Here is a 144,179-nt window from a genome sequence, read left to right on the forward strand (position 1 = left end):
TATATATATATATATACACTCCGTCCTGGCAATGCTATGGCAAACCATCGCAATTAGTGAGAAAATATTTCGTAAAATGTTGATAATTGATCGTTTTCATGACTCCTCCTCATATTAGAGATGTCAAAAAGACAGTTGTGTGCAGAGCGAAGCCAACCCAAACACGCCATTACCCAGGCGGACCCGTGGCACTGTCTGATGACCTCGGCTCTCGGAGCGTGTCCAACGAATTGACCCTAATACACTGCAGCTGCGAAGGCCATTGCATAATTACAGATAAATGAAGACATCATATATCCTGGATATTCTGGACAGTGATACCCGAGGTCTGTTAGCATAAAGTCCCACCTTAATTGGTATAAATTGCTAATTGAGATGTGTTTTGAAAAAGGATGACGCCCACAGTTGCCCAGCACAGTATTGCCTGTGAGTTTTGCAATAACCAAGGACCAATGTGAACAATCCCATGGGCGTAATTCAAACTGATGAGGAACTGGAGGAGGAATGGCACGTCTGGGTGATATAAGGCATTAAATCCGGACTGTATCAATATTTAGAGTTCTTTAACACGCAAGTCGGGATTACATTGGTTGGGCCTTGCATCCGGTTGTTCCAACTTCCAACCTTTTTGTAAAAGGTTTCATGTGCTGGTTTGCTGTACATGTATGCAGCTGTCAAGTGGTTAAAAATAGAGGGTGTAAGAGAAAGAGCCGGTGCCAAAATGAAAAAGGACCTCACCCAGGCCTCTCATCCAACACCTTTCAGCAGATATGAGACACTCACAATTAATCGAGCAGTTCGTCCATAAAGGAATTAACCTTTGACAGGAAAGGCCAGCTAGGTCACCCTTGATACAAGTAAGTATTTGACGTCCATCCATGTCTGAGGACGTTGGGAGATGACGTGGAAACCGGACACAGGGAGCAGCAGTGAGCACTGTTACCTTTAAGTATGTTTCAGTTTTGCTAGGGCATTGTGGACAAGGATGGTGGATGGGTGTAAGCATCTGCCTCTCATGCCAAAGGTTGCAAGTTGGAATCCAACTATAGAAAGTTGTTTTTGAAATTTTGGTTTTAAGCCTATCCCAAACCTTACCCTTACCTTAACCTTTCGGAGTGAATGTCTAACCTTAAGATGTTGGAGTTAATGGCTGAACTTAACCCTTACAAATTCAGAGTTAATGCCTAAACCTAACCTTAAACACTTCTAAATTTGACAGTTGGAACAACTTTGAAATTTGACGTTTGAGAAACATGGAAGAACGTCTAATTCTGACGTGAGACTGTGAGAGCTAGTTGGGTAAGGCGGTGTGTGTCTAATCTCGACACACCTCTGTGACACCAGGCTTCAAAGTGGGACTCTTCAACAGCATGAGTGAGCCCTCTCTGGTCTATCCCTTCGTCATTCGATGTATCTTATCCAACACACACACTCGCACACAAGCATCAAAACACACACTCTCACACACATGCATACGTGCACAAAGTACAGGCATGCACACACACAATCTAGTGGCTCCTAAATGAGCTATATTTTAGCTTACACAGCAGAGCACATTCTAACAAAGAAAATTGTGCTATCTAGAACCTAAAAGTGTTCTTTGGCTGTCCCCATAGGATAACTATTTGAAGAACCCTTTTTGCTTCCAGGTAGAACCCTTTTTGTTCCAGGTAGAACCCTTTTGGGTTCCAGATAGAACCCTTTTGGGTTCCATGTAGAGCCCTTTCTACATAGGGTTCTGCATGGAACCCAAAAGGGTTCTGCCTGGAACCAGAAAGGGTTATCCTATGGGGACAGCTGAAAAACCCTTTTGGAACCTTTTGTTCTAAATGTACGTTACACTGCTGATGCTGTACTTTGACAAACATTTTCTCTATAAACATGAATCCACCTAAAAGATTACCTCACGCTGTGATCAAACTGGATGATACTGTACAACAGCCAGAAGAGCTGTATATAGAGCCACTAACATTGTATATCCTTACCAAACCAAGGCGCCAAATAGTTGGCTGAGACGTCACTGGGTCACAGTTCAGTGTTTCCAGGCAGAAGTTGGATTTCAGTGGGGTGTTTATCTAGTTGTAGAGGGTGAAAGGAAAGCTGTGGTGATATCACAAGAGGGTGTTAGCCACAATGCTAATGCGGGCTAATACACACACAGGCCTAAAGCAGTCTTAGAAAGCCTTCCATGTGATCCTCTGGCAAAAACATTGCCATAGACACAACACAGATATGAGTGGTACCTATATCAATAAATCCATCACTATAGTATTTCAACATGTAATTTAGATGCTATATTAAATGAACAGGTAACTGCCAAAATAAAAATAAACACCAAAATAAAGTGTTTTAATAGGGCAGAGTGCCACTTCAAGCTGCCAGGACAGCTTCAATGCACCTTGGCATATAGTCTGAAACGCTATTGGAGGGTTGCAACACCATTATTCTGTGAGAAATTCCCTAATTTAGTGTTTTAATGATGGTGGTGGAAAACCCGTTCCAGAACACTCCCAGAATTGTTCAATTGGGTTGAGATCTTGTGACTAAGACACAAACACATACACACCATTTAAACCCCCTATGCTCATTTGAGGCCCATCTTTCGAAGTCAATGAAATTTCTTCTACTAGCCATGGTAGCAAAAATAATGGGCAACTGGGCATTTTTATACATGACCTTAAGCATGATGGTATCTTTTAATTGCTTCATTAAGTCAGGAACCACACCTGTGTGGAATCACCTGCTTTCAAAATGCTTTATATCCCTCATTTACTCAAGTGTTTCCTTTATTTGGTCAGTTACCTGTTTGTCAACGTAAATAACTAATGTCTTCGGCATCATCAACTCCTCTATCTAGAAAGTGAAGAGAGAGATGTTAGTGTTTGTGAAGTAGCACTCAGCTGGGGCTTCAGTACTCATCCTAATGTCTTTGAGTCAACAACTGCCATCCTACGACCCCGTTGCCAAATGGGGGGAGAGCAGAGTAGCCAACAAGAAAAATAAGGCACATTTATTAATGCTCATTGGCCCCTCCACAACATGTGTACACACACACATGAATGCACAAATGTGCGGACACACACACATACAAATTACAGCCCCCAAGCTCTGCTACTGAGAATAAACCTTGGTGCCCAACTCTCCAATGAGCTCAGCCTCTCTGTCTCCTTAATCTGCTGGGGCTTACAGAAACCATCACAAGTCTGGTTTATAGGAACATCTTGTTTGCATTCTCTCAACCAGATACATAAACTGACATGCTCTGCCAATGTAACTGACTCCTGAGCAGCGATGCTGTTTGTTTGTTAGCGACGGTGGTGGTACTGTTTTGACGTGAGAAGAAAAGGAGCCGCCGTACCCATGACCATTTATAGTAGAGACATTATACAGTACATACACGGTATTCTTTTTGTAATGAACATCTGAACTTAATTCAATCAAAATGAGGAGTGGGGTAATATTTCTGTCAATAGAATAGTTAGGTGTTTCATTTCTCCTGATCACCATTTCGTGGAGAACCACCTGGTGTACACGCTTCCTTTCTTTTCTTTCCCTTCTTGCATGATGGAGGCCTCAGGGGCAGAGTTACTGTCTTGACTGGTCTTTTTCTCGTTCTCCTGTACATTATCACTACTGCCCGGCTCTCCCCCACGCCTCTGCTCCTCCATCTCGCCATTCCTCCTCTCTCACTTTTTCCTCCACCTTCCGCAACGCCGTTCCTCTCCCTCAACTATGACAGACAAAATAAGAAATCCAGAAAATCACATTGTAGGATTTTTAATTAAATTATTTGCAAATTATGGTGGAAAATAAGTATTTGGTCACCTACAAGATTTCTGGCTCTCACAGACCTGTAACTTCTTCTTTAAGAGGCTCCTCTGTCCTCCACTCGTTACCTGTATTAATGGCACCTGTTTGAACTTGTTATCAGTATAAAAGACACCTGTCCACAACCTCAAACAGTCACACTCCAAACTCCACTATGGCCAAGACCAAAGAGCTGTCAAAGGACCAGAAACAAAATTGTAGACCTGCACCAGGCTGGGAAGACTGAATCTGCAATAGGTAAGCAGCTTGGTTTGAAGAAATCAACTGTGGGAGCAATTATTAGGAAATGGAAGACAGAAGACCACTGATAATCTCCCTCAATCTGGGTCTCCACGCAAGATCTCACCCCGTGGGGTCAAAATGATCACAAGAACGGTGAGCAAAAATCCCAGAACCACACGGGGGGACCTAGTGAATGACCTGCAGAGAGCTGGAACCAAAGTAACAAAGCCTACCATCAGTAACACACTACGCCACCAGGGACTCAAATCCTGCAGTGCCAGACGTGTCCCCCTGCTTAAGCCAGTACATGTCCAGGCCCGTCTGAAGTTTGCTAGAGAGCATTTGGATGATCCAGAAGAATATTGGGAGAATGTCATATGGTCAGATGAAACCAAAATATAACTTTTTGGTAAAAACTCAACTCGTCATGTTTGGAGGACAAAGACTGCTGAGTTACATCCAAAGAACACCATACCTCTTGTGAAGCATGGTGGTGGAAACATGCTTTGGGGCTGTTTTTCTGCAAAGAGACCAGGACGACTGATCCATGTAAAGGAAAGAATGAATGGGGCCATGTATCGTGAGATTTTGAGTGAAAACCTCCTTCCATCAGCAAGGGCATTGAAGATGAAACGTGGCTGGGTCTTTCAGCATGACAATGATCCCAAACACACCGCCCGGGCAACGAAGGAGTGGCTTCGTAAGAAGCATTTCAAGGTCCTGGAGTGGCCTAGCCAGTCTCCAGATCTCAATCCCATAAAAATCTTTGGAGGGAGTTGAAAGTCTGTGTTGCCCAGCAACAGCCCCAAAACATCACTGCTCTAGAGGAGATCTGCATGGAGGAATGGGCCAAAATACCAGCAACAGTGTGTGAAAACCTTGTGAAGACTTACAGAAAACGTTTGACCTCTGTCATTGCCAACAAAGGGTATATAACAAAGTATTGAGACAAACTTTTATTATTGACCAAATACTTATTTTCCACCATAATTTGCAAATAAATTCATTAAAAATCCTATAACGTGTTACGGTTTTCTTGCGGTGAAGGAGAGTCGGACCAAAATGCGGCGTGGTTATTCTGATACATGTTTAATAAAGAAGAAACACGAACAGTACAAAAACAACAAACGTAACGTGAAAACCTATACAGCCTATCTGGTGCAAACAAACACAGAGACAGGAACAATCACCCACGAAACACTCAAAGAATATGGCTGCCTAAATATGGTTCCCAATCAGAGACAACGATAAACACCTGCCTCTGATTGAGAACCACTCCAGACAGCCATAGACTATGCTAGAAAACCCCACTAAGCCACAATCCCAATACCTACGAAAAACCCCAAGACAAAACACACCACATAAATAAACCCATGTCACACCCTGGCCTGACCAAAATAATAAAGAAAACACAAAATACTAAGACCAGGGCGTGACACAATGTGATTTTCAGGATATTTTTTTCTAATTTTGTCTGTCATAGTTGAAGTGTACCTATGATGAAAATTACAGGCCTCTCTCATCTTTTTACGTTGGAGAACTTGCACAATTGGTGGCTGACTAAATAATTTTCTGCCCCACTGTATGTGCCCTTGGTTCCCTCTGTCCTTGTCGGTTACTATTCCCATGTCCGTTGTTTACGACTTCTGCCACCTGCCTCTTTTCTGCAGCCCCGTGTTTTTGTATACGTGTTTGTTTTGGGTGTATTAAAAACCCCTATTGTGTATTCCTTCCGCCTCTCTCCAAAATCCTTCATACCAGTGTGACATGCATGACACCAGGTGTAGCAAGCAAATACATTCTACCTCTGTGAAAGAACTCTAAAGGATTTGAATTACAACCATATATTTAGAACTCAGTACTAGATTTAGCCTTCTATTTCCGTTCAAATATGAATACAGTGTTGCCATTGCTCAGCCTGACTTACTATTCTTGGCTTACTTGGCGCACTTTGCATACTTCACTAAATAACCACACACACACACACACACCTGGCTGTGCTGTTCCATTTCTCTCTCACACCCTCACAGCTGGTAATCTTGTTGTCAGGGTTATTATTAGGGCTTGTGGCCCTTGGCTAGCCTTGTTATATATTGGTGCTGCTTTCATCAGCCCTATCCTCCCTATTGCTCTTTATCTGTTTGCCCTTAACCTTTCCCCCCCCCATGGCTCCGTTGGCCAATGTTACGCTACTGGAGTATAAAGAACGTTCATAAACGTTTGAATCTAATGTCTCATAGATCTAGGTCCCCAATGTGCTAATCGCGGCCCGATATTGCACTATAACTGTTATTTTACAGATCTGTTACATGTACCTTACGTTAACTTGAAGGGTTTATTTTTTTTTATCTCTTTAGATATTCATGTTGGAGTACAGACAGTCCTACATCAATGATTCAATATTGTTCTTCTGCATGTGGCAATCACTAGTTATTTGTGGCATGAAGAGGAAAATGCCAGTGTGCAAGAAAATGCCAGTGTGCACAGCATGGAAGATATGTGATACTACATCCATACGGTTAAACTGGGTTATTGGTTGGACCTGGTGCCTAAACACAAGCAACTACATAAAATACATGAAAAGTACATTAACCAAATTCCCAGTGGAGGGAGTTTAAAATACATGTTCAATGAAAATACAATTCTTAGATTTTCACCTCTCTCTGTCAACTGCATTCTTAACCTTCCACTTGTGTCCTTAAGTCATTTGTACAGATAGATTTCACCTTGCACAATACTAACCAAGCAGGCCAATTTCCCACTAATGAACGTGGATTCATAATGCAAGACCTGGAATCTGAGATGTGGAAGGCTTTCCTTTTCGTTTGCCACATATTTCGGTTTGGGCTCTTTCCAATCGCTTATTATGAGGATAGTCCCTCGTTGTAAATACACATTTGTTCATAATTGACTTGCCTATAGTTAAATAAATGTTGAATAAAAAAAATGAAAAAAAAAAAAAAAAACATGTTCTCAATACAATGGTCAAATGCCATTTTGGTGATCAGACAACAAAGTAGAACCATAAATTATTGACAGCCTCGATAAAGATAAATAATAATGACTGTATAAAATAAATCATTAAAATACTGAGCTATATTGTATGCTCAAATAAATGGGGAAATTATATTATGAAATACTAATAAAATAGCTCAGAGAAAGAGATTTTTTTTAACAAGTAATATTTACAAGTAAAAAATAATTTCGAACCACACTGTACGTCTCCACGTCAGGCCCCTCCTGGGCGAGCTAGATGCCGAAGTCCTCCGAAGCTACACGTAGGGTTTGAGTCGGCCATTTAGACCCTTTTAGATAGCGCTGACAGTTTGTTCTGACCTGGATTTATGTCTATTTAGTGTTGTAATCCCCTCAAGAGCACTTTAATACTGTAATCAAGAACATATCACTGTGGCGGGAAGGACGGGGGTAAAAATACGGTTGATTTATCATCTCCTGTGATGTCCCTTATGTGGCATTGCCAAAGAAAGTGTCAGCTTATTCTCAGAGTCTGTCGACCCGCCTACCTGTCACGCCGCCTGCTGAGTTCAGTACATGTCATATGGGGACCTCGGTGGGGCCACTCTGTCATACAGTCAGGTGTGGCTCTTGCCTTCACCCATTGTCCTCCTCTTCAGGGCTAACGGGGAAAGTGGCAGTGACAGACGAACCCGGACTCTGGTCCAGAGGAGCTCATCGTTCTGGGCCGTTCTCCATGTGTTGAGAGCTAACTTGGCAACGGGCTCACAGCATATGAAGGTGCTTAGCGCAAGACCTCTCCCACTCTCCCTCACCATGGCAGGACAGGAAGAAAAAAGAGCTAGCATGTTAAGAGCATCAGGAGTTGGATGAAGTGTTGAAAGGTTGGCGAGTGTCCAACGGAGTATGAAATGCTCAATATGGTGTGATGTTAAAGAGAAGCTATAGATGATATTCAAGTTTTCGTTTTGAGCACATCCGCTGTTCATCATATTCAAATTGGGCAATAGTATCTCTTTGGCATGAAAAAGTATATCTGACACAAAATAGTATCTCTGGCACGATCGCATCTTCTGAAAGACTTGTCTTGTGCTGTGTTGTTGGATAAATAATTATTGAAATGAAGATATGGACCTAGATCAGTAAACCACACGCTTCTGCACAATGTTTCATCAAATATAATATTTTCAACAGCTTGTGATGGGTTCACAAAATGTTCTTGGTTCATATTGTTTGTAACAGGGTTTTATTCTAACACAAACTTGGCACAGTGAGCTTCAACATTACCTTCGACCTTCTCAATACTGGCCCCTTGCCTCACGAACCATGGACCTTCAGTATCATTTTTGACATTCCAGGAGAATTGGAGTGTTACCTTCACATCAAATATAACTATGTGCTTTTAAACCCAACTCAAGCTTGGAAGTGATAAACAGAGAAACTTTGTAGCAACGACCTTTCAACCCTTTATTAACATTGTATTTTGGGAGACATTACCTGTGGCTCCAAAGGCCATAACTTTCAGCACAGCAACTTCCATTGCTACTCAAAAACAAACAAGGAAGTTGGAGGTTTGAGATTACCCCTTGTTGCAGTTATTGTATCAACTGTTTTCAGAACATTGACACCCCAGACGGTTGTGTGGTTAGCGAAAACAAAATGGCTGCCATGTTCCATTATGTTCGACTGTTCACTTTATTTATCATAATACTGCTAAAGCTGTATTTGTTTTGCCTGCCCACAACCTGAGGTACGGCATGCCAAAGCCTTGAACAAGAAAAAAAATGCCAAAACATTGTCCACAAAATCACACTCAGTCTCTCATTTCTAATATTTTCCTCTCAATCATCTTATTTCCATCTGAAACCGATTGACGTGTTTTACATCAAGTTTGCCGGCTTCTAATCACGTCTTTGATAAGGAAGTCTGACAAAGTCGCGATGAAAGTACACAGTGAATTGAAATGATCTGCTTGGAACTTTTTTTAAATGACTTACTTATTACCACAACTCACCTCCATCGTCAGTATTCACAAATCCACACAACCATATGCTGCCTACTGCTTTACCACTTCACCTAAACAGGATCTTGAATTTGACTTCGCATGGGAATAAAATGGCAGTTGTAACACGCTACTGAATGTTATTAATGGATCGCTGTCTTCATTTATAAGATCATTGTAACAGACTGGTTACAACAACCCAGGGTAATTACTCATAAAGAGCATATTGAAGTTGGAATCCACACTTCTGGCTTTGTCAAATGTTTTCCATGTTAAGTACACATGGGCTTCACTCAGTACAGAGCGTCGGGTGGCTGTCACTCAGACACGGTTGAACTAGCAGAGAATGTGCGCTCAAGCAGAGAATGTGCGCTTAGCCGTGCCCGCCGTCTGCCCATCTGTGAAAACGGGGAAACGACACTGCATGACCGGTCCCCAGTTCTGTAAACTGTTAAAAAACTAGGATCAACAAACAGAACCACCACAGTCAGCAAGCTGGTCAAACTCTGGGTCAGAAAGGTTGCACACCATGTGCTGGTGCTTTCGGCTCCCCTTTATGGAATTTAGTTCTAGTATTTTTCTATGAGCTAATAGTGACTTCAGTGCATGACAAGTACATAGACATACACTCAAAGAACCACTGAAGCCCGTACACGCCTATCCTGAGGCACAGAGAGAGAGGGAGCTCCATTGATTGTGTTTATCGTTGGCCTCCTGACCCATACAACAAAGTGACGTGATGTAAACCATTGGACCATTTCTGGTTTTATTTGATGTGACAGTCTCACAGTAAACATATACTTAGCGTGACCAAGCTTATTCTTGTCCTCCACTTTCCACCCTAAAGACTTGACATGAAATTGATGAGTGCAAATTAGCAACCACGTAAACAGAAATGACATAGATCAAAGTCAATAATAAATGTGCTTCGATGGTGAAATTAGGGGATTCATTTTTAGTCAGTATGTGAAGAATCTAACACCCCGAAATGGCCTTTTTCCACGTACTAAAGTTACTTCACATCGTAAAGCAAAGTGTGGCGGAGGATAGTGGGTCTGGTTTGTGCCACGGTCAGCGTTCCTGACAGGTGATCCCCTCATATCAAAAGGAGGATAACTTGCTGTTGGCTGAAGACACGTCGAGCTGACTGTTTTATTATTTTCCTGTGTAATATGGAGCTACATCAGAAAAGTGTTTAAGGTCCTCGCTAAACTCTGTCACCTCATTGTGTTGCAGATCAGTGAGGCACGCGTCGCCAACCATGACACAATGATCCTTTACAGACCCGTTCCATATTCAGGGACTAAGAGAAAGCAGCTCTGACTTCCCTATGTGGAAATACTGGACTTATGGTACACTTGGGCTCAATGTCCGCCATCTTCTTCTCATCATTTTTAGTTGGGGTCCCATAAAAGTCTCCCATAATCAGAAAGTCTTGTCAACCTAAGGGAGTGCTGCTGTCAGCAGTGTGTTACAGCATTTATTTATATTGCTTTGACATTACACAACCCGCACACAATCTTAAAGAAGCCTAAACTTAACCTCGCAACAAGAGATAAAAATAATGACTTTGGCTTCTTGGCAAAGAGATTTAGGAGTACACGTAGAGATGTGGTCATACCGTATCTAGGCTTTTTTTTCATGAAGGTCTTATCATAGAATAAGCTCATGCCATATCTCTCCTAAATGCATTTGAAAACATCACAGTTTGGCATAGTCCCATGCTTGGCAGAGGTTCTCAGACTATCAGTGTTGTACTATCAGAGCTTCAATAGGTGGCCACCACTTCACATGCGTACAAGAAGATAATTCGGTGCAAGAGAGCTTCATTTGGATTCTGCTGAGTACAATATATCTCAGCAATTGAATGTTTCTTTAATGTTGCTAATCTTGGGTTGTTTTTACACTTTCTGTGTGCTTTTCTGAGAAGTACATGTCCTTTTCGAGGCAGATCAGCTTTTGCTTGTACAGATCCAGTTCAAGTGTGCTTCGAGCAGCTTGAGGTTCAGAGTGAGGTTTGTCTCCATTATTACACTGTGGCTTCAGATTTGTGGCTTATTTGGCAAAAAACACTAGAGCTAAAACAATTTATTTTCTCGAAAACATGGTCAGGTCTATTACAGGGCGGGTCATCGATCTGGTGAAGAGAAAGTGAGAACGAAAGCGATACAATCAAATCACTCCGAGTTAACTGCAAGAATGCACAATCGAATTGAAGAAACATGGAGAAGTGTCCATGATAGCTCACATTGACCGGTGCAGGTTTGTAGGGTTACCTGGGTAGATTGGTTCAATGTTACATCAACTGACAAAAAGCACAGTCAATGCAATAAAACTTTCAGAGAACAATGAACCTCAGATGATAACAGTACAGGTGTAGAATCTCAGTTTGAGCCAGTTTGCTACGGCAGGAAAATAATCCTGCAGCAACAGGAAATGTGAATTATTATGTGGATTATAATTAATGGACATTTTTGGTAAGGATTGATACATTTTAGTTAAGGCATGTCCAATCAAATCTAGTCTCTCTCTCTCTCACACACACACACACACACACACACACACACACACACACACACACACACACACACAGGTGTAGGTGGAGTCTCCTGACATAACAGTGTGACACTAATCATTTTCTGCAGTAGGCATCAAATAAAGGCATGCCATTGAAATGACCCGACGTGCCAGCCAGTCAGCCTTTTAGGGCCTACTCCACCTGTCCCCCTGTACATGGCTATCTAACTGGGTACTATTCTTGGACCAGTAGCTATCTCTAATATCACACAGGAATTCGCAGGTCTGGTGCCAGTGGATGGAAAATATCCGGGCAGGGGGAATAGGAGAGTGGAGGGCCATAGTCTCTGCAGGTGCTACTCTGGATTTAGACTATTGTGGTGGGGACATCTTGGCAGTTAATAAATGTACATGTTATGAAATAATTTGTTACATTTTTCATGAAAACCTTATGAATAAGTCATTTGTGCATCTCATAGCCAAATGTATACCAATAGAGCCAAGGGTTTCTTTATTTTGGCATGTGAGAGTGAGTGGATGTGAGCCAAGCCCAATACGTTTTCCACCTTTATTGTGTAAGCAACTAAATATTATATTATAACAATGAGTTCCACTTTACCTACATATTCATTTGCATTGTATTCCCTGATATGTGCCTGTATTTCTCTCTAATTTACCACAAAAACGTTTAAACCCTCATTTCCGGACTATTGCTTCACAATTTCAATGTTTCTACAGTGAGCCATTCAAAAGTAGGTGGGGGTGACTCAATACTACTGAGGCTTTGTAAAGTAAGTCAACTGTAAATGGATACGGGATTCATCATCCCACTGTTTGTGTCTGAAAACATGAAAGGGGCTGGCTTTAATTTTATGGGTCACATGGGACTTGGTTGCCATACATGTCGGTTGCCATTTTGTCCAGAGAGCAAATATTTATATTTCCAGTCCATAAAACATGATATAAAACAGTAGGTTGTGGTGAGCATTTATCTAGCTGGATTACAAGTTCCTCCACAGGTGTGTGGCCTTTGTTTCATACGCAGGCAATGTTTTAGTTCACTAGTGAAAAGGGATTGATTTACTGCTATTTTTGTGTTTATGTAAAATTGTCTAAATGTCCCCATTTTTTTCTTTTTGCATGTCGTTTTGTTAAACAAGACATGAGACATGTGCACAGATGTGAACTATATTATCATAAATGACAGGCTATGTAAATGAATGAGTCGGGAAGGCTTAACTCGCGGCGTTTCAAATAAAGGTATAATTGATGAACAACAACATAAATACTCCAGAAGATGAACATCATAGAAACATTTAATCACATGAGAAAACAAGGCTGGAACATCTTACATATAGTGTTAATAGAATTAATTATGAATGAACGTCTTCTTTGGCTTTGCTACAAGAAGTACATTATCTATCAAAGTAGAAGATATGTTTTCATCAGAGCCAAACAGATCTACAGCAACGTGACCTGGATAGTTGTTACATCAAGCACAAGTAAGATTCATCTGTTGTACATGAGTCCTCATATTGTACGTTTCCCTGACAATAAAATAAAAAGACATGTCCTCTCACTGTCAACTGCGTTTATTTTCAGCAAACTTAACATGTGTAAATATTTGTATGAACATAACAAGACTCAACAACCGAGACATAAACTGAACAAGTTCCACAGACATGTGACTAACAGAAATGGAATGATGTGTCCCTGAACAAAGGGGGGGTCAAAATCCAAAGTAACAGTCAGTATCTGGTGTGGCCACCAGCTGCATTAAGTACTGCAGTACATCTCCTCCTCGTGGACTGCACCAGATTTGCAAGTTCTGGCTGTGAGATGTTACTCCTCTCTTCCCCCAAGGCACTTGCAAGTTCCCGGACATTTCTGGGGGGGAACGGCCCTAGCTCTCACCCTCCGATCCAACAGGTCCCAGACGTGCTCAATGGGAATGAGATCCGGGCTCTTCGCTGGCAATGGCAGAACACTGACATTCCTGTCTTGCAGGAAATCATGCACAGAACTAGCAGTATGGCTGGTGGCATTGCTGGAGGGTCATGTCAGGATGAGCCTGCAGGAAGGATACCACATGACGGAGGAGGAAGTCTTCCCTGTAACGCACAGCGTTGAGATTGCCTGCAATGACAACAAGCTCAGTCCGATGATGCTGTGACACACAGCCCCAGACCATGACGGACCCTCCACCTCCAAATCGATTCCGCTCCAGAGTACAGGCCTCGGTGTAACGCTCATTCCTTCGATGATAGACGTGAATCGGACCATCACCCCTGGTGAGACAAAGCTGCGACTCGTCAGTGAAGAGCACTTTTTTGCCATTCTTGTCTGGTCCAGCGACGGTGGGTTTGTGCCCATAGGCGACGTTGTTGATGGTGATGTCTGGTGAGGACCTGCCTTACAACAGGCCTTCAAGCCCTTAGTCCAGCCTCTCTCAGCCTATTGCGGACAGTCTGAGCACTGATGTAGGGATTGTGCGTTCCTGGTATAACTCGGGTAGGTGTTGTTGCCATCCTGTACCTGTCCCGCAGGAGTAATGTTCGGATGTACCGATCCTGTGCAGCTGTTGTTACACGTGGTCTGGCACTGCGAGGACATCAGCTGTCCATCCTGTCTCCCTGTAGCACTGTCTTAGGTGTCTTACAGTACGGACATAGCAATTTATTGCCCTGGCCACATCTGCAGTCCTCATGCCTCCTTGCAGCATGCCTAAGGCACGTTCAAGCAGATGGGCAGGAACCCTGGGCATCTTTCTTTTGGTGTTTTTCAGTCAGTAGAAAGGCCTCTTTAGTGGCCTAAGTTTTCATAACTGTGACCTTAATTGCCTACCGTCTGTAAGCTGTTAGTGTCTTAACAACCGTTCCACAGGTGCATGTTCATTAATTGTTTATGGTTCATTGAACAAGCATGGGAAACAGTGTTTAAACCCTTTACAATGAAGATCTGTGAAGTTATTTGGATTATTACTAATTATCTTTGAAAGACAGGGTACTGAAAAATAGCCTTTTCTTTTTTACATTGTTTACATTGTGAACATTATTGGACTCCCATTCCCTCCATTAAAATACTACCATGGTGACAGAATCAACAAAACCCTGCTCTGTCTGGTGGCTGCATCATACCTCATGATATCTGCAAACAGCCCCCCAACAGGCGATGGCTGGAGCGGATAGGCAGACAGAGAAACAGACTCTGCCCTGTTTAGGCCTTATCAGATTCTCTACTTCCATCCTTCATGCGTTGGGAGCCAGAGAAGGGAAGTGTACTGCAAGTACCCATCCCTATCTCCATTCATCTCAGGGGGTTGATGTATCATCCTGTGTGCCATGAAAACACAGGCCAGCACTGTCAAGAAAACCAAGGCAAGGGCTAGAAGAGGATGAACACACACACGAACTCTATCTGTGGCTAATTGCGTGTGACTTCCATGTTTCAGCACCACTTTGGTGCTTTTACATCCCAGTAAGTGAACCTGATAGGCAACTACATTTGAGTCAGGAACGGTTGGATAATGATGGAATAGACGAAAGACAAAGTACCATAGGTGAACACATTTATTGCTCTCACGTGGGTGATCTCATCCACACTCACACACACACACACACACACACACACACACACACACACACACACACACACACTTTGACTTGATATGTGTTGTTGATTCCACAGGCAGCGTGAGTCCAGAAAGTAACCGTGCGATGATGTCATGCTCTTTTCCCATGTTAGAGCGACCAGTCCCATTACCGCAGATGAAAATACAACATGACAAATGGCAGCATGCTGGCTGCATTCGAGATTAAGAGTGCAAACAGGGCTGGCCAATGGGGAAATTAGAAGAGTAAGTAGAAAGATAGCTGGGCTTGCTACGTCTGTCTGATGTACGTCATCGGGCCAATGCTGACGATGACAAAAAAGCTTCCTGTCAGTGACTTTGGGGCACATACATCATGACTCGTGTCAAACAGTGGTCCAGGTAGCCAGCTAAATGAGTTGGGGCTAATTACTGATGCATTGCTATCTTTTCCCCATAGTGGATCGGGTTGCAGGTTTGACAGTGTTGTGGAAGGCTGACAAACACCAGGGACAAAGAATAGTAGGCTACGTAGACACTCGCACAGAAGAAACGTATTGTATTGATGAAGTGGATGAGGTATTTATTCAAAGGAAAATAATTGATGTTGAAGGGGTACTGAATGAAATCCTACAATTAGGCGGCTGCGATTAGGATTTCTTTGTTAGATCAACAACAACAAATGTACAGGCAAAGTAAGTCTGTTGACATCAACTGGTTTCAGCTTTCAGCAGATGTCAGTTGCACTTCGTGCATGCAGTCCACTACTACAGTAGAATCTTAGCCAAAATGTCACCCCCATTTAATGACAGAGAGCAATAGATCTTAAATGGGACGTTAACTCAATGCAGAGGTATGGGGTTGGGGTCCTCTTTACGCAGACCTAGACTATTAGAGTGTAATTTTTAGAGATCTTCTAATCCATCTTTATGGCCAGTGTATTTGATAGGTCTGCGTTAGTTCAACGTTTAGTTTTGATTTACATTTGGATAAGTTGTCAATGTGAAATCAACCAAAAATGTCTCCCTGTCATTGGATTTAGGTTCAAAGTTGGGTCAAAAAAACATTGACATTCCTTTACCTTGGTGACTTTTTGCAAATCCAATCAGTTTTCCACTTCAACTGCATCACATTGAATTTCTGGGTTAAATGACACGGAAACAATGATGATTCAACTGGTTTTTGCCCAGTGTGTGGAAATGGAAGTAAACTTTAGGGGGATATTATTTGCCTTGTTAGGGAGAATGGAGGAGTGTGATTCTAATCTTCCGTAAACACTTCTGAAGGGTGTCTCCTCCCTCTGCTTGCCGAGATAACAGCATAGCAGCATTGACCACTTGTTTAAGTACACGCCAGATTCATTCGATTACAGAAGCTAATGGCCCATAGGGGATCTAAACAAGTTTGCTCTGGGAAGCCAATCACCCTGGAAATGCAGTGATTGTCCACACTTCAGTGAAGCACCTTGAACTTTCTCCGACCAAAGCAGACCTGCAGGCACACGTTGTTTAGTGTTAACTCTGTTTTTCAGATTATGGAGCAAAGGAAAGGGTAGCTATCTGTATGACGTGACAGATATCTCTAAGTAGCGCCAAATTCCGCTTGCCTCGCAAACAAGCAGCGAAGATCACGTTCTTTGTTTACGCGTTCGTTGGTGCGCAGGGTCAGGCAACCTGTTGATTGCAAATGAAAAGCCAGGCTCGTGTTGCATAAGGTCATTCTAAGTGACAGACCTGATCAAATTGATTTGTAAAGAGTCCTATGAATGCTATGAAAAAGTTGAAGTATTCAAAGATGTGCTTTAGTGTGCTACAGTAGGTTCTTGCTCTGTATTGTGAGTGTACAGAGCACATTGCAGATTGTTGAAGATGTTGTGTGTTCAGGTGCTGTAACAAGCAAGAAGTATAGTTGAATTGGCATGTTAGCATTAGCATGCAAAATGCTGTAGGCTTTCGTAACTTGTTGGCCCTGAAGATTAATGACTACTCAAAACCTTTTGCTTGCTTTAGCTACAATGCTAAACTGGTTAGCTGTAGGGGCAAGTACCCATGAGGTGAGAACTTTCATTTTTTCTTCACTACATTTCTAAAGAAAATGATGTACTTTTTACTCCATACATTTTCCCTGACACCCAAAAGTACACGTTACACATTTTGAATGCATAGAACAACAGGAAAATGGTCTGATTTACATACTTATCAAGAGAACATCTCTGGTCATCCTTACTGCCTCTGATCTGGCAGACTCACTAAACTCATGCTTAATTTGTACATTTTGTTTGAGTGTTGGAGAATGGCCCTTGCAATCTGTAATTAAAAAAAATGTATATATATAAGGAATTTGAAATTATTTATAATTTTACTTTTAATTTTAGCAATTACATTTTCTTTTGATACTGGAGTATATTTAAAACCAAATACTTGTACTTTTACTCCATTCTATTGTCACTTCTAGATTAGACTACTGCAATGCTCTACTTTCCGGCTACCTGGATAAAGCACTAAATAAAAGTCAGTTAGTGCAAAACACGGCTGCTCGAATCTTGACTACAACCAAAACATTTGATCATATTACTCCAGTGCTAGCCTCCCTACACTGGCTTCCTGTTAAGGCTAGGGCTCATTTCAAGATTTTACTGTTAACCTACAAAACCTACCTATCTTTCCAATTTGGTCCTGCCGTACATACCTACACGTACACAACGATCACAAGACGCAGGCCTCCTTATTGTCCCTAGAATTTCTAAGCAAACAGCTGGAGGCAGGGCTTTCTCCTATAGAGATCCATTTTTATGGAATGGTCTGCCTATCCATGTGAGAGACGCAGACTGTGTCTCGACCTTTAAGTCTTTATTGAAGACTCATCTCTTTAGTAGGTCCTATGATTGAGTGTAGTCTGGCCCAAACGGAAAGGCACTGGAGCAACGAACCACCCTTGCTGTCTCTGCCTGGCCGGTTCCCCTCTCTCCACTGGGATTTTCTGCCTCTAACCCTATTACAGGGGCTGAGTCACTGGCTTACTGGTGCTCTTCCATGTCGTCCCTAGGAGGGGTGCGTCAGTTGAGTGGGTTGAGTCACTGACGTGATCTTCCTGTCCGGGTTGGCGCCCCCCTCGGGTTGGTGCCGTGGGGAGATCTTTGTGGGCTATACTCGGCCTTGTCTCAGGGTAGTAAGTTAGTGGTTTGAAGATATCCCTCTAGTGGTGTGGGGGCTGTGCTTTGGCAAAGTGGGTGGGGTTATATCCTGCCTGGTTGGCCCTGTCCGGGGGTATCGTCGGACAGGGCCACAGTGTCTCCCAACCCCTCCTGTCTCAGCCTCCAGTATTTATGCTGCAATAGTTTGTGTCGGAGGGCTAAGGTCAGTCTGTTATATCTGGAGTATTTCTCCTGTCTTATCCGGTGTCCTGTGTAAATGTAAGTATGCTCCCTCTAACTCTTTCTCTCTTTTCTCTCTTCTCTCAGAGGACCTGAACCCTGGACTACCTGGCCTAATGACTCCTTGCTGTCCCCAGTCCACCCCAGTCCACCTGCTGCTGCTCCAGTTGAACCTGTTCTGCCTGCGGCTATGGAACCCTGACGTGCTACCTTGTCCCGGACCTCCTGTTTTGGACTCTCTCTCTCTACCGCACCTGCTGTCTCTGAATGATCGGCTATGAAAAGCCAACTGACATTTACTCTTGAGGTGCTGACCTGTTTCGCACTCTAAAACCACTGTGATTATTATTATTTGACCCTGCTGGTCATCTATGAACATTTGAACATCTTGGCCATGTTCTGTTATAATTTCCACCCGGCACAGCCAGAGGAGGACTGGCCACCCCTCAGAGCCTGGTTCCTCTCTAGGTTTCTTCCTAGGTTCCTGCCTTTCTAGGGAGTTTTTCCTAGCCACCGTGCTTCTACATCTGCATTGCTTTCTGTTTGGGGTTTTAGGCTGGGATTCTGTATAGCACTTTGTGACATAGGCTGATGTAAAAAGGTCTTCATGAATACATTTGATTGATACTGGGTGACTTTCACTTATACTTGAGCAATTTTCTACTAAGGTATCTTTACTTTTACTCAAGTCCAAAAAGTCCAGCACTGCTCATACCTTACATTCCTCCTGTGACATTGCCACATCTGGAAACCGCCAATGACGATGAGAGGAACAAATGCCTCAATCAAGAATTACAATAAAAGACCGCATTGTGAAAATTGACAGGCAGGGACTTTCTTACCTTTCTTTAAACTTGACCTGAACTTTGCCATCTGGGGTGGATAGAAGGGGAGAACCGTCTGCTTTGACAGAGGACAGCGCCCAGTGCCGGTGTTGAGTTCGGTCTCAAGAGTGGAGGGGATAACTAGGAATGGCAGCCCGCTCGAGTTAATGGCTTGGGGGTGTCACTCTTTGAGCCGGCTCACCCTGATGACATCATCCCTCCAGACATATGCCATGTTAGGCTGTTTATAGAATCAGTCAATTCATCTGCTGCAGCAGGAATTAATCCAAGGCGCTAGGAGGCAGACTAAACATGTTGGTCGGTCTGTCTGTCAGTCACTATCTCTCGTCCGGGGACATGTTATCCATGGTGCAGGCCCGACCTGTGACAAGACGCCCACTTTGTCTCTCGGCTGGTCTTTTCTTTCTGGTGTGTTGAGTGTGTATGCTTCTATTCCTATGTCATTTTTTAAATGCACTTCCTTGCAAGGAAATCCGTGAGAGATTGAGCCGCTTAATTTTTTTTTTGCCTCTAGGATCTTGGTAAGTGAGCTTACATTGTGAGCTCATTGTAATGTAGGCCTTGTTGATGTACCCCTATGGATTTAATTGTAGGTGAACAGTTCTCCTCTCTCAGCATACCACCTTGCATCCCGCTGCTGGCTTGTCTCTGAAGCTAAGCAGAATCGGTCCTGGTAGGTCCCTGGATGGGAGACCAGATACTGCTGAAAGTGTTGTTGGAGGGCCCGTAGGGGACATTCTTCCCTCTGGTCTTAAGATTGAATCCCAATGCCCCAGGGCAGTAAAGGGGACATTGCCCTGCTCAGGGTGCGGTCTTTCGGCTGGGATGTTAAACAGGCGTCCTGACTCTCTGTGGTCAAGAATAGGGGTGTTTACCCAGGTGGGTGACACACACTGATGAGGTGAGTTTCCCCCTTTCCCCCACAGTCAATAACACAACAGAAAGAAATCTATATACAGTGTATGCAAATTAGGTAAGATTAGGGAGGTAAGGCAATAAATAGGCCTTAGTGGTGAAGTAATTACAATTGAGCAATTAAACACTGGAGTGATAGATGTGCAGGAGATGAATGTGCAAGTAATTCATCTACTTGCACATTTTCTTTACTATGTAAAGCACTCAGAGTACCTCAGTTGGTAGAAAGGCACTATATAAATCCAATCCATTATTATTATTATGATATACTCAAACGCATAGCTACTCCCATTCACACCAAGACACACACACACACACACACACACACACACACACAGCTTCAATCCCTAATTCTCACCTCTCAACCGTCAAGTTTGAAAAGTAAAGTCATCCCGCCAAGGCGTGTTAACATAGCCATTGTGTATATGCTTTACGGACCCCTGAGACCATGGTGGGACTCAACTGTGGGTCTTTCAGTAGGAACTCAGAATATGACAGGTCTGCCCTGGACTCCAAACTCCAAACAGGAGAATAATACACTGCTATGACCCGCATTAGCACTTGCAATGAATGGTATGGATGCTGGCGCAGGTTCAGCATTGCCATGACAAACCTGGGGATTAGGGGCTAAAGCCTATTCTATGTCCTCATAGTGTCAGTACCACAGTGGAGCTCTGAAAGGAATGCACAACCATGTAATTCATTCAAATTTGACTTGTTATATACGAAGGGTGTTAAGCTATTGAAGAGGGTCTGAATACGTTGCTTAAGTCTCTATTGGGCTATAACTCTGGGTTAAATTAAACTCACTTTGTGCATTTTGTAATAGTTATCTTTCTTTCATAATATCCCAAGAAAATAATGTGCTATTTATCTATGTAAGAGGCTAATGTGATTTACAGTTGTCATCTGGTCATATGGAGACAACGTAATAATTTCATGACAATTGAGACTTGTCTTCTACGTATAACCATACTTTTTTACGCAATTTGTACATTTTTTCAATCTTGATATTTATAGACAATTCAGTAGTCTCAATGTAATAATTGTCTTGCATGTATAGCTGTATTGTGTATGTACACATGCATTGAAGAAAACAACTGACAACCGATAAATGTTGCAATTGTTTTTTTTTCAAAAGCACAACATGAGCCAGATTCCGATTTAGAAAAGCTGTATAGCAGCCTTGAAAAACGGACATAATCCACGCTGTGCTTGATTGTCACAAGTTAGCCGATTATCACATTTTGTCAAAGAAAGTGATATGTCGAAAGACCCACTTGGGGACCGAATCAGTTTTTTTTAAAAATGCCTGTAGTCCTGTAGCTTTGAAACTGCGTTTGTTTTCTCAATGTTCAATGTTTACATTTCAATGAGAATTCAGATGTGAGATTACACAACTCAATTATGATGCTGCAAGTACGAACAGCTTGTGTGTTTCCTCCTGTAGACTTACAACTGCTGCTTGTTGTGAAAAGGCACAGACTATTCCAATATGAGCGGAAGGGAGGTTATTTCTGATATGACAATGTATTTCTGCTTCATAATTTGATAGTACAAAGTACGACTACGTGGCCGCGCACGACTCCAACATCATCAAAGCTGCTGACGACATGATGTTGGTTGGCCTGATCACCGACGACGGGACTGCCTATAAGGAGAAGGTTAGTGACCTGGCAATGTGGTGCAGGAAACAGAGGGCAGGGCAAACACCCCCATCCACATCGAAGGGGTTGCAGTGGAGCGGGTCGAGTTGCTTCAAGTTGCTCAGTGTCCACATCACTAAGGAATTATCACAGTTCACACACACCAACACAGTTGTGGAGAAGGCACGACAACGCCTCTTCCCCCTCAGGAGGCTGAAGAGATTCGGCATAGGCCCTCAGATCCTCAAAGTTTCTACACCGCTTGGTATGGCAACTGTTAGGCATCCGACCACAAGACACTAGAGAGGTTAGTGCATACGGCCCAGTACATCACTGCCATCCAGGACCTCTACACCAGGCGGTGTCAGAGGAAGGCCCTAGAAATTGTCAAAGACTCCAGCCACCCAAGTCATAAACTGTTCTCTCTGCTACCACTTGACAAGCAGTACCGATACACCACGTCTGGAACAGACGACCCTGAACAGACCCCAAGCCATCAGACTGCTCAAGAGTTAGTTAAATGGTTCTTATAAAATAGCTACCCGGATTATCTGTATAGACCCTTTTTGCACTAACTCTTTCCTGTATGTACAGTATATAGATATTTTTAAATATATTTTCTCATAACCCTCCCCTAATTGTAGTAAACTAATGGACACCAACACTTAGGTTTCTACTTCCATACATGCTATATACATTTTACGGACACAGTATATTTTACAATAGTTATCTTTTGTTTCTTATAAGTCCCATCCTTCAGCTACCCTCAACCCCTCCAATCTATCTATGAAGACCTTCCAGTCCCATCCTTCAGCTACCCTCAACCCCTCCCATCTATCTATGAAGACCTTCCAGTCCCAGCCTTCAGCTACCCTCAACCCCTCCCATCTATCTATGAAGACCTTCCAGTCCCAGCCTTCAGCTACCCTCAACCCCTCCCATCTATCCCTGAAGACCTTCCAGTCCCAGCCTTCAGCTACCCTCAACCCCTCCCATCTATCCCTGAATACCTTCCAGTCCCAGCCTTCAGCTACCCTCAACCCCTCCCATCTATCCCTGAAGACCTTCCAGTCCCAGCCTTCAGCAACCCTCAACCCCTCCCATCTATCCCCGAAGACCTTCCAGTCCCAGCCTTCAGTTACCCTCAACCCCTCCCATCTATCCCTGAAGACCTTCCAGTCCCAGCCTTCAGTTACCCTCAATCCCTCCCATCTATCCCTGAAGACCTTCCAGTCCCAGCCTTCAGCTACCCTCAACCCGTCCCATCTATCCCTGAAGACCTTCCAGTCCCAGCCTTCAGCTACCCTTAACCCCTCCCATCTATCCCTGAAGACCTTCCAGTCCCAGCCTTCAGTTACCCTCAACCCCTCCCATCTATCCCTGAAGACCTTCCAGTCCCAGCCTTCAGCTACCCTCAACCCCTCCCATCTATCCCTGAAGACCTTCCAGTCCCAGCCTTCAGTTACCCTCAACCCCTCCCATCTATCCCTGAAGACCTTCCAGTCCCAGCCTTCAGCTACCCTCAACCCCTCCCATCTATCCCTGAAGACCATCCCGTTTTGATTTCTATTTGCCATATATTTTGCAACTGTGCTGTGATGTTTCACAAAAGTTCTGAACCTTTCTATTCTCATAGTTTCTACAGGTTGTACATTTAAGATAAACATGTTTGCTCAGAGTATCGTTGTATTTTATGATGAATTGACTATGACTTTTTAAATCATCCAGCAGTGCTATTTTCAGAGTTTGCAATTCAAAGGTTGCAATTCTTCAGCCATTCCTGAACTTGCGACCCCAAAAACAAGCTACATTATGGACAGTACCAAAACAGATGATCTAATGATTCTGTATCTGCAAAGCTGGGATGGTTGTATACCCCATATATTTAACATTCTGTTGGTGGCAAGAATGTTGTATAATCATTTAAATTGAAAAACTCTTTCAAGAGTTGTTTCAGGCGTAATTTTGTGTACCAGTTCATAAACCATGTGCCATGGAATTGGTACATTGAAAAACTCTTCCCAATTATTTTTCAATCTATATGGTACAGCTTTTTTTTATTTTTATGTCCTTAAATGAAACAGGTGTACTTTTTAATTTGTCACAATTTTTTTGAACCGCTTTTGGTCTTTAATGCCGGGCCGACATTAGGATATTATCAGTTAGTATATTTGAGTTGAACCATAATATTTGTTGTAATATTTGTTCTGACTTTTCTGGTGGATTCAACTGAAATTGCAACCAACTTTCTATGGCTTGTTTAAAAAAAATAGCGATATTTTGGAGAATATTTCATTTTCAAATAACAGAAAGTGAGAGGTTGTAATCTGAATAAAGGACAAAAGGCCAAGTTATGGTACTCATTGTGTATTTATTCCTTGTGTTAATATTAGTTTTATTATTTATATTTTTCTCTCTCTTGTGTTGTTGGGAAGGACCCATAAGTAAACATTTCACTATTAGTCTACACCTGTTGTTTACGAAGCATGTGAGTAGATTTGATTAGATTAGAGTTTAGATGTATGCCTACGTATGTATCAGGGTTGAGCTCAATTTAAATTGACGTCAGTCAATTCAGGAACTTAAAATCGCCCCCCCAAAATGTTTTGTTGCTCACATAAATGGCTTCTTCTTTTCAATTTATTGAGAGGTCGTTGAAAATAGATGCCCCTTTTTCAATCATTGAATTGGAATTTCAGTTTACTTCCTGAACTGACTGCCTTCAACCCTGCTATGTATACAGCAGACTGTATGATAGTATATCTTATTTGACAGCATGGCATTTAAGCGAATGTTCATGGCAGTGCAAGTAGTTTTGATTTAATACATTCAATGACTCTTTGCTTCGTTTGGACTTTGTAACAGTCGCCAGCAAAGTACGTCAACAGTACCCAGATTTCCCAGAAATGTTTGCACATGCTTTGTGTCTTTGGTAGTCTTGGTTATTCTGGGGATTTGTTATCTTGGGTCTCCTCAATGCAGAAATTCACACACCCTTCCTCTCCCATTCTGTGCCCCCACTATGACAGAGTACACACACATCTCACACACACATGGGGGTGGTTTGGACCACAGTGAAGTGATGAGGACCTGGTCATTTGTATCTGTTGATAGCCTGCCCTGAATCCTAGGGATGTCAGGGCACTGTCCATAATAGGGACTTGACCTTTTGACCCTGGGCCTTTCACCACAGTATTCCCTTGGCTTCCCTCGCTGGCTGCCGATGAAGACATTCCTCCTCTATCTACTCACTCTTGGATTTCGGTTTTGTTTTCCTGAAAACACAGAGCGCTCTCCCAGATTGGAATTTTGACAGCTTTCGCAGGGTTTTGCACCATGTTGTGGCTATTTTTGGTGGGAGGAGAAAAGAACATTAGATATGATATATCACTTCATTTAATATGATAAAGTATGTAAACGTTGAATTCTATTACCACCTAAATGGGATAAAACTACATTTACTAAAAAACAGGGAAATACAACCTTCTACATGTGTGATCAGCATTGTGAACGCCTGTGTTATATAGTTGAGTGATGGACAGTGAGAATCCTGTGCTGCCTGTTGTTTACTGTAGTGCAGGGGAGATGGGAACAGGCTTAGTGTTTACAGGGGCAGGGCTACCACACAAGCCTCAGGTCACAGAGCTTGTAAACCGATCCTCGCAGTCTGAGCACATCCTCTGTACTGGGGTCCCTTTCTGCCTTACACACACACACACACACACACAGAGCGAGAGAGACTCGTCCATACACACACATTCCTCTTCAGTCTCTGTGAGGGGCAGGCTCAGAGTGTGCTGGAAGCCTGGTGCTGTTCTTTAGTGAGCCTCACTCCAGTCGTTTAGTCACAGAGGGAAACCAGAGCAGAGACGGAGGAGGAAGAGCAGAGCAGAGACACAAGAGGAGGTCTGACGACACTATCTGTATGCACTGACACTCAAATTCAACACATGTAGACATACATGCACATGCTGCGTTGATACAGTGTAAACAAGGATCCTCTAAATAAACACACAAGCTGTCGCGGTACAACACGTGTATGTGGTGAGCCCTGAACGACTGACTTCTGGCTGACTTGTGACCGGACTTATAGCACTCCAGAAACCCATTACACGCACGTGTGTGTACGTGTGTGTGAGCACACCGGCGATGCCCTCCAGACCTTCTCACAGTAGGAGGTCCAGCATGGGGATGGAAGGCACATGTTCTACATCGACTGGGATCCTTACAGCGCTCTGATTCTACTCCAACCAAAGGGAATACTGGCCCAAGACCGCTAAACGGAAGAAAATCCAGAAATCAACGATACAAGGACTTTACTTTTCAACCTTTCCCCCCAGGCTGATATGATGTTGTGGAACAAGTTTTCCGGCCGCTTGCTTTCCTTGGCAGCCCTGCTGGTGGCAGTAAGCTGTGGCGGGGTGGAGCAGAGAAAAGGGGCAGATGGCAGCGCCAGCAGCACAGGACAGGGTAGCACAGGTGGCATCACGGGTAGCAGTAGTAGTACTAGTAGTGAAAGTAGTAGTGGTAGTAGTAGCAGCAGTAATCGGAGATACCACAGAGTGCAGCATGGACAGTGCACCTACACCTTTATCCTACCTGAGGGCGACGGCAGCGGAGGGAATTCGTGCCGACAAGGGAAAGCCGCGACCCAGTTTAACAGCGCCAATGCGCTGCAGAGAGACGCTCCACCCCTGGAACAGGACTTCGCTTCCCAGAAGATCCAACACCTGGAGCTCGTCATGGAGAACTACACTCAGTGGCTGCAGAAGGTAAGCGAGAAGTGGTCACACTGTCAACAACTTTGGATGAACACAGGTGTTCATTTATGTTTACTTTCAGATTTTTTTTCTTCTGGTGTTTCGTGACACCTTTAACAGCGATGTGTGTTTGAGAATGACGTTCTCCGGCTTTCAATTTGAGTTCTCCTGAGGTTGTCTTAATTCGTGTCCTTACTGCATTGTCGGGGATACATCCGTGTTCATATTGGCTGGAGCTGTGTTCTACGAGTCTTTTATTAATGTTTTTAAGATCTTGGTAGCGGATCTTGCATTGATGAACAATCATTATGACAAATGTAAAACTTTGTGAGCAAATCTCATACAGAAGCCCACGATACTGAACGAGGGTCCTATTAATCTGGTTAAAATCCTTTGTGCGACTGTCACATACCGACAAATAACCAACATCCATATATAATTGAAATCCACAAAGCTGCTTCATTACATTCATTGTAAATGAGAACTTGTTTAATTAAAAAAATTACAGAACTGCCTATATCAACCATCAATCTATTTGTGTAAGATCAGTACTCAGTACTTCTCCGAAAATCTCTGTGCTCCCTGAGCAAATTCCAAAGACGTCCAGTTACGTTCCGCGCTGCGTCCGTCACAAAGTGGTGGTAGTATTGTGTTAGTCACCCAGAGTTCTCCAGTGTGCTGTCTCTTTAATGACAGGAAACCAATAAAGACCCCTGTGAGAGTGCGAGGGAAGAATGCCCCCTCTATGTGCTGCTACCCAGGACTTCTCATTAGTCGAGACTGTAGCATTAGAATAGAAAAAACAACAACATAATGGCATAATCAGATATTTTCAAAGTGCATTATATTGATTGATGGACAGGATTTACTAATAGGAAAGACATTAAACCATTTTTTATTTTATTTTATAAAAGGGGATATTTACTTGTTATTGGGAATGCATCTTCAATTTTCCCTTCTGTATCTTTTGCCGTGCAAAATTGTGTATCCATTTTTATTTCAAAGCTCTGGATGCTTTTGGATTCTCAACAGGCAAGGGCAGTTTCAAGATTTGAATAGAGGTTAAAGCTAATATGATGTTACAACTGGGTAAGGTACAGTATCGCGGGAAATTTTGCAACGCAGTGCTCAGTGAATACAACTGGGAAAGCAATCAACAAGCAAATATACTTCTCATTAGGCTTGCCAAGAAGTGTAGGCAAGGAAAATAAGCGGCATACATTTCAAATTGAGTGTTGCTAATTTACCATCTATTAGGGGTTTAAGAGACGTCTGTGGTGCATATGACTATGTCCAGCCTGGTCTCAGAGCGTTTTGTATTACTCTGAACGTAAATCTGTGAATTTAATTTAGTATGATATGTTATGTTTGGGAGAGTTAACTAAGACAGATGGTTACTTAAGGCAAAAATGAAAGGAGGCTGGTTGGTAGGTGTGGATGGGTTGGTGTATAATACAATTGTCCAGCAACCCAAAGGTTGCGAGTTCAAATCTCATTACAGACAACTTCAGTATTTTAGGTCATTTGCAACTTTTCAGCTACTTACTATTTTTTTTAGCTACTTTTCAACTACTTAGCATGTTAGCTAACCCTTCACCTAAACTTAACCCTAATCTTAACCGTAACCCTAACCCTACCCTAGCTAACGCTACCTAGAATGTGTAACACATCATAAGATTAGCAAATTCCAACATATTGTACGTTTTGAAAATTCGCAAGATATTGTACATTTAGCAAATAAGTAGCGTACAGTATCAGTCAATAGTTTGCACACCTACTCATTCAAGGGTTTTTCTTTATTTTTACTATTTTCTACATTGCAGAATAATGGTGAAGACATCAAAACTATGAATAACACGTGGAATCATGTAGTAACCAAAAAAGTGTTAAAGAAATAAAATAATATGCTATATTTGAGATTCTTCAAAGTAGCCACGCTTTGCCTTGATGACAACTTTGCACACTCTTGGCATTCTCTCAACCAGCTTCATGAGGTAGTCAACTGGAATGCACTTAAATTAACAGGTGTGCCTTGTTATAAGCTCATTTGTGGAATTTCTTTCCTTCTTAACGCTTTTGAGCCAGTCATTTGTGTTATGACAAGGTAGGGGTGATATACAGAAGATAACCCTATCTGGTAAAAGACCAAGTCCATATTATGGCAAGAACAGCTCAAATAAGCAAAGACAAACGACAGTCCATCATTACTTTAAGACATGGTCAGTCAATACGGAAAATTTCAGTCGCAAAAACCATCAAGCGCTATGATGAAATTGGCTCTCATGAGGACCTCAACAGGAAAAGAAGACCCAGAGGTAACTCTACTGCAGAGGATAAATTCATTAGAGTTAACAGCCTCAGAAATTGCAGCCCAAATAAATGCTTCACAGAGTTCAAGTAACAGACACAACTCAACATCAACTTTTCAGAGTAGACTGTGTGAATCAGGCCTTCGTGGTTGAATTGGTGCAAAGAAACCACTACTAAAGACACCAATAAGAAGAAGAGACTTGAATGGACCAAGAAACATGAGCAATGGCCATTAGACCGGTGGAAATGTGTCCATTGAAATGGTTTGGGATGAGTTGGACCTCAGAGTGAAGGGAATGCAGCCAACAAGTGGCCAGAATATACTCCTTCAATAATTCCAGGTGAAACTGGTTGAGAGAATGCCAAGAGTCTGCAAAGCTGTCATCAAGGCAAAGGGTGGCTACTTGGAAGAATCTAAAATATATTTTGATTTGTCGAACACTTTTTTGGTTACTACATGATTCCACATGTGTTATTTCATAGTTTATGTCTTCACTATTATTCTACAATGTAGAAAATAGTCAACATAAAGAAAAACCCTTGAATGAGTAGGTACATCCAAACTTTTGACTGGTACTGTGTAATACAAATTGTAAATCGTAACATATCATACATAATGGTGGATGGACATCCACAAATGAATACATACAAAACTTACCAACTTGGATTTACATACAGAATAATACGAAATGCTCTGAGACCAGGTTGCGCCATCACGTCCTTTCCTCCAACAAATGAAAACCTGCTTTGTATTAGATATTGCAAATAATGAATGAGTCTTTTCATGGTGAGGTGTCATGTTCTTTTGCCTATGTCTGAATAATGATTTGTTTGTAAAGCCAGTTAGGTGTTTAAGATCACAAATACGGTTTCACTGTGACGTTAATGAATTGTGAGGTCATCACTGATACCACTTGGCAACTGAATTGCTTTTCTTAGCTTTGAGACTTGAACCCTGTCTCTGAAAAGACAGATTGTCTCTCTGAAATGAATACATGAATCAAATAAACAAACTCTAAATTCGGAAAAGCAGCTCTGCTGTACTTTTCACAATATTGTGACTTTCCAATGAGATTAGTAAGGCCAATCTATGATGAATTGCTTAAACACATAATAGTTTATTTTTGTCTGTAAAATGTTGGCACAAAAGTGAACAAATCATTTCACATAATGCACAGTGAATTTGAGATTACACTGGAATTGTGGGATTAATTTAACAGAACGTCATCAATACCCGTTAGCATGCTGTGCCCTCTGCTTATTAGTAGTTAGTGTACCCTCTTAAAAGCTATTTGGGAAAGGTTCTCAACAGTTTTACTGCGTTACATCTAGCTCTGAAAGGTTATCTTTTCACTCCTCAGGTTGTGAGAAAATAGTCGTTCTTTATAAATGACTCAAACTTACATTCCAATGAACTGTTGGTTGAGTTTGTAGTTAGGAAAGTAGCAGATATGTTATTCCTTCTTACTGTATGCTGTATTTTTGTATTTGTTATTATTTAACCTTTATTTAACTGGGCAAGTCAGTTGAGAACAAATCATTATTTACAATTTCACTCTAGTAAAGCACAAAGATACGGGTATGTTCATATCAATTCCCAAAGAAATGTTGGGCTTTTGCTCAGAAACAGCACGTATCACTATGCATCAATGGTTAAAAACTGCTTTTAAACTTGAAATAAGCTGCGGGTTGTAAATGATTATTGACCTAAATGAAGAAAAACTTACTGGCACGCAAAATATTGTTCAGTGGAGAAAAATCACATCACACATTTTAGTACCACGTCTACACATTGTAAGAGAAGTGTGTTGATTCAAAATACAATTGTAAGGCCACCAGCTGTAATAGGATTGTGAGTTTGCTCAACATTTGGGCATATAACTGAAAGAACATACAGTGCTGTTGGAAAGTATTCAGACCCCTTGACCTTTTCCACATTTTGTTACATTACAGCCTTATTTTAAAATGGATTAAATAGTTGTTTCCCCTCATCAATCTACACACAATACCCCATAATGACAAAGCAAAAACAGGTTTTCAGAAATGTTTGCTAATTTACAACAACAAAAATGTTTTTAAATATTACATTTATATAAATATTCAGACCCTTTACTCAGTACTTTGTTGAAGCACCTTTGGGTATGATGCTACAAGCTGGCACACCTGTATTTGGGGAGTTTCTCCCATTCTTCTCCGCAGATCCTCTCTGTTTTCAAGTCTCTCCAGAGATGTTCGATTAGGTTCAAGTCTGGGCTCTGGCTGGGCCACTCAAGGACATTCAGAGACTTATCCCGAAGCCACTCCAGCGTTGTCTTGGCTGTGTGCTTAGGGTCGTTGTCCTGTTGAAAGGTGAACTTTTGCCCCAGTCTGAGGTCCTGTGCACTCTTGAGCAGGTTTTCATCAAGGATCTCTATGTACATTGCTCCGTTCATCTTTCCCTCGATCCTGACTAGTCTCCCAGTCCCTGCCACTGAAAAACATCCCCACAGCATGATGCTGCCAGAGCCATGCTTCACCGTAGGGATGGTGCCAGGTTTCCTCCAGACGTGACGCTTGGCATTCAGGCCAAAGAGTTCAATCTTGAATTCATCAGACCAGAATATCTTGTTTCTCATGGTCTGAGAGTCCTTTAGGTGCCTTTTGGCAAACTCCAAGCAGGCTGTCATGTGCCTTTTACTGAGGAGTGGCTTCCATATGGCCACTCTACGATAAAGGCCTGATTGCTACAGAGATGGTTGTCCTCCTGGAAGGTTCTCCTATCTCCACAGAGGAACTGTAGAGCTCTGTCGGAGTGACCATTGGGTTCTTGGTCACCTCCCCGACCAAAGCCCTTCTCCCCCGACTTCTCTGTTTGGCCGGGCAGCCAGCTCTAGGAAGAGTCTTGGTGGTTCCAAACTCCTTCCATTTAAGAATGATGGAGGCCACTGTGTTCTTGGGGACCTTCAATGCTGCAGAAAATGTTTGGTACCCTTCCCCAGATCTGTGCCTCGACACAATCCTGTCTCAGAGCTCTACGGACAATTCCTTTGACCTCATGGCTTGGCTTTTGCTCTGACATTCACTATCAAATGTGGGACCTTATATAGACAGGTGTGTGCCTTTCCAAATCATGTCCAATCAATTGAATTTACCACAGGTGTTCTCCAATCAAGTTGTTTAAACATCTCAAGGATGATCAATGGAAACAGGGCACACCTGAGCTCAATTTCGAGTCTCAAAGCAAATGGTCTGAACACTTACTGTATGTAAATAAGGTATTTCTGCTTTTTATTGTTAATACTTTTAAAAAAATTTCTAAAAACCTGTTTTCACTTTGTCATTATTAGATATTGTATGTAGATTGCGGAGGCTTTTTATTGATTTAATCCATTTTAGAAGAAGACTGTAACGTAACAAAATGTGGAAAAAGTCATGGGGTCTGAATACTTTCCAAAGGCACTGTATATTCTCATGTTGAATTGAATGTTCACTCAATTTGAGCTGAGTTTGTTGAGTAAACACACTTTAATACATTAGCTCAAATTCTTGTCCTTTTGAAGTCCGCTCAAGTCACAGAATAATGCTGATTAAAAGCAATTGGTTAAATTGGCTTCTTTTTTTTTTTTTTTTTACAGTGTAGGCCTACTGTCAGGCCATCCTGTGTAGAAAAGAGTGAGTTTAAATCCGACTGAAATTGAATCTCACTGGTCTTTATCTTTGTTCAGTGGACCTCAACACACTATACAGCATACTATAGAAACAGTACTGAATTCTAGACTAATGAGACCGCTGGCATAAGTTTTCCACAAATGTAAAAATGTGAGTGTTGCGAAAGCATCTGCCATCACCACTAATACCACCATGTTTCTTCGCTGACACATTTGCGTTCTCTGCAGACCTCTGACATTTTTCATCTGAAGCGAGAAAATGAAGGGAGGGGGGGAAAAGAAGGGGGAAAAAAACATGCATCCAGCACGTCTTTATTATTCGGAAAGAACAACATTCAATAATCTTGTCAACGATAAAGTTGATAGACAGGAGAAGTTACAGTAACCAGTTGACGCCAACACAAGAAGAATTAGAAGAGACGCTTCACGAGACAGCCCTGAAGCACAGAGCGATAATTCCGCCTAATTATGGACGTGCAGGAACATCCGGATGCAGTTAACATTTTTCATTGGACAGAAGATGAAGTGTCCCAGCCAGTCTATCTATCTTAATCACGTAAGCCTTGGCTGCTTGTCGAGAGGAGAGCTGTCCCTAATGCTACACCAGCCACTCTGGTGAAAGAATCAACAAAGGATACCACACACACTCCCATGCATGGGCGCTTAACTGTTGGGGGTAGATGCAGCAAGCAGCTGTTTGGGAAGCATTAGGCTGTCCCGATCATTCCCACTGTGAAATTCTGCTTGGCCCAGGGAAGAGCAGGCACTGATAACATTCCTGCCCAGTCAAAGGTGGCTTCTGTTTGTCTGAATATTACTTATCCAGCAGACCTGTAAAGAAGGGGGAATTGGATCAGATTGTCTGTGATCTTTGGGTATTTGTCGCTGGAAACGAGCCACTTAATAATGCATCCCCACTCCAGGCAATTGCTGCAGGGCTTGGGGAAGTGTGCATGGTCAGTTGTAGAGGAAAGATCATTAAGTTTGCCTTTAAAAAAACAAAAACATTAAATCATAGTTAAAATGACTTGGGGTGAGATGTTTTGTATCACTCACCTGATCACTTCCAAATGCATTCAACGTTTGAAAGGTATAAATCACCTACAGGAGAGATACACTCAAGATCCCCTTTCTACGTCCTCAATATTTAAAGGACAACTCAAGTCATTGGAACTTGGACGAAGGTCCATTTTGAGGAGCCAAAAAAAACCTTCTGCTTCTAGCGAGTGAAAGTGATAGATCTTCACACTTTGACTTTAGTGCAGACAGTAGAAAGGGTTTTCAAACCAGGGAGAGGCATTGCCAGAATAAGCTGTTGGAGTAAAAAAGAGAGACAGAAATCAGTGTGTCCGCAGTGCTATCCCTGTGAAATTCCCATTGCTGTGCCTTTAAACTGAACATGGCCATGCTGGGTAGTGTAAACACAAGGGTTAATGGATGTACAACGTGGTTAATACAGCGAAAGGCTGAATATTTATATTTGTAATGCTACTAGAAGGCCACACAGCATGCCTAAAGAGCCAAGGAAAGACCAAGCTATTTTAGGGGTGACTTCCTCTGTATCAAAGTACATTTTTGCTGATAATGCGGGCCAAAACTAACAATCGGATGATGCATAGATTTAGTGGACATGCAACAGACTGAGAAGCGCTTCCTTCCTGTCCAGCACAAAACTTGTAAGACCACAAAAATAGCAGAACGCGTTGTTCTATTCTGCTACTGCTTCCATAAATTAATCTTTGCCTCCCTTGCACTAGCAGAGAAGGTGAAAAGAGAACAGAGCTTTCTTCTCTACATGTCAAGGGAATAAGGAAGTCCATTACGGCACTGCCACAGTATTTCCACATGGATGTGGACACTGAGGCCAACATGGTTAATGTTCTTGGTTTCCAGGAAAGGGGCATTTAGTATGTTTGTCACAGTCAATATGGCAGCGCACTTAGTTTCAAACTCTTTTTCCAGGAATCATATTTCGTTGTGGTCGTCAGCCTCGAACCTGTTAGAACTTTTGATATTGGGCAGAAAAGTCCTTAACTTTATACTACAGTTATGCAACCGAAATTAATGGTGGAGTTAATTTCTCTGTAATGTTACCCACGGTCTGGAGAGGCTCTCTGAGAGGCATCATGGGTACATGTGGTTAAACTTCCTGCATTCATTTTAATGAATCACTCTCTGGTGGGCACTTTGTGCAGGATTTATCTAGCTTTAATTGCTGTATTATTTTTGTATTTGGTAAGGTGTGTCAGGCTTTTGTTATATAACCCTCAAGACATGTCACTTAGTGCTCTGCACTCACTAGTTTGTGTTGAATGAATTGAGAATATACTGCATTATGTTTGGGTTTCCTTCCTTCTGAGTATATTCCATTCTTAATAATGGAATAATTTTTTCTTCCTGGGAGTACCACAGGTATTATAAATTAAGGGCTAGGCGTCCAGTCAGCGGGACACTTGTCGACAACTTCCGGAGAAATTGGAGGGCGCGCAATTCAAATAAATAATCATAAAATGATGCATATTAAACATCTAGGTACATATGTGTCTTATATCGGTTAAAAGCTTAAATGATTGTTAATCTAACTACATTGTCTGATTTACAATAGGCTTGCTTGCGATTGTTTGAGGACGGTGCCCCGCTTCAAAATGATATTCAACCAGAACAGGCTTCGTAAAATCACAAATAGCGATTAAATGTTCACTTAATTTTTGAAAATCTTCCTCTGATTTGCAATCCAAAGGGTCCCAGCTACAACATGCATGGTCGTTTTGTTAGATAGAATCCTTCTTTATATCCCAAAAAGTCAGTTTATTTGGCTCCATCGATTTGAGTAATCCACTTGTTCAACATGCAGAGAAAGGAATCCAAAAAAGCTACCGCTAAACTTTGTTAAAACAAGTCAAAATATGTTTATATTTAATCCTTTAATCCTAATTCAACTATAATACTTCATATGGAAAGCAGTATGTTCAATAGAAAAGCAAAATATACAAGTGCGCGTCCCCTTCGTCGCACGCGCACAGACTGATTTCCAACTCTGACTCCCAGTACCAAAACTCAAAATTCTTCCTCGTTTGGGAAGAAACAAGCCTGAAACCTTGAACGAAGACTGTTGACATCTAATGGAAGCCATAGGAATTGTAATCTGGGAGCTGGAATTACATATGACCCATAGCTTTCCATTGGAAGAGCATGGGCTCTCTCCAAAAAAGTTGTGGTTGGTTTTTCTTTTGATTTTCTCCTACCATTTCAATTATGTTATAGTCTCATACATTATTGTAACATTTCTGCAAACTTCAAAGTGTTTTCTATCCAATGGTACCAATTATATGCACATCCTGGCTTCTGGGCCTGAGTAACAGGCAGTTTAAAGTGGAGGAAGTGGAGAAAAATAGACCCTAGCTTGAAGAAGTTTTAACGTGAGTGTGCTGCAGCATGTCACTCAGGTGATATGGATCATTTTACCATATAGGCCTATACTGTATATCAGGTAACTAATAGTTTAAAACAGTTAGTGGCATTTGACCTTGTTTTGAATAAGGGTTAAGTATCACATACCTGTGAAAGGAATTAACATAAATAATGTTGTTTTGGGCAAGCAAGTGGAAGTCGTTGTGCTTGTGTTTAGAAGTAATACTGTAGCTTGCGAGCATTGTCGAACGTAGTCCATAGTCTAATGCCCTGGCAAATGCCTTTCTATTGCACGGGTGAGTGATTTTGATCCAAATAAAAGATCCCATTTTTATATTGTGGAATTGGAATACTATACAATACTATAAATGTGATTGTTCGGTCAGTGGTCAAATAAATTCTGCTATCACAGTTTACTGCAACATATCAATACTGAATTTGGAATCCAGCTGTGATAAGAATGGCGTATCACTGGTTTCCATTATTTATATATGTCATAGGCTATAACTCATGTCATCATTTTTCTACCTTGTTAAGTTTCTGTCATCTTTCTCAGAACTTATCCACCGGGTAGCCCGTTCTGGTTCATTTCAGTCCTGTAGAATTCCATCAGGCCCTACAAGAGTCTGCCTTTATATACATGTATACAGCTTTTGTTCTTCGAGGGACAGCTATCACAGAAAAAAAACATGCAGGTCTATGCTTTCTATTTCTGTTTTCTGGCATGTGGCAGAAACGAAAGAGACCGTCGAGACGTTGTTTCTTTGTATTTCTTTTTGGGTTCAGCCAATCTTTAAGTTCACTGTAGAGTTTCATCGTCTACAAAATCCATCGGAATTCTCTTCCATCTGACAATTATTCATCTGAGAGATAAGGCTGACTCCGAGGAGTCGGGGTAAATTCCTGAAGCATCCCCATACACTGCCATTGAGCTCTAATCTCCTTAGAGGTTGTGTCCTACAGATGTTCCATTGTGAGTGGCTGCCTTTGTCTGTCAGCACTGAGGCCGCTTGCCAAAGTCCCAAAGGACACCATTTCACCTTATCTGAGAGTTCAGCTTCTTAAACTTTTCCATGATTACAAATCAAAACATCACAATTGGGGATGAAAGAGAGCAATGGAATAGTTTCAGTTGAAGCGGAGAGGCTTTGAATAAATGAACAGAACAGCAGATAAATATCAAGTCATAAAAGCGCCCGCCGTGTGGGAAACCGAACGAAGACAAGCAAGTGAAGGTGGGGAGAGAGGGAAAGAGTGTGGGAGATATTGGGCAACAGATAAACATTTTCACTCCCTCACAGCCAGAGTTGGATCTGTAAATGATGAATAGCCGAGTTTTCCTTCTCTTACTCTGTTCTTGTGCCGTTGTTGTCATATAGTACATCAGACTTCCATGAGAACTATTTGCAATGACCTCACTAATTTATTTATTCCATGTCTTTGGTGCGGGTAGGGCTTAGGGAAAAGTTGCTTGATGAAGAATTGTTTGTGGTCCATATCTTATGATATATTAACATGCGGTTTGAAACTGTGCAATATGGTAGGCCACTCACAACTCCTTCCAGTGCTGTGGGTGGTTTTGTCTTATGTGTGGGACGTGTTTGGGTCCTGCTTTATCAGTTTAGAGCTGTGATTGGCGTGACACCTCATCCACACCCCTCACACACACACACACACACACACATTATATTGACAGCTCTGGAGAACATCTTAACCTTGTAGAGCACTGTGTTTGCCTTGTCTGGGACCCAAGCCAGGCTTCTCACATTCCACACAATACCAGGGCTGTGGCTGGCAGAGTCAACTGGAGATAGTGTGCTTGCCCCATTCCCCCTTTCTCCCCTTATCACATCATATTAGACCTCTGCTTAAAATAGGAGTCAAAGGTCAATCTGCATTACACCCCAACTTTTTAAAGAGAAGAACTGTACTCAATTTAGTCTCAATCACCCTTATGATAGAGCCCTGGCAGGCTTTGTTGGGTCAGGATAAGACTGACCTCTTGTACTATAAAACTGTAAGTGTTTCAGGGATAAACGGATAGTTTCAACAAGAGGTGTAACAGTAGTCGAGGGTAGACATTCAGAAACTACCAGACTGATGCAGACCACCACCAGAGAGTCACTCAACGAGACAGCCCCAGAACACACGTCTGCAGCTGGAAAACGAATGGAGCTCTAAGCCTGTTAAGTCATAAATGGGTGCAGATGTTTGTATGAGTGGACGTATCTGCCAGGGGGAGCTGCAGGCTGGGGTTGTGGGGGTTAATCCTCAGCAGGTCTGGAGGGGCTGTGCATGGATAGACTGGAGGAGCATGGGATGGGATTCAGTCTGACTAATGGTGGTTTATACTGTAGAAGGTCAGGTGGGATCTGCCTCTGTTACCCCTCAGAGCTCATTCCCCGAGCTTGAAACATTATGCATTAAGTTCTCAAACTTCTTAACATATAGTAGTGTTTGTCATCGTGTCAATCTGCCTGATAATTTAGTTTTGTTTAACTTTATTTCACCATTTCTTTTCTTTTTTTACTATTCAGGACATTTCAATAATGTTATATTGAAGGGGACTACTGCGAGTCACGTGTTCTCAATTTAAGGGGAATCTAAAGCATTCAAAAATAGGACTCTCAAATATTACATAATAATGTTGGAGTATTATATTCTATAGCATACAATAATATGGTAACCGGAGTCTAGTGCAGGGGTCTCTAACCTTTTCTAGCATGAAAGCTACTTATGTAAAAAATACAAAATAAAATACTGAGCTACTCATTTTTTTCTAGCTTTCAAATAGGCACATTATTTTCTTCTCCTCTCCCCTGCAACTCCTCCCCGGGATTTTTTTTCTCCCAAATTATGTTTGATATTTTCCCAAATTATACTTCTCAGTTTTATTTTCACACTCAAAATTACAATTGTTCATACAGAAACAACGAAATTTGATGTTCTGAGTCCATGCCAAAGCTTAAATCACATCAGGAGACCCGTTTTTATTTAAGTCTGGAAGAAAACTAACACATTTAGATTTTTGAGTGTAATCCCCCTTTAATTGCACATCTGGCCCTTTAATTGTGCATCTCGTGTGTGAGGAATGTGCTTTCTAATGTGCAGGTCTAACGACGGTTCGGTACTGCTGCTCATTTCAAGGTTTGCAAAATAACAAATGATATACTTCTGCCAGGTAAGCGTTGGCTTTTTAAGCCAATAGTGGCTAATCAGGGGTGGGATAATGTCAAATTTGCGTTAATTAGAAAGAAGCTGGGTGCTTGCGGTGTATAATACTTGTGAGATTTGTTTATGACAGTTTGCAGAGGAACACGTGAAAATTGCATGTACTTTCAGAATTGTTTGGCAAGCTAGGCTACTCAGAGTTGGGCTGAAAGATAGTGATATCTCGCAATTGACCTGTTGGAGACCACTGGTCTAGCGGAAAGGATCCCTACGCATCCCTTATCCTTCAGCTCAGCCTGGGGATAATGCACCTACCCTACTTGTCTTTGGGGTGCGCTGGTTTCGATCATCTAATCTCTCCCTGGTTGTCACCATGTGTATACACACTTCTTCTGCACTTCAGTCTCAGAAAGCAAAAATAAACAGAGATCCAGCCAGATGAAAGGCCGGGGATATGGCGACATTGTGCTGCGTATCCTCTGTGTGTCTGCCGCTCTGCTCTGGGCCCTCAGAGGAGACAGAGCTGTAAGAGGCTGGAGAGGACCACGCTGGGTTATGATGATGTTACAGTGTTCAAACAGAGCTCTACTGTGCAGGTCTGGTCTGGTCTGCCTGGGGATCTTCCATATGATATGACTATGAGCTTCCACAGCTCCAAGGGTGGGGTTTTGCTTGAAGGGAACTGCATTCTCTCCATGTTGACATGTAGATTGTAGGTTAGCCAAAGGAAAGTGGGATGAATTAGTCAGTGTTATTACTTTACAAGACTTGACCTCTGAGTTGTTGGTTAGGATGTGAAACTAGCTATAACATTGCAGAAACATTGGGATATATTCTTAAGATTTGTGACTTTTTAAAAATTATTATAGACATTTGAATCTATGAAAGAGACACACTGCCTCAGCAGTCGTTAGCATCCATTCTCCCTTCGCTACACTGCTATGAGCTGAGGTCAGACCAAAGCAGTTCCATCTGGTGAGGGCTACTGTACCTCTTCCTGACGCTTTGTTTTCATTCCACTGTTGTTCAGCATGCACCGTAACTGAGGAAAAAAGGGGCTGTTCCGAGCCACTGCCTCTGCGGCCTCCATGCCATTGACCCCCTGTGCCGCCCCCCCCTTCCGCCCCGTACTACCCCGGGGCACGATGACTACCGCTGTCAGCACAGATGCTGGATATCAAAGCCCCCTGTCCAGAGTCCAGACCCACACAGCCACAGATGATACATGGTCCAGTCTCACCCCACACTGTGAGATGAGGCAAAGAAGTGCCTCATAATTTAGACCTGATGTAACAGTGTGGCTCGTTGTGTGATGTACACGTAGAAAATAAAGGGGGGCTTGGGTTTGACTTGGGAGCTTATATAGGTTTTTTGGTTTTGTGAGGGTGACCCTGGATGACTAGAGAATTTATAAACTTTCGCCTCTTTAGCGGGATGTTAGCGGGGGAAGATAAACATGGACTGAATGTAACAATCGCTGTCATTAAATGGCCATTTATTTGATTAGAAGAGGCAGCAGTTCTGATAGATGTTTAGCTGCCTCTGGCAGTGAGGGTATATAGTAGTTATTATTATGTCATGAGAAACCCCTACCATATTCTCAAACTTTGAGATTGCAGACATACCAAATGTATTATTTATTTTTGGCTATCTTGAGGCAAACCAATTCCACCTATGTCTGAAATGTGCTGGAAGAGAGAGAGATACTCCCGAATGTTTGGATTTAACCACCCACCTCCCATGGGTTGGTATTCCTTTGTGTTCTAGGGCTAGGAAGATTGAAACGGCAATGCTGGAAGGATTACTCAGCCATTATCGGCCACATTCCTACTTGGATTGAAACCCAGTGGAAACTTTCCCATGTTTGACAGAATCACAAGCTCAAATCCTCGGAAAACTGCCCTGGTACTGGGGGTCCTACTCCTCCGAGCAGAGTTCAATTTGTTTGGTTGTTTGGTTCTCTTTCCGCATTCCCATGTCTTGGATGAATGCGTGTTTCCTCTCCCAAACGTCCAGATACACATAATTAATTGGGGTAATTTGAGGGCCTGCTTTGACATAAGAGAGCTCCTTGTAACTCGAGGATTTGTGAAAATATACATCCCTACACAATCACGGCTGCAAAATATTTATTTTCACTCTCGATGAATTCACATGAATGATGCTAAGTAACCTGAGCTCAACAGAAGGAAGCAAAACAGTCAAATATGGTTATTACAATGATAGCCTATAATTCAATTATACGTTGATTAATATACATAGTGAAAATGATAGGATGTATTAATAGACTATTACTGTTCTTAATCTAGTGTTCGGACCGGGTAAAAACACCAATTGTTTCCCATTTTTGATATTCATCAGTGTGTTGCCACTGGAATATGGTCATATAAGATAGCCAAATAATCCTTGTCTAGACCAACTCTACAAATTCATTTTCAGAGTCTTGATTGTAATAACAAACAAACCTTCCACATCACAGTACCCAAATCAAAAAGAGAAAAGTCAACATTTCTGTTGGACAAGATCCCTCCGGCTGTTCGGAGAGGAGAGCTAAAATTCAAAGCAAACACTTTCTCCGTCCCTCTTTTCATGTTTTGAGTAAGTTCATGTTTATAAGGCAGGATATCAAAAATTAATTGCTTCTTGGTTATATTAACTTCTTCTTCTTGTGAAATTGGCTCTTATTTTTGACGTTTTACCCATCTGTCATTGCCTGTGAAGTGATAGTAGCTTGTTGCCGAGGATGTGTTTCGTTTAGTACATGATGCAGACTGTTGAAGACCTTGAATTGATGTCTGAGATTTCTATAAATAGATTGGGATAAATTATTCCAATCACATAAGAATGAATGTAAGGCCATATTTCCCAAAAGGAACAGAACAATTTTGGCCGTCACATGTTTAGATTTAGTTGGACTTTTTCAGGCTTTTTTCCATTTATAAATGTTTCACCTTTGTCTAGGCTTTATAAACCTTTGAATCTTTAACCTGATTCAAGTTACGCTAAATGTTACTGTCCATGTACATGATCTATATTTTGCGGTACTAAAACTTACTAAAACATAAATAAATAGCTTTGACTTAATAGTTTGTATTAAGTATTTCACAATCTGCCCTAAAATCTGCCCTAAAATCCTTCAGTCCAAAGAGAGAAAAAAGTATTGTCTGATTGATATTTTGATTTTAATAAACAGTGCTACAGTGTCTGTACTTTTCTCATGATCGTTTTGTTTACATAATTGTACTAGCGGATTTTATGTAGGATCTCTCCAGGCATTCCAATATGCACTGGCTCCCTTGTGCTTGTCCTTCACAGAAATCATGTACAATGATTCAGGTTCGAGTTGTTACATAACAGTAATAAGTGAAACCTACAAGCACACCCCATTCCTCCATGGCAGGCCACCTTTCCATTCACAGGTTCAAGCTCCAGAGCTTTGGCAACAGGGCCTTCTTCAGGATTGCTCCTAGGCTCTGGAACTCCCCCCAGCCATCCGTTACTCTGAGACATTACTCACCATCTGTCAGTCACTCCTAAAGCCCCAACTCTCCCCAATTGTAAAAGCGATTCAGTCTTATGTAGCAAAATTTAAATTGTGTTTTTTTGTTGTTTTACATTGTATAAAAGTAGAGGCTCAGAGCTAGAAAAGGGTATATTATACATTGCAGTTGAGGAACAATGGCAAAGTAATTCTGCTTTGACAGATGTTAAACTTGTAACCCCACTTTTGAGAAAATGGGCCTTGAATGTTCTGGTACATTTACTGGAGAGCTCTTCTTTGTCACCCATTCAGCGTCCTTCCCATGCTCTTAAGCCTTAGCCCCACCTATCTCTTTAAGGATTCACATGCATGACATCAGCAGCCTGGTGGTCCAAAATAGCATAACTGGTGTATTTTAACACCAATAAACCCATCCGTTTAAAAATACATTTTGTATATAGCAATGTTTTGGTTTGTTTCTAGCTTGTTAGCTAGTTAACATTAAATTAGCTGGCTAGCCAGTTCAAATAATGTCCACATCATATATCTGAAAACATCTTAACTTTCGCTAATTTGTATTTATTATTACAGGAAAATAAACTCACAACAAGATCGTTCTTTACAAGTTAACGGCAAGCTAATTACAAAAAATAGCTTAACGAAATAAAACCAGGGGATTCTCACAGAGAATTTTAGAACTTGAACACTGTCTCATTGGCCTAACTTTATATTCTAATTTGACTTTGGTGTAGGTCATGTTGTTCTTCACATTACCGTCTCTGGTAAACACACACTGCCAAATAAAATCAAAGTTTATTTGTCACATGCACAGGATACAGAATGTGTAAACGGTACAGTGAAAAGGTATCTTGCATAGTGGAATCTTTTGTTTAGACATGTAGCTAGCTAACTAAACAATGATCCATAATCCCAACTCATAATGTTACTACCCTGCATGAATCTGCAGATAGCTAAAAAAACTAGGTTCAATGTTAGCTAGCTAGCTAACATTAGGCTATAACTAGCAATGCAAATGGCTCTGAGAAACTAATAATAATACTACACAGATTATAAATGTAACGTTAGCTATCGAGCCAGCTAACATTAGCTAGCTAGCTAACAGAATGCTTTAACTGGCAATGAAAATGACTTTGACAAAATAAGAAACTTATAATATCTGAAAATGTAGCTAGCTAGACTCTCTTACATGGATGAATGCTTCTCCCTTTCTGTCACAGATGCCATAGTGGCCTGGCCTTAGTTTGAAGAGGTAACACGGAGACGGGTGCTTTATACAACAGCCGTCTGTGTGTTCTTTTTTCGACTCCCTCCGCATATTTGCAATCAAACACCAGAATTTTTTCCATCTCCTTAGCTATCATACTCTGTTTCCACCGGGCATTCCACTGATTTCAAAACTCTGTCCTCCAGAAGGTGGAGAGCAACACAGTTATTCGCAATATCTTTTAAAAAAGCTGAATTAGAAAGGATTACCTGCACATACTGAGTAGCCCTTTGTTATAGACAGAAGCGTGCTACATGGCAGACCAATCCGAACTCATCCCCCGGCATGTCCAGCCCATCCATTATCTCAGCCAATCACAGGAAGGTTCCTAACTTTTTCCGTGGCTAAACCAATACGGCTCGTAATTTAACAATTTTATTTGTATTTACAGATGGAATAAAGGTTTGTTGTTAAGGCACATAAAAGTTCACATAAGGCATTTCTGCCAAAAAACGCATTTTGATTAAAAAATTAAAATGCCTGTCCTGTGAAGTAGTGACGCGTGTCATACGCCTAGTTTCTTGAAACGAGTCATATACAAGTCCCATGTATTATTATTATTATTAAATATAGTGACAATTTAATAATGTCAAAGAAACTTGATTTGGATTTTTTGTTTATGCATTACATTTTTTTATGTCTGTTAAATGGACCCTGTAAATGGAAGAGAGATGTAGTGTGGCAAATAAAATTGAGAAAATTCTGAAAGTGAATTTTCTACACTAGTTCCTGAAAATGTCAGATATTTACCTCTTTCCTTACATGATTTGGGAAGGATATAATCTTATTAGATTAGTAAATTAAATTGGATCATCTGAATTTGCCAAAATGCATTAAAAAAATAGCAACCAATCGGATTTGGAAATTTGGAAATCCTTATTTTCCTTACTGCACAAGAACCTAAATCAGATAGATTTTAGGGAGTTTTGTAAACAAAAGAAAACGGCAAATCTCTAGAAGTCTTCACCAGTGGGCACGATTTTCAACATGTGAAAATGTTGAGCCTAGGAGCCTTTGATGGACAGAAAGGGGTGTATGGGCTCTACAGTACTTGCCAAATTACTTTGGGCACAAGTTTTATATGCAATGATTTGGGTTGGGGATGGTTGGTTTGGTTTCAGGTTGTGTACACAAGACTAATTAAGTCCTTGGAATAGGATAACATAATCAACACAACAGCATCCTGACAGAAAGAGAGAGAAACACAGAGGGGACTTGTGGGTCCTGGCAGTAGACTGGTTGGATAGAGTGTGACTCCCATGGGGCTCTGGTCAAAAGTAGTGCACTATATGGGGGGGAGACAAGACAGAGTGAGGGGCATTGCGTTGCGATTTGATAAATGCCTGGTAGCTAGCCATGAGGGTAAAGGTTATAGAGGTTAACTGTGAGTTCAGCCTGAGTTTCTCTCCTAATTCGTATCGTCTCAGTGTCTCACTCATTGTATCATAGGGACTTACTGTGCCTTCAGAATGTATTCACACCCCTTTGACTTCTTCCACATTTTGTTGTGTTACAGCCTTTTTTTGTCAATGGCCTACGTTGTTCGGGGGAAATCCACTACAGCACATTACTGAGTACCATACCCCATATTTTCAAGCTTAGAATGGTGGCTTCATCATGTTATGGGTATGCTATTAATCGTTAAGGGCAGGGGATTTTTCAGGATAAAAAAGAAACGGAATGGAGCTATGCACAGGCAAAATCCTAGTGGAAAACATGGTTCAGTCTGCTTTCCAGCAGACACTGGGAGATTCATTCACCTTTCAGCAGGACATTAACCTAAAACACAAGGCTAAATCAGCACTAGAGTTGGTTAACAAAAAGATAGTGAATGTTCCTGAGTGACCGAGTTACAGTTTTGACTTAAATCTGGCAAGACCTGAAAATGGTTGTCTAGCAATGATCAACAACAAATTTGACAGAGCTTGAAGAATTTTGAAAAGAATAATGGGCAAATGTTGCAGAATCTAGATGTGGAAAGCTCTTAAAGACTTACCCAGAAAGACTCACAGCTGTGATCGCTGCCAACGGTGATTCGAACATGTATTGAATCAGGGGGTTTAATACTTATCTAATCAAGATATATTAGTGTTTTATTTTTCATAATTTTTTACAAACGTTCACATTTTTCTTCCACTTGGACATTACAGAGCAGTTTGTGTAGATCGTCGACAAGAAAATGTCAGTTAAATCTATTTTAATTCTACTATGTAGCACAACAAAATGTGGGATAAGTCTAGGGGTGTGAATACTTTCTCAAGCCACTGAACCATACAAACAACCCACTACATTTAGGTTGAAGCTGGGGCAATGAGACAGAGTTATATTCCATATGTATGCTGTCTATTCAAAATTATATGCAACCTCAATTTACACAACCCATAAAAGTCCTGGGCATTGTGTGAATTAATACCCCAGGTTTCAGAGAGCATATTAATATGGATCTATCTGCACTGACTCCCTCTTGCACTGACCCTACACACACTCACTAGACTGTATAAACACACCATGTTCACATGAACTCACACACACTACATTGACACTCCCACAGGAAACCCACACAACATTCAAATACACTACAAACGCACACACACACACACACACACAACACGCACACACATCCTGACAACACAGATGCACATACATACACATTACACACGCATACTCACACACTTTTACACTCATCATCTGCTGCTGCTACTCTGTTCTTTATTTTACTCTTATTATTATCTATCCTGATGCCTAGTCACTTTACCCTGCCTTCATGTACATACAGTATCTCCCTCAAATACCTTATTATTATCTATCCTGATGCCTAGTCACTTTACCCTGCCTTCATGTACATACAGTATCTCCCTCAAATACCTTATTATTATCTATCCTGATGCCTAGTCACTTTACCCTGCCTTCATGTACATACAGTATCTCCCTCAAATACCTTATTATTATCTATCCTGATGCCTAGTCACTTTACCCTGCCTTCATGTACATACAGTATCTCCCTCAAATACCTTATTAGTATCTATCCTGATGCCTAGTCACTTTACCCTGCCTTCATGTACATACAGTATCTCCCTCAAATACCTTATTATTATCTATCCTGATGCCTAGTCACTTTACCCTGCCTTCATGTACATACAGTATCTCCCTCAAATACCTTATTATTATCTATCCTGATGCCTAGACACTTTACCCTGCCTTCATGTACATATCTACCTCAAATACCTTATTATTATCTATCCTGATGCCTAGTCACTTTACCCTGCCTTCATGTACATATCTACCTCAAATACCTTATTATCATTTATCCTGATGCCTAGTCACTTTACCCTGCCTTCATGTACATATCTCCCTCAAATACCTTATTATTATCTATCCTGATGCCTAGACACTTTACCCTGCCTTCATGTACATATCTACCTCAAATACCTTATTATTATCTATCCTGATGCCTAGACACTTTACCCTGCCTTCATGTACATATCTACCTCAAATACCTTATTATTATCTATCCTGATGCCTAGACACTTTACCCTGCCTTCATGTACATATCTACCTCAAATACTGTACCTCGTACCTTAGCACATTGATCTGGTACTCCCTAGTTCCATTCTTGTGCATTTTATTTTATTCCTCTTGTGTTACTATTTTACCAGCGCATGTGACAAATAATATTTGATTCGACTGTTGTTTTGGCGATAAGAAGGCGTTAGCACATTTGCTGGCATCGGTCTCAAGGTGCCCTGTGTTATAGAGTGAGGTGCTAATCGACAGTAACAGCTCCTTTACCATATCCATAAAGGCTTTTCCGATGGTTGGGCCCCGTCAGTGGGAGAGACTCCCCCAGACCACCACAGAGCCAGAGATAAGCTAGGCTACAACAGAGCACGAAGCATTAAAACAGTCCAGGCCTACTGTCTGTCTTGTAGCGCTGCCTGCAGTGGCTCCCAGCACCACGGCTGTTTAGAAAACAAGCTCTCAAGTCTAACCATGTCCATCCCTCCTCTTGGCTAGAAAGCCTACAAATGTCAACTGTCAGGAAAATGGTAAACATTTTAGCAATCCGTTACAATGATGTAAGGTAGTATCAGGTTATTTTGCTTCTAGGAACAGCTTGGAAGCCTCTGCTACGATATCAAGGACTTTATTTTTGGTCACGTACAGCCATGGATGATCTTTTGTATTTTTTTTTTGTATAGTCATGTATTGTCTTGCTAAAGGATAGTGATCTACTTCACAACACAACCAGTACAGTGGATCGTTTCCTAAATGTTTGCCCTTTTTCAATGATAAACTGTCCCTCTGGTCTGAGCCTCATGTTCCTGGCTTTCGCACCGTCTTCATTTTGTTCCACACAGCTGAAAACAGATTGTTTTATCATTAACTGGGAGCCGCAACTCATTTCCCACAGCTCATAAAGCTGCTAAATGACTAAGGCAGGCCTGTACACGCAGCTACAGTGGCTTTTGCGACCCACTTAATGCCGCAAAGGAGCCTTGGACGCCGTGGCGAGGGGGGTCAGCGTGTCAGGCAGTGTTGTTAGTGAAGCTACGGGCGGTCTAGACGTACCCAAGGCCCTCCAGACCAGAACTCCTTAAACCTTTATGCCTTTTTTTGTAAAGTAGCAGTTTGGGAAACATAAAGTTCTGTTTATGTGGCTCTCACTTAGCTCACAGCGATTATGTAAAAAGAGGGCAAGATTTAGTGGTTCTCAGAGCAAGGCTATTGTTATTGCACCTTCTGGAATGTCACAAAGAATACATCTTACTTCGTCACCTCGAAAAGCCACGGGGGGAAAAAAAGAGAGTTTAATATATGGCGTGTCGTTATTTTTCATGGGAAGTGGTGTTACATTTGAATTTCTCTCCGGTGTCAAACTGTCAAATGTTTGTGTTTCATGTTGATTATGAAGTGACAGTGTTCTGGACAAGGACACACACACAAAAAAAATGAAACTTCTTGTAGAATAAACATAGTTAAAAACAGCAAAAAGTAGATGCTGTAGGAACTTGACAAAGCTTCAGATTGTTTCGATTCGGACACGACGATGAATGGGTTTTTGATAACCCTATCGAGGCAAGAACTTGCGATGATATATTGCTCAAACTGGTCTGCAGGGGAACGAAACATTGCACACTGCAAAATAAAGAAAACAGGCTTGTAAATCTGCTCTGTTTTGCCTTATTATAGACGCATTAACATTTATAACATGTTACCGTAATATAGCATGTGTAAGCAATAAGCAATGCGTAAATCAGTCACACAACCCCTATCACCTTCATGCTCAGTGGCTCTGATAATGATACACAGTCTAGGTAAGAGGTTAAACCTGACACCATAGTTATGGCTGACCTCAACTTATTTGGACTGACCCCCAGCTGGTGGGCTGTGTGTGGAGTTTAACCAAGAGCTCCGGCTGCTGCTAAGCCAAGTTGGTATGGTCCCAAACATGGTTCCCCTGACTCGGATAATAGCCCAGATTCCTCTCTATCAAATGTGAATTTCTTATTAAAGAATCAGAGTGATTCATTGGCCAACAGCTATTTGCATGTTGCATTTAGATGGAGCACGGTGGGTTTCTTTGAGTAGTTTCTATTTGAATTACATATCTGAATTTGAGTGCATTTCGTAGGCTAACTTGTGTTTCTTGTCTGGTCAGATGTCAAGGAGAACCAGACTTTGGTATTTGGCCAGCTCCGCATACATATCATGCACTTTTAGCTATTTCATCATCGCTTTCCCAATTCCCGACAAGTGTGTACCTCTCTACTCACTTTCCACCACTGGCAATAAAAGATACTATTTACTTTATCCTGCTTTCTAATCCTGTGCTGTTCACTGCCTGGAAAAGTTTGGTCAGTTTGCGTTTGGTGAAGAACAGCCAAATAACTTGACACCCACATATATTTTACTGCTTCCTAAGTGGTATTTTTTTTTTTTACATGATGGGGGCGTGTTTGTGTAATCTTGTTTCTCCTTGGTACTTTCCGTTTATGACCCTCGCCAGATTGATTCGTGAGTCGAGCACATTCCCTGGGAGACTGGCCGTGAGCGACAGGGCTCTTGAGTTTTAGGTTTCTGAAGGGCCGCCGGTGTCACTTCCAACGTGGTCCTTCCAAGGTGACTTACGCTGGCTGCAAGCAAAGCCTATCAGGCAACATTTACACAGGCTGGTATTAACGGATTGGCACACTGATATAAAGAGTACGAGCAGCATTGAAGCATTGGATAGTACCACAGTGTATCACCATTAAAGGCAGAGGTCTCCAAAGGTAAATACTTGAACTCTTAAGTTGAGCAACTGAGCCTGAGGTTATCGATTCAGACTGTTTATAAGCCAGTTCAATCCGTTCTGATATTCGTGTTTCCTAACCGCGTGGGTGCCAGACTCTTCGTGTTCCTTCCAAAACTCCCAGAAGGGAGTTTGGAGGTTTTGTGGGAGGCGACACTTATATCAGTCTGCTGCACTTCACCACCAAAGGAGCTCCATTGTATCTTAAAGCGGGCCTGAAACAATGCTACGCTTCGCTTTTCTATCATTGCCAAGACAGGGATATCACAGCGAAAACACTGATTCCAAGTGACAGAGATTTGCCGATGGCTGTTGGGTAGAACGCTGTCACAGTTGTAGAATTGAAAGGAACTGTCTGTGCTCTGTCTGTATTATTGTCTGTTCACTCTCGGGTTGGTGGAAATGTTGAAATCCATCCTTTATATAGGCAAGCAGTATGACAGTTGAGTATTGTGCCAATCTTTTGAACATGCTATGCACATTGAAGTGACTTCACTCTCCCAGCTCTAATGACCTTGGTCTTCTAACTCTACTGACGCAGGATTCAGCCAAATATATGTATGTTCTTATTGTGTGTTATTGTGTCTAAACCAAATACATCTTCTCCGTTTTGTCTCTATTTTGTCCCTGCAAACCGTTTGTTTTTTTTTACAACCGTGGGATTACAAATGATGTCGGTTTTGTGCACATTACCCTAAATACAACTGTAATGGAACACACACATAATACACTTTTAAAGTGGCAATCTGCAGTTGAAACAATAACAAAGCGTTTTCCCCAGCCCTGTTTCAGTTAAAAGCTGAGGGATGGGGCTGGACAAATGTAACCACTCGCAGAATTCATATACAGAGCTATGGATGCAAGGACTGGCCATTCATGACATCAAAATGATAGTTTTAACCATGTCATGAGGCTATACAGTGTTTGTCTACATTTACTTTGTTGACAAACATTGGCGTAAAACAAGCTTTCCGGTTCTGATGGGGCATTTTACAAGTTTTAATTGTCACGTCCTGACCATAGAGAGTCCTTGTTTTCTGTGATAGAGTAGATCAAGGCGTGACTGGGGGGGGGGGTTAGTCTAGCTTATTATTTCTATGTGGGGTTCTAGGTTTGTTTTTCTATGTTGGTGATTGTGTATGATTCCCAATTAGAGGCAGCTGGTAATCGTTGTCTCTAATTGGGGATCATATTTAAGTAGCTGTTTTTCCCACCTGTGTTTATGGGATATTGTTTTGAGTTAGTGCACGTAGCATCTCTGTAGTCGCGGTCCGTTGTTAGTTTATTGTACATTTGTTTTTTGTCTTTGCTTAGTTTCACTTTCGGATAAATAATGTGGAACTCAACATCCGCTGCGTCTTGGTTCGACATTTATTCCAACGAACGTGACAATAATCTTCAAGAATGAATGGGTACATATCATTACAGAGTTCAGAATGTAGCAACCGCTGATTACTACTTTAAGACTTTACAGTCTTTAAAGTTCAAACTTCCAGAGTCTTTCAAGTTTAAACTAACACTCGTACACTAGCTATAATGGGCATGATAAACAACAACCCCATCATTCTTCCATTGAAATCCAACATAAGGTCCTGGCATGAGCATGAAAGACTCGCCTGTCCCAGTGCCTGTGCTATCTATGATCGGACTGTGAGTCACTCAGTCATAGTGCAAGCCAGGTCCCCGGGGGCCCCACGTGTAAGGCTCCTTCAACCATGTTGTCATAGGGTATCATTGCTAATGCGACAATTACGAGCGATCTGTACTTTCAGGGGGATGGAAAAATGGAGTGACGTCACAAATGGTTTCCAGAAGCATCTCACAGCAAAATGTTTTCCTTCACAGTCCACTGAGTAGTGGAGCTTGACTGGTGGCGTCTCCGCGTGTGCTGTTCTATTCCTTCAACAAGGTGCCTGCGCGCCAGGGACAGTTGCTGACTAAGGGCATTCAACACTAATGTTTGGTACTGGTTGATGCGTTCCTGAAAATGCCCTAGTAAGAGAGTGAGCTCAGAAGGGCTACTGTCAGATTGCTGTTTGAATAGATGATTCATGTGACGGGCCGAACATCACAGCGTGTGCATGAACTGATGCGGATGGTTCGTTTGCGTGAACAACCTATTCAGGCACTGCCTCGGCCTTGTCATCCGTTCACTTTTCGAGATAAGGGATGAAAGAGTGCTTTCAAGATAAGCACCAGTGAGTATCGGGCCATCTCTGTCTCTTCCTTCCTTAGCTAATGACCTACATCTGGATCCACCTATATTCTGAAGCTCATTCTTCACTGGTGTTTTTTTTTTTTGTTCACATTATGAGGTGGAAAGACACAATCAACTCAGTTGATCTACTGTATGACATAGAGATGCTGATAAGAAAGCCTGAGGGAATATTACAATGATAACAGAACGTATGACTTTTTTACATTTTTATCTTGATCAATGTCGAGGGTATCCATTTGTCACGGATGTTCTTGTCTTTCGACTATAAAGTAATTGAATGCTGATTTACGGCATTTCTTACGAGTGTTACCTGTTTTCACGCCTTGAGTGTGTCCACGTCGAACAGCTCCCTTGTTCAAGTGTCGTACCATTGTGTCTCAATTGTCACTGTTTTCAACCGTATCTCTAATTTGCGGCGTCTGTATGATTTGTCGGCGTCCGTTAATCCTCTGCTGCTTGTGTTTTTTTTCAACATACCCCGGTCACTGGCCATCTGTTATAGTCTGTTTCATGTGCTGTGTCTCATCCATCCTCTCATAAATGATCTCTGTACGTTGGGTGTTTCAGATTGAGAACTACATAAAGGAGAGCATGAAGACCGAGATGGCCCAGCTGCAGCAGAGTGCCGTTCACAACCACACGGCCGCCATGTTGGAGATGGGCACCAACCTCCTATCCAAGACGGCCGAGCAGACGCGCAAGCTAACGGATGTGGAGACGCAGGTAATATATCCCCCCCCCCCCCCCCCCCCCCAACCTTATCGCACTCCCACTGGGATCCATCTCACGCACCATTGACTCAGCTATTCCACATTAAACCACCCCAAAAAGGCAACGGGGGGGGAACTGGCCAAAGAAAATATGGATGACATATAAATAGCTACGCTCTCTTTATGTGATACAGTAAGCATACTGTATGTATGTTTAAGTTTTCAACGTCTCTTGATATCTGGGGTGGCTTTAGAAGGAAGAGAACAAGAGCAGCACTTGTGGGGGTGGATTTTTGCTGATGTGCAAAAAAAAAAGAAAGGTGCGCTAAGGGAAATCACTCCCTTCATATATATGCAACTGAGTATTACCATGTGTCAGAAGAACAACCGCTCTTTATGCAAAACCTATACTTTATTACCTCTTCCTAAAGAGGACATGATGATTTATAGCGTACCTACATTTAGATTCGCTGGAACACCTCTGTGAGGCCGGATACCACTAACCTATTTCTGTCTTGGGACAGGTTCTGAATCAAACCTCCAGACTAGAGATTCAGCTGCTTGAGAACTCCCTGTCCACCAACAAGCTGGAGAAGCAGCTCATGGTGCAGACCAATGAGATCAGCAAGCTCCACGACAAGAACGGGTAAACTCACACGCCATCCAACACAATGTGACGCGTTTAAAGACATCATGCCCTTTGTCCGGAGACTCAGTCATACACAGATCGGCTAAATGTGCAATAAGACACCCCATCCCCTGATGTATAACAGTATGAAGTGCATGAGGCTATATTTTCCTACATCATCTTTTGCTTGAAAGTTGAATGATGTTGCAATGGGAGCAATCGAATGTGGCTTTTGGATGACTTTTCAGAGTCCTGTTTGTTGATTGGTCCAGTGGGACTGTCTCTCACTGTCCGTTTAAAAGCTCCCTCCCGTCCCCAGTGCTCACTGTAAATACAGTAACACAGCTGTACTGAATTCTTTAGTTAATATGCTTTCTGAAAAAAAAGCGACCTCAACTGATCCCAATGTTTGAGAGCTGCACTCAAAGTTCATAGACAGGGATTCCTTTACTGAGAGAAATTTGCAAACGCTTGTGCAATTATGAAATCACCGCTCATTTAGTTCTGAATCTGTTAATCAATTCCACGTAAGACTATATTATAATAATTATAAAATGTAAGACCATTGGACACAGTTAAGGTTTACGTTAATCTACAAAGTGTGTGATGAAATGTATGTATGTTTATTGTCCGTGTGCAACTCATGGTAACTGAATCCACTGACATAAACATTTGTACTTCTATTACAGTCTGGGCGTAATATATATACAATGCATTCGGCCTTCACTTTTCCCACATTTTGTTACGTTACAGCCTTATTCTAAAATGGATTAAATATGTTTTCCCTGCTCATCAATCTACACACAGTACCCCATAATGACAAAGCAAAAACTGTTTTTTTTTTTAGAAATGTTTACAAATGTATAAAAATATATATATATATGCAATATCACATTTACATAAGTAATCAGACCCTTTACTCAGTACTTTGTTGAAGCACCTTTGGGAGTGATACCGCCTCTAGTCTTTTTGGGTATGACGCTACAAGCTTGGCACACCTGTATTTGAGGAGTTTCTCCCATTCTTCTCTGCAGAACCTCTCAAGCTCTGTCAGGTTTGATGTGAAGAGTCGCTGCACAGCTATTTTCAGGTCTCTCCAGAGATATTAGATCGGGTTCAAGTCCGGTCTCTGTCTGTCCCGAAGCCACTCCTGTGTTGTCTTGGCTGTGTGCTTAGGGCCGTTGTCCTGTTGGAAGGTAAACATTCACCACAGTCTGTCCTGAGCGCTCTGGAGCAAGTTTTCATCAAGGATCTCACAGTACTTTGCTCCGTTCATCTTTCCCTTGATCTTGACAATCTGCCTGTCCCTGCAGCTGAAAAACATCCCCACAGCATGATGCTGCCACCACCATGCTTCACCGTAGGGATGGTAAAGGGCCAGGTGATGAGTGGTGTCAGGTTTCCTCCAGACGTGAAACTTGGCATTTATGCCAAAGAGTTCAATCTTGGTTTCATCAGACCAGAGAATCTTGTTTCTCATGGTCTGAGAGTCCTTTAGGTGCCTTTTGGCAAACTCCAAGCGGGCTGTCATGTGCCTTTTACTGAGGAGGGGCTTCCGTCAGGCCACTCTACCATAAAGGCCTGATTGGTGGAATGCTGCAGAGATGGTTGTCCTTCTGGTAGGTTCTTCTATCTTCGACAGAGGAACTCTGGAGCTCTGTCAGAGTGACCATCGGGTTCTTGGTCACCTCCCTGACCAAAGCCCTTCTCCCCCGATTGCTCAGTTTGGCCGAGCGGCCCAGCTCTGTGCCTCGACAGAATCCTGTCTCGGAGCTCTACAGACAATTCCTTCGACCTCATGGCTTGGTTTTTGCTCTGAAATGCATTGTCAAATGTGGGATCTTACATAGACAGGTGTGTGCCTTTCCAAATCATGTCCAATGAAATGAATTTACCACAGGTGGACTCCAATCAAGTTGTAGAAACATCTCAAGGATGATCAATGGAAACAGGATGCACCTGAGCTTAATTATGAGTCTCCTAGTAAAGGGTCTGAATACTTATGTAAAGTTGGGTTCCCATTCCACATGTTACCCTAGTTACAGTTCAGAACATGTTTTGGGGTAGAGAGAAGGGGATATGCTGCAGCAGATTTAGAATGACAATTCACTTGCTTGATCTGTCAAAAGGAGGCATGTGGAACATAACATAGAAAGTGATGGAATTCCACTGTTTTTGACAATCACAAAGAAATACCAGTATTTATTTGGGAACTATTATGTAAATTCCATACAACCATGTAAGCACCAGATTACAAATAGGGGACTAATCCGACAAAGAAAAGTTAGTCATAGCTTTAGATTACAGTTCTCTATAAACTAAAGCTATATGCATAACTAACTTTCTGACCCCCAAGGTTCCTGGAGCAGAAGATGCAGGAGATGGAGTCTCGTCACCAGGAGGAGTTGGAGATGCTGCGGGAGGAGAAGGGCAGCCTGCAGGCCCTGGTGGCGAAGCAGAGTGGAGTGATCCGTGAGCTGGAGACCCAGCTGACCAGGGCCACGGGCAACAGCACCGCCATGCAGAGGCTGCAGCAGGAGATGATGGACACCGTGCATAACCTCATCAGCCTCTGCAACAAAGACGGAGGTAAGGAGCTAAAGGTCTAGTGTTGCCAGACATCATGCTGTATTCTCTTTCAAGAAGATCCCTAGTTGGGGGCTCGACCCTGAAGACAACAGTGAAACGCATGCATATGCGGTGTAGATAGATGTATTTGACAATTTAAAACACAATGCAACCCCACATGTGGATAACACAAAAAAAATGACACAAAGTACTAGGTATACTTTGGTTACATATATAACATGGCGCCGGGAGAAGATGGCAGACGTTTTACGTGCCCCCAACACTGCACTGTTGGTTAGGGGCTCGTAAGTAAGCATTTCACTGTAAGGTCTATATATATACCTGTTGTATTCGGCGCATGTGACTAATACAATTTGATAACACATAATAAAATAAAGGACAGGACAACATTGCCCTCAAACTCAACTCTGGACCTCGAGGCCAGTTCCACTGCGTTTATTTATTGTTCCCCTCTAATCAGGGACTGAGGTAGGTGCAGTTAGTTATCAGGTAGAAACAGAAAACCAGCAGGCTCCGGACCTCGTAGGGTAAGATTACCTCTGGCCTAGAGCGTTACATACAGATATGAAGAAGGTCATGTTTTATACTGCTCGATCGTTAGCCAGATTTTGACATTATTTTTAAATAAAGTTATGGTCGGCATGGTGTTGAGTTGCTGCGGTAGTTTGTTCCACTCGAACGCGCCGGTATATAAAAAGGTGTTCTTACCAGATAGACTCTTAAATTTAAAACAGGCAATATCAGTCTCTGGTTCTGGTGTTGTATTGTTAGACATTACTGAAAAAAGTTACATAATTTGAGTCAGTAATAATTCTATGGACCAGACCGTGTTGAATTAACATGATCCTGTTCTCTGCAGATAGTCAGCCAAGCTGATTAAAATTCTCAACCTCCAGATGAGTACGAGGGGGAGTTTAAGTACAACTCTCACCGGCTTGTTTTGGCTGGTCTGTAGCGTATTCATGTTTAGGGATGCTGGTGAACCATGATGTGCACGCACAACCAACACTGAACTAGTGCACCTGCCAGAGTCTTTCGGGTGTCAATATCAAGATATTTTTTGGTTTATCTTTGTTAAAACCTTTAGGGCCATAGTCTCACCAGTCAGGTGACTATCCAATTCACAACCAAGGTAGCTGACAGAGTTTCATAGTGTAACCACTGAGTTGTCCACTTTGACACTAAAACCAGGGGACCTTGCAAGCTTTACTCTGGAACCAAATAAGATGGATTCTGTTTTTGCAAGATGCAGAGAAGGTTTGTTATCTGAAAGCCATTTACTGATATTGGATATCTCTGCACAAAGGATCTCTTCTACTGAGAATTTGTTCTTATGGGACACCAGTAGAGAAGAGTCATCCGCATACAAAAACAAATGACGAGAGCATGTTCATTTCATTTCATAATATCATAGGAAGACAAGTGAGCCATGGGTGCTCCACTGCAGGACCCCACAGCTAATCACCTTCGGCCTAGAATGTTTTCCATTAACGTCCACCACATCCACCATTTTAACTTGTAGAGCATGATACTATGATCAGCCGTGTCCAACGCCTTCTGCAGATCCAGCATAACCATTCCCCAGAAATGTCCCTTGTCAACTTCTTTCCTGATAAAGTCCGTTAAGAGCAATACGCGTGTGTCAGTGGAGTGGGACCTTCTAAAACCAGACTGTGGTTTGTATATAAAAAATTTTTTTATTGCTAGTATATTCCTCTGTTCATAAGACAGCACAGTCAAAATAGATACAGGTCTGTAGATGCCCTTGTCTGTTTTGCTGCCCTTCTTGTGGATAGGGGTCACTCTTAGCATGTTTCAAATCCATGGGATCTCTACCCTGCTCAGAGATGTTGATTAAATGGGTGACAGAGGGGGTCAATGAGCTCAGCACCATCTCTTTAAAACCTGTCAGGGATATTGCAGAGGGCCTGTAGCTTGGGAGCGGTTTCGTTCAGACAGTCTCTGGACAACTTCAGCCTGAGACACTGCTGTAAAGGATAATACATCAGCGTGTGCATCCATCTTGCAGTAATAGCCTAGGACCTGACCCTCCCCGTACACCCCAGTACAACCAGGTAGCTTCTATACCAAATTTGAGGCAATTGATGCGAGAAATGTATTGAGATTGCCGGCTACCACCCCCTTTACTCCTTTATTTGTTATTACACGTGCAAGATAAGAATGTAAAAATAAAAATATGAAAAGGAAAAGGTGATTTGGAAACTGTTTTGGCCTCCCCAAGGGGAAATTGGATTGCGATAGAACAATACATGTTTTGTCCAGACTGTACAGTCCTATCATGATGCCACTACCATAAACATGGTTCCATACAGGGAGGCAGAGGGATGCCTAGTCCCTTAAACTCTGCTTGAGGGAGAAAGCCACGGGGGTCATCCTTTTCCAAGAAGCCCCCGTCACGCTTGTTACTCAGCGTGGTGCTCTCTTTACGGTAATGGCTTATCATACTGCACCGTAACAGCCTAGGCTGTGGTTGCCGCTTGAGTGAAATGTCAAACAGACACCGTTTTGAGTAATCACCTATCTTCTTCCTTTGTGTCTCCCCGTGGCGATAATTAGGAGGAGCAGGGATTTCCCTTCGGCCCACCGTTTGACCCCGTCAGCAACACAATCCTCAGGTTTAGTCAATGCAGTCAACTCATTACCCCCACTTCAATCCAAGTCTGCCCTCCGTCACATTCAGTCACAGGAAATTTCAAGTAAAAGTGTGTTCTGGGATTGGTGGAGTTGTGTAGAGAGAAACCTTGCACTCTGTTCATGTTCGCTACTTCCTGCTGTGACGGCCTAGACGCCACACTGTATCCTGTGGCTGTTCACCCATCCAACAGGAAATGAGCAGGCATGAATGGATATCTGAGCCATGGTGAGTGGATATGTGCATGACATGGTTAAGGCGTGCTTTGTATTAATCATGCTGTTGTTCTTCATAGCTTTAATGTTCCATGCCAAATGGATCACCAGCGGCCTCTTTTCATAGCTCTGACAGTAGGAACACTTTATGGCAGGAGGTCCTTTGAGTGTCATTAAAGCTCTCGACTGATTGGCTCATATCAACCAATCACTGTGACGTGCCATGTTGTGACCCAAATATGTCATTAGGGTTTATTAGGTAGCTAAAACAAGTCGCTAACTGAAAAACATGTCACTAACTGAAAAATAAATCACTAACTGACCTGGCAAGTAGTCTGCCATGTTCCACTTTGTCATATAGTCAGACATGTTATCTCCCTGTCAGCTCAGGGTGTTTCTGGGGTCACAGGGGCATCCAGCCTTCCGCCGGGATTGGTGGCTGCTTTAGCGAGAGGAGAATGAAATTGAACATTGTTGTCCTGGCTCTGTGGTTGGTCCGTTCCTGAGGGCCAACCAGGCACTGGGGTCACCCGATTCACCCCTGACAAATAATTCAACCTATAATGGTTCCTAGGGGAGGTCCTGTCCAGTGGAGGTAAATGGGTAGGTAGATCTCAACTGATTGCCTGTTGCAACACTCCCGTTCTCCAACAGTGTCTAAATCTAGATGCGATGAAGCTCAGTTAGAAGGGAGAATTTTCGGGGGAGGATTTGTTTGTTTACCAAACGGATTTGTGTTTTAGTTCGGGGAGGGTCAGCTTTTTGTGCCATTGGATGGCGTCTACTCGAATTAGGTTCTGTTTTGAAAACTGAGCCCTAGAATTTTATTTTAATGCTCGGATTCAAATCATCATTGACACTTACTATGTGGAACAGTTTAAAAAGGGGAGTTCAGATTCTAAAATGCCATAAACATTGTTACTGAAGTTTATCCAGAAACGTACTTAAATATACTTATTTACATTTTCAATGCCTTTTCAACTTTTTTACTTGTTCAATCATCTTTGATGAGGCCAGATGCCACTGAGCTCAGGTTTGGGTCGTGATTATTACCGAAACCTTATTATAGTGCAATGAGCCAAGGACCGTTATTAATGGTAATTGACCTCAGTGTTGGAACACACTTAAAAATCTCTGGCCTGCTAAATATGATTTTCTTTCACAGTATTCTATTATCCCACCTAATGAAAGGCATCAATCATTTTTAAAGCCGGGATTGCCATGCCTGGAGGGAGTAGGATCTTATTTTAATTCCCTGCATTTAGCTCAGAGCTCTATGCATATTGCTTCAAAATGGCATTTACGCTGAGAGTAAATCATCAGATGGCTTCTATTAAAGCTTTTTAGGATTGAACTTTACTCATGTTTTAAGCATAATGATTTGTCTTGATGTGACACCTGACGCTGCAAAGATACTCTGGAGGAGATAGAGAGAATATCCATGAGGTGTGTAATGGCACCGTCCATCATGGACTTATCCCAGACTTATATTGACCCTATTTGGGTTTGCTTGTCTTTCACTCAGATCTTTGTTTGTGGGTTTGAGTCAATTTCCTTACTTTAAACATCCGTTCAAATTCAATTGAGTCTGTCCATTTTGGTACCCTTTCCTTGTGTTTGTGTCCACGTGTGTCCATTTGACTCCATGGGGTGCCTTCAGGGTCCGCATAGAAATGCATAAGGGACCTTTTCAATCCTCAGGGGTCTTTGAGGGGCCTCTCGGGTCTTCTTGCGTCCATGTAGGTTCATGAGAGTCCTTTTAGCTCTGCGTCTCGGCCTCACTGGGTCCATTTGGGCTCATTTGGCAAGGGTACTGATTTATGCAAACACCCCAGCCCTGCTGTTCTTTTCACATGAACCCCCCACTGAATACGAGTCCCCACTGAACCACAAAATATTTGTCTGTAAATAAATATTGGGACATAAATAATATTTTCAGAGCCAGGCTGAAAGCTGTTCAATGGTGCCGCTCCTATAGCAGGGAGTCCCCAGTCTCTGGTAGGGTTCGACCACGCCGTTGATTGTGAAATGTGTCCTCCCTGTGACGGACTGTGAGTCAGAAGGTTCCCCTTTGACACCGACCTCTCCCACCTCTCTAATGCATCCTGCCATCTCCCAGTGTGAGGTAAATTGAGGCACGACAGGGCCGGCCTTTTGTTGTGTTAGACTACGCAGTGCAAGGTCCCACTCCATCAATCTGTCACAGCAGGATATTCTTGTCGCTGACACTCAATACTTCGTCAAAATGGCCGAAATCATACGCCTAACGGGCAGCCTGTGTCTCCCCTGACTGTTTCAGCTGAGGGGGAGGATCAAAGTGGAGTCTAAGGATCACTGACACGTTTCGCTTTCCAGTGACATCCCCTTTGCCTAAACAATCCCAATAGTAAAAACAATGGTGTAAAAACTGAGATGCTCCCCCTCATTTTGGAGGGGGGGAAAATGGAATTTCCATCGATATAACAAGGGCTTGGAGGGTAAATATAAGCCACTTGTTATAACAGGAACTTGAAATGTATAGCTTGTAGTATTTTGTCCTCAGCCCCTTGCTTGGTTTCAAAATATTGCCGCCATAATTATCTACAGATGGAAATAGACACAGCTGCCTCTTTGAACAGGCCTGTCAAAGGCAGACACCATCTCTCTCAGGGCGGGAGACTATCCACTTGACAAACTGCTTTTGTCTTGCTAATAAGCCATTCAGTCACTCTCTGATTTTATCACGAGCTATGTGGATATCCACACAGAGACCTTGTAGTTCGGCTTCTGTGTCACGTTTCTAAAATATTCGTTTTCTGGAATGTAAAGATGGTAATCATGATAGATGGACACTGTCAGATTTGATATTACAACCCCCCCCCCATGCTTGATGACTCATATGTGACATGAAACTAAAGGTAGTTCATTATTTCTTTAAATACTGTGATCATAAATGACATACCAGTATAAAACGTCAAAGGGTCAGTCACTGGGTATAGATTTAATATTACTCTGTAAACTCAGCGTCAAGGTCATTCACATTTCTACAGATACAGATACACAGTACCTGAAATGAATTTGAAAACGGTGTTACTGTAGGCTACATTTTGATTTCAGCGGTGCACAGCATGCTGTCCTGATATTGAGACAAGAACAGTTGATTATTTACGTCGTTATACTCTCATCAGCATACACCCGTCCCGTCCCCCGTCCCCCATATGACTTAATCTCTTTTTATCGCTTAATGCATAGCTACTGTATGTTGGATGACCTTTCTACATGGAGCTCTCTTCAATGCATTCTAACTCACACCTTATGTAGGTTACCTGACAAGTGGAATGGGTGGACGCACAGAAACGAAATGTCAAGCGACAGCTCGGCTGTCATACAGTATATTCTGGTAATGGACAGAAAGCAGCGGCCAAGTGCTTGAGCACAGGGCTTTTAAAAGACCTCATTGACATCTGTCAGTTAAATATGTCATTTGAAAATGGCGGCATAAGGAATTTGCTCGTTGACACTTTGAAAGTAGAACTCCATTTAACCGTGACAGTTTAAAAATGCTAAGTCTGAGACGGCTGGTGTTTTGTTTTGCTTGGAAGTACAATAGACGACAGTGTCTATGTCCTGAAGTCTTTCTAGTGCCCGTCTGAAGTTCCACAGTCGGACGTTGTGGTGCCAAATACGTGTCCCATGTTTCCTCAGTAGTCCCAAACAGCACGAAGAGGGTGGACGAGGAGAAGAAGTTTCGGGACTGCGCCGATCTGTACCAAGCTGGCTTCCACAAGAACGGGCTCTACACCATAAACATCAATGCCCAGGAGACCAAAAAGGTGGGCAGCCAGACAGAATGTAATATAGAGACTGCCATGTGAAAAAAGCTACCATTGCATTCTACCAACACTCTTTGATGGGTGTTTAATGGAGTTTAGCGTGTTTTTGTTACTAGAGCAAGCTTCAACTCTGTCCAAGAAAGCCAAAGATATTGGCCGACCGGAGAGAAGCCAATGGAGGGGTGCTATGATAGTTATTGGCTGCTTCAGTGCTTCAGGAATAATCAAAGGCTCAAAATATACACTTGGTAGCCTGATGAGAGCAAGGGTACACAAGAGGTTGGCGGGGGATAAGGTGGGGGGTGAAACAGGTGTTCGCCACCTCAACAGGGTGCTGCCAGACCTCAGACAGATGGCAGGGAGGTTCGAGGGGGACGGTTGGTGGAGGAGTGAGCGATGAGGCGGAGATTAAGGAGAAAGCATCGCGTCTGGTTTCTGAGAATAATTCTGTCAGGGGGGGTACATCTCTTAATTATACCCAGACTGGGCGATGTGTGTTCAGCTGGGGTCTTGGCCGGGGTGAGAGACCTCCTCCAGACCTTCTCCACTCCTCAAACAAAGAGCACCACAGCAGATAGATACCCCTGTTATCAGCTTACACAGGACAGAGGCCAGGGTTAAGGGCCATGTTCCACCCAGGTGTCCGCTGGTATGTGTCCGACTCCACTCCACTGGCCCCCTCCACTTTAATCTGAACCAGGCCTGGGATTGGGATCACCTCCCGGGAGTTGTAGGAGGATCAGGAAACATTTATTAAGCTTAAATTCCCTCTGATGATTCATGAGAAGGAATCACTAGTTAGGCCCGCTGTATTTCAGAATGATGGTTCACAACAGCAAGTTTCACCTACCATGTCTATATTTGGGCTCTAAAACGTAAGTTAGGAGCACGTAGAATGTGTTTGTAGGCGGTCTGAGAACTTAATGAATGTGTGTGTGTGTGTGTGTGTGTGTGTCTGTGTCTGTGTCTGTGTCTGTGTCTGTGTGTGTTTAAAGGTGCATTGTAACATGGAGACCGCTGGCGGCGGATGGACGATCATCCAGCGAAGAGAGGACGGCAGCCTGGACTTCCAGAAAACGTGGAAGGAATACAAGACGGTAAGACGAGAAGAAGAACACACAACCCAAATCTACAGCGACACACCCACAAGATAAAGCCAGGAAATTGATGTGGAGTCTGTTTCCAACACACATCCTCCGTCACAGTAAACGATGACAAAATGGGTGTACTCTCGCCTCTCTGTCTTGATTTAACATGTTGAAATTGAGGTAGGATTCTCTTGTATTCTCAAGGGTGGCCAGGCCCATGTGGAAAACTCCATCCAGATGTGACCTAACCGGCAACACCGGCTGTACCTCTAGAACATCTGCACACTGAGAGGGATTCCCCAACCCCTCAGATTAGAGACTTACGTGTCGGAGGCTGGCGTGAAGCCCAACCCAACCCTGGGCCTGACACACTGTTGTTCTTCTTTTTAAACAGGGAAGCATTAGTCCGAAAACAATACATTTGTTTAGTCTTATGTAACCGCGCCAGGTGTTGTGATCATCATCACCTATTGAATAGGGAATGGATAGCGACTGGGGGGCTAACAGAGGCTCTGTTTAGCTTTAGGCACGATGAGTGACCCCATTGCCGTTCCTATTAGCTGTAATGTATGCTACCACAACGTAGTTAGAATAGCAGCTGGACACCAGATTCAATATGGAGGGTGTTTTAATGACCGATCTGGGCAGATGGTAATAGATGATCTGCAGAGGGAAAACATAGATTTAGCAAGGGTGAAAAGGGTTGGGCTCGTTTGGAGGGTAAAGAGGTACGGACAGAGAGTCCAGCTGGTTAGAAGAAGCGAGGGAGCCAAGAATGGAGAGCGTGGAATATATGTGACAATGGAATCAGCACGGACCCTGGTACTGCCACCAAATACCCGGCACACCATCGGTGTGGTCCTGAAGGTGATTGATGGTGTTTTATTGTGTGATGAAATGAACTGCTGTTGGTCACTGTGGGCTCGTGCGAATAAATTCAACACACTTGAAGGATTCATCAATATTACAGTCAAACTTCAATGGGCTATTCCCATTTTGTGGGAGGATGGAAAGCAATCGGGTAGCGTCCCCTACTATTAGTATGTGATCTTATGACCGTAACGTTTATAATTACAAGTGCTAGATAGAGTATGTGTAGCAGGATAATAAATGGTGGAGGCATTCTCCAACTAGTATGAGACACAAATCGATTTGACAATTTGCATACCTTATTAAATACGTGTTTGTCTGTACAAGCGTTTGTCAGGGTGGTATGGCACACTTTATGAAATCAAACTTTCTATCGGTCTTGATCATTTTACAAAAAAATGTACTTCTCTACCCAACAATACTTCAAACCTCCTCCCTGAAAACCGGCAGGTGCATTCAGCCAGGTGTGTATGAACACTCTAGTGTGGAACAATAGGAGGGAAGCACTAGTGTTTGACTCCAACCATCCCTGTCTTCAGCCAGGTTTCCAGAGATGAAACGGGAGTCACAAGGGGTGGCATTGTCCAGCGCTTAAAAGGCAGATCTTTCAGAGGAGGGAGTCGGATTGAGTTGAGGTCGTGGCCCAGCCACTTTCTAATTCCACCCACACAGCAGGACGTGTCTCAGGCTGGAGGAATGCCCCATATTTACTTTCCCCCTTCCACTCTCCTAATCACCACATGCTCTCGGCACAAACACAGACATCTCCGCCTTCAAACCACCCCCAACCCTTCCCACCAATCATTAATGGAACAGTCCAGAGCTCCAGACCCGTCTCTAATACTCCCCATTGCAGGTTAGTTACTGCTGCTGCTGTCAAAGGCCCTTTGTCTACGATGGGAGTCGTTTGTGATCACACATAAACGTGGTAATTGTTGAAATGATATGAGAAGGCATGCATGGCATTGCGTGTGTCTGTTGTCGTTCTTCTGGACTGTGTAATATAGAGGGTTTATTACATTTGGTTTGGTGTGGGTTAAAGGGTGGAAAAGGTGCTTTGTGTGCCTTTTATCAGCCGGACCCAGTTTACGCTGTCATAAACAGGTGTTCCACTGTGTGTTCCACTGTATGAAATAATCCATGTTATGTGTTGTAATGTCTACCTGGTTTCACATTGTTTCGCTGGGTTGAGTGAGTCTCTCTCATGGCAGTCACTATTAAGTGAGACCAAGCCAATGTGCATGAACAGAAGAGTGCGCATGAGTATTTATACGGTAATAAGGGACATTATCAATGGTAGACACGATAGCCCAGTCTGAAGTCAACATTTAATTTGCTTTGGCGTCAACCCTGAAGCAGTCATTGATGATGACATCAAAAAAAGGTCTGAAATAATAACTGACAAAAATGTTTATAGAAAATGGTGGAGAGATTGCATCTTTTCCAGGAAGACCTTGGAAGAGATCGGGAATTACTTATATCCTGTATCCCGGATTTGACAGTAAGATTCCTTATAGGCCTGAGTGATGACTCTGGCCTCCTCTTCCTCTTCTTCCTCTGTTGCAGGGCTTCGGGACGGTTTCTGCAGAGCACTGGCTGGGGAATGAGTTTGTATACCTGCTGACCAGCCAGAGGCAGTATGCCCTCCGTGTGGAGCTGACCGACTGGGACGGACACCAGGCCTTCTCCCTATACGACCGCTTTCACATCGACAGTGAGAAACGCAACTACAGGTACTACGAGCTGTATCTACGGTGCCTTCAGAAAGTATTCATACTCCTTGACTTATTCCACATGTTGTTGTGTTTACAGCCTGAATCTAAATGGATTCAATAGATTTTCTTCTCTCACCCATCGATACACAATTACAACGTGAAAACATGTTTTTAGTCATTTATGCAAATGTATGAACATGAAATACACAAATATCTAATTTACACCCCTGAGTAAAAACCTTGAAGAAGCACATTTGGCAGTGATTACAGCTGTGAGTCTTTATGGGTAAGTCTGTAAGAGCTTTCCACACCTGGATTGTGCAACATTTGCCTATTATTCTGAACCATGTTTTCCTCTTGGATTTTGCCTGTGCTTAGCTCCAATTCCATTTATTTTTTATCCTGAAAAACGACCCAGTCCTTAGCGATTACAAGCATACCCATAACATGATGCAGCCACCACTATGCTTGAAAATATGGAGCGTGGTACTCAGTAAAGTGTTGTAGTGGATTTGCCCCAAACATAACACTTTGTATTCAGGACAGAAAGTGAATTACTTTGCCACATTTTTTGCAGTATTACTTTAGTGCCTTGATGCAAACAGGGTGCATGTATTGGAATATTTTTTATTCTATACATGCTTCCTTCTTTTCACTCTGTCAATTAGGTTAGTATTGTGGAGTAACTACAATGTTGTTGATCCATCCTCAGTTTTCTCCTATCACAGCCATTAAACTCTGTAACTGTTTTAAAGTCACCATTGCCCTCATGGTGAAATCCCTGAGACGGTTTCCTTCCTCTCCGGCAACTGAGTTAGGAAGGACACCTGTATCTTTGTAGTAACTTGGTGTATTGATACACTATCCAAAGTGTAATTAATAACTTCACCATGATCAAAAGGATATTCTGTGTCTGCTTTTTTTTACCCATCTACCAATAGATGCCCTTATTTGGGAGGAATTGGAAAACCTCCCTGGCCTTTGTGGTTGAATCTGTGTTTGAAATCCACTGCTCGAGTGAGGAACCATACATATAATTGCATGTGTGGGGTACAGAGATGAGGTAGTCATTCAAAAATCATGTAAAACACTAGTATTGCACAAAGAGTGAATCCATGCAACTTATTATGTGACTTGTTAAGCAAATATTTACCCCTGAACTTATTTAGGCTTGCCATAACAAAATGATTGAATATCTATTGACTCAAGACATTCCAGCTTTGCATTATTTATTCATTTGTAAAAAATATCTAAAAACATAATTCCACTTTGACATTATGGGGTATTGTGTGTAGGCCAGTGACACACATATTGATACGTCTCAAATTCATCCTGCCACTACTGACTGATATCCAAAATGGAGACATTGCTGACATTCTCTAGTCCAAATTCCTTCTCATTTAATGGTATCATATGTCACAACAGATATTTATATACTTGATACTTGGTTCTTGAATAAGGGGTACAACTTTTTTGCTTCTTTTAGAGGGTTAAATATGCTTCAAACTGTGGCAGATGCTTGGATTCGTTAGATGTGGAAAACTACCGGAATGTTACAGAAGGTTCCGAGCAATCAAATGTCTCTGAGAGGAGATGGTCTGACAATTCCAATTGAGGTGATTCACCGGATTTGTAGTCCTTTCTGATAAGAAGCTACTTCAGTTTCTAAATGTCCTATTTTCAACTTTAGATGGACTTCTGTTTGTTTTCCAAAGATATTATAGCCATTTATGTTGCCGGGAAGGGAGACACTTGCAGCATGGCTGAAAAACCTATACTTCAATGGTGTTTTGCAACGTCGGGTAGAGAGCGAGGCGACGGTCATATCTAATTTGTGGCAATGTCTTGGATTATATGACGACAGGATTTACTTTAAGAAGTCCGCCTCTTAAAGGGTTAGGACCTGGTGCGCACACTCTCTGGGTTTTCTCTGTGAGCTATGGAAATGTTACGAATAACGCTAATGGGAAAGGTCAACCAAGTTGTTTTGATTTGCTCTGAGACTAAATTTGGGTTTATTTGTCCCATTGTGAGGATTGGATAACTCCCTTTTTACCTCTCAGCGTTTGGTACTGACCGCACAGGCACTGACTGTGTTTGGCAAAGGGAGATTTGTTAAGTGCAGAGGAGGACAAGGGGTGATAATTCAGGTATGCTTATCTCTGTAAAAAGACACTTGAACAGGGATAGTGATTTATTTCCACTCAAAGTACATTATTTTGGACTATGTGGTCTCCCTTCCTCCCGCTCTCTCTCTCTCTCTCTCTGTTTCTCTCTCTCTCCCTCCCTCTCTCTCTCACTCATTCCGTTTCTCGCTCCCTTTCTCTCTCTCTCTTTCTCTCTCCCTCACACACAAAAAATAAGCAAAGAGCCGCACACATACTGTAACCTCTTTCTATTTTGATGGGGGAAACTGTGGTTGTTTGTGTCTTCAGGGCAGCAAGAGGCGTCTTTGGGCCGACACTTTAGTTTTAGGGAAGGACGGCCCGTCTGAAGTCGGACTGTTCAGGATTGAGTGGAGCAATCTAATCGGCCTGCTGATCACTATAAATAGATTTGTTCTCGCAACTAGTTGTGGTATGATAATCACTCATTGCTTCTCAGGAACATTGGCCAAAACAAACCAGAGGTCCAGGCCTCAAACAAACTGGTTGGAGAGGGCTGCCATCTATGTTCGGGTTCTCCTCGGCTCTGGCACCTCCCCTTTGGAATCCCAAACAATCTGCGACAAGTTGTTCAATTAGCATTTGTTGTGCTGAGAAGTACGAGATTGTAGCGAGAGATACCATGACATTTTGTTTTGTTTTTGGATTCTTTTGGGCATCGGTGGTGGGGGCTTTACTGGAACAGCACAATCTACACTGACGCAGACAGACACATTTGTTGAGACACATAAACAAAAATAGTACGGTTATGCACACTCACACACACAAACAAACACATACCGGCCCACAAACCCACACGCAGCCGTTGGAAACCGTAGAGGGCAATTTAAATATGTAGTCCACCGATGTTCGAGTGTTGCCCATTTGTCATAAACAATGTGAAGCTTTGCCAGGAAATGTTTGCTTTTACTGCCAGCTCCTTGCTTGTGTCTAAATATCAAGCCAGACAAATCGATCTTGGTTAGAAAGAAGTGAAATTATTGCCCAGAGAAATATAAGATTCTTATCCTTAATCTAAATCACATACAGCAAGGGATAACTGTCACATGTCTTACTGTTCTCCCTATTTTAAGGATTTCCAAAGCACAAAGGCTGAGTAAGACTCGCCAACACTGTTTTGTTCAGTATCCAGCCAGCGTAGTAAATCAAATATAATAAAGATATTAAATCAATACATCGTAATGTAGATCTTGGTTATTCAAAGCATATCTGTGAGTAGGTAGTAGGAGAAGTGAGTCATTTGGCCTGGGTCTCTTCTCGGGGTGTGACATAGTCATTTCCAGATGACACGGTAGCAGTGCATTGTGGGATTGATGCAGACGTCTTGGAGAGTCTATGCAACTCTTCCCTTTTCATTGTGTTGAAGCTTTGCTTAATGATGCTTGTGCTGGCAATAGCTTGCGTCCATATAAACATGAAATCATCTGATGAAACAGTATCAGTGTCTCGTCAATATTACAGCAAGGGAATACAGTGTTTGTGAAACTATTATCACTCGTTCTGACTTTTAAATATGAAGCGGTGTGTGCAGCTACTTTTCGTCTTCGCAATTGCTTTTCTCCCTCATATTTTCCCATGATGTAAATTACTTATTTTACCCCAAAAAGGACAATGCCTACCATGCCCGTATTACAATATACTGTAAACTGGCGTCAACGATACTGCTGTACAAACACTGTTGACATTGTTGAAAGAGTATTTACGGGCTGACCTTGTAGATCAGAACTACACAGCTCCCACTGAACCATGACCACACAGGCTTGAGAAATGTTCTTTTTGGTTTTCGCTCCATTGTCAATCAGGTTACCATAATTGCTGAATGTTATGTCTCTCTGTAAACCATACAAGGGAGCAGTCTATATAATGGACTGAAATTGTTAGCTTGATGAAATAGTGGGTTGCAATTGAAATAGTGTGTTGTACAGTAATTTAGTCATGACCCGCAAATAGCATTGTAGTTAACTCCATTGTAACAACACATTAGTTTGATAACACCCATTTATCAACATTTACAGAATGGGCCTCAAAATTAGGTCTTAGACCCTGTTAGGTGTCTTATTAGAGATAGATGGAGGGAGGAAAGAGCAGGAAAAGAGAGAGAGAGAGAGAGAGAGAGAGAGAGAGAGAGAGAGAGAGAGAGAGAGAGAGAGAGAGAGAGAGAGAGAGAGAGAGAGAGAGAGAGAGAGAGAGAGAGAGAGAGAGAGAGAGAGAGAGAGAGAGAGAGAGAGAGAGAGAGAGAGAGAGAGAGAGAGAGAGAGAGAGAGAGAGAGAGAGAGAGAGAGAGAGAGAGAGAGAGAGAGAGAGAGAGAATAGGGCTATGGGAAAATGGGAAGATCGGAAGAAAGAAATTCTTACTGCAGAGGGGCAGGGAGGGGAAATAGATGTTAGATGTCCATAACACAGCCAACATTTGTGGGACCATCATTCAAATGACAGAATACATGAATTTAGTTGCTCATCTGTTTACACGTTATCGATGTTGATGTCTATAATTTCTAAGAATGTAACAATCAGCTCAATGGATTTGGGTTCAAATTGTAATTTACCTAAGAGGATCAATACTGTCCAACAACAGCATTACTTACTGTTGTTGGACTCATCAACCATTCACACTGCCAATCTGTGGACAGATCTTATTTCTAATCATTTGTGTCTAATCTTGTTTTACTAAGTTTTGTATAATGATATTCTAAGAAAATGATGGTTGTAAATTGTTTCGAAGGTGTGCTGTGAACTAAAACATCAATGTTGTTGCTTACAAATGGATGGGGCCTCACATTAAGTTTTTTCGTTTCCAGGATATTTTGTGTGTGTGTGTGTGGACTGGGAGGTCAGGGAGAGTATTTCCGGGGGTCGGCCAGGCATGAGATAGCTCCACATACATGTTATTCCTCATGGGACGGGGTCAAGTAGACAGCCATCAGTCAGGGGTCAGAGTTGATAACATGACACACGCTACAGAAGGGCTCTGACCCATGTCTAACATCCTTTTCAACATAAGTCTGAGTAGGGGCCCTGTACCACAGTGGTCCAAGGGAAACATTTGACATATTAACAATGCATATTGAAGTACTGAATTATGGAACTGTTTAGGCTACTCGTTAATCCTTTATAGGCTATTTAGAGTTTCAATAAATATAAAATACTAACTACAGTAGGAGTACTTTAGGATGATACATTTTTCTACATTATACATTTCTTGCTATTTTTATATTTTTTCCCCCTTTTTCATGATATCAAATTGCGATCTTGTCTCAACGCTGCAACTTCCCAACGGGCTCGGGAGAGGTGAAGGTCGAGTCATGCGTCCTCCAAAACATGACCAGCCAAGCCGTACTTCTTTACACCCACTGGCTTAACCAGGAAGCCAGCTGCACCAATGTGTCGGAGGAAACACCGTTCAGCTGACGACCGAAGTCAGCTTGTAGGCATCTGGCCCGCCACAAGGAGTCGCTAGAGTGCAATGATCCAAGTAAAGCCCTCCCCGGCCAAAACCTTCCCGAACCTGGGCAATGCTGTGCCAATTGACTCGGACTCCCAATCACGGCTAGTTGTTACACAGCTGGGATCGAACCCCAGGCTGTAGTGACACTGCGATGTAATACCTTAGATCACTGCGCCACTCGAGAGGCCTGTAAACAGAATCTTTGCAAGGATACACATGTTATTTTGTGCTTGTATGAATGTACCATATCGTATTTGGGTCAGGAAATGTGTGTCTGAGTATATTTTACTGCATTTATGCTTTAATGTTGCATGTGAAGATTTAATGCAGCACCCTAGGCATTAAATAAAACAATCAATTCTGGATTTAAAAAAAATAAAACTATGTTAAAAAAGCTGTATGGGAGTTGCTAAACGTATGCACGGACACAAGTGAGGTTTACAGCTAAACGCTGTACGCCGAAATCCTCTCCGTTGGAGAAAAGCACTATATGTTTACTCTTCAACTGACTATTACATCTTTATTCAATATCCTTCCTCTCCAACCAGCCAAGTTCCCTAAATCCCGTGATTTCTCCATATGATAATGGTAAGATCCCTGGTGGAATCAGAAAATCCCTCAGATGTATTTGATGTAGGGATTTGGAGGAGGACTTGGCAACAGGGGGATTCTCTAGCTCGGCTGTGACCCCTCTGTCCTAGCCTCGCACTGAGATGGGATCACTGATACCCTTAACTCCTAGAGCTCAGTTTACTCATCCAACACTCATCCGCACTGCAGTCTGCCTGAGGCAGCAACGCTGAATGCTGTCTGTCTGTAAATCAAATGCTAAGGTAGCTGTGTTAAACGTTATGTTGTAAATATAAAATTCAAAGATCATTTAGGTGAGAGGCTGTAGTACTATTCTGATATTTTATTGCCCTTCCGTTGGGTTGCGGTTTAATGTTCTACTTGAAAGACATTAACAGGGCATGCATACAGTATTATCTACCTCAGTGATTACAGTCGGTGTCAACTTGGAAAGTAAAAAATGGTGAGTGTGTGTGCACATACGTGTGTGTCCATATATCCGTCTGTCTCCATGGTGTTATTTGACACCCAGCGGCAGGCGAGCGAATGGGCTACAGCCAGACACCTCTGGGTCGAAAGTGATCCATTGAGCATGGTGATTAACCTCTGCTATGAGCCAATCAGGCTGCGGTTTAGCAGGCTAATGACTGCCAGGTGTGCATCAACACGCACTGCCTGGACCTCAGCAGGTTTGGTTGTCTCCAACCTCCTTCTCAGACAGATAAAAGGAAGGAAGCCAGCAGGCTAGGTTGAACTGTGTCAGTCAAGAGTTGAAAGACGTCAATTTGAAAGACTGCCACGATTAGTGTTATGTTACACACATAAAAGGAGAGAGAAAAATACACCTAAACCAGTATGTAGTGTAGGATAATGGGCTTTAGAGTCATCAAAATGTATCAGTTGTAGTCAGCCAGAACATGTTATTTTTTCCCTCCAAATATTTAACATATTTTCCCAAGTTGACGCCATCTTTTGTACAGGCATACATACTGTATATAACAATAGTACACGTGGTCTCCCGAGTGTCGCAGCAGTCTAATGCACTGCACATTGCAGTGCTAGGGGCGTCACTACAGACCCGGGTTCGATCCCAGGCTGTGTCCCAGCCGGCTGCAACCGGAAGACCCATGAGGTGGTGCACAATTGACCCAGCGATGTCAGGTTAGGGGATGGTTTGGCCTGCCAGGATGTTCTTGTCCCATCGCGTTCTAGTGACTCCTTGTGGCGGGCCGGGTGCATGCATGCTGACTTCGGTCGCCAGTTGTGCAGTGTGTCCTCTGACACACTGGTGCTTCTGGGTGGTCCCGAAAGGGAGTTGCAGCAATGGGACAAGATGGTAACTACTAATTGGGGAGAAAAAGGGGTAAAAAATATGTTATGTTATGATGTGCTTCTCTGGAAAAATCCCTTCAGAATGTCAGTACTGCATAATAAAATATGACACATACTGTATGCTCTCATTGGCTGGCCTTCACTACATATCCATCACCAAACCCACTGGCACCAGGTCATCTATAAGTCTTTGCTAGGTAAAGCCCCGCCTTATCTCAGCTCACTGGTCACCATAGCAACACCCACCCGTAGCACGTGCTCCAGCAGGTATATTGTACTGGTCATCCCCAAAGGCAACACTTCCTTTGGCCGCCTTTCCTTCCAGTTCTCTGCTGCCAATGACTGGAACGAATTACAAAAATCTCTGAAGCTGTATCTCCCTCTCCATCTTTAAGCCTCAATTGTCAGAGCAGCTTACCAATTACTGTACCTGTACACAGCCAATCTGAAAATAGCACATACAACCAACTACCTCATCCCCATATTATTATTTACCCTCCCAGTATCTCTACTTGCATATCGTCATCTGCACATCTATCACTCCAGTATTAGGGCTAGGCGGGACAACTTCCTGTGAAACTGGAGGGTGCGCAATTCATATAAATAATCATTAAAATTATGGATATTAAACATTTCGGTACATACAAGTGTCTTGTATCGGTTGAAAGCTAAAATTATTGTTAATCTAACTGTACTATTCAATTTATAGTAGCTATTACAGCGAAAGCATGCCATGTGATTGTTTGAGGACGGCACCCCACATCAAAATATTTTTCCACCGGCACAGGTTTCATAAATTCACAAATAGCAATTAAATATTAACTTATTTTTTGAAAATCTTCCTCTGATTTGTCATCCAAAGGGTCCCAGCTATAACATGTAGTGTCGTTTTGTTAGATAAAATCATTTTTTATATCACAAAGTCAGTTTAGTTGGCGCCATTGATTTGAGTAATCCACTCGTTCAACGTGCAGAGAAATTAATTCGAAAATCTACCCCTAAACTTTGTTTCAACAAGTCAAAATACGTTTCTATTTACTCCTCCGATAGCCTAAAATGTAATCAAACTATAATGTTTCCTACGGAAAGAAGTATGTTCATTAGGAAACCGATTTTAGCAGGTGCGTCTTGTCTTCATGGCGCGCCCAAACACGAATTTCCAAGACTGTGTCCCTGTACTAAAACTGATGACAAAAGCTGAAAAAAAGGTGAAACTAAGTCTGGGATACATTTTTTGAATGGGGCATGCTTATTTAAGATGTTGAGGAAAGCACTTTTAAAGAGCAACCAGGCATCCTCTACTGACGGGATGAGGTCAATATCCTTCCAGGATACCCGGGCAAGGTTGAATAGAAAGGCCTGCTCGCTGAAGTGTTTTAGGAAGAGTTTGACAGTGATGAGGGGTAGTCGTTTGACCGCGGACCCATTACAGAAGCAGGCAATGAGGCAGTGATCACTGAGATCCTGGTTGAAGACAGCAGAGGTGTATTTGGAGGGCAAGTTTGTCAGGATGATATCTAAGAGGGTACCCATGGTTACGGATTTAGGGTTGTACCTGGTAGGTTCCTTGATAATTTGTGTGATATTGAGGGCTTCTAGCTTAGATTGTAGGACGGCCGGGGTGTTAAGCATATCCCAGTTTAGGTCACCTAACAGTACGAACTCTGAAGATAGATGGGGGGGCAATCAATTCACATATGGTGTCCAGGGCACAGCTGGGGCTGAGGGGGATCTATAACAAGCGGCACGGGTGAGAGGCTTGTTTCTGGAAAGGTGGATTTTTAAAAGTAGAAGCTTGAATTGTTTCGGCACAGACCTGGATTGTATGACAGAACTCTGCAGGCTATCTCTGCAGTAGATTGCAACTCCACTCCCTTTGGCAGTTCTATCTTCTCAGAAAATGTTGTAGTTGGGGATGGAAATTTCAGGATTTTTGGTGTCCTTCCTAAGCCATGATTCAGACATGGCTAGGACATCAGGGTTCGCGGAGTGTGCTAAAGCAGTGAATAAAACAAACTTAGGGAGGAGGCTTCTGATGTTAACATGCATGAAACTAAGGCTTTTACGGTTACAGAAGTCAACAAATGAGAGCGCCTGGGGAATGGGAGTGGTGCTGGGGGCTACAGGGCCTGGGTTAACTTCTACATCACCAGAAGAACAGAGGAGGAGGATAAGGGTACGGCTAAAGGCTATAAGAACTGGTCATCTAGTGCGTTCGGGACAAAGAGTATAAGGAGCAGATTTCTGGGCGTTGAAGAATAGATTCAAGGCATAATGTACAGACAAGGGTATGGTAGGATGTGAGTACAGTGGAGGTAAACCTAGGCATTGAGTGATGATGAGAGAAGTTTTGTCTCTAGAGCCAGCAGTTAAACACACTGCTACGCCATCTTGGAACACATCTGTGAAGTCTTGGAAATGGGCTGTGGCCCTGGCCTATCCACAGGTTGTTTAGCCGCAGTCTGACATGTCTCGCCCGTGTGGAGGGGAAAGACATATTTATGATGTTCTTTATTTTGCAGTGTTTGGGGAGGAATGCCGCCTCCTCTGAGCACCCCTGATGTATGGACCTCTATGGCACGCGTGACTTATAGCACTTTGGGGCTGTGTTTTTTCCCCCAGCTATAGTGGAAGTCTCTGTTAAATGTAACTGTCGCTGGTTGAGCCTTGGTGGTTTGATAGAGCCTTACAGATACAGGAACTCAATTACTGCTAGCTTCATTGCAGGCAGAAGGGTGAATTCAATCCAAACGTCTCTGTGAAATATGCTGCATGAATGCAGGTTTTAGGTAAGCCTAATGCAAGTGGTTGAAACAGAAGAGAAGTGAGATAGATTGCAGCAGTTCTATCTTGATGCAGCATGATGTAATTCAGCCTAGAATGAGCAAACTCTACGTACTTTGTAGGACCAATATGGCCTAGCTGTGAAGTGTTGTTCTGTGCTTCTAAACATGGTGTTGTAGTTTTGACTTTACACTAATGATAGAGTGTTGTCCTAATGCATTTCATCATGCATCTTGGAGTGGGCTTTAAAAGCATTGTTAAAGACTGCGGGCAGGTTGGTTCCGTGGACGAGTCGATGCATATCGTGCCATTTGGCGCAATAGAATACTCTATATGGTTCGGCAAGGATGTATTGACTATATTTTGTGAAAGCTTGGTTATTGTTGTCCCTTCAAGTTTCAAATGATCACTTAGTTTCATAAAACAACCATCCTCAACTGACCCCAATTTTGGTCACAAGGTAAAAAATCTGTAATTCTGCCCCTGAGCACGGCAGTTAACCCACTGTTCCCCGGGCGCCGAGGACGTGGATGTCGATTAAGGTAGCCCCCCCGCGCCTCTCTGATTCAGAGGGGTTGGGTTAAATGCGGGACACATTTCAGTTGAGTACATTCAGTTGGTCAACTGACTAGGTATCCCCCTTTCCCTTTGCAATACTCCAGAGTCCTTTCCTTATTGCGATTGAAATCAAAATCTGCAACAAAGTGGTAATAATGATGTGTAGTATTAATAATATTACCATTTGTATTCCTTTTGAATATATCCTAATATCCAACATCCGGCGATGAAAGAGCACTAACAAACCAGCATCCCCTTTAGACATTAGCAGAATGAGATGGCAGGACACCAACACTTCTTCCCTCAGGCTGTCATTGAGAAAGCCCAAATCAATCTCCCACAATCCAACATTGTGTTTATTAATGAGCCTTGGCCAATCTAATTTGCTCAAGAGCCAATCAGATCGGCTCGGTTGGTCCTCAGAGGCTTTAAGGGTCCCGCATCGGTTGCGCAGATGTTTGACACAAGAGATGAAATACAGCCTGTGACATGACACGCTAAACGTTTCTGCCGAGAAACAGAGACGGCAGAACAACTGCACTCACACAGGAAAACCGTCTCTTCCTCTTGAGCAAATTTGTTACTGCTGCCTCGGATCGCCCTACTTATCAGTTGAGCACATAATAGACACGACATGACAGGACGCAGATGTCAATTGGAGTTGGATTAGCTGGTAAACTGTCTGGTAAATACACAACTCACCCATTCAATACAGACCAAAATGATTTAAAGGTCAGACGAGTGTCATGCGGAGAATCCCTCTTCATGGCGTGTCTTGGCGATGTTTCTGTGTGCGGTCATAAGGCTGTGTAAATGTCTTCTAAATACACAGCCTGTGTCTGTTCTTTATCGGAGCAGTAGCAGGCTGCATCCTGGACTGTGTGGGCCAAGAATTAGCATAAGTTACACTGCCAGAAAATCAAGCTGCGTTTTGGGATATGAGAGGTATAGGCCCTACGGTAGAGTATCTGCAAGGACTTCTGTTGTCTTGAAGGGTCAGAGTCGTGCTTCGGCACGTGTCACAGATGAAGACTCACTACTTCCACCACACACACGCACACACACACTCAACTCCGACCCCCATAAAATGCACACTATTTCATCACCCCACTACCATGTCTAATTTCAACATGTTCAATTCATACGACCTTTCTTTGATTTCGATATAACCACTGATTAGAGCCATGACTTTCCACTACATAGTACAGTATTGGTTTAGTGGCTTAGTTGCATACCGAACAGTGACATAGTCACTTCTTTCACCTCTCTCTGTACAAATCATCCATCTACACACCTGTCTAAAGACTTGCTCCAAGAATACACATCACTGCCCGTTGCCTCCACTTCATGAATCTAACCAGAAACCACATAAGCTATATTGTCAGTCAGTCAACCACATTTTGAGGGGCAACGGAATTGATCTTTGCATTAATTTGTTGCACATAGATTTTGTAAGATATATTTTACCGCCCTTCAGTTTCATTGGGCATGATGTCTCTGGCTACACACTTTTCTTATCCACAACACTGCCACCAGTATTGCAGGTGAATACCCCCCCCCCCCCCCCCCCAAAAAAAAGCACAGCCTATCCAACATTTCTCATAGGAAAAAACACAACTTGACCAAGACTTGTTACCCGCCTACTCCCCTGTCCATTCCAATTGACGCCAATGGATCTCAGGAAATGATTTTGCTCAACAGAATATGTTTCAGAGTGCAGAGCAGACACATTGGCAATGTCCTCTAACAGTGTTTATTGGCTCTGAGAGTCCATCTTTGGGGAGAGAAAGCTCTTAGGCATGTGATAATGTGGGTTAGAGAAGGGCAGGCCACAGAATGAGCTCCTAATGATGCAGGTCACAGCAGGATAGAGAAGACCCACAATACAGCATTTCTGCTCTCATACCAAGAGTGATTTTACAATTCGCAATGACAAACCCTCAAGTGTGTTTAGACACATATAGTTCCTATTCGTTTCCAGTTAAGGTGAACTGTCAGGGGCTGAGTGGCGAGAAAGATCGAGTCGGATCTGATAATGGTAGTCACGGAGTGGGTGGATCGATGAGGAAAACTCTGAGGTGTATGGATTGGAGTCATTGACTCTATTGGATCATTGAATCAATCGTCAGCAAGCTTCCAACGTTAGTCGATGTCAAGTATCCTAATGACGTCGTAGCACAAATCTGCATTTGAGATGCAAGAGTACGTTTTTCAATCACCTCCTCAATCAACACGGTCTTGTCTCCTTCCAATGCCAGTCACTCAACCTAAAAATAGAACACCACAAAACGCATTGTTCCGGGGACATGGCAGATGTCCGTAGATCAGCATGAGACAACAGCCCAACCCCGGCCACGGTGCCTCCAGACTGGGGCTCCGTCATGCTGGTCCCGCCCTCCCCATCCTGTATGTTGCCCACTGGTTAACTGCGTCTCTCACCAGTACATCTGGAGCCCTGGTTGATTTACAGGTTCCACATGTGCAGGTTAGACTGAGCCGCCCTGCAGACAGCAGGCCTGCCATACTGTAACATGCAGTGTCTTAGGGTTAATATGCTTTCTCTCCACAAAAATAACCTACTATACGGTAATAGTAATAGGCCTGTCATAGTAAGCGCAGGAGGCCTCTGTGATCATTCTGACAGAGAATACTGTATCAATATGTACTGTATGAACACAGGAGGGAAGACAGTGGGCATAGTGCATACACACAAGGAGGGACATTGTGCATCTGAGACATACAGGACTAGGACCAGTAGGAGAGTAACAGTATGTAGCCTACTTGATGGTACCTCAGTGGGCTGTACCTGGGTCAGCCCTTAATGACTTGGTCTTTGGTCTCTCTGCTCCTGTTATACTGTAAATGGCTGCTCTGAGCCCTGCAGGTGAAAAACGTATGTTCCAGACAACTCTGTCTACCCTTCTCCCTCTTTTCTCTAATGCGTTTATGTTGACTCAGGTGGAGAGACTGTTTGCAGAGCACATGCACACAGTCAGTCACTGCTGAAAATATAACTCTCTCAGGAGGTCTCTTACAGTTTGTTATGTCTTCTCTCCCTCTAAACCCCCTCTTCTATTCCGTCCTCCTCTTCCTGTATTCTTCTCCACTCTCCCTCCAATCCCCTTATTCTGTCCTCCTCCTCCTCTCAGACTGTTCCTGAAGAGTCACAGTGGGACAGCGGGCAGGCAGAGCAGTATGGTGATCCACGGGGCAGACTTCAGCACCAAGGACATGGACAATGACAACTGCATGTGCAAGTGTGCCCTCATGCTCACAGGGGGTAAGTACCAGTGTCCCCATAATGCACCACACTGCAGTGTTGAAAATATAGTTTACCAAGCTACCAATTACGTCACAATGGAAGGCGTTAAGCTACCCCTTAAAGTTACTTTGAAAAAGTAGTTTACTACATCCAAATGACTTAGGGATAAATAATAATATCTAAATCTGAAATGTCATAGACTACAAATTGAAAGAACAGGTCACTCTGGGGTCATATGTTAAGATAATGTGTAATTTAGCCTATTAAACACAAAAAAATGATGTTTCAAGTGAGAATTAGGCACGTCTGATGCCGAAAAAGAAAGACAATTCTTGCCTACTTCACCCATAATGCTCTATTTAGCAGTAGAGGCTGCTGAGAGGAGGACGGTTCATTATAATGGCTGGAACGGTGCGAATGGAATGGCATCAAACACCATGTGGCATCAAACACCATTCCACCGATTCCGCTCCAGCCATTACCAGGAGCCCGTTCTCCCCAATTAAGGTGCCACCAACCTCCTGTGCTATTTAGTGATCTGGCAAGGGAGACCCCATAATGCACCACACTGAGAGATGGTACAAGAAGAGTCCCCACAAACCACCACCTCATGGCAGAAAGGAAGATTCATCTTATACTGAACAACATCATAAATGCAACATGCAACAATTTCAACGATTTTACTAAGTTAGTTCATATAAGGAGATCAGTCAATTGAAATTAAATCATTACGCCCTAATCTATGGATTTTACATGACTGGGCAGTGAGTGAGTGGGTGAGTTTTTCCCCACAAAACGGCTTTATTGCAGACAGAAAGACTCAGTTTCATCAGCTGTCCAGGTGGCTGGTGTTAGACGATCCCACATGTGAAGAAGCCGGATGTGGAGGTCCTGGGCTTGGGTGGTTACCCGTGATCTGCGGTTGTGAGGCCAGTTGTCATTGTCCAGGCAGTTGGACGTACTGCCAAATTTTCGAATAGGACGTTGAAAGTGGCTTATAGTAGAGATATTAACATTAAATTCTCTGGCAACAGCTCTGGTGGACATTCCTGCAATCAGCATGCCAATTGCATGCTCCCTCACAGCTTGAGACATCTGTGGCATTGTGCTGTGTGACAAAACTGCACATTTTAGAGTGGCTTTTTACTGTCCCCAGCACAGGGTGCATCTGTGTAAAGATCATGCTGTTTAATCAGCTTCTTGATATGCCACACCTGTCTGGTGGATAGATTAACTTGGCAAAGGAGAAATGCTCACTAACAGGAATGTAAACAAATTTCCTGGATCTTTTATTTCAGCTCATGAAACATGGGACCAACACTTTGCATGTTGCATTTATATTTTTCTTAGTATAGTAATGCATCCTGGTCAATTGTGTAGAGAACTTGGTTCTACTTGGCCTAGCTCAAACCCTGACACTTGTTTGGGTTATTTTGGCACGGACCTGTGCATGTGGCATTGTACCACAGTACAGAGTAATGAGGCATGTGTGGAGCTTACTGCATCCTCTAACTTCTGCACCCACCACTCAACACAACAGCACATTAGGGGTTTCAAATGAGCACCACAAATGTCCATGAGCCGGGCACCAAGTGTCAGGGAGATTCAAAATGACTCTAATTCTCGGGCAATTGTATCCACTCCGATCTAAGGACCGCATATTTTCCTCATTCAACCATCCAGTCTCACAATCCAGCAGTGTGCTTAACAGGGCACTGACTTCAATTTTTTTTTAAACCATATTCACTGTAATAATATTTACATATTATCAGTGCAGTAGTAAGCGGTGGGGGAAATAGATGCATTGAGAAAAACATTAGTAGCCAAAGAGGAGAAAAAGATTAAGAAAGTAAAGTCAGTATGGCAATTACTTACATCAGAGGAGGTTGGTGGGAGGAGCTATAGGAGGACGGGCTCATTGTATGACTGGAATGGAATAAATTGAATAGTATCAAACACATACACCAAATGGAAACCACATGTTTGACTCCGTTCCATTAATTCCATTTCAGCCACTGAAATTAGCCCGTCCTCCTATAACTCCACTGACCTCCAGCCTCCACTGACCTACATACAGTGCATTCGGAAAGTATTCAGACCCTTTGGAACAGCCTTATTCTAAAATCGATTTACTCATCAATCTACACACAATACCCCATAATGACGCAAATGAAGCAAAAAAAGGCTTTTACACATTATTTTTTTTAAACGTAAATATTGCATTTACATAAGTATTCACCTCCCTGATCAAGGCTCTTCTCCCCGAAGGACAGTTCCTTCGACCTCGTGGCTTGGTTTTTGCTCTGACATGCACTGTCAACTATGGGATCTTATATAGACAGGTGTGTGCCTTTCCAAATCATGTCCAATCAATTGAGTTTACCACAGATGGACTGTAATCATGTTGTAGAAACATCACAAGGATGATCAATGGAAACTGGATGCACCTGAGCTCAATTCTGAGTCTCATAGCAAAGGGTCTGAATACTTATGTAAATAAGGTATTTCAGTTTTTAATTTTAAATACATTTGCAAAAATTTCGAAAAACCTGTTTTCCATTTGGCGTTATGGGGTATTGTGTGTAGATTGATGAGGATTTTTTTTGTATTTAATCCATTTTAGAATAAGGCTGTAACAAAATGTGGAAAGAGTCAAGGGGTCTGAATACTTGCCGAATGCACCGTACATACATACAGTACAAGCTCAGTCATACTGAACAGACTTAACTCAGGCCTACTGTATGTTCACTAGTGTATCTGAGGTGACAATGACAAAAGACTATCCGGTTCTGGAAACAGATCACCAACTGTTTCTAGCAGGGGCAGTTGTTTTTACAAGATAGTAAAAGCTTGGCCCTGGAAACACAAGTCACAGGGAACCAATGGGAAACCTTTATTAACGTGACACCCATGCTAAAGGCAAGGACAGCGGTACTAACTGTGGGACTCACTGGTAGGTCTTCTGTGAAATGCCACAGCCCAAACTGGCACTGGTATTTAGGCCTGAGGGGAAAGGCTATGCCCCAACCTCCGATTGACACGTCACACTAGCCACACGATGAAATGGAAAGATTTGTGTTGCTCATTTTCATGTGCTCTTTGGTGCTAGTAATGTATTTGGATAAAAAAGTATATGCAAAGGTTAAGCGAGAAGAAGAAAGGGGTGCAACAGCGTCATATGCAGGGAATGCAATTCTTACAAATGCCATGCACAACAGAGCCTATTTGAGCCCATTCACCTTTACCCTTTCTCGAAATACCATTGGGTGTAAACAGGTCCCAAAAGTGGTTAACAACAGGTATCGGCAACCCCTGTGTACCTACACCACCGTGACCAGATACCTTTGTGATTATGTCTGAACCGCTGCTATAGCTAGTGTTGGAGTTCACGTAGGCACACTGTCAAGGTTCAACATTACAGAACCAGAACAGAGAAATTCAATGTGAAGTTTACGGTCTTTCTTTTAGCGTTTCATACACACTAATGTCTGTTTTTGTCATAGGGGTTTAAAAACAATCGCATTCTCTCCCCCCTCCCCCCTCCGTTCTTGATCTGCCCAGGTTGGTGGTTCGACGCCTGCGGCCCGTCCAACCTCAACGGAATGTACTTCACCAAAGGGCAACACGTCGGGAAGCTAAATGGCATCAAGTGGCACTACTTTAAGGGTCCCAGCTACTCGCTACGAGCAACAACCATGATGATTCGACCACTGGACTTCTCATAGACATCAAGTGCATCTGAAATGGCACCCCTATTCTCTATGTAGTGCAATACCTGGTTCAAATTAGTGCACTATATAGGGAATAGGGTGCCATTTCAGATGCAGTGTTAGACCTTCTGCCCACGCTCTCTGTTAGACCACTGGGACAACTATATTGGGAGGAACGCGTCCTGCTTTACCCTGTTACTATCGTCTCACCATAACGACTTTGGAGTTTGTTACGGAGGTGAACTCTACACCACCTGGCTGTTGCTCGGTAACTATACTCCAGGTGTCGGCCTGGAAGTGTGGTTGGAGAGAAGAGGGCTTGTGGAACGAGAGGGGTCCCGTCCTATCACGTAGCTGAACTGCGACTGGTGAACTTGCTGCGGTTGGAGGACATACTTTAGCTTTGCTCTTTTTTATATTTGAGGCATCAACTCAAGTAGAGTTCAGCTCTCAGCTCTCACCCCAGGCCTGTGGACTACTGGACTCCTGTCCTTTTTGGGAACTAACTGCAACATGGCAGCTTTGTCTGTATGGGTAGACTACCCGTAGACTACATGAGAGACTGCATAGACTCTTTCAGACTACATGACTCCCTATGAACTCTGTGCATCTGGAATGTCCTCACAACCATACGGGAGATATATACATTTTTATAGAGGTGTGGCACAAAGACATTGGGACAGTGAACAATGTTTTGTATTTCATGCTTTTTATTCCTATATACCCTAATACATTTGGAATGACGTGATGTTTTTTTTGTGTTTTTTTTACATAAGCCTCTCTGGATCGTTTCTGGAGAGGAAAAACCACAAGCTCACAGCTTACAAGGTCACCTTCCATATAACATGTTGGTCTAATAAAAAAAGTATGGCTCAGTATACGGTTTTGCTGCCAGTTATATAGTTGTTGTCCTGACAGAGTGAAATGATTATCTTCAAAGTTCAAGATGCCATGTTATTATTGGATTTGGCCACGGATGGGGATTTATCTGCATTTGCTATTGGCTGACAAACAACCAATGGTTGCCAAGGCTCAATATTTGTTGATGTATTTGTTGATTCCTCATTTAAGTACGAAAAAGAACATACTGTAATGAAGTCAGGTTGCATGTAATATTAAGTCAACTGGTATAACTGTGTATGAGAAGGACAACATTATTTGTTATACCAAACCAATTGAAGGTAGTGTATATTATATCATACTTATCTTTATCTTATATTATCTGTATGATAATGGTCAGTTTCCCATCTCAAGTATTGTCATACATCTAGCCCCCTAAAATGTATATGGACATGGATGGTGTAATTCTAACTTTCCTGAGAGATTTGAAATCCTTTGGACATCAGATTTGGATTTTACATTTGAAAACACTATAGTATTGGGCAATAGCAAAGTCTAGATGATTTGGACCATTCCGACCACATATAAAGCCCTACCGAGAAATGGTGAGTGCTTGGATCGGCGCTATTAGAGTGAAATATAATAATCTACTCAACAAATGTGTTACCAATTTAAATGTTGGCCTAATTGATGTTATGCTGTCTACAATGACTCGATCCACAATCTCATACATGTTCCCTTCAAATGGTACTCCTCAGTTTGCTTTGCTTTTGCAATCCCATGGCTTTAAAAAGAGGAAGAGGTTATGTTATGGAGTGATCGCCTTTTTATGACTTCGGAGGTGCTGTAGGGGCCTTGACAGAAATGTGGCATGTCCATATTTTGAGCTCTATCCACTGACCAAAAGACACGTCCCGTTTTATAGGAAACGCCCCCACAACGTCCCTCGAATGTTTCTTTGCTCAGACAGACGACCGCACTGAACCCAATATCCAGACAGATCTGTCTCTTTCATCAATGCAGCTTAGAAACTGTCGTTTTAATAACGCTTAGCTGAGGCATAAAATGGATGATTCATTGAAGTGTAGTGTGTGTACTTGTATTGCATTTCTGCCAGCATGAAACAACAAGAAAGAATATACGGTTTAATATACGGTATTACTAAGGGTAGGCTGCATATACATGTTGAAGAAGGACAAATGGTATCTGGAACTCACTACTATGAAATTCCATGTTTATTAACATACTCAAATTGTATAATTTAATGAGTGCATATGTAAAATTACTTTCCTGAGGAAAGCTACTCCTTTTCGTTTTTGTTCCTCCAGAATCGCTGTGGTGTTTGAAGTTGAACATAAAATATACAAGTAATAATAATAACAGTTGAGAAACGTGCCTTAAATGATTCTGCTTTTACCTCATTAAACTGTCGATTTGCTATTTTATTTAAACTACATTTTTTTTGTAACAAGTTGTCAAAATGCCATGTTTTTGGACGAAATAAAAAAAGCATGTGATGCACTAATGTTTTCAATCTGGTTATGCATTGGGTGTTTTTTTTATGTACAATGTGTTGATTTTGAAACTGACCGCTTTTGGAGTCACAAGTCTCTCTCACCGCAAGTTCCTTTGACACATACACTCTCAGTTCCCACTGGGCACACACTGGTTGAATCACTGTTGTTTCAAAGTAATTTTTCAATGTATTGTGACATGTAATCAACGTGGAAAATACATTGGATTTGAAAAAAATTATCAACCAGCACTGTTTTCATCTATATTCAACCAGCATTGTAAAAGTTGAGATTAGGGTAATCGTCAATTTAAATACATTAACTTGTTACGTCGTTACGTCAATCTAATTTCAACATAACCATAAGAACTATGTATACGCATCACGACTCAGGATAAGACCCAGATACAGTCAGTTTGAATGTTTCACAGATGTTTATTGACCAAACAGGGGGCAGGCAAAAGACAGGTCAAGGGCAGGCAGAGGTCTGTAATCCAGGGCAGAGTCAGTAAGGTACAGAACGGCAGGCAGGCTCGGGGTCAGGGCAGTCAGAGGTCAGTAATCCAGGGCAGTGTCAGACAGGTACAGAACGGCAGGTGGAGCGATGGAATTCACACTTCTCTGCTTTCACAAAAAGCTGGTTCTCCAGGAGGCGTTGGAGAACCTGTCGGACGTTGAGCACGTGTTCTTGGGCGGAGTGGGAAAAACGAGGATGTCGTCGAGGTAGAAACAACAAATGTCGGTACATATATGTGTCTTATATTGGCTGAAATCTTCAATTCTTGTTAATATAACTGCACTGCCCAATTTACAGTAGCTATTACTGCGGAAAAATGCCATGCTATTGTTCGAGGAAAGCTCCTAACAACAAAATACTTTTTTCACCGCGATAGGTTTGATAAATTCACCTCTGAAGGTCAAATGTGTACTTACATTCTGAAATCTTGCTCTGGTTTATCATCCAAAGGGTCTCAGAGATAACATGAAGTGTGGTTTGGTTAGATAAAATAATTGTTCATATGCTAAAAAGGTCCATATAGCATGTACAATCGATTTTGTACTTCCACTTGTTCAATTTGCAAAGAAAGGAATCTGTGAAAATCTAACCCTAAACATTGTTTCAACCTGTCAAATCACATCCGTATGTATTCCTCAGAGATCCTAGAACGTAACCAGACTTCCCTATATCATTAGGAGTGTAGTATATCCTAGAGGACACCAAATTTGGTCAGAGAGTGACGCCTTCATGGCATGCCGATGATGCGGCCGGTCTTCATTTGATCGACTGTATCTTTGTCAAATAAACACCAATCGGGGTCAAACAAAGCTACCTAGATAGCCAATGAGCTGGGCTTTATGGGAGTATACCCCTGTATATGTCGCAGGTGATGTAGGTGCTAATGTAGGTGCTAACCTTTTACGACAGCATGCCTTTTTTTTCTTTTGGACAAAAATGATACGAATATTCAGAGTTATGAAGTTATGAAAACGGGTTGTTTTTGCAAATGTTGAACTTACATTATAGCTACTAATACTGGAAAAGCTAAATCCAAGTATACAGATTTGACGATATTCTTGCAGAAAAATGTAATATGAATGCAAATGTCTCCTTCAAATGTACCTGGGTGACTTCACACTAAATGTCATGTAGTTCGCTCATACTTCAAGTTATCCGTCTGAAACTTTGCACGTCCACTGCTGCCATCTTGTGGACATCATCGTAATTACAACCAGAGTGATGGCTAGAACTGGGACCTTTCTCTTGCATTTCAAAGATTGTGGTAGAAAAAAAACTGTGTTTTTTTCTTTGTATTTTCTTCTAACAGATCTATTGTGTTATATTCTTCTACATTCAATTCACATTTCAACAAACTTCAAAGTTTTTTCCTTTCAAATGGTACCAAGAATATGCATATCCTTGCTTCAGGGCCTGAGCTACAGGCAGTTAGATTTGGTATGTCATTTGAGGTAAAAATTGAAAAAAAAGGGGGCTATCCCTAAGAAGTTTTCATATTTAATAATTTCTGCCCTCCGAATACATACAGTAGGGCAAATCTGCTCTGTGAGTATATCTAATAATAATAATAATAATAATAGCTTTGTAAATAAGGATGCATTATGAAAGGAAAATGACATGCACATGAGATGGTGGTAATATTTTTCATTTTATAGACTATAATACATGGCATCCAGGTAAAGATAACTAAAACATTTCTTTATTCATTAAAGACTATCAGAAAGAATGTTGGTACTTATTTATTTTGATCCAAAGTTATGAATGAGTGAGTCACTCAGCTTTATGTAGGTGCCGAGGCTATATGAGTGCGCCATCAACTTGATTATTTAGCAGACTTGCTTATATTCAGTCAACACATATATCTTAAGAATATCATGGAATATAATTGAACATTTTCGTTTCTCTTAGAATGAAAACCTTAGTGTAACAACAGTTTTAGTAAGTAATATGCTACAGTCCAGTTACAGCTTCTTCTGACCAAGCAGAAACCAAAAAATAAGTGTATTTTTTCGGGTGTGACTGCAGGACAGAGGAATAGCAATTCTTACACTATTATTATAAATTCAATCACATTCTTCGTCCTCATCATTCAGTTCATTGAAATGTTGAAGTTGTGCACAATTATCAGTTTCTATTTGGTTTATATCGCCCATTCATTGTCAGGTAGAGAGAGACACATTAGGTCTTAGGACCCAAAAGCAAAATCAGTTCTCTAACTCCCCCTTGGAGTGGTCTAGAGCAATGAAGCAGTGACGCAGGTTAACATACTAAACCACAAAAGTCCTGTAAGATGCGTACACTTTCAGAGTTACAGTTACTTCATTATACCACCCTTAATGACATCACAAAATAATAAATCATATGACAGGATTATTCTTTAGATCCCCACAGACCATTCTTAATATTCCTATCTTATGAATATTGTGCCAAATTTCATTCTTTGGCCGTTAGAGTTCTTGGCGGGAAAGGTCTTCTGTAGACAAAGGGATTTCTTTCCCAATACTGCAGGGCAAGAAAGAGAAACATGAGTTGCTTGTGGGCGATGAGACACAATTGGCCCGGATGACGCTGGGCCAATTGTGCACCACCCCTTGGGTCTCCCGGTCGTGGCCAGCTGCGACAGAGCATGGAGTCAAACCAGGATCTCTAGTGGCACAGCTAGCACTTAGTTGCAGTGCCTTAGACCACTGCACCACTCAGGAGGCCCAACAGTTCCATTTCACACCATGCTGATCATATAAATCATTTATTATAACTTACTGGTTTCTGGCAGTTATTTATCCAGAGAAAGTGGAGTGGGTTCCCACCATTCAACTCTACTCTACACCTGATAAAGGGCCCTAGACCCCTGTCTTCTACTTTATCTACTTTAGCAACCCATTTTCTCTGCCAGACTACGACCAGAAACACCCCTCTGATATTGCCCTACGCTGGGAACCTGATGGAAAGAGGAAGCTAGGATGCTAGAAAGCGACATAGAGAAGGAGATGGCCTGACCTGGGGAACATTCACCAAGAAGGCTGCAGACCAGATAAAGAGGCACTTTCTTGTGGAAGCCTTATGTGCCTCAAGGCATGAAGAGGATTAAGTAAGTAAGCTCTGCAGTGCATATTCTCTTCACTACGACTACACACAATACCCCATAATCCCAAAGTGAAAAAATGTTTTTAGACATTTTAGCAAACTTATGGAAAATTAAATACAGAAATATATAATTTACAAAAGTATTCACACCTCCTTGCTATGATGCTCTAAATTGAGGTCAGATGCATTCAATTTCCTTTGATCATCCTTGAGATACAACTTAATTAGAGTCCAACTGTTGTCAATTACATTGTTTGAACATGATTTAGAAAGAAACACACCTGTTTGATATAATATCCTACAGTTGACAGTGCACGTTAGAGCAGAAACTATACCATGAAGTTCAAGGAACCGTCCGTAGATCTCCGAGATAGAATTGTGATGAGGCATATATCTGGGGAAGGATAATAAACCATTTCTAGAGTGTTGAAAGATTTAAAGAGCACAGTGTTCTCCATCATTGGGAAATGTTTAAAAAAAAAAGATTTAACTATCCAGCCTCTGCCTAGAGTTGGCCGTCCAACCAAACTGTGCAACCGGGCAAGAAGGACCTTGCTCAGGGAGGTGACCAAGAAGCCAATGACCACTCTGACAAAACTACATAGTTCCATGGCACTTCACCAATCTGGGCTTCATGGGAGAGTGGACAGACAGAAGCCACTCCTGAGAAAAAGGCACATGAGAGCACACCAATTTGCAAAAAGGCATGTGAAAGACTGAGAGCATAGGCAAAATATTATGTGGTCTGACTCTTTGGCCTGAATGCAAAGCGCTATGTAGGGAGAAAACCAGGCACAGGTCATCATCTGTCTAACATCCTCCCTACCATGAAGCACAGTGGTGACAGCATCATGCTATGGGGATGCTTTTCAGCAGCGGGGTCTGGGAGACTGGTAAGGAGAGAGGGGGAAATGAATGGCGCAAAATACAGGCAAATCCTTGATGAGATCCTGCTTCAGAGTGCACACAACCTTATACTGGGATGAAGATTTACGTTCCAACAGGACACAATGACCCCAAGCATACAGCCAAAGCAAGGCTGCAATGGCTTCAGAACAAGAAAATCGTTGAGTGGCCAAGCCAAAGCCCAGATCTGAATCACATTTAAAATCTGTGGAAAGACTGCTGTACACCATCGCTCCACATCTAACTTAAGAGCTTGATCAAATCTGCAAGGAAGAATGTTTTTTTTTTTAAATCCACAAATCCAGATGTGCAAAGCTGATACAGACATTCCCAAGATGACTCTGTAACCACCGCTAAAGGTTCTACTACACAGTATTGACTCAGAGGTGTGAATAATTGCGAAAATGAGATCCTTCTGCATTTCAATTTTGAGTAAATGTGCAAACATTTCTAAAAACATGTTTTCACTTTGTCATTATGGGGTATTGTGTGCAGATGGTTGACAATTTGTATTTACTTAATCTATTTTGACTTCAGGCTATAATAAAAAGGTAGAATAAGGGGTATGAATACTTTCGGAAGGCACCGTACGTACCCTGCTTAGCTTTGGAAACAAGCTGTGTTTGTTTCAGCTGAGCTATCACGTAAACACATTTAGACTTTGATCAGCTTCCACGATCATTTGTGTAGACTCCTAACTTTTCTTACACAAGCTGTATGTGAAAGTAAATTCGTAATGAAGCTATGTTTATGTAGGCTACATTAACATCTGATTTGCCCAACAAATGATACCATCATCTCAACGTGTAGCTAGGTATACTTTAACTCATCCACGGTTGGTTGGGTCTTTGGAAGATTAGAAGTAGTTACAATTATCTCTATAAATAGGATGCCAAATTCATGATGCCCTAAAGTATGTGGACAACCCTTCAAAATGTTGAAGCACTGCCTCTAGAAGCAACGTCAGCGCAAGAGTGGTTCATCGGGAGCATCATGAAATGTGTTTCCATGGCCGAGCAGCTACACACAAGCCTCAGATCACCATGTGCAATGCCAAGCGTTGGCTGGAGTGGTGAAAAGCTTGTGGCCATTGGACTCTGGAGCAGTGGAAACATGTTCTCTGGAGTGATGAATCACGCAAAGGGGGGACCAACTCCATATTAATGCCCATGATTTGAGATACTTTTTGTCATGTAGGGTATTATAAATATACTTTACCTTTGGAAATTGTCTTGTATATGAAGGATGGTTGGTCATTTCAAATGTAATCTACAAGTTATTAATATGTTCAAGTCACACCTCCATTTCAACCAAAAATCTACTTTGAAGAATAGGACTAAATCATATCAAACTTTATTTGAAGTTTAATTTGATTGTACTTTTCTTCAACTTAGGTTTTTGGTTGAGATGGAGATGTGTACTGTATATAAAGGCACAGGCCCAGAGGCAGACACGGGAGGCAGATGGTTCGAGTCTCTGATATTTATTATAATCCAAGGGGCAGGCAAGAGAATGGTCATGGACAGGCAAAAGATCATAAACATTTTCAGGAGGTAAAGAGTGGCGGGCAGTCTCGAGGTCAGGGCAGGCAGTATGACCAGGCAGGCGGGTTGAGTCAAGGCAGGCAAGGGTCAAAACCAGGAGGACTATCAAAAACAATATATGAGAAATCCACACTGGTTGACTTGACAAGACAAGCTGAACTGGCAACAAGCAAACAGGGAACACCATAATAAATACCCAGGGACTAATGGGGAAAATGGGTGACACCTGGAGGTGGGTGGAGACACAAAGACAGGTGAAACAGATAAGGGCGTGACAGTGAAACCAACATATCAGTCATCAATTTGAAGACAAACTGAATATTGAATTGTGAACGCAACCAAATATCAACATTTGAAGGAGCTGTATCTTCTGTTTAGATAATATACACAGTTGAGGCCGAAAGTTTACATACACTTAGGTTGGAGTAATGAAAACTTGTTTTTCAACCACTCTGCAAATTTCTTGCTAACAAACTATAGTTTTGGCAAGTCGGTTTGGACATCTACTTTGTGCAAGCCACAAGTGCTTTTTCCAACAATTGTTAACAGACAGATTATTTCACTTATAATTCACTGTATCACAATTCCAGTGGGTCAGAAGTTTACATACACTAAGTTGACTGTGCCTTTAAACAGCTTGAACAATTCCAGATAATGATGTCATGGCTTTAGAAGCTTCTGATAAGCTAATTGACATCATTTGAGTCAATCGGAGGTGTACCTGTGGATGTATTTCAAGGCCTACCTTCTAACTCAGTGCCTCTTTGCTTGACATCATGGGAAGATCCAAAGAAATCAGCCAAGTCCTCAGGAAAAAAATGGTATGCCTCCACAAGTCTGGATCATCCTTGGAAGCAATTTCCAAACACCTGAAGTTACCGCGTTCATCTGTACAAACAATAGTACGCAAGTATAAACACAATGGGACCACGCGGCCATCACACCGCTCAGGAAGGAGACGCTTTCTTTCTCCTAGAGATGAACATACTTTGGTGCAAAAAGTGCAAATCAATCCCAGATCAACAGCAAAGGACCTTGTGAAGATGCTGGAGGAAACAGGTACAAAAGTATCTATAATCACCGTTAAACGAGTCATATATAGACATAACCTGAAAGGCAGCTTAGCAAGGAAGAAGCCACTGCTCCAAAACCGCCATAAAAAAGCCAGTCTATGGTTTTGCAACTGCACATGGGGACAAGGATCGTACTTTTTGGAGAAATGTCCTCTGGTCTGATGAAACAAAATAGAACTGTTAGGCTACAATGACCATCGTTATGTTTGGAGGAAGAAGGGGGATGCTTGGCAAGCCGAAGAACACCATCCCAACCGTGAAGCACGGGGGTGGCAGCATCATGTTGTGGGGGTGTTTTGCTGCAGGAGGGACTGGTGCATTTCACAAAATAGATGGCATCATGAGGGTGGAAAATTATGTAGATATATTGAAGCAACATCTCAAGACATCAGTCAGAAAGTTAAAGCTTGGTCGCAAATAGGTCTTAGAAATGGACAATGACAATGTTTTGTTCTATAATGTCCCTCTTTATGTCCGATAACCTCCGTTTTGTTGGTGCGTTTTGTTTAGCAATCCATTGGAATAAAGCGTGGTCACAAAGGACAGACGAAAAATCAAAAGAGTACCATAAAGGTTCGAAACATGTCAAACAATGTTTAAAATCAATCCTCAGGTAGTTTGTTTCATAAATAATCAATAATATTTCAACCAGACAAAAGCTTCTTCAATAGAAAAGGAGAAACAAGAAAGGTGTGCTCCCGGTCACGCGCTGGACTCATGTCTGTAAATTTCCACTGTCCCCTCATTGAAAGTGCTGTATCTCCCTCATTTTTCAGAGTAAAAGTCTGAAACAATGCCTAAAGACTGGCCACATGTAAGGGAAGCCATAGAGATTGTGAACTGGATCCTAAGTGTTTGTATGGTGGATAGGCTTTCAATGGAAAAACAGTCATTTCAAAATAAAAGCACTCCCTGGATGGATTTTCCTCAGGTTTTCGCCTGCCATATCAGTTCTGTTATACTCACAGACATTATTTTAACAGTTTTGGAAACGAGTGTTTTCTATCAAAATCTACCAATGATATGCATATCCTAGCTTCTGGGCCTGAGTAGCAGGAAGTTTACTTTGGGCACGCTTTTCATCCAAAATTCCGAATGCTGCCCCCAGTGAAGTTAAGGACAACACAATTAAGGTATTGGAGTGGCCATCACAAACCCTGACCTCAATCCCATAAAGAATTTGTGGGCTGAACTGAAAAAGCATGTGCGAGCAAGGAGGCCTACAAACCTGACTCAGTTACACCAACTCTGTCAGGAGGAATGGGCTAAAACTCACCCAACGTATTGTGGGAAGCCTGTTGAAGGCTACCCAAAACATTTGACCCAAGTTAAACAATTTAAAGGCAATGCTACCAAATACTAATTGAGTGTATGTAAACTTCTGACCCACTGGGAATGTGATGAAAGAAATAAAGGCTGAAATAAATAATTCTCTCTACTATTATTCTGACATTTCACATTCTCAAAATAAAATGGTGATCCTAACTGACCTAAGACAGGGAATTTTTACTCGGATTAAATGTCAGGATTTGTGAAAAACTGAGTTTAAATGTATTTGGTTAAGGTGTGAAACTTCCGACTTCAACTGTATACTGTACAATGTGAATAATATATAATATATAAGTCAATATCCAAAGGCAAAAGTGTGTTATTAGTATCATGAATTTGGCATATTTATAGGGCTAATGGTTACTTCTAAACGTCCAAAGATCCTATGAACCATGGATAAATTATAGTTGAAACGATGATGTTGATTCAAGCGTACCATTTTCCTATCAACATTGAAACAAGGTCAAATAAAATATGTTTAATCAAATATGAAGTTCAACATAATTATGTTTTTACGCAGAATTTTCAACACAATTTAAATGTATACATAGTTCTGAGGATTATGTTGAAATTTGATTGATGTAACAATGTGTTAGTCAGATTAAGTCAAAGTATTTAAATTAAAGTTTTACCCTAATTTGAATATTTACAACGTTGGTTGAAATGAGATGGAAACAGTACAGGTTGATTACTTTTTTCAAATCCAATGTAATTTTCACGTTGATTCCATGGCACAATACGTTGACAAATTACATTGAAACAACTTTTGTTTAAACCAGTGTTTGCGCAGTAGGGTCCTACATTTCTACAAAAAGAGGCAATTTGCCATTCTCTCTTATGACAGTACCTTGGTCTTCCACACCAAGTCAAATAGAGGAGAAACACGGAGGAGAGAGACATGAGCGAGTCCTCCTACAGGACGTTTAGGCAAATGGTGCTGAGATTATGAGGACCCATAGGTGCGGGGCAGCTGCCTTTGTCTTCACCTCAACTCGGCCCCTCTATGCGCTGCTGTCTGCAATGACAGATGGCAGAGGTGTCAAACGATGCTGTCGGGCCCTCTGGTGTATCTTCATAGTAGACATTCCTGGGGCCTAATCAGAGGTTAAACAAATTACGTCTGCCTGCAAACTGCTGCTTATCCCTCAGCTCCTGCGCTGACCTGACAGCCCTTACTGGAATGTCCACAACACAGGGGCTAGGGTGGAGGGGGAGAAGGGTTCCAGAAATACAATGAACAGGAGCATTAGGGTCGGCAGCGCCGGTGGCGTACTTCACACCAATAGTGTCTTGTGAGTGACTCCCTCCACTATAGGATGGGAGATGAATGATGGGGACTCATTCCACTGTGCAGGAGGCATGGATATTTTCTTCGTTCCGCTTTTCCATTGCAAAAGTAGGATGTTGATGTCTTCAGAAGTAGACAGAAGTCCAACTAGGGGCTCACATGTTCAGGATGTTAGTGGAAGTTAAGTCTGACTCTAGGCCCCTCCTAAGCCCTCCCCACCTCCTGCCTCCATGGCCTGTTGGCTGTGCTGAAGACAGATCATTTCCTGTTTGCTGAAGGGGGGCCTGGGCTGCAGACGGTGCTGGGTGCAGGCCAAATCTGATAAGAGGAAAGACAGTACCTGCAGTGTCAACACAAAAGAGCCATCTCAACCCCCTGAGACCACCTACTCACACGGAGAATATGAAAACTAAGGGGAAAGCGGACATGCTTGTGTCTTTATGAAAACAGAATGTGTCCTTTGGCCCCCTCATTAACTTTTTAGATGTAAAAAGTCCTGCTAACTTCCGACTTAGATTTAGAAGAGTATTAGAATGGATATTTCCTTGAAGGAAAAAAAAAACGGAAAAGTTATGATGTTCAGAATACTAAGAGCCACTGGGGTTTGGAAAGCAAATTTATTTTGAGATGGTTACAGAAGTTTAGAGTACTTTGCTGTCATAACTGTCAAAACAAATGTAGCCACTGGCTGTTGTTACCTGCTTAGGAATAGCCTAGGCCTACATAAATTATGTGTTCACCAGTACGTTCTACGGTTTTCCCTGAAGAACCCTTATCGGTTCCAGGTTCAAACCCTTTTTGGTACTTTAAGGTTTCCAAAAAGGGTTCTACCTGGAAACAAAAAAGGTTTCTACTACAGGGTCAGCCCGATAACCCTTTTTTCTAAGAGTATACCTTTGGTGTAACAGTTAAATTCATTACTGTTGAATCAATCATCTGGTGAAATGAAGTTAAGATGATGACTTCCTTATCCAAATGGGGAAATGTTGTGTGTTCCTCTGTGCATACATAAAAACAAAATCAAAGATAGACAAAGGATGTATGGAGCTCTAGCACCCTGACTAATGGTAAGATGAATCAGTCTGAATAACCTTGGAGAACTTGAACCAGGTCTGGCATGCTAGCCAGTTGGATACAACAGTTGGGTTCCTTCGTGGATGAAGGGTGTGAATAACAGCTGTTTACTTTCTTGGGGGAAATCACATTTTGCTTTAAACAATTGTAAGGTGTGCGTACTGACGGTAGAGAAGTCAGGCGCAGGAGATCAAAGGTTGTGTTACAACAGCGCAGTTTAATTATAAAAATCACAGTGAACAAAACCCATATATACAATGGGACAACAACAAAAAACAGACAGAACGTGCACAAGCACTTACAATAAACAATACCGGACAAGGACATGTGGGGAACAGAGGGTTAAATACACAACATGTCATTTATGGAATTGAAACCAGGTGTGTGGGAAGACAAGACAAAACAAATGGAAAAATGAAAGGTGGATCGCGATGGCTAGAAGATCGGTGACGTCGACCGTAGAACGTCGCCCGAACAAGGAGAGGAACCGACTTCGGAGGAAGTCATGACAGTACCCACCTCTTGGTGCGCAGCTCCAGAAGCGCGACGACACCGACCTCGGGGACGACCCGGAGGGCGAGGCGCAGGGCAAGCCGGACGAAGACGGTGGAACTCCTGCAGCATTAAAGGGTCCAACACGTCCTCGACCGGAACCCAGCACCTCTCCTCCGGACCGTACCCCTCCCACTCCACGAGATACTGAAGGCCCCTCGCCCGACGCCTCAAATCCAGTATGGAGCGAACGGAGTACGCCAGGGCCCCCCCGATGTCCAGAACTGGCAGAGGAACCTCGTGCACCTCAGACTCCTAGAGCGGGACAGCCACCACTGGCCTGAGGAGAGACACATGGAACGAGGGGTTAATATGGTAAGCGGGGGGAAGCTGGAACCTATAACAAACATCGTTCACTCTCCTTGGGACTTTAAATGGCCCCACAAACCATGAACCCAGCTTCCGGCAGGGCAGGCGGAGGGGCAGGTTACTGGTCGAGAGCCAGACCCGGTCCCCCGGTGCGATCACTGGGGCCTCACTGCGGTGGCGTTCTGCGTTCTCCTTTTGGCGCAGCACGGCCCGCTGAATGGTGAACCCGACAGCTTCCCATGTCTCCTCCGCGCACCTGAACCAGTCGTCCACCGCAGGAGCCTCGGTCTGACTCTGATGCCAAGGTGCCAGAACCGGCAGGTACCCCAGTATGCACTGGAAGGGAGAGAGGTTAGTGGTGGAGTGGCGAAGCGAGTTCTGTGCCATCTCGGCTGAGGACATGAACCCCGCCCACTCCCCCGGCCGGTCCTGGCAATAGGACCGCAGAAACCTGCCCACATCCTGGTTTACTCTCTCCTTCTGCCCATTACTCTCGGGGTGAAACACTGAAGTAAGGCTGATCAAGACCCCCAGACGTTCCATGAATGCCTTCCAGACCCTAGACATGAATTGGGGACCTTCATCAGACAGTATTTCCTCAGGCACCCCGTAGTGCCGTAAGATGTGCATAAACAAGGCCGGGCAGAGGGAGTAGACGACAGTACTTCGAAAACCGATCCACAACGACGAGGATCGCGGTGTTACCCTGTGAAGGGGGAGATCGGTTAGAAAATCCACAGATAGGTGCGACAAAGGTAGCTTCCCTCTGGGCAGGTGCCTAGGAACCTTACACTGGGAGCACACTGAGCAGGAGGAAACATAAACCCTCACGTCTTTAGCCAAGGTAGGCCACCAGTACCTCCCGCTCAAACAGCGCACTGTCCGACCGATCCCAGGATGACCAGAGGAGGGTGACGTGTGGGCCCAATAGATCAACAGGTCACGAACAGCAGACGGGACGTACAGACGCCCAGCGGGACAATGGACAGGAGAGGGCTCTGCACGTAACGCCTGCTCAATGTCCGCGTCCAGCTCCCACACTACCGGCACCACCATGCAGGAGGCGGGGAGTATGGGCGTGGGATCCATGGGCCGCTCCTCTGTGTCATACAGCCGGGACAATGCGTCTGCCTTCACGTTCTGGGAGTCTGGTCTGTAGGAAAGGGTAAACACAAAACGGGTGAAAAACATAGCCCACCTTGAAGGCACAGGTTGGAGCTTCGGTGGTGTACCCGAGTGCTGAGAGCACAGCTCCTATCCCAGTCTCGGAAGCGTCCACCTTCACTATGAACGCCAAAAAGGGATCTGGATGGGCCAGCACGGGAGCCGAGGTAAACAGAGCCCTCAGGCGACCAAAAGCCCTGTCCGCCTCAGCTGACCACTGCAAACACACCGGGCCCCCCTTCAGCAGTGAGGTAATGAGAGCCACTACCTGACCAAAACCCCAGATAAATCTCCGGTAGTAGTTGGCAAACCCTAAGAACCGCTGCACCTCCTTTACCGTGGTGGGAGTCAGCCAATTACGCACGGCTGAAATGCGGTCACTCTCCATCTCCCCCCTGAGGTGGAAATGCGGTACCCTAGGAAAGAGACGGACTGCTGGAAGAACAGGCACTTCTCAGTCTTGACGTACAGGTCATGCTCCAACAGGCGACCAAGCACCCTGCTCACCAGGGACACATGCTCGGCGCGTGTAGCAGACTATATCAGAATGTCATCAATATACACCACTACACTACCCCACCCTGTCCATGCAGGTCCCTGAAAATCTAATCTACAAAGGCCTGGAAGACTGATGGCATATTCATCAACCTGATTCCATAGCCTCCGTCTCCGCCTGTGAGAGGGGATACACGTGACTCCTGGGAAGTGCAGCGTCTACCAGGAGATTTATCGCGCAATCGCCCCGTCTGATGGGTGGTAATTGAGTCGCATTCTTTTTGGAGAAAGCGAGAGCCAAATCAGCATCTTCAGGGGGAATGCGCACGGTGGAGACCTGGTCTGGACTTTCCACCATAGTAGCACCAACGGAAACCCCTAAACACCTCCCCGAGCACTCTCGCGACCAGCCCGTGAGAGCCCTCTGTGGTCAAGAAACAGTGGGGTCATGACAAACTAACTAGGGTAAGCCTAGCACCACGGAAAACGCAGGAGAGTCAATAAGGAAGAGACTAATTCTCTCCTTGTGACACCCCTGCGTCACCATGCCCAGAGGAGCGGTGGGCTCCCTGATCAACCCTGACCCTAATGGTCGACTATCTAAGGCGTGAATGCGGAAAGGCACAGCCACGGTGTCACGACTTCTGCCGAAGTCGTTGCCTCTCCTTGTTCGGGCGGTGCTCGGCGTTCGACATCACCGGTCTTCTAGCCATCATTGATCCATTTTCATTTTCCATTGGTTTTGTCTTGTCTTCCCACACCTGTTTTCAATCCCATTCATTACCTGTTGTGTATTTAACCCTCATATTTGTGGAGCATGTTACTTGGACATTTATTAAAAGACTCCATTTTACACTCCGTTTGACTCTCCTGCGCCTGACTTCCCTGCCACCTATACACATATATCTGACACACGGGAACAATGGGGATCCCTAAAATAAGGGCGAACGATCTATCTATAAATGTCCCAGCCAACGAATCGACGAGCGCCTTATGCTGGGAATGCGGGTAAAACGTGACATACACAAACATATGTGCGACAGAGGGCTCCGGGTGAGAATGGTGCCGGCTCACCTGGGGCGACGCTAGAGTGCCCTGCCTGCTGCCTCAATACCCAGAGGAACAAACCTGGCACCAACCGGCATTGTGACCTCTACGGCCACAGATGGTGCACGAGCTGGAACCCCCTCCGGTCTCCCTGCGCACCGCCCCTCCCAGCTCCATGGGTATCGGAGAAGAGGTGTGAGGGGATGGAACCAACAGACCCTGATCTGAACGTCGGCGAGTAGCCAGCAGGTTATCCAACTGGATGGACAGGTCCACCAACTGGTCGAACGTAAGGGTGGTGTCTCTGTAGGTCAACTCCCGACGGACGTCCTCGCGCAGACTGCAATGATAATGGTCGATCAAGGCCCTGCTGTTACATCCCGCGCCGGCAGCCAGGGTCCGAAACTCCAGGGCGAACTCCTGGGCGCTCCTCGTCCCCTGCCTCAAATGGAAGAGGCGCTCACTGAACTTCTCAAATTGGTCCAACGCCGCATCTCCTTCTCTCCACATGGCGTTAGCCCACTCCAGGGCTTTCCCGGTGAGGCACAAGACGAAGGCGGACACCCTCTCACGGCCTGAAGGAGCCGGGTGGACGGTTAACAGGGGTAGGTCCAGCTGTAATAGGAACCCCAGTTCGCAGCCTTCGCATCATATTCCTGGGGAAGGGAGAGACAAATCCCACTAGGACCAGGAGAAGGAGGGGCGTGTAGTGGATACCCCGGTGGTGCTGGTGGAGGCGCTGGGAGAACTCCCTGTCTCTCCCAGCAGTCCTGTCTCTCCCAGCAGTGTGTTTAATGGGGATAGAGTAGTCAGGCGCAAGACAGCAAAGACTGTGTTACAACGGCGCAGTTTAATGATGAAAATCACTGTGAACAAAACCCATATTTACAATGGGACAAAAAAAACAGACATAAAGTGCACAAGCACTTACAATAATCAATACCGGACAAGGACATGTGGGGAACAGAGGGTTAAATACACAACGCGTAATTGATGGGATTGAAACCAGGTGTGTGGGAAGACAAGACAAAACAAATGGAAAAATGAAAGGTGGATCGAAGATGGCTAGAAGACTGGTGACATCGACCGTCGAACGTCGCCCGAACAAGGAGAGGGACGATTTCGCAGGAAGTAGTGACAACAATGAAAGGGGGCCTTGTATTTACATGCTAACATGCAGACGCATTTGCATTGTTGCTGTGTTATCTGAATGACCGAAGTTGGTTAATATGGTTACATCAGAAGACTACATTTACTTAACCAATGGCAGCTGATTTACCACTAAAAAAAAACAGAGGGAAATGGTCATCTGTCAAATATTAATCCACATTATTTGTAAACGATAAAAACCAGCTTGTTCAGCGTCGTGTGCATCCAACGTGTGTCCATAAAATTCCAATTCAATAACAACTACTGCATAACAATGTCTAGGATCGACCCCAAGGGGTCCTTAACTCTCTGGGATATGTGGGACGGTAGCGTCCCACCTCAACAACAGCCAGTGAAAATGCAGAGCGCCAAATTCAAAACAACAAAAATCTTATAATTGAAATTCCTCAAGCATACAAGTATTTTACACCATTTTAAAGATAACATTCTCATTAATCCAGCCACAGTGTCTGATTTCAAAAATGCTTCACAGCGAAAGCTCCACAAATGATTATCTTAGGTCACCACCAAGTCACAGAAAAAAGCAGCTATTTTTCCAGCCAAAGAGAGGAGTCACAAAGAAGCACAAATAGAGATAAAATTAATCACTAACCTTTGATGATCTTCATCAGATGACACTCATAGGACTTCATGTTACACGATACATGTATGTTTTGTTCGCTAAAGTGCATATTTATATCAAAAAATTCATTTTACATTGACGCGTTACGTTCAGTAGTTCTAAAACATGCGGTGATATTACAGAGTGCCACATCAATTATGTTTCAACCGGATAATTCCTATGTCTGTAGAAAAGCAATGGAACGAGAGCTAACTCTCTCGTGACCGCGCGTCACGAGCCTGTGGCACTCTGCCAGACACCTGGCTCAATCCCCTCTCATTTGCCCCACTTCACAGTAGAATCCTCAAACAAAGTTCTAAAGACTGTTGACATCTAGTGGAAGACTTAGGAAGTGCAATATGACCCCATTTACACTGTATATTGGAATGGCAAAGAGTTGAAAAACTACAAACCTCAGATTTCGCACTTCCTGGTTGGATTCTTCTCAGGTTTTTGCCTGACATATGAGTTCTGTTGTACTCACAGACATCATTCAAACAGTTTTAGAAACTTCAGAGTGCTTTCTATCCAATACTACTAATAATATGCATATATTAGCATCTGGGACAGAGTAGCAGACTATGCAGCTGATACAGTTCAACCGACAATAAAACATATTTAATCCTCAAAAAGAAAGGACCTAGGCACTCTTCATATGATTAATTACAATGCTTTTCTTTGTATGGTGTATTGAATGGAACAAAAATGTTACAACTCTGTCGCATTTCGGCTACATGGCCTTCATCAGGGAGTACAAAGATATGATAATACACGGTCTTCTTTTGAACAAAGCATTTTCCCATCAACCCTGATTGAAGAGGGTGTGGTTACAGAATAGTTAATAGTCAATAGTCATTGGACATCACCCAGTAAACAATAATATACATTCAAAGGTAAATCTTTGTTTCATTGAACATGTCAGACAAATAAAGGCATTTTAATTAATTATATGAAAAGAGCCTTGGTCCTTACTTTTTGATGGATTTTACCAAGAGCGCCATTGCTACCGGTCTTCAGTCTTTTTGGGCACAGTTTTCCATGACCAGACACATTCCTTCATCTCCTTCTCCACGGTTCTTCACCGGGACTATCAAAACAGATGTTCCAAAATGAATCAGTTACAGGTTTGACAAGTGTTAATCGAGCCCGGGAAACTAACTCTGGTCATAAAATTCATAACATGCAAGTCTACTGAAAATCGCTACATCAAGTATTGACATCGACGCACACAATTCCAAGTCATTCCCTTGTTCATTGTAGCAGACTCTGAAATCCAAAACCTTCCTGGTGGTCTCTGTAGAATTGTCAAGATTAGGTGTTAGGTCATGCATTTTTGGTTAATGGCTCTTTCTTCGAAAATGAAGGAATCATTGTTTTCCTCCAAATGTGCAAAGCCATTTTTTTTAAGGGGGGGGGGGGGCATGATCCATATCAACTTTATGTACTTCAGAGATTTGTTACACTTGTGTTGGACCTGTACCATTTGTAAAATAAATCTGCAGCCCTCATGAAATAAACAATGTTATTTTAAAAATCCAAGATGCTATTGCGACACCGATGACTGCCTGTGAACTGGTCTGAAAACACCAAAAGGTCAACGATCCTCAATCTTACATTCTTTACTTTTGCAAAGAAAGTGGTTGCTATTGGTTGCTATTGGTTTTTAAGAGTAATATATATTCCTGTCTGGCTATGGGGAGAAAACCCACAAGAATGTTGCACTAGAGTAATGTTGGGTTGCATCAGCTAGGAGTAAAAAAACTCCTGTTTGGTTTAAGCAAAATAAATGGAAAGGAACTCACGTATAAACAGAGGTGAGGTTAGGGACCCAAAATACCCCCCTCCATCTTGAAGAACTCAATATATGTTCATCATGACAGATGGTTTGTGGTAGTGGAAATGACAGCTGTTTTAGAATGGTGCGTGAGCGAGGTGAGGCGTGGCTACTCTTTCCAATGCTAGCGAAGTCCAAATCAGACCCTGGGCTGCCCCTCTATAATGACCTTGAGTCAAGTTTTAGGGCTCCGCTGTGACACATTGCTGGATTTTAGCTGGGAAGGGCCTTCCTTTGTTTGTTTAATCTAATTATGACTTATTATATCCAAGATATTCTTTACATTACAAAGCATGAATTGACTGGTATGGGGGGGGGGTGTTGTCTGTTTTCTTTGCTTTTCACTGAATACGATACATGAAGCATGAAACAATGAAAGCGTGTTGTTAGGTGGAAACGTTCAAGTGACTGTACATTTAAAAATCTATTACACATCAATGTTGATACAAAAATAATGGATTATGTGTTGAACTATACGGCTCCCTCCAACTCAATAAAAATAATACACTGCTCAAAAAAATAAAGGGAACACTTAAACAACACAATGTAACTCCAAGTCAATCACACTTCTGTGAAATCAAACTGCCCACTTAGGAAGCAACACTGATTGACAAATGGAATAGAAAACAGGTGGAAATTATAGGCAATTAGCAAGATACCCCCAATAAAGGAGTGGTTCTGCAGGAGGTGACTACAGACCACTTCTCAGTTCCTATGCTTCCTGGCTGATGTTTTGGTCATTTTTGAATGCTGGCGGTGCTTTCACTCTAGTGGTAGCATGAGACGGAGTCAAGAAGGTTTGCTGTGTCTGTCAGCGTAGTGTCCAGAGCATGGAGGCGCTACCAGGAGACAGGCCAGTACATCAGGAGACATAGAGGAGGCCGTAGGAGGGCAACAACCCAGCAGCAGGACCGCTACCTCCGCCTTTGTGCAAGGAGGAGCAGGAGGAGCACTGCCAGAGCCCTGCATAATGACCTCCAGCAGGTCACAAATGTGCATGTGTCTGCTCAAACGGTCAGAAACAGACTCCATGAGGGTGGTATGAGGGCCCGACGTCCACAGGTGGGGGTTGTGCTTACAGCCCAACACCGTGCAGGACTTTTGGCATTTGCCAGAGAACACCAAGATTGGCAAATTCGTCACTGGCGCCCTGTGCTCTTCACAGATGAAAGCAGCCCTCCATGTGCTCGCCAGAGGTAGCCTGACTGCCATTAGGTACCGAGATGAGATCCTCAGACCCCTTGTGAGACCATATGCTGGTGCGGTTGGCCCTGGGTTCCTCCTAAAGCAAGACAATGCTAGACCTCATGTGGCTGGAGTGTGTCAGCAGTTCCTGCAAGAGGAAGGCATTGATGCTATGGACTGGCCCGCCCGTTCCCCAGACCTGAATCCAATTGAGCACATCTGGGACATCATGTCTCGCTCCATTGCACCACAGAATGTCCAGGAGTTTTAGGATGCTTTAGTCCAGGTCTGGGAGGAGATCCCTCAGGAGACCATCCGCCACCTCATCAGGAGCATGCCCAGGTGTTGTAGGGAGGTCATACAGGCACGTGGAGGCCACACACACTACTGCGCCTCATTTTGACTTGTTTTAAGGACATTACATCAAAGTTGGATCAGCCTGTAGTGTGGTTTTCCACTTTAATTTTGAGTGTGACTCCAAATCCAGACCTCCATGGGTTGATAAATTTGATTTCCATTGATAATTTTTGTGTGATTTTGTTGTCAGCACATTCAACTATGTAAAGAAACAAGTATTTAATAAGAATATTTCATTCATTCAGATCTAGGATCTGTTATTTTAGTGTTCCCTTTATTTTTTTGAGCAGTGTATATGTGCTGCGCGTGGACACGAAGGATGAAAAGCGTGCGGCTGATTATGAAATGATCTGGACCTGACAGAGACCCTGGCGTGGCCGCAGATAACGAAGTGTGATGGCTGACAAAGACACACGCCCAGAGCAACACCTCTTTACAAGACCACATATTACAAAGGAGAAGCCCCTCATCCAAAGACAACCTCATGCTTCACTTAAAAACTGATTAGGCTTTATTTTTTTTTTTAAGGCCTGTTTTTCTTTTGAAGCCAGAAGGAGGCTAGTATCAGGTACATTTATGTCTTTACTAGACTATGGGGATATTTTATATATGAATGCCTCCGCTCAGTGTTTGAGATCAATTGACACCCTTTACCATGGCGCATTGAGATTTATTTTGGCGGCAGGTAGCCTAGTGGTTAGAGTGTTGGACTTGTAACAGAAAGGTTGCAAGATTAAATCCCTGAGCTGGCAAGGTAAAACATCTGTTGTTCTTTCCCTGAACAAGGCAGTTAACCCACTGTTCCTAGGATGTCATTGAAATTAAGAATTTGTTCTTAAAACTTCTTCGGGATAGGGGGCAGCATTTTCACTTTTGGATAAATAGCGTTCCCAAATTCAACTTCCTGCTACTCATCCCCAGAATAAAAGATATGCATATTATTAGTAGATTTGGATGGAAAACACTCTGAAGTTTCTAAAACTGTTTGAATCATGTCTGTGAGTATAACAGAACTTATGTAGCAGGCAAAACCCAGAGGTCACTGTCTATTCAATGAGGTTTCATTGGGAAACCAGATTTCTAAGGGACTTGTTTGCAGTTCCTACCGCTTCCACTGGATGTCACCAGTCTTTAGAAATTGGTTGAGGTTATTTCTTTGTGTAATGAAGAAGTACGGCCATCTGAATGAGTGTCAAGGTATGAGTACTTTTTGAGAGAGGGGCATGACTCGAAAAGTAGCGTCAGTTTGTGGTCTTCCTGTATTGAACACAGATAGTCCCGTCTTCAATTTGATCGATTATTAACGTTTAAAAATACCTAAAGTTGTATTACAAAAGTAGTTTGACATTTTTGGGCAAAGTTTACAGGTAACTTTTGTAGTGACGTTGTGCAAATTGGAAGCTGTGTTTTTCTGGATCAAACGTGCCAAATAAATGGACATTTTGGATATATATCGACGGAATTAATCGAACAAAAGGACCATTTGTGATGTTTATGGGACATATTGGAGTGCCAACAAAAGAAGCTCGTCAAACTTAAGGCATGATTTATATTTTATTTCTGCGTTTTGTGTCACGCCTGCAGGGTTGAAATATGCTACTCTCTCTTTGTTTACTGTTGTGCTATCATCAGATAATACCATCTTATGCTTTCACCGAAAAGCCTTTTTGAAATCTGACATGTTGGCTCGATTCACAACAAGTGTAGCTTTAATTTGGTATCTTACATGTGTGATTTAATGAAAGTTTGATTTTTATAGTATTTTATTTGAATTTGGCGCTCTGTATTTTCCCTGGCTATTGGCCAAGTGGGATGCAAGCGTCCCGCCTATCCCAGAGAGGTTTTAACCTCTTGAGTGTAGGGGACAGTATTTTGATGTTTGGATGAAAAACGTACCCATATTAAACTGCCTATTTCTCAGGCCCAGAATCTAGAATATGCATATAATTGTCAGATTATGATAGAAAACACTGTCAAAATATTGTCTGTGAATATAACAGAACTGATATTGCAGGCGAAAACCTGAGGAAAATCAAACCAGGAAGTGGCCTCTATTATGAAAGCTCCATGTTCCATAGCCTCCCTTCGCTCCATTTAAAGGGATATCAACCAGATTCCTTTTCCTATGGCTTCCCCATGGTGTGAACAGTCTTTAGACATAGTTTCAGGCTTTTATTTTGAAAAATGAGCGAGAAAGATCACATCGCGTCATTGTGTGGCTGGGTGCCAACAGCGTTTTGTATGCGCAACAGCTTGGTGCAGCCATTTTCTCTCTCTCTACTATTGAAGAAGCTACTTTCCCCGGTTGATATATTAGCGATTATATATTGTAAAAACAACCTGAGGATTGATTATAAAAAACGTTTGAAATGTTTCTACGAACATTACGGATACTATTTGGAATTTTTGTCTGCGATGTCGTTACCGCTCGAGGATGTGGATTTCTGAACATAACGCGCCACCAAATGGAGGTATTTTGGATATAAAAATAATCTTTATGGAACAAAAGGAACATTTATTGTGTAACTGGGAGTCTCGTGAGTGCAAACATCCGAAGATCATCAAAGGTAAGCGATTAAATTAATTGCTTTTCTGACTTTCGTGACCAATCTACTTGGCTGCTAGCTGTTTGTAATATTGTCTACTGAGAGAGATGTGCTTACATAAACGCTTGGTATGCTTTCGCCGAAAAGCTTTATTAAAATCTGACACACCAGGAGGATTAACAACAAGCTAACCTGTGTTTTGCTGGAATATGGTAGTCACTGGAATATGGTAGTCACTGAGTGCACAAAAACTTAGGGACACCTGCTCTTTCCATGACATGGACAGGACACAGGTTAGAAAGAAGGATTTTTAAGCCTTGAGACAATTGAGACATGGATGGTGTATTTTTTTTTTAAGTAGGCAAGTCAGGCCAGAACAAATTCTTATTTTCAATGACAAAATATTCAATATTTAAGTGCCTTTGAATGGGCTATGGAAGTAATGTAGGTGCCAGGTGCCCCGGGTTTGTGTGTCAAGAACTGCAATGCTGCTGGGCTTTTCACGCTCAACAGTTTCCTGTGTGTATCAAGAATGGTCCACCACCCAAAGGACATCCAGCCAACTTGACACAACTGTGGTAAACATTCGGAGTCAACATGGACCAGCAACACTTTGGAACGCTTTCGACACATTGTAGCCATATCCGATGACTTGAGGCTGTTCTGAGGGCAAAAGTGGGTGCAACTCAATATTAGGAAGGTGTTTCTAAAGTTTTGTACATTCAATGTTTATTTTATTAGATTTTTTTCACCTTTATTTAACCAGGTTGGCAAGTTGAGAACAAGTTCTCACCTACAATTGCGACCTGGCCAAGAGAAAGCAAAGCAGTTCGACACATACAACAACACAGAGTTACACATGGAGTAAAACAAACACACAGTTAATAATACAGTAGAAAAATAAGTCTATATACAATGTGAGCAAATGAGGTGAGATAAGGGAGATAAAGGGGAAAAAAATGCCATGGTAGCGAAGTAAAGACAATATAGCAAGTAAAACACTGGAATGGTAGATTTGCAGTGGAAGAATGTGCAAAGTAGAAATAATGGGGTGCGAAGGAGCAAAATAAATAAATACAGTAGGGGGTAGTTGTTTGGGCTAAATTATAATGGGCTATGTACAAGTTCAGTAATCTGTGAGCTGCTTTGACAGCTGTTGCTTAAAGCTAGTGAGGGAGATAAGTGTTTCCAGTTTCAGAGATTTTTGTAGTTCGTTCCAGTAATTGGCAGCAGAGAAGTGGAAGGAGAGGCGGCCAAAGGAGGAATTGGCTTTGGGGGTGACCAGAGAGATATATGTAGTGTAGTCATATATGTAGTGTAGTCATTAGTGCCACTAATCTAGTGGTGTTGAATAACATGGATATTCACATTACTTACTATTATTATGCATATCAGAATGTATTTGGTTGTAACAGAGCGTAAATGGTAGTTGATTGAAAAATCTTTGCCTTAATGCATATATAAGCCCAGTTCATTTTCATACAAGAGTCATTTTACATCAAATATAAAGGAAGAAATACTGTTAATATAAAACAATGATGGCTTTTTGGTTTTATTTCCAATATTGAAAAGGACTGGAATAGGCCAGTTAACCACACAGTTAAATACATGCGCAAAATGCTCCTCTTTCACTAAAAGCGGCAGGTGGCCTAGGGGTTAGAGTGTTCGGCCAGTAACCTAAAGGTTACTGAATTAAATCTCCAAGGTAAAAATCTGTCGTTCTGCCCCTGAACAAGGCTGTTCCCCTGTAGGCCATCATTGTAAATCAGAATTTGTTCTTAGCTGACTTGCCAAGTTAAATAAATGATGGTTGTGATTTTCACTTTTTAAATTCACTTTTTACTTTAACTCCCGTGTGTGGACGTGGGCACAGGTGGGCGTGGGCACAGGTGGGCATGGGCACAGGTGGGCGTGGGCACAGGTGGGCGTGGGCACAGATGGGCCTGGTACTGTGATGGGGAACATAAGGGTCTGAAGGCAAAGGTACAAGCCGTTGCACCACACGTAATAGTCACTCATTGTGTTATACACAGTGAAGCTCTTGCTTCCAAGGCTCTTGATAATGAGCTTAGTAGCGTGCTTCAAATAGCAATACAAATTGTGAACTTCTTAAAAAGGCACACCTCATGAATACGAGACTGTTTGCTGTTCTGTGCAGGGTAATGGCATCTGAGCACAAAAGCAATGATCATTCATCACATTCGAGGATTTATTGGACATTTCAGGAGTCACTTTAAAGAGGAGAGACACAAAAAAAACACTTCTGGATTAAACAAGCGTTCATTGCCACCACCGCTGGCAGCAACATGTCATCGGAGCTAGAGGACTCCCTCCTGGACCTATCCAGTGACAGGACCCTTCACACAGGCTTTGCCTCAACCCCACTGGATTTATTCTGCCGTTCAATTGCAGGAGAATTTCCGGGATTATTTGACATCGCATTGCATAAACTGATTCCTTTTGGATCAAGCTACCTCTGTGAATACTTTTGCTGCACTTACTTTAAAAACGGTTATCCGTGTCAAGCATAGCGCTCAAAATTAAAATGCTGTGTTCCCAGCACCAGGCTCATTCATTGGAGTGAGTACAGATGGATTAAAAATAGGTTTATGGATAGAGAGATTCTGGAAATGACCAATGTAAATGGCCAAATAAAATAGTATGAAGTGAAATGCAAACAAATACATCTATGGTAATCTAAGGTAATTGATCACGGCCCCTTCCTGTGTTTGTGAATGTATAAATTTCCTCAGGGCAATGACTAGAGGTCATCATGGGGTGACACTGCCCCGGTGTCCAGTAGCAAGTGGAGCAGACCAAGTGGAGCAGACGAGGGAGAGAGACCCTCACCTCGGCTCCAGCCCCATCCTCACCCGCCAGCAGCTCCTCTGCCTGAGGTAAGCAGTGTGACATCACACACACGCTGTAAGTAAAACCTCTCAAGGACACAGAGAAACTGCAAAGTGAAAACACGTGAAGACGGCAGGTGTGAGATTGTGGGTAAACTGGAGAATGTGTTTTGTGTGTGTATATGCCAGACATGAGCACTCACTCATGCTCCCTTGATCCGTCTCTCCGTCCCAGGCGACCAAACCTCAGCAACAGCTGCTACTGTACATGAACTCCACCCTGCAGTGTCTGTTGGCCTTGAAAGCCTTCTTCCAGGACTTCTGCAAGCTTGCATTCTCTTCAGGTGCCCTCACACACACACACACCACACACTTGGATGTCTTGCCTCTTGCGACTTTGCAATTCTGCTTATTGCCACACGCTCTCCTTACGCACACACATTATTTAACCAACAGTTTTTGTGACAAAAACTATCAGTAGAGTTGAAACGCGAAGGCAACACATTGACCTTTAGATTTGTATTCGGTACTTGACAACTTAAGCGTGCACTAATGTCATCACGCACTGATTTTTATCTGCAACGTCAGTTTAGTGGAAACACCACTGGTGGTAAAATATGCAGATTTTCTTTATGCAGATTTTTGAATATTCGCATGACAATCTATCACCAATTGGATGGAAACCTCAACCTTTGTCGAGAAAAGTGTTACTTGCAATGATATATGGTTGTTTTACCTACCTTAGCTTAGGGCTGGGCCGTATACACGGACCGGTTTGGGGTTTTACTTTACCTTCTACAACAGTATTTGAATGTTTGGTTTGTTAAATGTGATATGCCGTGCGTAACACCCATTTGTATCATTTACTCTGCTACTTGAGTTGTCTTTCGTCTCTCTCTCTCTCTCCATGCCGCTTTCCACACAGACCTAGCCCCGCAACCTGTCACTCAAGGAGCGCATGTGTTGTTGCTCGACCACAAGACACTTGCGTTCAGTCTGCATAGTCAATGCAACACCTGCAACAATGTTGATGACAACGATGCTGTTTCCACTTTGCGTCTTAATATAAATCAACAAGGGTTCTATAATTACACTATTAGGTTGTGTTTCTTACATCTGCAAAGAGTTAGTTTGTGTTTCCTTAGCAAGTTTTGGCTAAATCATGTTAGCCGCTAATGCTAATTGCTAGTTAGCTAGCTAGCTAAATGTATTAAGTCAGAGCAGACATTGCTAGCTATACAGCCTGATACCAGTGATGGTGTAGGCCTAAATCAGCATGCTGTTTGTGCAGCAGTATCTTCGAAATCAAAAATGATTACTCGAAGCATGAATATGTTTGCTACATGAAGTAGCTAAGTTCCCTAAAAAACACTGACCAACACTTTGGTTCCTACCCTGTTACAATAACTTCTGCCGGGCATTTTCATTCCTTGTCATGTCAAACAACACTGTATTCAAATTGCCCACTATTATATTCTAACTATAGAATTATAATAATCATTATGTTTCCATGATTCCAAAACAGTGAAATTGCAATTGCAACATTTGGTAAAAAGCAAGGCCTCAATTTGTTTTCCCATGTCGTGCAGCCTATGTAGCAGTGCGGAAAGGAACTCAAATGAGTGCAGAAAATGCAGAAATTGATGAATGCAGAAATACATTTTCGGTTCAAGTTTAATTGAACAGTATAGAACAATCACAATGGAGAAAGACCCATTGAAATCACATAGAATGTATGTGTTGCCACCCTAGGGTCACTCTCTACTCAATAAAGCAAATTTCTCATTTTTATTATTTAAAAACATCAGATACCGTCATACCGTCAATGTTTTTCTTTTTTTTTTAAATACAATGAAATTGACTTGCCTAGTTAAAAATAAATTATAATAAAGATATGATATGATATTTTGGCCATATTGCCCCGCCCTACCTTAGCTGAATGTATGCTAAATGACCAAAATGTAAATGTCTAGGACACCCACGAGTTCATGAGCACCTTGCTGGCTCAGATGGCATCTCTAGCCCCGGTTCTGCAGACGGTGGTGGCAGCGATGGATGGGACCTACACCTGCCCGGTGGAGACCCACTTCGGGTTCCAAATGCTCAGCACCAGGATCTGCAGCAGGTTAAATCTACACTCACAAACAGAGGGGACAAAATGCACATAAACACACTAACGCATATGCACTGTAGATCTCTTGTTTTGGTCTCTATGTGTCTGTAACTGTGTGTTTCTCCTGTTTTTTGTATTCAGGCTGTGGAAAGCAGACGACACCCAGCTGTCTACGGAAGTGGTGCCTGGTGGCTCAGTGAAAGCCAGCCTCCAGCTCTACCAAAGAAATCAGTGGCACTCCAATACATTAAATAGTGTTAAGATAGTAGGATACAGGTTATGTCTAGTGCTTAATCTATTTTGATAGTTTGGGCCAACCCTTAATGACATTGTTTTCGAAAGAATTGCGCTTCCATTTGGTCATTTACAGTGTAATGTGAAATGTGTCAGATTCGTGTTTCATCTCTACCTACCTCCTCTGCTGTAGGAGGAAGAGCTGTAGTTTAGGTGTGACTGTGGGGGGAAGGCTTCTGGTCAGCGCTGGTCTTTACAGTCCCATTAACAGTGAGTGAGCTCTGCACTGTTGTCTGTCATCTTGAGATACAGTACCTGTCTGCATGTACAATACACTCGATTTGATATTGTTTATTGTCAAAATACTCAGCTATGAAGTTGTTCATCTCCAAAATGTTCCACTTTACTTTACAGTTGTCCTGGCATTGTAGTCACAGCTGAGGTGGCTTCTCTCTCCTTCTCTTTAACCTTCTCTGCTCTGTCCCGCTCTCTCTCCACCTCTGTGTGTTGCAGGGTCCTGGTCCTCCACTTGAAGCGGTTCAACTAGGTAAACCTTAATCAAGATGGAGGACAAGATCCATAGAATAATTAAAGAATAATCAGGAAAATGTCATAGTGCAAGTTTCAGAGAAATAAGTCTGAATTTTTCTAAAATATTGTGTTTAATGAGTAAATGTGTTGTGTATGTATGTGTATAGCTGTATTTCTGTTGTTGTTTTCAGGGTGGATCCAAGTACATGCTGGTCAGTCTACTGAGCCACATCCGCTCCTCTACATCCTCAGGTAAGATACACACCCTACACACACAGAAACACTTGTGGGCAGGGGCGGAGCCAGAGGGCAGTTTGATGCTGATTGACATCTCATTTCACCTCTTGTTGAAAGAAGCATTTATTTTGACGTTCGGTGGCGCATTTTTTCAAATCGAGGACGAGGAAGAGAGAATATTAACGTTGGTTGCGAGACACAGAATAATAAGAATAAGAAGAACACACAGAAGAAGAGAGAATATTTCCACAGCTCCACGAGCTCTTTTCGCAATTGGTGAAAGCATCATATTTGAAGTAAGTTTTAAGGTTTAGCAGCGGGTTTGGGTATCCTGAACAACTTTTACGAAAGTGTAAGTTAACTTTAGACCTTTGACTACATTGAGACAGTTAATCAGATAAGAGAGATCGGTTCCCAATTTAGCCTAACATTATGTTTATCTGTGCTAGTAATACACACATATACAGTGCAGTGTCGTAAGTCACAGTATACAAATGTTTAGCGAATGTGGGGTAACTAGTAGGCTACAGCTGTCAGTGTTCAGCAAGTTAACATTTGGCCATTTGAAATCCCTTAACTCAGTTAGATTTTCGTGCTTGAACTCAAAACGAACAATTGTTATTATCAATCTGTTAACATTATTGAAAAGATTACCACATTTTGCAGATAGCCTGTTTGCTATCGTAAAGGTGTAAGAAATTATAGCTAGCTAAGTTACTTACTGCAGAGTAGGGCTAGCCATGATCTAACTAAACTCAGCAAAAAAAGAAACGTCCTCTCACTGTCAACTGCGTTTATTTTCAGCAAACTTAATGTGTAAATATTTGAACATAACTATGAACATAATATATGAACATAACAAGATTCAAAAACTGAGACAAAAAACTGAACAAGTTCCACAGACATGTGACCAACAGAAATGGAATAACGTGTCCCAGAACAAAGGGGGGTTCAAAATGAAAAGTAACCGTCAGTATCTGGTGTGGCCACCAGCTGCATTAAGTACTGCAGTGCACCTCTTCCTCATGGACTGCACCAGATTTGCTAGTTCTTGCTGTGAGATGTTACCCCACTCTTCAACCTGCAAGTTCCCAGACAAAACCGCCACTCAGTGAAAAGATTGCCAGTCCTGTCTGGACCAACGACGGTGGGTTTGTGCCCATAGGCGTTGTTGCCGGTGATGTCTGGTGTGGACCTGCCTTTACAACAGGCCTACAAGCCCTCAGTCCAGCCTCTCTCAGCCTATTGTGGACAGTCTGAGCACTGATGGAGGGATTGTGCATTCCTGGTGTAGCTCGGGCAGTTGTTGTTGCCATCCTGTACCTGTCCCGCTGGTGTGATATTCAATTGTACCAATCCTGTGCAGGTGTTGCTACATGTGGTCTGCCACTGCGAGGACAATCAGTTGTCCATCCTGTCTCCCTGTAGTGCTGTCTTAGGCATCTCACAGTACAGACATTGCAATTTATTGCCCTGGCCACATCTGCAGTCCTCATGCATCCTTGCAGCATGCCTAAGGCACGTTCACACAGATGAGCAGGGACCCTGGGCATCTTTCTTTTGGTGTTTTTCAAAGTCAGTAGAAAGTCCTCTTTAGTGTCCTAAGTATTCATGACTGTGACCTTAATTACCTACCGTCTGTAAGCTGTTAGTGTCTTAACGACTGTTCCACAGGTGCATGTTCATTAATTGTTGATGGTTCATTGAACAAGCATGGGAAACAGAAATCCCTTATTTACATAAGTATTCAGACCCTTTGCTATGTGACTCGATATTGAGCTCAGGTGCATCCTGTTTCCATTGATCAGCCTTGAAATGTTTCTGCAGCTTGATTGGAGTCCAACTGTGCTAAATTCAATTGATTGGACATGATTTGAAAGGCACACACCTGTCTATATAAGGTCCCACAGTTGACAGCACATGTCAGAGCAAAAATCACGCCAGGAGGTCGAAGGAATTGTCCACAGAGCTCCGAGACAGGATTGTGTCGAGGCACAAATCTGGGGAAAATAACCCAAAAATGTCTGCAGCATTGGAGGTCCCCAATAACTCAGTGGCCTCCATCATTCTTAAATGGAAAAAGTTTGGAACCACCAAGAATCTTCCTAGAGCTGGCCACCCGGCCAAATTGAGAAATCGGGGGAGAAGGGTCTTGGTCAGGGAGGTGACCAAGAACCCAATGGTTCCTCTGTGGAGATGGGAGAACCTTCCAGAAGGATAACCATTTCTGCAGCACTCCACCAATCAGGATTTTATGGTAGAGTGGCCAAACGGAAGCCACTCCTCAGTAAAAGGCACATGACAGCCTGCTTGGAGTTTGCCAAAAGGCACCTAAAGACTCTCAGACCACGAGAAACAAGATTCTCTGGTCTGATGAAACCATGATGGAACTCTTTGGCCTGAATGCCAACCGTAACGTATGGAGGAAACCTGGCACCATCCCTACGGTGAAGAATGGTTGTGGCAGCATCATGCTGTGGGGATGTTTTTCAGCGGCAGGAACTAGGAGACTAGTCAGGATCGAGGCAAAGATGAATTGAGCAAAGTACAGCGAGATCCTTGATGAAAACCTGCTCCAGAGCGCTCAGCACCTCAGACTGGGGTGAAGGTTCACCTTCCAACAGGACAACGACCCTAAGCACACAGCCAAGACAACGCAGGAATGGCTTCGGGATAAGTCTCTGAATGTCCTTGAGTGGCCCAGCCAGAGCCCGGACTTGAACCTGATCAAACATTTCTGGAAAGACCTGAAAATAGCCATGCAGCAATGTTCCCCATCCAATCTGACAGAACTCGAGAGGATCTGCAGAGAAGAATGGAAGAAACTCCCCAAATAAAGATATGCCAAGTTTGTAGCTTCATACCCAAGAAGACTCAAGGCTGCTTTGTCATTATGGGGTATTATGGGGTATTGTGTGTAGTTTGATGAGGGGGGAAAAAATAATAAAGCTGTAACCTAATGTAATGACGGGTGAGTGAAATGAGTGAGGAGTCAGATGCAGAGAGCAAAATGAAGGGGAAAACGCTTTAATGTCCTTCAAATGGTAACAGGTCCAAAACATGGGTGAATGCCCAAAAAAACTGGCGCTAAACCAACCCAAAACCTAGACACACACTGGACAGCGAAAACCCAAAACCAAAACACGATACATCACCAAACGTAACAACCAACAAGCCCGCACAAACACCAGCGGGCAAAACGAACTTAAATAACACCCATCCCAAAACCCCAACAAGAAACAGGTGAAAACAATTAGACAAAAACAAACGAAAAGGAAAAAGGGATCGGTGGCAGCTAATAGACCGGCGACGACGAGCGCCGAGCGCCACCCGAGCAGGAAGGGGGGCCACCTTCGGTGGTATTCGTGACACCTAACAAAATGTGGAAAAAGTAAAGGATTCTGAATACTTTCCGAAGGCACTGTATATCTAGGGAAAGAGGGATACCTAGTCAGTTGCACAACTGAATCCATTCAACCAAAATGTGTCTTCCGCATTTAACACAAACCCTCTGAATCAGAGAGGTGCGGGGGGCTGTCTTAATCAGCGCCCGGGAGCAGTTGTTGTGGGTTAACTCCTTGCTCAAGGGCAGAACGGCAGATTTTTCTACCTTGCCGGTTCAGTCATTTGAATCAGGAACCTTTTGGTTACTGGCCCAAACGCTCTTAATCTCCAGGCTACCTGCTGCCCCTAGAGTATCAAGTATATCAGGGAATTTGCAATAACTGAAGCCGATGCTTAGGCCAGGTCTCTCTTGAAAAATAGATTTTTATCTCAATGAGAAAAACCTGTATAAACAAAGGTTACATAAAATACAAATGCACAGCACAGGATACAATACTAATTATGGCTAAATGCTATCATGTTTTTATAGCCGCTAGGCTACATACTGAGAAGGAAGGCCCTCCTAACATCAGCTAGCCTCTCAAAAACACTGAACCCGCATGTTTCTTTAAACTTTATTTATTCTTGCTCCTTTTCTTTATTCATCTCCTCTAAAACATGTCCAATAAATTCAAAATGAAGTCGCCTTAGCTCTGCTCTGGACCCTTAATGAGATCATATGGCTACACAAGCCCAGTCATTCATCCTGTCAGTCTCCGTGCAGGAGACGATGTGATGTCCTCCTCTATCTGGATGGCACAAGCTGACCACAGGCCTGCACTTACAGCCAATTTAACGTCCCGTCCGTCTATTTATGAGGGCTGTTTGAGACGGCCAAACAGAATTAACAACACACTTCGCCTTCGACTTCGGGAAGTATTAGTGAATTACAGTGTTTTTTTTTTTTTAAAGGGACTGGCTGACTCAGTTTACGTCTCTGGGCTAAGGCAGATGCGTAGAGCTGACTGGCTCTGTCTTCGGAGTCACTGACGAGATAGGAGAAGATGTTGTTGTGGTTGTGTCGGAGAAAAGAGGAGAAATGGATGTCTGTACTTGTCAAGTTTACTTACAAAGACACTTTGTCAACCGCAAATGTTTGACCGCTGTTGGTGTTGCAGTCTGCATTGGAAACGACACCTCTTTCATCAAATTCTGAGCAGAAAAAAAGTACCGTCCAAGAGAAATAAATACTGTTAATATCCTATGATTTTGGCTTTGTTCCACTTTGTTCCAATCCTAAGGACAGCATACAAGATTCCGAGGCAATCAAAATATCATGGCTAAAAGCATCTATCTTTTACCAGTGCTCTTAGTTAATAAGGCATGTTAATCACAGGCAGATTAGAACAGAACATTTTATTCTGCATACTCAGCCCACTAAGGGCACCCCACGAATCAGCATCACCCGCCGGGGTCACAGAGTGCCCGAGAGGTCGCTTCTCCACCACCTTCGATCCTAATCCTGCACAGTTAATCTCGATGGTCAACCAAAACAAAACCCGCTGAAGAGCTGCCGACTCTAAAGAATAAAAGGCAAAGAAGACAGAGGACTAGCAGCAATCCTTTTGATACACACTAGGAAACGCAGGCGCGCTCACTGTTCTGGCCCTTCCCTCTGGCCTGGATGCAGTGTCTGAACCACCAGTCCAGGTGGCCTAAAAGACCAGACCGGAATGGACTTTCAAAAAGAAATGTGTAGTGTTTACACCTGGAATTCCAACTGAAGCAACCATCTCTTTGAATAGCGAATGTGATTAATCAGTTTATGAGCGGAGCCAGAATGAAAACCATCTGATTTGCCTGGTCCACTCTGGGTATGGGCTACCACACGCTGATGGATGGCAAGCTGGGGCAGCAGTGGGCGAGGTGATATTTATTAGTCTGTGATATACAGCACAAGCAGCATGAAGGGTTGTGTCCGGTCTGAGTACATGGTAACCACTAGCCTGATCCACCATCCTGAAACAATGTAAGCTTGCGAGAAATCAGGATGGTGGATCAGGCTAGGTAACAACAGCTCTAGTTCAACATGCCTTTCTCTGTCTTTCTGTCTGTTTCTCTAACTCCTCATAAACCATATACCTAATTTTTCCATCTCTGACTCACTCACCCACTCAATCCCCTGTAGGTTATTTGACCACTGGAGACAGAACATTTTTCTCCAGCATCTTTCTCTAGCACTACAGAGCTTTACAGACTCAACACTGACCTTGTGGGGACCTCTGCTGGTGTTTTACTGAGCTCACCGTTCTCAACAACTGCTGCTCTGCAGTTCTGGTGTGATGAATATAGTTGGTGAACGTGTATTTGCAACAATACCTTGACCAGGTGAAGTTCCTACTTTTGTCACTAGATGTCAGCAGAAATACTGTTGGATGATTTTCTTTACAGTTTTTCCTCAATTGCTAAAACACCATTTCTGAAACCTTGCTCCATTCCCTGAAAACATTCAACACAAAACCTCATCTTCAAGCACTATCTACATAACCTCTGACTCCTCTCGCAAAATGAAGCATTCGCCTCGAAACTGTTTTACCTGTGTTCAAAATCAAACACTGCTCTCAAATCATAAACAAAGTGATCAAAATGATAAACACTCTCAAGCAGTCAGTAAACAATACACCGAAAAATAGGAAACACATTGTTCAAAACATACAATTCTCAGGGAGAAGTACATTATTAATCTAAAAAAATATTTTTCCGTCATTGTCTTTTGATGAACGAAAGCATGTTCTATCATAGTAGCTCAAAATTGATCAGAAATTACTACTCTGCTTTGCGCTTTGCAATTTTGTTTTTTGTTCTTCCTCCTCTTTGTACCCCTATTTTTACAGTGCTGTACCCTGCATCTCACAAACTTGTCCTTTGTCTCTGTGATACTGTAATTCTTGTTCTTTGTTGATATGAACCTGCAACCAGTCAAAATCTATTGAGCAGTCAGTACTGTTAATAAATGGAAAGCACAATGTTCAGGGCCATACAATTAGTCCATTGTACAGTATACAGCCTACAATGCACTGTACTACAGTATACAATACTGAAAGGGACAAAAATCAAAGGAGTAAACATGTGATCAATGTGCTTCTTCTTGTCTTTGGGCTGGGTCAGGCCAGAGCACTTTGTCGACATCACAAGCGATATTGTCCCTCCTGAGGCAACAGGGGAAGAAGCCTCTTGTGTGCCGTATCCAGCCCTGACATGATTCCTCACCTATATCACCACAGGCTAAATCCATGGCTTGCAGCAGATTTACTCTGATGTAGGGTTGTCTATCATACACTTTCCATCTCCAAGAGGATAAAAGCTCCTCAATCGGATTCAGGAAAGGCGAGTATGGAGAGAGGTACAAGTTCATAAACTGGCCATTGATGTTAAACCATTCCCTTACCTGAGCAGCTCGGTGGAAACTGACATTGTCCCACACTATCACATAGGTGGGAATGGGATTCTCATTTAGCTCTTGACCCTGCTGCTCTTGAACCTGCTGCTCAAATAAAATCTCTCTTAGATTGGCAATAAATCTTAGAAGGTGCTGGGTGTTATATGGCCCGAGTGTAACATGGTGATGTAGAACACCATGGTTGCTGATAGCAGCACAGATTGTGACATTGCCACCTCGTTGACCAGGGACTTCAACAATGGCCCGCTGTCCAATCATGTTTCGGCCTCTCCTTCTCCTCTTTGTTAGATTGAAGGCTGCTTCATCGACAAAGATGAACTCATGGGGTCTGTCCAAGGATCCCAAGTCAAATATGATCTGTGTAGAAATACAATATACTGTATGTAGGATTTTGCAAGTCGTACAAAGACAGTGCTATACTGTAGAGTACAATTAGGCTTCTGATTCACATACATTGTATGTACTGAAGAGTAATGTCATTCACATAGTATGTTTTAGTACTGTAGACAATCTGGATTACAGTAAATGTTTCTGAATGTACACTTACTTGCACATACTGAGCTCGCAGTTCTTTCACCCTTGGTGAGTTGCTCTCAAAAGGTACTCTGTATACTTGTTTCATTCGCATCCCGTTACGATGGAGGACACGGTCAATTGTGGAAATGCTCACACTGTCGATTCCCTGGAAGTGTGTGTTGTCTTGTATCACTCGTTCCTGGATTTCTCTGAGTCGTATTGCATTATCTTGAAGGACCATGCTAACTATAACGGCCTCTTGCTCCCGAGTGAATATAGCTGTCCTTCCACCTGCATGTGGCAGCCTTGCAATTCTACAAAAAGTAGTTGTGCAGTTACAAAACATATTCCTGCAGTACAATACATACAGTGATTAACTTTACAAATGTCTATTGAAACAGCTGCATATAGTGTAGTACAGTAAATTTGCAATTACAAAAATACAGTAGTATACTGTACCTGTTCTCTTCTCTGAATGTCCTCACTATGGTGGACACAGAAAATCGGCTCAAATTGGGTTGCACTCTAAGTCCTGCTTCCCTCATTGTCAGTCCATGGACAAGAACATGGTCTATAACTGTGGCTCGAATTTCATCAGATATTTCCACTCTTTGTCTTCCTCTTCCTCTTCGTCCTCCTCTTCCTCTTTCTTTCCCTCCTCCTCCTCTTTCTCCTCGTCGCCCACCCCGCATACGCACTCATCCTCGTCCTCTCACATTGTTTCTTCTATCCATTCTCAGACTTTCTCCTTCCCACCTTCAACAACTTGTTTGCTCTCTGAACTGGCTTATATTGGTTGTGTCGCATCATTTGAAACAGGTTAAATCAATTTTGAGTGGTTGTGTTCAATCAATGACATGTGTTCTCTATTTGTATTTGATTGTTGCCACTTGTGTTTACCAGTATGGATGACATGTGCATTAGAGTGCAGAATTTGTTTTAAGAATGAGAGTGAGATCTGCAAATTGTGTTTTACCATGTGAAATGGTTTAAGGTATTGACAACAGACTGCATAATTCGCTAAATGAGTCCAGGCAACTGAGAACTTTGTTCAGCCAATGGCTTTTAGTGTTTTAAAAATTGAGAAAAACTGTAATGAGATGTATGTTTTAGACAAACAATCAATTTTTCCAAAAATATAATTGAATTCAAAACTCTAAACTGTCTTGATATGGGTTCTTTAAGGTGTAGACTTTACAATGACATTTGCTAAACTTTCACAGACTTCTATCTACAACTTAATCTGAGTACCCAGATATATTTTCTATAGGCATTTCCCTAAAACAAGACCCAGGCCTAAAGTACCAATAACCGCCCAAAAATATCACACTGCTAAATTCTTATAATTTTACAGATTTTTTTATAGCAAAAATAAAATTATCATGATTTCATGTGATTTGAATATGAATTATATTTAGAAATCCTCTTCAAAAATGAACAATGTGACATCCCCATAAATGCAATTGAGAGGTAATCCACATATTTGTCCATAAGGTGGCACTCTAACCTGCTTATGAGGTTATCTGGTATTCGGAATGACCTGAAGAGGTATACAGGAGCCCTCTGTTCATGCTCACTGACACACTTCCACACCGTGTGACTGACTGCCAACAGCTGCTTCTCGCCAGCTTGCTGGCCTGTGTATGCTTCGGACAGATTCTATTAATATGTCCCTTTCCTCTCATTGACCCATACAAATATCAAGACTAACACACACACCCAGATTAACATAAACATCCACACATGTACACCTTCACATTAGGTTACGTCTAGAGAGCTGTCATACACATGTATACATCTAAAACACACATGCCCATTTTCTAACATGAAATGTAGAGTCTTGAAGCACTGGGTGCAATGCCAGAGGCAGTGCTCCCCCGACCCTCCCTGTTTCTAAACTTTGATCTCTCTACCAGGTGCATTGCAAGACTAAACCCTACATGCGTAAGCAGTAGCTCCTCGTCATCTACAGGTATCACATTCTTTCCTGGTTAGAGTCTGTGTGCCTTTGGTCCTTGGGTCAAATGTCTCCTCCGGTCTTTGACACCCCCTCTGGTCCCTGTGACACACAACAAACTGCCAGTGCAGGTGTAGCTGCTCTCAGCTTCTTGCCTAAGCACACTCCACACAGTATATTTGCATGGCATGCACGGTGTGGATATATATCATCAATCTATCTGTTCTGGTGACAATGCAGTAAGTGTTTATGCTTATGGAAATAGAACCTGGCGCTGGCAGCAAACGTGCAAGCTAGAGCAGAATTTGAGCTGTGCTGTAAGCTAACGTTCTCGTGTGTGTTTCTGCTAGGGGATCTCTTTTACCGATGCTGTCGAATCCAATTGTATTTTTCTGTATCGCACCAACCCTCACTGTCTTTCTGTCTGTCTCTGACCCGTTTTGAGCCTGAGCTTGACTTGATTGATTGTCCACTGGGCACCGATGTCATTTCAACGTCTAGTTTTGATTTACATTTGGTTGAGTTGTCAACTAACAGGAATTTCCCATGTCATTCGTTTTTTTTTTTTAGGTTAAACGTTGGGTGAAAAAAAGACTAAATTCCCTGACGTTGATGACTTTTTGCCAGTCTAATCAGTTTTACACGTTGATTCAACGTCATCACATAGATTGTTTTATTTTATTGAAATGACGTGGAAACCACGTTGATTCAACCAGTTTTTGTGACTTGCCCTCATTTATTTTAGTTGTCAGGTTTCTGAATTACAGGGAGTGTTTATAAGGTTTTTTTTCCTTCTATCAGCCCCCCTCATTTTAGATGCAGTCTTGTTCTTGAGCGCTAATGTCCCCTTTCTTAGATTCCCTTTTCCTGCAAAAGTCATTGTGATTTTGAATACATTACATGTCATGCCTTCGCCAACACAAATATTGGTGACACATGCGGCCAGACAGGCCACCCCAACTGGATTGTGACCGTTAAACAGGATTGCTTCTATGGGATTTGCTCATTATCGTCTACAAGGTCATCTGAACCACTGGCAGTATTTTGATAGCACTTTTCTAGACAGCAGCTGCTGCATTGTCATCTGTCATATGATATACTGTACAGGCAGTTTGGCTTTGGAGTAGTGATTAGCAATCACCACCAGTGTCATGTAGTGACATTTGTAAGTAGTACCATCATTGAAAATGCAAATGTGGATCTCATTCATGTTTGCTCTCACTGTGTAATATACTGATGGTATGTTATTTTTGCAATATCATGTACAAAAGGATATTCTTGGGCCTCCATATACAGTAACTGTATGGACTTTGCGGTTGTCATGTCAAATTGGAAAATGCTCATGAACACGGCGTAGATTACGGTCTGGGAGCAGAACACAAGCATGGTTTCCTTGAGAACATAGTGCAAGTCGTGAGAGCAGGCAGTGATGCATCCCCATGTATTCCTCACATCAAACAAAGATCAGCTAGTCTTTGCAGTTGTCTGGGCAGTTAGATACACGCTTGCGCCGGTCTTTTAAGAGCTCAGCGCACCTTTGCTCTGTTGCCCTGTTTACCTCCAGATATGGCCCATGGTCTGTGAGGAAATGTGAGCACACCAATCCCTCTAGGTTGGCAAGTGTCAGGGAAAGACGATCAGCGGGGAGGCGGGGTTGTCTCAAATACTTTCCAACGTCATGTAGAGTTCACACCTCCCATTTTAAGCCAGAGTAAGGGTAGAAGGCAACAGGGCAGGCAATTGGGGTCAGAGAGACAGTCCCACAGAGAAAGAGAGTGAAGCTTCATGAACATAAGCAAGATTAGTAGATTTTTTTTTTTTTTTTAAGCGTAACCTGACACTGACTGCACAGGCTGGCCAGAGGAAGTCTTCCACCAACAAGAACATCAAGAAGCTGCGCACCATCTGCATGGTGTCCACCCTGACATACAGCTGGCAACACTGGGTGTCCGAGGTCAACGACAAGCAGGCCAAGGAGCCTTTCGCCTGGGCTCCTGACGCCCTCAGAGAGCTTTGAGACGAACCACCAAAGACGCCAAGCACCACTAAATTAGGAACTTGGGAGAAGGTTTGCCCCGGTCAGGATCTCACCACTGGCACCAACATACCTGCCGATCAGAACAATCCTTCAGCTGACCAGCAGGAGTCCCAAGGCAGTTCTCCTCCTTCCCAATTGGTGGGTAAAAGGAAGACTCTGCTAGTGCTTCAAGGGGAGTCCCGGATCAAGACCAAGCAGGTGGTGAAGACTGTGACCAGCGGCATTCAGGAGAGGAGTGTGGGCAATACATTTCTGACCGAGCAGATCTGTAAGGAGGCTCCACCACCAGGGGAGGAGATAGACAGGATGCTGAGCAAGAGAGGGTCGCCATCACTCCGCAGAAAGTGCTCCAATGCGTTGGAGCTGACCTGCAGCTGGAAGGAGAAGGAGCGGAATGTACCGTCAGAGGGAGAATTTGGAGATGGGCGCACCTGCAGCGTGGACACAGAGGATAGTCGGTACTCTGAGGCAGAGGAAAGGGCCCTTGAGGCGGAGAGCGGCCAAGGTAACCCTGGACAGATAGACAGCACTGAAGCTGGACAGACAAACAGCACTGAAGCTGGACAGACAGACAGCTCTAAACCTGGACAGACAGACAGCTCTAAACCTGGACAGACAGACACCTCTAAACCTGTAAAGACAGATAGCACTGAGTCATCCAGGGAGGCCAAGCAGAGGGACAATGACAGCGTCTCACCGAAAGGGAAAATTGAGTCATGGGTGAGGGTCAAAATACCCTCCATCTCAGTGTGAGTTCAATGTTCTTTCTTCGTGTACAAGTGATGGTGCGTGACGGCCCGTCATTGAACATTGCCCCCAAATATGTCAAGGATAATGCTAACACACATGCGGTATATGATTTCTATACAGCACATTTCTGCTCAAATAAAACGGTATAGTGCAAAACCCGTTCTGAGCTTTACAGCGGAAATGGATGTGGCCATGGTTGATGATTGTTTTTTTGTTTTTTTGTAAATATCTTTTGTGATTGTCCTTCACAGGGGCAGAAAGGAGTTGGATGACGCCAACAGGATCAACGCTCTCTCAAGGAAGTACAGTGCCGTGGGCGATCTGAAGAGCCGCTGGCAGAACTGGTCCTCGACGCACACCGTCAACCAGAAGCTCAACCCCTTCAGTGAGGACTTTGACTATGAATACTCCATGTCCCTACGCCTCCGCAAGGGCGAGGAGGGTTACGGACGTCCCAAAGAAGGCACAAAAACAGCCGAACGGGCCAGGCGAGCCGAGCAACACATCCACGGTGAGATAGCCGACATGTGCTATGTGATCAGAACTATGAATGACCCAGATCCGGACGGGAAGACCCGCGTCACTTTCAGAGAACTGTTTGATAGATACGTACGCATCTCTGACAAGGTGGTGGGGATTCTTCTGAGAGCCAGGAGGCATGGGAAGGTGGCGTTCAAGGGGGAGATGCTGTGGCAAGGGCAGGATGATGGTGTTATCATCACCCTGTTGGTGTGACGTCATCTGCGGTGGAACCATACAGAACTAAGGAGACATAAGTCCTTTTTAACATTGAATGATTATGCGCTGATAGATGTGGCTATGTTTCTCAATAGGAACTTAGACAATTTGCTGCTATGGTTTACTGAAGATTTGATATCAGTATCTAACTCAAAATTATATGTTATTTTGTTGCTTACAGCTTTTACTAGCTTTTAAAGAACAGTTTTCTATGTCTTTATGTTATATCTGAACTCATGAATCATGTTAGAACATGTATTAATATATGCCTAATAAATAGCTTCTTTGACTTGAGGAACATTGTGTAGTTTAAACAGGGATTGAGTTTCATGATGCACAGCACACGCCAACTCTGATGAGATTTAGGAGACATGAAATCTGAGACACACCATGCAGGGAAGGCTGGTGGGAGGAGCTATAGGAGGACTTGTCATTGTAATGGCTGGAATGGAATCAATGGAATGGTAACAAACACATGGAAACTACGTGTTGGACTCCATTCCATTTATTCCATTCCAGCCTTTACAATTACCCTGTACTCCTATAGCTCCTCCCACCAGCCCCCTCTGATGCCATGTATTGTGTGCCTGACAGAGCTGAACTGCGTTTAGACAGGCAGCCCAATTGTGATGTTATTTTCAATAATCAGATCAGCTCTGAAAAAGATCTGATGGGAGAAGATCTCATGTGATTGGTCAAAAGACCAATTAGTGGAAAAAAGATCAGAATGGGGTTGCCTGTGTGAACGCAGCCCGTGTGAACATGTTTGACCTCCATGTCTGATACCTCATCGGATCCCTAAGTCTAAAATACACTTGATACTGTATTAATCAACAAAACTTGGTGTCAGTTTACGGTCTCTGATATGGATTGTCCACTTTTATTTGAATAACCATACTTTCTATTTGTCAATCTATTCATTTGAATGTAATTCTTATGAAGGGAGTTACATCCTGGGACTTTGTCGATGAGTAAACTCTTAATAACCGTGGCCCAAACCTAAAAACAAGTAGAGTTCACCTAACATTACATAATTTCCTCGCAAATGACACAAGACATAATCTGTGAACTTCTTACTAACAACACATCAATGCTCTTATCACGTTGGACAACATTCTTCCTAATCGAGACATCAAACAATTTGCTCACATGTTGTATTTTTGGGAGAAAGGACAATTCATTAAATTATCTAAAATCTATTGAGTTGATGAGGAGTCATGATTATGTCATCATCATTAAATAATGTTCTGCTTACTGAAAATGCATGGCCTACCTGTAACAGATACACTATGTACTGTTTGTGTATGTTTCTTCCTATTGATGGCATTTATTTGAGATGTATTTCGTTTTTATGTTATAATCCTGTGTATACACTACTGGTCAAAAGTTTGGACACGTCTACTCATTCAAGGGTTTTCTTTATTTTTGTAACTATTTTATACACTGTAGAATAATAGCGAAGACCTCAAAACTATGAAATAAAACATATGGAATCATGTAGTAACCAAAAAATATTCAAATATACTTCATGACAACTTTGCCTTGTTAAAAGTTAATTTTGTGGAATTTCTTTCCTTCTTAATGTGTTTGAGCCAATCAGTTGTGTTGTGACAAGGTGTGGGGGGGGGGTACAAATAAAGGAAAACCCTTGAATGAGTAGGTGTTCTACATTTTTGACCGGTAAAGTATTATGTTTTCGTGTATTTTCAAGCGGACCATAATTGAAATAACTAACTTTTTTGTGTCATCCTTGATTATTTTAATGTCATTGTACTGTATCAAAAAGGGGGGTTATATTGTGTTTAAAATGGTAAAATAAATCAAATAGAATAAATATTACAGGAATGTAATAATTTAAATGTAGAGGTTTGTTCTTTATGAATGCAGAATCCACCTGACTTTCCTCATTTGTGTTCATAGCAAATTATGTAAGAAAGGCTATCTCCAGACAGGAACTTAATATTACAGTACTTGATGCATCTTGTGGCAAACAATTTATTATTGTTATTATTTATTATTTTTTCCTGGTAGTCTACCACCATCCAGTTTTTGGTTGACTTGTATTTATTTATCTGCCTTTCTTTTTGCTTTGAAATTGAAAGTAGAATTGGTTACACCTGTGTCTATCACCTAAATAGTCATCCAGCAGGTGATCCCAATAATCCCAATCAGGGTCACCTGGATACTAGAACTAACCCAAGGGTGCTCTCCAGTGGCAACCTCGGGTAGTACACTCAAGGGAGAAAACCTGACCTGTGACAGGCACAAGCAGACAAATAACGGCGCAGTACAACAGTGGTGTGCAGATCGGCATCTCGGAATGCAAAACTCATCGGTCCTTGTCATGGATGGGGCTATTGCAGCAGACGACCACACCGGGTTCCACTCCTATCAGCTAAAAACAAGAAGAAGTGGCTCCAGTGGGCATGTGATCACTAAGACAGGACAACTGAGGAGTGGAAAAACATTGTCTGGAACATGACAGTGAGTTCAGATTACTTGACCGGCCTGCGCAGTCCCCAGAACTCAACACTATAGCGCATCTTTGGGATGAGATGGAAGGGCTGTTCGCAACATAAATGCACCGCCGTCCAATCTGCAGTAACTGCGTGATGCCATCGCAGGAGCATGGACCTGCGGAACGTTTCCGACACGTTGTAGAATACCCCGAATAATTCAGGCTGTTCTGGAGGCAAAGGGGGTTCCGACCTAGTACTAGATAGGCGTACCTAATGAACTGTCCAGTGAGTGTATAATAATAATAAATGCCATTCAACAGAAACTTTTATTCAAATCGAGTTGCAGTCATACCATTTGAGCGGTTCTGAATTAGTTTGACCTTTAGAATTGTGTAGTAGGCTTGCATAAATGCCATTTGCATTGGTGTAAAGTGTAGTTAAGTAAAAATACTTTAAAGTATGTACTACTAGTTTTTGGGGGTATCTGTAGTTTACTTTCTAATTTTGCCAATTTTTACTCCAGAAAATAATGTCATGGCTTTAGAAGCTTCTGATAGGCTAATTGACATCATTTGAGTCAATCGGAGGTGTACCTGTGGGTGTATTTCAAGGCCTACCTTCAAATTCAGTGCCTCTTTGCTTGACATGATGGGAAAATCAACAGAAATCAGCCAAGACCTCAGAAAATAAATTGTAGACCTCCACAAGTCTGGTTCATCCTTGGGAGCAATTTCCAAATGCCCGAAGGTAGCACGTTCATCTGTACAAACAATAGAACGCAAGTATAAACACCATGGGACCACGCAGCCGGCACACCGCTCAGGAAGGAGACGCGTTCTGTCTCCTAGAGATGAACGTACTTTGGTGCGAAAAGTGCAAATCAATCCCAGAACAACCGCAAAGGACCTTGTGAAGATGCTGGAGGAAACAGGTACACAAGTACCTATATCCATAGTAGAACGAGGCCTATATTGACATAACATGAAAGGTCGCTCAGCAAGGAAGAAGCCACTGCTCCAAAACCATCAAAAAAGCCAGACTACGGTTTTGCAAGTGCACATGGGGACAAATATCATACTTTTTAGAGAAATGTCCTCTGGTCTGATGAAACAAAAATGGAACTGTTTGGCCATAATGACCATCGTTATATTTGGAGGAAAAAAGGGGAGGCTTGCAAGCCGAAGAACACCATCCCTACCGTGAAGCACGGGGTTGCAGCATCATGTTGTAGCGGTGCTTTGCTGCAGGAGGGACTGGTGCACTTCACAAAATATATGACATCATGAGGGTGGAAAATTATGTGGAGATATTGAAGCAACATCTCAAGACATCAGTCAGGAAGTTAAAGCTTGGTCGCAAATGGGTCTTCCAAATGGACAATGACCCCAAGCATACTTCCACAGTTGTGGCAAAACGGCTTAAGGACAACAAAGTCAAGGTATTAGAGTGGCCATCACAAAACCCTGACCTCAATCCTATAGAAAAGTTGTGGACAGAACTGAAAAAGCGTGTATGAGCAAGGAGGCCTACAAACCTGTCTAAGTTACACCAGCTCTGTCAGGAGGAATGGGCCAAAATCCACCTAACTTATTGTGGGAAGCTTGTGGAAGGCTACCCGAAATGTTTGACTCAAGTTAAACAATTTAAAGGCAATGCTATTGTCAAGACGTTGGCCTGTGGGTAAGGTTTATGACCCCCCCCTCCCATAAATACCTTTCTCTCTTCCCTCTCTCTTGACTCCACAGAGGGGCTCTTGAATAGCCTTTGTTAAACATGGAGAGTCTGGGAACATCAAACAAGTGGAGGGAAAGGAACCATATTTCAGTAATAGAACCAGTTGAAAATATGCGTTGGTACTTAATGAATATGATGTCAGTTCGGTTGTCATCTGAGACATTATGACTGATGACAGGACGACCTGAAATGTATCTGGGAAAGTCTACACATTATAGTTATCAGATTCACATGGAATTGTAGTGCAATTCAAATGTTCAAATATAAAATTATTTGTGAAAAGATTAAATGTAATTTTAGCTTCCAAGATTTGGGTTTTCATAAGGTTAGGGCTGCTCAATCAGTGGCCCGCCCCTGTGAAGAGACATGGGTTATAAAACTATGAAACACACCCTTCTCTCCCTCCACTATATAAGCCCTTGACGAAAATGTAACCTCCTGTTCCGAGGATGATAGGACGATGGTCCATTCGTTGAAAAGGACTAACCTGTCAACTACAGAACTAAGCCAACCTCAGTGTGAGCTTTGGTTGCGAATGGTATGAACTTTGAACTCAGAAGTGATACCTCCTAGCCGTTGAGTTAGCAGCGGCCGCTGTAAAAGTGGGACAGATTATCCCATCTACCACACAACGACGACACTACAATGTATCCCGTTCACCACCAGAGACACTCTTCAAAGGACAAAGGACTCTGTTGGGCAACACGGCCTTCCATCTACCACCAACCTATTTGAAGCGCAGCTCAGAGTAAATATTTATTGTATTTTCCTTTTCCAAATGGGCGGTAATTTAGAATGCATAAGATTCTGTATTTACGATAGAATAGCTGCCTACGGCCCGATAGAGACATAGCTTCTCCCTTTGTTCCTCAAGTCTTCCCGCTCTTTCACTCAAACCTAACCCACGTTCTTTCTGTAACCAGCTGTTCCGTCCGCTAGGGACGTTTTCCTTTGACATAATTTGCAATCAATGTATGATTCATTCTCTGTATATGTAATTCTGTGTGATTAGTTAGGTATTTAGTAAATAAATAATTCAACCCAATGTTGTATTGCTGATTCAGCTTGTTAGCCAGGATTTGCGAAGATAACCAAGAATTTACAACTTTCAGATGAGACTGAAATAAGGTGATGATTAATATTGACTGCTATTGATGTAAAATATTACTAGGTTTTTAAGAGTTTATTCAGAAGATAACAGCTCTATAAATATTATTTTGTGGTGCCCCGACTTGCTAGTTAATTACATTTACATGATTAGCTCAATCAGGTAATATTAATTACAGAGAAAGGATTTTATAGAATAGCATGTCATATCACAATCCGGCATAGCCAAAGACACGACGACCAAATACTAATTGAGTGCATGTAAACTTCTGACCCACTGGGAATGTGATGAAAGAAATAAAAGCTGAAATAAATCCTTCTAATATTATTCTGACATTTCACATTCTTATAATAAAGTGGTGATCCTAACTGACCTAAGACAGGGAATTTTTATTGGATTAAATGTCAGGAATTGAGAAAAACTGAGTTTTTAAATGTATTTGGCTAAGGTGTATGTAAACTTTTGACTTCAACTGTAAGTCCAAAAAGGGATGTAGCATCTAGCTCCTTTAAATTGATCAAAAGTGTGCGAGTATGAACATGTGTTCATTGGGCCTATGGATTTTTTTTATCAGCATGAATTAGATTGAGCAATAAAAGCCCCACTTTTATTCCATAGGCTGGGATTTTTTAAATTGGACCTTTATTTAACTTGGCAAGTCAGTTAAGAACAAAATCTTATTTTCAATGACGGCCTAGGAACAGTGGGTTAACTGGCTGTTCAGGGGCAGAACGACAGATTTGTACCTTGTCAGCTCGGGGGTTTGAACTTGCAACCTTCCGGTTACTAGTCCAACACTCTAACCACTAGGCTACCCTGCAGCACCAGAGCTTAGTTATGCAGCTTTTGCAAGAGTGTATTTTTCACTGGCTGTTCATTGGTTTCAAAAACAACGATTGATCGGCAGCTTAAACTTCTTGAATTCAACCATTATTGGTTTCAACTACACATTTAGGTTTGTCAACAGCCATCCACAACAACCACAATCCATAATGCACAAATAGCTAAATGAGAGAGCAGCAGTGTTGTGTGATTCACAAGGAGCGGCAGGGTAGCCTAGTGGTTAGAGCGTTGGACTAGTAACCGGAAGGTTGCAAGTTCAAACCCCCAAGCTGACAAGGTACTTGAACAGGCAGTTAACTCACTGTTCCTAGGCCTTCATTGAAAATAAACATTTGGTTAAAAGGTAAAATAAAACATCAATGCGCTATGTAGATATTAATAATAAATGATATCCATATTTCCGTAGACTACAGTCATGGCCAAAAGTAGAGAATGACACAAATATTAATTTCCACATAGTTTGCTGCTTCAGTGTCTTTAGGTATTATTGTCAGCAATACTGAAGTGTAATTACACACATTTCATAAGTGTCAAAGGCTTTTGACAATTACATGAAGTTGATGCAAAGAGTCAATATTTGCAGTGTTGACCCTTCTTTTTCAAGACCTCTGCAATCCACCCTGGCATGCTGTCAATTAACTTCTAGGCCACATCCTGACTGATGGCAGCCCATTCTTGCATAATCAATGCTGGGAGTTAGTCAGAATTTGTGGGGTTTTGTTTGTCCACCCGCCTCTTGAGGATTGACCACAAGTTCTCAATGGGATTAAGGTCTGGGGAGTTTCCTGGCCATGGACCCAAAATATCAATGTTTTGTTCCCCGAGCCACTTAGTTATCACTTTTGCCTTATGGCAAGGTGCTCCATCATGCTGGAAAAGGCATTTTTTGTCACCAAACTGTTCCTGGATGGTTGGGAGAAGTTTCTCTCTGAGGATATGTTGGTACCATTCTTTATTCATGGCTGTGTTCTTAGGCAAAATTGTGAGTGAGCCCACTCCCTTGGCTAAGAAGCAACCCCACACATGCATGGTCTCAGGATGCTTTACTGTTGGCAAGACACAGGACTGATGGTAGCGCTCAACTCGTCTTCTCCGGACAAGCTTTATTCTGGATGCCCCAAACAATCGGAAATGGGATTCATCAGAGAAAATGACTTTACCCCAGTCCTCAGCAGTCCAATCCCTGTACCTTTTGCAGAAAATCTGTCTGTCCCTGATGGTTTTCCTGAAGAGAAGTGGCTTTTTTGCTGCCCTTCTTGACACCAGGTCATCCTCCAAAAGTCTTTGTCTCACTGTGCGTGAAGTTACACTCACACCTGCCTGCTGCCATTCCTGAGCAATCTCTGTACTGGTGGTGCCCCGATCCCAAAGCTGAATCAACTTTAGGAGACAGTCCTGGCGCTTGCTGGACTTTGTTGGGCGCCCTGAAGCCTTCTTCACAACAATTGAACCGCTCTCCTTGAAGTTCTTGATGATCCGATAAATGGTTGATTTAGGTGCAATCTTACTGGCAGCATGTGAAGCCCTTTTTGTGCAAAGCAATGATGACGGCACGCGTTTCCTTGCAGGTAACCATAGTTGACAGAGGAAGAACAATAATTCCAAGCACCACAACCATAGTTGACAGAGGATGAACAATAATTCCAAGCACCACTCCAGTCTGTTATTCGAACTCAATCAGCATGACAGAGTGATCTCCAGCCTTGTCCTCGTCAACACTCACACCTGTGATAACAAGAGAATCACTGACATGATGTCAACTGGTCCTTTTGTGGCAGGGCTGAAATGCAGTGGACATGTTTTCTGGGGATTCAGTTAATTTGTATGGCAAAGAGGGACTTTGCAATTAATTGCAATTCATTTGTTCACTCTTCATAACATTCTGGAATATATGCAAATTGCCATCATATAAACTGAGGCAGCAGATTTTGTGAAAATTTATATTTGTGTCATTCTCAAAACTTTTGGCCATGACTGTACACCACTGCTGTCATCCTTACATCCAAGCGATTATCCAAGTTGGATAATCTTTGGATGCAGACAGCAGAAGACATAGCTTGGACTGTAGCCTACAAAAGCCTATTCCTGCTCTTTTCCCGCGATCCATCAAACACAATTTGTGTCATCATAGTGGTCTCTGACTTGTGGTCAGACTCGCTCAGGTAGAACAAACTTAAACTTGAGCCTTTTTCAATGCTGCTTTGAATGTCATTGAGAAAACAAAGAAGTGTCAATTATTTTTTATCCGCAAACATCCTTTCTGAATTTAAAAGTCATCCTCGAAGTAATCATGTTGTTTTTTCAAAAGTATCTAATATGATTACAATATTTTTGATGGTAACAGATTACAGTTACCATATTTTTGTAATCCCTTACCTGTAATCTGTTACTCCCCAACCCTGCCGACAGGCGGGGCGAAGGACGCTGTCTAGCTAGCTACTGTTGTCGCCCCCGTCCTTTCTTCTGTGGAGTTTATTGGCGGCTGGCATCCAAAGTTATTGTGCTTGAAAGCCACCTACTGTACTAGAGTGCCACGCCTCCTGCTTGTCCTAACTTAAAAATTGACCAATAGAAATATAAAGAGAGGTTCCTGCAGACGCAGGAACGCCCCAAATTGCGGGTCGCAATTGCACCCTTCTTGGATGCCTACCTGGCGTGAGCCAGGTGCCCCTTTCAAAGCACACTGCGAAGTCAGCTCAAAACAAAAGTGAAGTAGGCTAAATTAAGCATGAGGAGTAATGAGTATGATTCTGTGTTTACTTTTCACATGCAAAAGTGATTGCTTAAAAAAAACTTTATATGCCATCTCAATTAAAAGTAGATTGACCGAGTGGCACAGATTACTGTTTGATTTGAGAAGGTCGCTCCTCCCTCCCTGTCTTTGCCCGTTCACGTCATGGGCCATAGATGGTGCACCATGGCTCAGGTTAATAGAACTCACTCAGCGATGGGTTTCTTGCTTTCTTGAAAGGAAGGCTTAGAAGAGTTGCCAACAACCGGATACATCAGGTTTTCAGGGATACAGCTAATTCAACCTAGCTTCATTTTCCACTGAAAACCAAATAGGTTTCCACAGCCACAAAGTAAAAATGGTCTATATCATAACAATTAATGAAAACTAAAATGAGCTTTTTGTTCTTTAATTAAGGTTAGGGTTAGGCATATGGTAAGCAGTGTTGTTAGGGTTCAAATAACATTTTAAGAAGATTTATAAATAGACTGGGTGATAGCTACTTTAGAGAGGAAGAGGTGAAGCAAGAGGTTTTACTCCACCCAAAATCTTTCCACGAACATAACCCCACGAAGTAAGACATTTTTGTACGGAGCTTAATGAGTGTTGAATTTGGTCAACAAAAAATATAATTGCCAATTTTGTATTCGAGGCTTATTTGATCGAATTCATGTTTTGTAATGTTTAGGTTGTTGCATATAAGTGGATGCACGTGTTATTTCGGCAATTTACCCAAAAACCCTTAGATAGATAGATGACTCATCACCATTTTAAAGTAGTCAACTGGGTGGCGATTCCTATGAGTTGAGAGCAATCAGACAACGAAGAAGAAGAAAATGTACTACTTTAAAATGGAGATCGCCTCAATGGCGCTGCCCATGCTGTCACAGACGCTAAAATGGCACTGATACAAAGATGAGTCCTCTATCTCAATGGTATGTTGTTCACAAACGTATCTTCCCTCTCATTAGCTAGAATGGTTCCTCCTGCCTGCCTTCCATCTTTGAGGACATGTATTTACATTTTTAGAGCAGTCACTCTTGTCCATATAATAGACAATATTCAGTTACCGGTCAACTCTGAAAGCCTGTGTATTGCAGTTGCCGCGCTCCTCACATTTTTGGCCTGGTCATCTATTCCTACAGTGCAATCCGTATGGATAACACAATGGTGTTTGCGGAGACGGAAAGTCCATTCACATCACGTGCTATATAGAGCAGTATTATTGCGCAGGCGTCAGTCGGTATTTGAAACCCCATGCAGCTTTGCTTAGAAAGAGCTGTGCTGAAAATACTACAGAATAGGTCTTCTGTCTTCAATAATGATATACAGCCTGTGCAGGTGGGGATACATTTTGAGCAACCATTGGCATAATTAGTCTAAATGTGTGACGTGGGCTGTTATCGTGTTGTGCTCGAGGTCTGCACCTGTTCACTAGGACACTGAAGCCCCCGGTGAGTGTTCCGTATGCGTAGGGAAACATCACTTTGTTTTGACATTTTAAACCCTTTTACTTGCATTAATTACATGGCGCGTTATTTCTACCGAATATTTACAGTGAAGGCTGGTTTAGCAGTTACTAGGAGTTATGCCATCTAGACCCGTGAACGGATTTTGTTCAGACCAGTGATATTCGGTGAAGAAGGCAAGAAGCTGTAGCCAAGTCATAGTGTGCAGTTCCAACTGCGATGTTCGGCCAGTCACCTCACGTTCTTGGAGGCATCTTGTGGATTCAGAATCCAATGAGAGGTATGTTTGGTGGGCTCATAACCTATGGTAATGCAACCCTTCTCTGTGTCAGGTGGGATGAGAATTATTGTGGACAGGTTGCTGACATCATGATCATTCATTTCTACCATGCACTGACGCTACCATAATTGTCGATACGAACCAGTCTCTCCTGTTCCACTTCTCCCGTGAAAATGTAACTTGGTTTAGTGTCATCAACACGCACCATTTAATCACAATTTTAAAATGCAACATTTGTTACTATTTAAGCTGATAACATTACACACCGACTGTGTCGTCATGCTTATCATTCATGTGTTGTCCTGGGTCACCTCCGCATCTCCTGGGATATTTTATGGAGAGGTGAGGAATGAAGTCTAAAGTCCTATTTGGCAGACATGACCAGACTGCACACTCAGGACTATTCAACATGCCTATGCGTTTAAATCTTGTAAAACCATTTTATATTCTCTCAAGGACCACCTTCACTGTGGTACCTTTTGCTATATTTGCAGATAAATTATGCCTTCATCTGTAGAAATTATTGACACTGCAATCAATTGCTTTGCAGATATTGTGTGTAGACATTTGAAGTGCACATCAGAGGCATTTCTAATCTCACACAAGGTCAGGTCTTATCCTGCTAAAGCTGCCCAAACACCCTTTTAATGCACTGGAGATTACATTTGTATATTTCTTACACAGAAGGCTCAGCTTTTACACACTTTTAGTGAGGATGCCCCTATATCTAGAAAACATGTATTACTAATACCATATAGGGCCTATGTACATAGAGACAAAATGTAGCTTGGTCCTACTCTCTAACCTGCAAACATGTCCTGTAATTAATAAAAAATTACATGTAGGCTGTTCTGTGATGAGTCCTCACTGTGCTAGTATGAGTTTAAACAACCTGGATTCGGAGGAAGACGTAACATTGTAATTGTAAATCCTGGACACTCCAATTAGTATGATATGTTACATTTCATATGGTATGTATTAATTTGTGGATGTCCATCATTTGTTTTGTATATGTTACGAGTTGCAATTTGAACGAAACGAGTTGCTATTTGTTGTGGCTAATGTTAGCTAGGCTAGGGTTTAAGGTTAGGGTTAGGTTAACCTTTCTGGCGCAGGTGTTCCGTTAGCGACCCACCTCGGCAACATCCGTTGAAATTGCAGAGAGCCAAATTCAAAATACAGAAATAATCATAATAATAATTCATTAAAAAATACAAGTGTTATACATCGGCTTAAAGAGTTACTTCTTGTTAATCCAAGCACTTTGTCAGATTTCAAAAAGGCTTTACGGCGAAAGCATACCATGCGATTATCTGAGGACAGCGCCTCGCTTACAAAAGCATACAAACATTTTACAACCAAGTAAAGTAATTACAAAAGTCAGAAATAGCTATTAAAATTAATCACTTACCTTTGAAGATCTTCATATGGTTGCAGTCACAAGAGTCCCAGCTACACAATAAATATTCATTTTGTTTGATAAAGACCCACTTTATATCCCAAACACTCTGTTTTGTTCAGTAATCCACTGGCTCAAAGGCGGTCAAAACATTCAGACGAATACATCCTAATAGTACCGGTGAAGTTTGTCGAAACATGTCAAGCAATGTTTATAATTAATCCTCAGGTTGTCAATTGTCAGAACAATCGATAATATTTAAACCGGACAATAATGTATTCAATAGAAAGAAAAAACAACGAAGTGTGCGCACTCTGTCACGCGCGCAAACCAACACTGCATGATTCTACAGTCCATTCTATAAGTCTGGCTGTACATTTGACTGGCTTACTTACTGAAAATTGAGAAATTGTGACTAAACTCAACAAAAAGAAGAACTTTATTATGAAGCCAAGATCAATGATATAAAGAATAACGGGAAAAAAACTTGAAGTACTTTAAATGAAATTATGGGCAGGAAGACTATTTCAACTCCATTTTTCATCAAATCAGATGGCTTATTCATCACAAAACATTTGATGTTGCCAATTATTTAAATGATTATTTCATTGGCAAACTTGGGCAGGAAATTCCCATGACAAACAGTGAGCTATTATATTCATGCATAAGAAAAGCAGTGCAAGTTTGACTTTTGTAAAGTTAGTGTGGGAGAGGTGGAAAAATTGTTAATGATCAATAATGACAAACCTCCTGGCATTGACAACTTAGATGGAAAGCTACTAAGGATGGTAGCTGACTCTATAGCCACTCCTATCTGTCATATTTTTAATCTGAGCCTAGAGGAATGTCTTTGTCCTCAGGCCTGGAGGGAATTCAAAGTAATTCTGCTTCCCAAGAGTGGTAAAGCAGCCTTTACTGGTTCTAACAGCAGACCTATAAGCTTGCTGCCAGCTCTTATCAAACTGTTGGAAAAAATTGTTTGACCAAATACAATGCTATTTCTCTGTAAACAAATTAACAACGGTCTTTCAGCACGTGTATAGAGAAGGGCTCTCAACATGCACTGCACTGACACAAATGACTGATGATTAGTTGAAAGAAATTGATAATAATAAGATTGTGGGAGCTGTACTTTTAGATATCAGTGCAGCTTTTGATATTATTGACCATAACCTGTTGAAAAAACATGTTGGCTTTTCAACCTCAGCTCTCAATCCATCTGACTGAACTAAAAGGGTTTTCTTTAATTTAAGTGTCTCTAATGTCAACATGTAAAGTGTGGTGTACCACAGGGCAGCTCTCTAGGCCCTCTACTCTTTTCTATTTTTACCAATGACCTGCCACTGGCATTAAACAGGACATGTGTCCATGTATGCTGATGATTTAACCATATACGCATCAGCAACCACAGCTAATGACGTTACTGAAACCCTTAACAAAGAGTTGCAGTCTGTTTTGGAATGGGTGACCAGTAATAAACTGGTCCTGTACATCTCTAAAACTAAGAGCATTGTATTTGGTACAAATCATTCCATAAGTGCTAGACCTCAGCTGAATCTGGTAATGTTGAACAAGTTGAGGAGACTAAATTACTTGGCGTTGCCTTAGATTGTAAACTGTCATGGTCAAAACCTACAGATTTAATGGTTGCAAAGATGGGGTGAGGTCTAGCCGTAATAAAGAGATGCTCTGCTTTTTTTGACACCGTGCTTTTTGGAGTGTTCTACAGGCTCTAGTTTTGTCTAATCTTGATTATTGTGTGGTCCAGTGTGGCAAGGAAATACCTAGTTAAGCTGCAGCTGGCCCAGAACAGAACGGCACGTTTTGCTCTTAATTGTAATCAGAGGGTTGATATAAATACTATGCATGCCAGTCTCTCTTAGCTAAGAGTTGACTGGCTGAATCACTACTTTTTATAAGAAACATTGTGTGGAAAATCCTAAATTGTTTGCGTAGTCAACTTACACACACTTATCCCACCAGACATGCCACCAGGGGTCTTTTCATAGTCCCCAAATCCAGAACAAATTCAAGAAAATGTACAGTATTATATAGAGCCCTTATTAGAAGTCGACTGATTAATCGGAATGGCCGATTAATTAGGGCCGATTTTCAAGTTTTCATAACAATCGGCATTTTTGGACACCGATCATTACATTGCACTTCACGAGGAGACTTATCTTGCATATAATCGACGAGGTGCCTGTTAATTTATCATTGAATCATAGCCTACTTTGCCAAACAGGTGATTTAACAAGCGCATTCACGAAAAAAACACTGTCGTTGCACCAATGTGTACCTAACCATTAACATTAATGCCTTTCTTAAAATCAATACACAAGTATATATTTTTAACCCTGCATATTTAGTTAATATTGCCTGCTAACATGAATTTCTTTTACCTAGGGAAATTGTCACTTTTCTTGCGTTCATTGCACACAGAGTCAGAGTATATGCAACAGTTTGGGCCGCCTGGCTCGTTGCGAACTAATTTGCCAGAATTTTACGTAATTATGACATATTTAAGGTTTTGCAATGTAACATGAATATTTAGACTTATGGATGCCACCCGTTAGATAAAATACGGAACGGTTCCATATTTCACTGAAATAATAAATGTTTCATTTTCGAAATGATAGTTTCCGGATTTGACCATATTAATGACCTAAGGCTTGTTTTTCTGTGTTATTATGTTATAATTAAGTCTATGATTTGATAGAGCAGTCTGACTGAGCGGTGGTAATCAGCAGCAGGTTCGTAAGCATTCATTCTAACAGCACTTTCGAGCGTTTGCCAGCAGCTCTTCTCCGAGATTAGGCTGGTGTAATCGATGTGAAATGGCTAGCTGGTTAGTGGGGTGCTCGCTAATACTGTTTCAAATGTCACTCGCTCTGAGACTTGGAGTAGTTGTTCCCCTTGCTCTGCAAGGGCCGCGGCTTTTGTGGAGCGATGGGTAACGATGCTTCAGAGGGTAGCTGTTGTCGATGTGTTCCTGGTTCGAGCCCAGGTAGGGGCGAGGAGAGGAAGCTATACTGTTACACTGGCAATACTAAAGTCCCTATAAGAACATCCAATAGTCAATACCAATACTATACCATTTGTATATGAAATACAAATGGTATAGAGACAAATATTCCTATAATAACCTAAATCTTCTTACCTGGGAATATTGAAGACTCATGTTAAAAGGAACCACCAGCTTTCATTTGTTCTCATGTTCTGAGCAAGGAACTTAAACGTTAGCTTTCTTACATGGCACCTATTGCACTTTTACTTCTCCAACACTTTGTTTTTGCATTATTTTAAACCAAATAATTATTTGAGGCTAAATTGATTTGATGTATTATATTAAGTTAAAATAAGTGTTCATTCAGTATTGTTGTAATTGCCATTATCAGGCGATTAATCAGTACATGTGGAGAGACTGACCAAGGCGCAGCGAATGTTGAGTTCCACATAACTTATTAATAGTTAATAGTAAAACTATAATAAGTAAAACTTAGCAACAACAATAAACTAAACAACGAAACGTGACTACGTGGTACACAAAACAATATCCCACAAACACGTGGGAAAAATGCTACCTTAATATGATCCCCAATTAGAGACAACGATTACCAGCTGCCGCTAATTGGGAATCATACAAATCACCAACGTAAAAATAATAACCTAGAACCCCACATAGAAATAATAAACTAGAATACCCCCCAGTCACGCCCTGACCTACTACACCATAGAGAAACAAGGGCTCTCTATGGTCAGGGCGTGGCCGTATCGGCTTTTTTTGGTCTTCCAATAATCGGTATCGGCGTTGAAAAATCATAATCGGTCGACCTCTAGCCCTTATTGCATGGAACTTCCTTCCATCTCATATTGCTCAAATAAACTGCAAACCTGGTTTCAATAAACAGATAAAGCAACACCTCGCGGGACAACGCCTCTCCCCTATTTGACCTAGATAGTTTGTGTATGCATTGATATGTAGGCTATGTGTGCCTTTTAATTTTTTTTTATGTAGTTCTGGCCTTGAGCTGTTCTTGTCTAATGATGTTCTGTATTATGTTTTGTGTGGACCCCAGGAAGAGTAGCTGCTGCTTTTGCAACAGCTAATGGGGATCCTAATAAAATAGCAAATGTAACAAATCATACTAATTGTGTCCTGGATTTACATCTATGATTTATGTTTACATGCATGTATGTGTGAAGAAAAATAAAACAAATATATATATATATATATATATATATATATATATCACACACACACACACACACACAGTGGGGCAAAAAAGTATTTAGTCAGCCACCAATTGTGCAAGTTCTCCCACTTAAGATGAGAGGCCTGTAATTTTCATCATAGGTACACTTCAACTATGACAGACAAAATGAG

General features: G+C 42.4%; 4 protein-coding genes and 1 long non-coding RNA gene across 13 annotated transcripts in view; 3 read left to right on the forward strand and 2 right to left on the reverse strand.

The window, feature by feature from the left end:
* The first annotated feature begins 24,270 nt into the window (after positions 1-24,270).
* LOC110487626 (angiopoietin-1) lies at positions 24,271-86,968 on the forward strand. 4 transcript variants are annotated; one of them, XM_036970922.2, is made up of 9 exons: positions 24,271-26,685; positions 53,056-53,211; positions 53,723-53,844; positions 56,183-56,415; positions 62,968-63,095; positions 64,091-64,192; positions 66,620-66,786; positions 80,772-80,902; positions 84,446-86,968. In XM_036970922.2, exons 1-9 carry the CDS (start codon positions 26,260-26,262, stop codon positions 84,607-84,609), a joined length of 1,629 nt encoding a protein of 542 aa, XP_036826817.1. In that variant the 5' UTR covers positions 24,271-26,259; the 3' UTR covers positions 84,610-86,968. The 4 variants fall into 4 exon arrangements, with proteins under 4 accessions (XP_036826817.1, XP_036826818.1, XP_036826820.1 ...); XM_036970923.2 differs by having other exon boundaries at positions 62,971-63,095; XM_036970925.2 differs by lacking the exon at positions 24,271-26,685 and adding an exon at positions 49,984-50,250.
* LOC149970286 (uncharacterized) lies at positions 54,258-78,532 on the reverse strand. Its single transcript, XR_016493641.1, has 2 exons — positions 78,325-78,532; positions 54,258-56,398 (listed from the first exon to the last, which is right to left on the reverse strand). It is a non-coding gene; the product is annotated as an uncharacterized LOC149970286 (long non-coding RNA).
* A 32,977-nt stretch (positions 86,969-119,945) lies between the features above and the next one.
* On the reverse strand, positions 119,946-122,978 carry LOC149970287 (uncharacterized). Its single transcript, XM_090228354.1, has 4 exons — positions 122,746-122,978; positions 122,318-122,600; positions 121,581-122,127; positions 119,946-120,025 (listed from the first exon to the last, which is right to left on the reverse strand). The coding sequence occupies exons 1-4, from the start codon at positions 122,976-122,978 to the stop codon at positions 119,946-119,948; spliced, it is 1,143 nt and encodes a 380-aa protein (XP_090084480.1).
* A 2,869-nt stretch (positions 122,979-125,847) lies between these two features.
* LOC110487625 (actin-binding Rho-activating protein) lies at positions 125,848-129,628 on the forward strand. The gene is made up of 2 exons (XM_036971009.2): positions 125,848-127,030; positions 127,283-129,628. Exons 1-2 carry the CDS (start codon positions 126,588-126,590, stop codon positions 127,764-127,766), a joined length of 927 nt encoding a protein of 308 aa, XP_036826904.2. The 5' UTR covers positions 125,848-126,587; the 3' UTR covers positions 127,767-129,628.
* An 8,229-nt stretch (positions 129,629-137,857) lies between these two features.
* Positions 137,858-144,179, forward strand: part of LOC110488401 (sterile alpha motif domain-containing protein 12) — a 132,518-nt gene continuing 126,196 nt past the window's right edge. For 2 of the 6 annotated variants that reach the window (XM_090228183.1, XM_090228182.1), the window contains exon 1: positions 137,858-138,393. In XM_090228183.1, the coding sequence (XP_090084309.1) occupies positions 138,333-138,393 (61 nt within the window). In that variant the 5' untranslated portion in view covers positions 137,858-138,332. The remainder of the gene's footprint in view (positions 138,394-144,179) is intronic. The other 4 variants (XM_090228185.1, XM_090228184.1, XM_036971040.2 and 1 more) reach the window with 3 other exon arrangements.

The sequence above is a fragment of the Oncorhynchus mykiss genome, chromosome 30, assembly GCF_057628025.1.
Source record: "Oncorhynchus mykiss isolate SJ-2025 chromosome 30, ASM5762802v1, whole genome shotgun sequence".
In the NCBI taxonomy this organism is placed as follows: domain Eukaryota; kingdom Metazoa; phylum Chordata; class Actinopteri; order Salmoniformes; family Salmonidae; genus Oncorhynchus; species Oncorhynchus mykiss.

Bases quoted from the DNA above. Each gene is read 5' to 3' on its own strand.
- LOC149970287 (XM_090228354.1), bottom strand. From the start codon at position 122,978: ATGCGGGGTGGGCGACGAGGAGAAAGAGGAGGAGGAGGGAAAGAAAGA. The intron at 122,601-122,745 runs GTACAGTATACT...TACTTTTTGTAG, and splicing joins ACATTCAGAGAAGAGAACAG to AATTGCAAGGCTGCCACATG. The intron at 122,128-122,317 runs GTAAGTGTACAT...ATTTCTACACAG, and splicing joins TGCGAGCTCAGTATGTGCAA to ATCATATTTGACTTGGGATC.
- LOC110487625 (XM_036971009.2), top strand. From the start codon at position 126,588: ATGCTGAGCAAGAGAGGGTCGCCATCACTCCGCAGAAAGTGCTCCAAT. The intron at 127,031-127,282 runs GTGAGTTCAATG...TGTCCTTCACAG, and splicing joins AAAATACCCTCCATCTCAGT to GGGCAGAAAGGAGTTGGATG.
- LOC110487626 (XM_036970922.2), top strand. From the start codon at position 26,260: ATGATGTTGTGGAACAAGTTTTCCGGCCGCTTGCTTTCCTTGGCAGCC. The intron at 53,845-56,182 runs GTAAACTCACAC...CTGACCCCCAAG, and splicing joins AAGCTCCACGACAAGAACGG to GTTCCTGGAGCAGAAGATGC. The intron at 56,416-62,967 runs GTAAGGAGCTAA...ATGTTTCCTCAG, and splicing joins CCTCTGCAACAAAGACGGAG to TAGTCCCAAACAGCACGAAG.